This window comes from Crinia signifera, chromosome 7 (genome assembly GCF_055691185.1).
Source record: "Crinia signifera chromosome 7, ASM5569118v1, whole genome shotgun sequence".
Lineage (NCBI taxonomy): Eukaryota > Metazoa > Chordata > Amphibia > Anura > Myobatrachidae > Crinia > Crinia signifera.
This window is the reverse complement of record NC_139223.1, coordinates 124,430,650-124,574,828: the sequence shown is the minus strand read 5'-3', so window position 1 is coordinate 124,574,828 and position 144,179 is coordinate 124,430,650. Positions and strand designations below refer to the sequence as shown.

At 45.5% G+C, this 144,179-nt stretch overlaps 2 protein-coding genes across 2 annotated transcripts; both read left to right on the top strand.

The window, feature by feature from the left end:
• The first annotated feature begins 11,978 nt into the window (after nucleotides 1–11,978).
• LOC146020528 (sterol 26-hydroxylase, mitochondrial-like) lies at nucleotides 11,979–32,968 on the top strand. Its single transcript, XM_083153724.1, has 7 exons — nucleotides 11,979–12,170; nucleotides 14,713–14,910; nucleotides 21,680–21,843; nucleotides 23,431–23,597; nucleotides 25,317–25,398; nucleotides 30,829–31,029; nucleotides 32,327–32,968. The coding sequence occupies exons 1-7, from the start codon at nucleotides 11,993–11,995 to the stop codon at nucleotides 32,456–32,458; spliced, it is 1,122 nt and encodes a 373-aa protein (XP_083009850.1). The 5' UTR covers nucleotides 11,979–11,992; the 3' UTR covers nucleotides 32,459–32,968.
• Nucleotides 32,969–37,677: 4,709 nt separating this feature from the next.
• Nucleotides 37,678–130,897, top strand: LOC146020526 (sterol 26-hydroxylase, mitochondrial-like). The gene is made up of 9 exons (XM_083153723.1): nucleotides 37,678–38,277; nucleotides 53,235–53,425; nucleotides 61,876–62,075; nucleotides 94,417–94,614; nucleotides 117,322–117,485; nucleotides 122,752–122,918; nucleotides 123,464–123,545; nucleotides 123,956–124,156; nucleotides 126,550–130,897. The coding sequence occupies exons 1-9, from the start codon at nucleotides 38,041–38,043 to the stop codon at nucleotides 126,679–126,681; spliced, it is 1,572 nt and encodes a 523-aa protein (XP_083009849.1). The 5' UTR covers nucleotides 37,678–38,040; the 3' UTR covers nucleotides 126,682–130,897.
• Nucleotides 130,898–144,179: the final 13,282 nt, after the last annotated feature.

Here is a 144,179-nt window from a genome sequence, read left to right as displayed (position 1 = left end):
TTCATCCGTGCAAAAGTATTTCTCCAATGAAAAATAGTCCTGCATTTCAGTAACTAAAAAAAGGTAGGGAGAGAGAAAAATGGACATTAATAAACCATTTCAAAATTTGAATAAAATTTCATATGCAGTAAAGGTGCCCATACACATATGCGACTTCTCTGAGGCTGATAACACTGAAATCTACCTCTCCTCTCCTGATCTCTCTCCCTCTATTCTCCCTCATATCTCTGCCTCTCTGCTGTCTACTCTTGGATGACCCAGCGCTTTTTTAGACTTAAAATATCAAAGACAAAGCTGTCATCTTCCCACCCTCCTGCATAAAACCTGACCATCGCTTATCCTTACCTACTGTTTATGCCCACTTATTTCCCTTCTGTGTCACCCCTGTCTGTCTAACCCTCCCCTTTAGAATGTAAGCTCTCACGAGCAGGGCCCTCTCTCCTCATGTGCCTTTCTTAGAATATATAAACCTCTGCCACCCTGATAATTGCTTCAGTGTCCTGTCCCCTGGTGCAACTATCCATATTAACCATGTACTTGTCCTAAACTGTCTTGTACTGTAATTTGTTATGTGTTTTTGATTATAACTATGCTCTGTAAAGCGCTGCGTAATTTGTGTGCGCTATATAAGAAACTGTTAATAAATAAATAATAATAATTAAGCTGACTGCATGATTCGAGACACTCACTGTTGGATGAGTAGAGACAGCAGTAGTAGCATAGCATTACTAGCCAGCAGCAAGGGACTGAGCCTCTGCAACTCACTAAATGTGTTGTGAGCCGTGCACTGTCTCTCTGTGCCTGCTGTAATTCCATATGAGCCATGAGCCCAGCCACTCTTACTTCCTCTCTGCCAACACACTGAGGGACTGAGCCTCTGCAACTCACTAGATGTGCTGTGAGCCATGCGATGTCTCTCTGTTTCTGTCTGCCAGCACACTGAGGGCCAGATGTATCAAGCTTCAAAAGTTATAAAATGGAAAGTGATAAACAGCCAGCCAATCAGCTCCTACCTGATATTTTTCAAACACAGTCTGTGACATGGCAGGAAGGAGCTGATTGTCTGGCTTTTTATCACTCTCTATTTTATCACTTTTGAAGCTTGATACATCTGGCCCTGAGGGACTGAGCCTCTGCAACTCCCTGAGTGTGCTGTAAGCCCTGCACTGTCTCCCTGTGCCTGTTATTCCATATGAGTACTGACTCGAGAGCCGAGTCACTGATTCAACACACTTAACCGAGCTGAGCCTTGTGTCTCAACTCATTTCAATGAATCGCTTTGGCTGCCTGACAAGTACTCTGCCAGTGGAATCCACCAGCCAACCACGTGGGCTGTAGCCAATCGCTGGAGCATTCATGGTCACATGTGCCAATAGGCTCACACTGGGAAACAGACACGTCCGTGTCCACAGTGTTGCCATGGCAACCCATGACACTGGCCTACGTGTACAGCTAGGGTGACCAACTCATCCCTTTAATCTGGGACACATATTAATTACACAGGTTCTGTGGCTGGCTTTCACCTGGTTTTAAACTGCCACACCTCAAGACTCCATTTCACCTGGTTTTAAACTGCCACAGAACCTGCTGAATTAATATGTGTCCCGGATTAAAGGGATGAGTTGGTCACCCTATGTACGGCTGACAGTCCTACTTTACTCAGGAGCAAATCTAATAGTTTCAATCGAGAACCCTGCACAATGCACTATACAAGCAATAGGGCAAGTGAAAGCAGATCGTCCTGAGTGCACTCTCTCTCCATCAGCTAACATACCTTGTACATAGATACATTATAATAAATCAAGACAAAATCAAATTACATGAAATGAAGAAAAACTATTGGCCAACTAAATACAAATAAACTGGAAAACATAATTATAATGACACTTAATCATAGACACAACTCTTAGGCTGTGTCACTTATCATAGACATGTAATATCAGGCTCAACATGTAAACATACTACAATGTCAGCAGCTCCTCTCACAAAAATACATCCAGGTTCAGTTCTTCATTTAAATATGCAGGCGCTAATGTATTAAACTGATATATAAGTTCACATTCTCTGTACTAATTTCAGATGACGGTCACCGCCTCATCGCAGCGGTTTATTGCAATCTATTGGTATAAACTCAAAGTCTCGCACTGTGTGGCATGCCTCAAAAAAATGCTTGGCCACTGGTGGTGTGCTTGAATCTCTTATCATAGCAACCTTCTTAATTGAAGAACGGTGCATCGCAATTCGCTCCTTGAGCATTCTGATTGTTTTCTTATGTAAAGCTTCTGGCAGGGACAGATAATCACGTAAATTACAAATTTACTCTCACAGTTCATCCTGTGTTTGAGTTGAAATATCGAACCAGTGTAGGATGTACAAAATATTTGCCTGTCAATAGATGTTGACAATTTACACATCCACAGCACCAAAATTAACCAATTTTGAGAGGTAGCCAATTCAATGGTTTAGGTGTCGGGCCTATGTCTGAGAATGTCATGCAATATTTCAGGTTATTGCTCCTCTTATATGCAAATAATGGCCTCCCTTTACAGAATTTAGCCATAATAGGGTTGGTCTCCAAGATGTACTGTACCAGTATTTGGAAACTGTCAGTCGCATTCCAATTGATGCAGTCGAATATGTTGTAGAAAAAAATCAAGCGATCTGTCGCGTCTTCTTTTACGACACTCTGTAAAAGTGTATCCCTATCTAAGGTCAAACATTTCACAATAGAGGCCTCCACTTCAGCTTTGTCATATCCTCGCACAATAAAGGCATTGCCCATCCTCTAAAGGGCTGTTCCAAGTTCTGATCTGTCAGATGTAATCGTCACCACTCATATTAATTGGGAGAATGGTAATCCGCTTTTAAGCGGACTTTGGTGAAAACTTTCTGCCAGCAAAATTGAATTTTTTGCCTTAGGTTTTCTGTTTTTGGTTTACAGAAAACCTATGGCCAAAAATTCCGTCATAGGACAATCCATAATGGATGGATTGTGAAATGTAAGAACTCCCGTATAAAGAAGATGGACTCTGGAAATACTGGAAATGCACTAATCGGAAATTTATTATACTCATGGGGTAAATTTACTCAGATGGGAGTTCTATTGAAGATGGGATAGCAACCAATCAGATTCTACTTATTTATTTAGCACCTTCTAGAAGATAATAGAGATGCTATAAGCAACACCCCATCTTCAGGAGCACTCTCATTTTAGTAAATAAACCCCATGTTTCTATGTATTTTAATCTTGCCAACTGGATCGCAACGTATTATAAATGTATGTCAGAATGGAACGCATAGAGCGATTTCCGGTATGTGTCTCATTTGGCAACGCATTGCCGGCGGAAGACCGCATACGGCAAAGCATTTCCGGGGGAAAGCCCCAGTAGCACTAATCACAATCACCGGTTGTAACGATCAGATCAGGTGATCGATCAAATTAACGTATGCCTCCTGTTATGATTATCTGTCCGGTCAATGTATGTCTGATATTGGTGTAATAGTTATGTCTCCTGTGAGTATTGGAATCAGGACATGTCTTGTATGTAAACTGTAGGTGACCCTGGTTTAAGTTTGAGGCCTGTATCCCCTCAGTGTGACATCTGTGAACTCCTCCAGAGTTAGGATGTAAGATAAGATCTGAGCCCCTCATAAACCATGGTCCAGGAGAAGAGGTTAGAGTTTGTCCCCTTCCTTCACATCTCTTATCAGTGGGTCTGCTATGCAAGGAAGGAGGATCAATCACTTTGAAAACAGCAGACTGTGAAGATACATTGCCAGGGACCTTCCACACTCCTTCAGCATGGAAAGAGTGGAATCCCAAGGGTGGGAGGGATGAGGGAGTCTGCAAGGTATAACTAAGACCCTTCTCCCTATAGTCAGTGTCACTACCTGGGGGTCTAGCAATCAGGCTGTAGGCGACGAGAGATTTCTTGTGGAGGACCCCCCCACTTCAGGATTGTAAGATACGGTTCTGTCTTTTTTTTCCTTTTATTTTATTTCTGAAATTTGCATTTAAATCGTTGTGTGTACTTTTAAAATCATTGTAAAATCTTGTAACTATTTTTTAAAGCTCTGTAGTATTTCTAGGAATAAATAATACATATTCCCAGTTCTGGTTCTGTGTTCCTAAGACTCATTAGCTTCAGGAGAGAAAGGCTGAAAAACGTTACCATTGTTATCTTGTATTGTGTGGTCAGGGGCGAGCCAAGCCGCCCCTTGCGCAGTTTCAGGCGCTAAAATCAGGTTTTGGCTGGTGGCAGTGTACCTCAGGAAAGGACCCGAGTGTCCTGAGTGAACCCCAGTCACGGCCGGCGCTGCTCAGATTGACGTATCGGAGCAGGCGACCGGTGGGTCCGTGACATTTGGTGGCAAGCGGTGGGGTGGAGAATTCATTTTTCTCTTTAAGAACTTAAGTGAGTGTGGGTAGAATTTTGTGAGAAATACCCACATCACCAGAATCAGAACTCAGAGCTTTACTATAGTTTTAAAAGTCACACAGTGGATGCAATTTCTGTTCCCTCCCTTCTCTTGTTTTTCTTTCCTATCATTTTATTTGAAGTGTGAGACTCAGGATGGCTGATTACCAGCAGATGAGGAGAGATGACCTGGCGGTCGTGTGTGTGCAGAGGAATATCCCTTGGTCTGGCCAGAGTAGAAAACGTATGATTCAGGCACTAGTGGATGCCGATCGGACTCTAGCTGCTGGAGGAAACCAGTCCATGGACAATCCTACCCCAGGGGCTCAGTCAGCACTGGACAGTACAAACGATGCCGCGCCAGGGTTAAACCCTTCTGCTGGACCCAGCAAGTCTACACTGCAGAGCGACCTTCTAGCTGCTAGCAGGCAATTGAAGAATGTGAACCCCGTATTCGCTTTGCAGCTGGTGCAGTTCTGCCAAGGCATTGTCGACAGAGAGGCTGCGGAGCGCAAAGCCATTGTCGACAGAGAGGCTGCGGAGAGCAAAGCCATTGTCAACAGAGAGGCTGCGGAGCGCAAAGCCAGACGAGAGGCTGAGGAGCGCAAAGCCATACGAGAGGCTGAGAAGCGCAAAGCCGTACGAGAGGCTGAGGAGCGCAAAGCTGTACGTGAGGCTGCAGAGCGTCAGGCCCAGCGTGAGTACCAGTTGGAACTGGTGAGGCTCAGGGGGCTGATCGCTGTTGGTGAACCAGTGGAGGATGATACAGGGCATCATGATGGCGAACCTTTACGTGAGACTTTATCTGCCGTGGCTACTGAGTTAGCAGGAGATGGGCTTCGTACTGAACTTTTACTGTCTGCGGAAGTAAATAATGTGTTGGATCATGATGTGGACTCTGTTATCAATCATGGGGAGCCTAACAAGGGACAGAGGTCCCAAATCACCGCTGACGCGAATTTCACCGGACCGCGTCATGCACAGTTCCCTGTCTTGGAAGCAGACAGAGGAAGCCAAGTGAGTGTCAGCTTGGTTGTGAGTAATGAGCTGGCCCTGGACACTACAACCGATGCTCAGAGAGGTGACATCTCTGCTAGCACCAGGGAGACTGTAGGATGTGTGGCAGTCAGGGAGACTGCAGAGTACCAATCCCCTACAGCACCAGAAGAGCCCAGTGGGTATATTGACCCAGTGGAGGATGATGATATGTTTACCCTACTGAGCACAGAGGAACTAACGGAAGAATGCCAGCTGCAAGGTATCTCCTGCCACAACCATACTCGTGGGGAGATGATCACGCAGCTCACCCAGGCCAGGGACGATGAGTGCAATGCCTTCAGCCAGTATCGTGCAGCATTTCGTTTCTGGGGTCCATCCGCGTCTCCTTGGGTGCTGCTGAGAGAACTGGGACAATGTTACAAATTTGCGCAGCAGGAGGTCGATGCTTGGAGAAAGCTGGATACCCCATTTTGGGGAGATCAGTGCCGCCGGATAGGTGTGGAGTGGCGTCGCCTAGAACAGCTGTTGTTACCAGCTCTGGAAGCAGAGTTCCAGTTTAAACGGTTGAGAGAAGCAGAAGCTGAGGATGTCAGCAGCTTGCTCTCACCAGGGGTGCCCCACCAGGGCAAGGTGCCTCTGCCTACTACAGCAGTCATGGAACCTGCTCAGGAGACCTCACATCACAAGGCCCAGTTTAAACTGCTGGAAGATGTGAGCAGCATGTTCCCACCCATTGCTCCAGATTTGTTGCCGGAAGAGGCTGGCTGCATAGTGAAAGTATGCAGGGGAGAGACTATGTCGGAAATAGGAATGGGACTTTCTGACTGTATGCACACAAGTATGTGTGGGACTACTGATGTGGGACTTTTATTAACTCCACACATATCTGTCACTAACCCTTCTGAACCATATGATGCATCTCAGGTAGTATGTAACCATGCTGAACATTGCAATGTTGTTATTTTGTGTGAAGCCCCTGGGATGATCTGTGATAGTGCCGTACCTTCGGTAGAGGTGGAGGGTGAGTTAGAGACAGGTATAGTGGGTAATCCTTGCCAGTTTGTGGGGTTAAATGAATGCCCTAATCTAGTTGGGAATGAGACACCCTCACTCACCAGTGGTAGGAGTGCTGCTGGTGATGTCATTAAGGTTGCTGTGCTAGACGTTAACCCTGTTCCTCCAGTGATGTCTGGTTGTGACATGGTGCCCGGGGACGCTAACTACACAAATGGGACCGATCTGAGTTGGTTGCAGGCAGCGCATGTACCTGCCAATAAGTTACTGGTGACAACATGCTCAGATAACCCCATTCCTGCTCAGAGACAATGGGACCCAGATATAGAGTTTTTGCCACGGTGCAATTGTAAGCCAGCAGGATGGGCCCCATGCGTTGTGGAAGATGCACAGGCTAATTTGCAGGTATTGCAGGATGTCTCCCCAGGTTATGATATTGATGTTACTGTTGATAATGTGATGTCTTGCGCTACTGTGGGAAATGTGGTACCAGGTATAATAAGTGACCCGGTGGGTCCTGTGTGCACTGTAGACCTGTCAGATAGGGAGAGAGTGTCCCTTACTGCAGCTTTCCCCCCAAACCCCCCTCCTTACTGTAGCCACACAAGAACAGATACAGGAACACAGCAGGGGTTACCTCCAGACACTGAGAACCCTCCAGAGAGTGCATTTTTCCAGCATCACTGGATGACGGATGCCTCTCCTGAGAACCTTAGTGGCACCACCCCAGGCACAGAACCTGCGGGTCTGGGAGGGAAGGTCAGGCTCAGGAAGGTGTCCTGGACTGCCATGGAAAGCTCGGCTTTCCACGCAGAACTGAGAATCAACCCTGCACAGGCTGCCCCATACCTGGGAATAGGGAAAGATACCCCTGGGTACAGTGAAAGGGTTGTTTTAGGAATAGAGCCAGTGGCTAGTAGGGAAGCTGCTGTGTGTAACCAGAAGGGTGGGAGGGCCCGTGAAGCACAGGTAAACTCAGCTATATTAACCTCAGGAAAGCTGAGCTGGGATGTTCCCAAGACAGGGGACAAGGGCCTGCTGGTATTCCCCCTTGCAGAAACGTGCCCCCCTTCACAATTCACACACACAGACACAGAGGGCGAATCTCCTCACAAAAGGATGAGGTGTGAGGTGTTGAGTGAGTGGACCTTCCCCCCAGTGAAGGGGAGGGGGGGTCAGTCAGCTCAGGAGAGGTGCTGGGAAGACATTTTTAAGTCTGTATATAGTACTGGGAGAATGCCCCACACCTGTGGTATAGTTAGACGTGCCGAGTTACGAGTCCCAGGGGGATGGCCGTTTGGGGTGTGGCGGAATGGTCTGGTACTGATCTCAGTGAGTAAGGCCAAACTGCCAGCTGCAGGGGAGAATCCGTGTCCAGGAGTCCGACGCACAGCTGTGGTGGGCTGTGTCATTGCCAGCCGGGATGGACACAGCTCCCACTATATCAGTGTGCTCACAGACTATGGGTTCGAGGACACCTGTGTGCTTTTAGTTTGCCATCTCCTGCGAGAGGGACAGGGACTATGCCCATTGCCCACCCTAGCCACGGCTATGGCGTCAGGTGGTGCCATGACAGACGTCAAGTATAGTGAAGTGTTAGTACAGATCCCGCAGAATCAGTGGCAGTCTGTCTCAGCACAGAGACCACTGCTACCTGTCCAGGTGATGTAGTTAATAGCGCACTGATGAGACGGTGACGTGGGTCACCGCCTCTGTGCGCCATTTTAAAAGGGGGAGGTGTAACGATCAGATCAGGTGATCGATCAAATTAACGTATGCCTCCTGTTATGATTATCTGTCCGGTCAATGTATGTCTGATATTGGTGTAATAGTTATGTCTCCTGTGAGTATTGGAATCAGGACATGTCTTGTATGTAAACTGTAGGTGACCCTGGTTTAAGTTTGAGGCCTGTATCCCCTCAGTGTGACATCTGTGAACTCCTCCAGAGTTAGGATGTAAGATAAGATCTGAGCCCCTCATAAACCATGGTCCAGGAGAAGAGGTTAGAGTTTGTCCCCTTCCTTCACATCTCTTATCAGTGGGTCTGCTATGCAAGGAAGGAGGATCAATCACTTTGAAAACAGCAGACTGTGAAGATACATTGCCAGGGACCTTCCACACTCCTTCAGCATGGAAAGAGTGGAATCCCAAGGGTGGGAGGGATGAGGGAGTCTGCAAGGTATAACTAAGACCCTTCTCCCTATAGTCAGTGTCACTACCTGGGGGTCTAGCAATCAGGCTGTAGGCGACGAGAGATTTCTTGTGGAGGACCCCCCCACTTCAGGATTGTAAGATACGGTTCTGTCTTTTTTTTCCTTTTATTTTATTTCTGAAATTTGCATTTAAATCGTTGTGTGTACTTTTAAAATCATTGTAAAATCTTGTAACTATTTTCTAAAGCTCTGTAGTATTTCTAGGAATAAATAATACATATTCCCAGTTCTGGTTCTGTGTTCCTAAGACTCATTAGCTTCAGGAGAGAAAGGCTGAAAAACGTTACCATTGTTATCTTGTATTGTGTGGTCAGGGGCGAGCCAAGCCGCCCCTTGCGCAGTTTCAGGCGCTAAAATCAGGTTTTGGCTGGTGGCAGTGTACCTCAGGAAAGGACCCGAGTGTCCTGAGTGAACCCCAGTCACGGCCGGCGCTGCTCAGATTGACGTATCGGAGCAGGCGACCGGTGGGTCCGTGACACCGGTAATTAAGTTTTCTTAATGTGAAGTGTCATATACACACCCTCTCATTGAAGCATCACCTTCTAAGAGATGTAAGGGTCAGTTTTGCCAAATCTGTAGTATCCAGTACTTAAGAACTTAAGATCCGTGCCACCCATTTCCATCTGAGGAAAGGAACTTGTAACTGTCTGGGGGATAGATGACCTTGGATGAAAGAAAACCTGATAAAGATATGGATATATGCAATTTTATCCTATGCACATCTTTTGAAGAAGTCCGACCTGATGGGGATATAATAAGTTGCTTTAATCTTTCTGAGTGAGTGAGATATATGAAATTAAAGCAGTACTTCAATAGGTTACAATATTTCATTATGTTTCTGTTTTTTTGGAGTATATTTTAAAAATAAACTAATGTTGAGAACAATATAAATACAATTACCCGTATATACTCGAGTATAAGTCGACCCGAATATAAGCCGAGGCACCTAATTTTACACCAAAAAAACTTGGAAAACGTATTGACTCAAGTGGGACCCTCACTCGAGTATAAGCCGAGGGGCGCTTTTTCAGCATAAAAAATGTTCTGAAAAAGTAGGCTTATACTCGAGTATATATGGTAGTCCTTTGTGTACGCTATACTTGTGCATGAGTGTTTGGTTCGGAGTTTGGTGAACGCTCTTTTAGTGTGACCACAGGTTGAAATCATTGCGGTGTTGCGCAGTACAGATGAATCCATTTTTCATATTCTAGAGTAAGATTAGGGTTAGATTGCCTGGTTCCAGCAGGATTTTGATTATTGGGATGCTGCTACAGGGAATCCTGATCCTCAGGATTTCCACTTCTGGGATTTCCTATTCAATGCACACAATCAGTTAACAAAAGACACACAGAAGACTCTACCAGCACACTTTATGCCACACTGTCATATCCACAGTTCTGCCTCACAATGGGGGTTATTTTGGTTCACTCTTTCTGACAAAATCCTTCTTAGATGGACAAAACCAAGGGCCTTATTTTGGTTCATTCTTTCTGACAAAATCCTTCTTAGATGGACAAAACCATGTGCACTGCAGGGGGGCAGATATAACATGTGCAGAGAGAATTAGATTTGGGTGAGTTACAGTATTTTGTTTCTGTGCAGGGTAAATACTGGCTGCATTATTTTACACTGCAATATAGATCTCACTTTGAAGTAAAACCCCACCCAAATCTAATTCTCCCTGCACAAGTTACATCTGCCCCACCTGCAGTGCACATGGTTTTGTCCATCTAAGAAGGATTTTGTCAGAAAGAGTGAACTAGTATAAGGGACAATGTCCATACGCCATGGCTCATCTGTGGGCTATACACAACACACTAGCTGAAAATCATCATGGAGGAATCTACACATACTGTACATCAAAGACTGGCATACCCAACATCCCGCATCACTTAGTCTCTTCCCAGCCTCCACGTCTCTAGGAGAGAGCTCACCTACAGATAAAGGTAGAGGATGCACCAGGGGGGAATATATAATATATTGCCTGAAACATCAACACGTTACAGTTTACAGAGAATGGTGTGTAAAACAAATTTTAAAAACTAAACAAAAATATAAGAAAATGAGCAGGGCCCTCCTACCTTTGAATGTCTGTAAATACCCAGTTTGTTTTATCACTGTCTCCTATTGTAAAGCACAACAGAATATGATGCGCTATATAAGAAACTGTAAATAAATAACTAAAGTAAATAAATAACCATGCGTTATAGAAGTGGTGACTGTAGAAGAGCATCTGTGTGGCTACAGCACATTCAAATTTTATATAATTCGGCTACAGCAGAAGACCACACCAGGTTTCACATCCTTCAGATAAGAGCAGGAAACCAATGCTACAGTGGGCTCAAGCCAGGGGCGTTACTAGAACTTTGTGGGCCCATAGAAAAGTCTTGAAAGGCCGACGCCATCCCCAGCCTTTCTCATTGAAATGCACCTTAGAGGAAGGGCACAAGGGGAGAAATGATGGCATTGAGGCAGTGCAATGACACAAAATGATGACCAGAACCAAAATAACAGAGCACTGTGTGAGCCCAACAAGCTACTGGGATTCATGTTGCAAAAAAACATATATATATGTTTTATATACATATATACACTACCGTTCAAGAGTCTGGGGCCACTTTGACATTTCCTTATTTTTAAACAACAGCACTGTTTTTTCAATGAAGATAACATTTAATTAATCAAAAATAAACTCTATCCATCTTGTCAGCAGGGGCATTCTGACGAGCGCTGGCTGAGAGGCGCGCCATCTGTAAATGACTATATACTAGCTGCAAACGTCTTGGTTTTTAAAGGAATTTCTACATAGGTCTATAGAGGCCCATATCCAGCAACCATCACTCCAGGGACGTGCAGTCAGGGGAGGCAGGGGAGGCAGTGCTTCCCTTGTCAATTTGTTTTAAAATAATACAAAGAATATACCTACAGTATGACACATGTTCTGTGTCATAAGTATTTTCTTTATATTATTTTACTAGTTTAAAAGATTTAACCTAGTTTGGGAGGCACGATAAGCGTGCAAGGGACGGGTGCTGGCTGCTGCTGCTGGAGGAGGGGGGCAACGGGTGTCGGCGGCAGCCAGGAGGGGGGGGGTGCGGTGGTGGCTGTGATAGTGCCTCTCCGCTCACAGCCACCACCGCACGTCACTGCATCACTCCAGTGTTCTAATGGTACATTGTGTTTGCTAATCATGTTAGAAGACTAATAGATGATTAGAAACCCTTGAAAACTGTTATTGCTGTGTATAATATGAACTGTATAAAAAAATCAATTAATAAACCTTGAAGCACTAGACATACAATGACCTGGTGATCTGTCTCCTTAGGTCAGGAGAACGCTGGCAAGCCATGAGGTCTGTGCTGAATCAGCGGATGATGAAGCCAAAAGAGGCTTTTCAGTACAGTGCAGTGGTTAATGAAGTGGTGACTGATTTTTTGGAAATGCTGGATGATATGAGGACAAAATCGCCATCTGGAGTCATGGTGAATGATGTATCAAATGCCCTGTATAGATTCTCTTTTGAAGGTAATCTAGCTAAACACACGTGGAAAAATTCACTAAGTTGGGAGTTCTATTTCACATGGCATGTTGCTATGGGCAACCAATCAGAAACTACTTCTTATTTAGTAAGCACCTTCTAGAACAGGCATGTCCAACGTTGGCCCTCCAGATGTTTTGAAACTACACATCCCAGCATGCTTTGCAATAGTTTTAGCATTCTCTAATAGCAAAACTGTGGCAAAGCATGCTGGGATGTGTAGTTTCACAACATCTGGAGGGCCAACGTTGGACATGCCTGTTCTAGAAGATTACAGATAGCATCTGATTGATTACCCATAGCAACATCCCATCTGAACTGGAACTCCCATCTTAGTAAATTCCCGCCATGGTTTCTGGCACCTAATGTGCTCTTGGAGTGCAAATGGGTCTAGTTTATGCCCGGAGATTCGGCTTCACACAATATGATGTATTTACAATATTATCTATTCTTGCATTATAAAGTCACATTTGCTATATGAAAGCAAATTAGACTATGGTGCTAATATAAAATGATATTAGGTTCATATATATACACACACTGCATTGCCTTTTTCCCCTTTAAAAGATCATTTGGAAAGACACTTTATTACTGTGGAACAATTATTAATCTTAATGTAACAATGAGTAACAAAGATCGCAGCATTATCATAAGTAAAGTACTAGCCAAAGTGAAAGGGATTCAGAAACCTTCAGCCAGTTAATAGCGGCTGCTGGTCATCAATGTCATCATCATCATGCTGTCATTTTGTATCTCACATTTGGGGTTGAGCACAGCAAATGATAAGCTTCCAAGCCATGGCATCTGCTCCTATCTTACTGTGTGTTCAGCATACATTTTATGCGCACATGTCCTTTCTGTACCTTGGGCACGCTTACACACCTTTTCTAAGCCACCATCCTACCTAGCACAAGGAGTAACAAGCACAAAACTTTGGTAGGCTTGTGCAGCTAAAAAAGAAGCATTTTGCAGTGCTCCATGTATGTCCTACTGTACTTTACATTCTCCCCAGTGTGTAAATTCCACTGATCCCCATACAAACCTTCAATTATAGTATAACTCACAGCCCTACAAATACTGGTGCAGTAAGTACCAGTGGCAGGAATGACCTTGTGTATTTATGCCAGGGAAAAGTTTCATTACTAAGATTAGCATTGTTACAGTCTCTGATACTGATACTACTACTTTAGATACTTTAGGTGAATATACTAAAAGTCCATTTCAATCAGTGGTGGCTTCTACCGAGTGTCAGACTGGGACATGAAGGGCCCACCCAGTGGTAGGGGCCCATGTGTAGGGGTATGGCCAATCTCCAGGGTGGGTGTGATCAGCTGCCACTGAGGTTTGGTTAAATATAAGAGACTGCTTGGTCTAGGCCCCTTGATAAATAAATATAGTAAATACTGCTAGGACATTTAAGACTTGTACCAAATTAATAACAGCAAATCACTGTAGAGAATATACCAACGTTCTGTACATTATAAGTTAGCATGTGCACAGTCTGAAACCTGATCCCTAAAGTAAGCGATGAGCCCCCAGGCAGTGGGGCCCATCAGGGGGAGGGAGTTTCCCCTGTACCCCTGTGGACCAGTCCATTCCTGCTTCTACCTTTGTGGAGGAGGAAGCTGCTGCTGCCCATGCTGCCAGGTCCAGTGGAGGAGAGCCACTGGCCAATCCCAATGAAGCTAACAGGTACTAGGTCTATTGCAACGACTTGACAGCATGTGCACAAACCAAAGTTTTCTATGGACTGCATTAGCTGCAGTCCGTAGAAGCCAGCTAGAGCTAACGATTAAGCAGGTAATGGCTTCCTACAGGATGCCATCTCTTTGCTAATCATAGCCCGGCCTGGCAGTCCCAGAGGGAGGACACTTCTCCCAATAGATAGATAGAATTCCTTTATTCGTCTCACAATGGAGAAATTTGCAAATAGGGCTGGCTTTCCTGGGGGTGACAGGCAGGTAGGAATTTCAATAGGTAGCAAGTCACAGTGTAGCTAGTGCAATCATTTATTGCAACTGGCTTATTCGCTGTGGCAGATTTTATTACAATTCAATTGCTTTTAAATTGTCCTAAATCAAGCAAAAGTGTCCGTCTGTGTTCCAGGGATAATTCACACATTTACTTGCCGTTAAAAATGAAATGATTGTCTGTATGAACTGCATTTGTATGAATTGAACTTGTTTTATTCTGCATCAGTCACAGTTTAAACATGTTACCGATGTGCTCACCCATACCTCCCAACTGTCCAGCTTTCCATGGGAACGTCCCGTTTTTTGGTGGGGGATGGGGCAGTTGGGAGTTCCTCCAGCCTGAAGGGAATAGACTCCTTGCGCATGTGTCTATTTAGCGATGCAGAGGGGAGGATAATGGGGGCTTGGCCTGAGGACACGCCAACTTGTTAGGCCATGCCCCTTTCCTTAGGCTACACCTCCTTTTTCTTTGAAATTCAGTCTTACCTCTTTTAGTTTTTACTACTTCTGAATTGTTAGAAAATATGTTTTTCACTGGTACTCATTTACATTTCAGCTATCTCATATATATTATTTGAGACCCGTATTGGTTGTGTGGACAAGGTCATCCCACCTGACACCAAAAAGTTTATTGCTTCTATTGGTGAGATGTTGACAAATTCCGTGTTTGTAAGTACCCTGCCATCCTGGACCTACAATATATTACCCTTCTGGAAACGGTACATTCAAAGCTGGGATTATATGTTTGAATTTGGTAAGTTTATAGTTAACTAGCACAGAACACAACCTACTGCTCTCTGATGGTATACGGTCACTAGGTTAACAAGGGGAAGGTCAACATGCATGGGGTTGTCCACTGAAGGTTGTTATGCATCAAGGTCGACACATGCTTTAGGTCGACATGGACTAGGTCAACAATCAAAAGGTCAATATGGGGTTTCTTTTGAGCTGTGTACAGTGAATGAATTGATACCGGCGCTTTAGAGAGGTAGTCTCTTAGAGATTTTGATTCCAATATATGTCCAGTACCCAGTAGTTTGAATGGATGTGGCGATTACGGATGTAATAATCCTCCAGATATGGAATAAAGCAGAAACAGAATATAGTGCATAACGTTTAAGACAACAAATTTAATAGGGGTATTGCACTTACAATTGGTAGGAGTTTAAAAAGCACATAACAAATATTCCCGAGGCACAGCTCAAAGGCTGATCAGTTCCGGACACTGAAACAGCCTGAACTCGTCCGTCCACACGAAACCCGAAGTCCAGCACGGGTACAAAGTCAGAGTAGTCAAATGGCAAGGCACGCTAAACGCGTTTCAGATCCTTATCGATCCTTCATCAGTAGCGTGCTCTTGCCTTGCCATTTAGCGTTTAAATAACGCTGGAGATCAACTATCCGGGTGGCGCTTCCGTCTTTGCCCGGAAACAAGATGGCCGTGCGTTCCAAGCGCCGGCCAATATGCGTTCCAGATGCGCGTAGTATTGTGATCCCGGAAATAAGATGGCCGTGCGTTTCACAGCACGGTCATTACATTCTCACGCAAATGGATATACATATCAATCTATCAAGTCAAGAAACATATCACCACTATAGTCAATATCCTCCTAACAAAACAGGTCAATGTTATATCTATAAAGTGCATAAGTGCGTGGATCTTATTTACATTAACAACGTGTATATTGATCACATTCCTTAAAGATTTTCATTAAAAAAACATCTGGATATTGCATATAAAAACAAGATAATAGAATTGTATAAAAATAACACATAAAATTCATATAGATAAATTTCATATAGATAAAAGGAGAGAGTCAGGGCTAAAAAGATGATATTTAGGTTAAAAAATGTTTCAATTCAAAATCACCGTTTAAACCGCCAGGGACAAGAGTGTTTAACCTATGGATCCATCTCATTTCATTTTGCGCGAGGCGCTTATCAATATCCCTCGTTCGCCATTTTGGTGTAATCAATTGAATTCCCCAGAAATTGATTAGGGAACAATCTTTAGATCGGTGTACCTTATGAAAGTGGTCTGAAAGTGTGTGGGTCAGTAGACCTTTACGTATATTGTATACGTGTTCAGCAAGTCGTGTTTTTAGTGGTCGACTTGTTCTGCCCACATAAAAGAGATGGCACGAACACTCTAACAAGTACACAATGTTTTTAGAGTGACAGGTAATGAATTCGTTAATTTTATAAATTTTTCCTTTAACATTAAAATCTGTGATCTTTTTACTTGTTCCTTATACTATTTTACACATCAAACAGTCTCCGCATCTGTGGAACCCCTTAGTGCGGATGCTTTGTCTTGGGGTGTCATCTATAGTACTTTTTACCAAGTGGTTTTTTAGTGATGCAGATTTCCTATAAATAAAAACTGGTTTGTCTGGTAAAACATTTCCTAAAATCGGATCTTGCTTTATCATGTGCCAATTATTTTTAAAAATGTTTTCTATTTTAAAATGGAGGCTATTGTATTGGGTGATAAATGCCCATTGATATTTATCATCTTTTTCTTTTTTTGGTTTTTCCTTTAGTAAGTCCGATCTCTCTATATTATTAATTCTCATTTTTGCTGTATCGAGTGTATCTGTGGCGTAACCTTTGGATGTCAATCTTTCTGTTATTTCTTCTATTTGTTGACTACAGATTTCTTGGTTTGAGCAGTTACGTTTGGCTCGTGTAAACTGACTAAAAGGGATACTTTTAAGCCAGTTAGAGTGATGTTGACTAGTTACTTCGATATAGCCATTTGAGTCAGTGGGTTTTCGATACATTTTAGTGTTCAGTTTCCCATCCTCGATATAGATAGTTAGGTCAAGGAATGAAATTTCTTTTACACTGTTTATAAAAACCAAATTAATAGACATGTCATTCATATTAAGAGTGTTACAAAAAATAGAAAGATTTTCCTGACCGTCTCTCCAAATAAATAAAATGTCATCAATAAAACGCTGCCATAGTACCAGACCCGCCCCCAGTTGGCCGTTATGCCAAACTGCCGATAATTCCCAGTAGGACATAAATAAGTTGGCGTAGCTGGGGGCGAATCTGGTACCCATGGCGGTTCCCACACACTGCAGATAAAAGCATCCATTATGATAAAAGTAGTTGTTAGAAAGGATAAAATCTATGCTTTTTAAAATAAAATCCTTTAAATCTGCATTAAGTGATGATAAATTTAAAAAATATGAGACTGCTTGTAAACCTATGTCTTTCTTTATTATAGTGTACAAGGTGCTCACATCTGCGCTGCACAGAATATCTCCATCCTTCCATTCGTAATTGTCTAGGGTTCTTAATAAGTCTCCTGTGTCTTTCAGATACGCATTGGTCTTTAAAACAAGTGGCTGTAAATAAAAGTCGACCAATGCGGACAGATTGCTGGTAAGGCTGTTACAGCCAGAGACAATTGGTCTCCCAGGGTTTTTTTTTTCATCCTTGTGGATTTTCGGGAGGATATATAAGTATGGCACTGAAGGTTCTTTTATATTTAAAAAATCAAATTCTTTTTTAGAAATAGTGCATTTTGAAAGTGCATCAGTGATGAGTTCTAGTAATCCATTAGTAATACGTGCAGTGGGATCACTTTTCAATTTCTTATAAGTGTCCCCTGTCGTTAATTGTTTATCAATTTCCTTTAGGTATAAATCTTTTTTCATAACTACCACACTACCGCCCTTATCGGCGGGCTTGATTATTATGGATTTATCTTCTTTTAGAGTTTTTAGAGTCTCATATTCTTTTTTTGTTAGATTGCATTGTTTTCCAAATTGATTTCCTTTTTTATCTAAAATTTTAGTGATCTCATTACAAACTACTTGGTTAAAACATTCTAAAAAACTCCCTCTGCAGTGTGTGGGATAAAAAGTGGAGGGTGGTTTAAAAGGTGTGGATATTGTCGTAGGTTCAGCAATTTCCCCTGAGTCTTTAGACTCAAAAAAGCGTTTAATAGTTAATTTACGAATACATTTTTGAATATCTATAAAAAGGTTAAAACTATTCGGTTTGCAAGTGGGGGCAAATTTTACTCCCTTTTGTAATATCTGGATCTCTACTTCGGTTAGGTCACGGTCAGTCAGATTAAATACTCTTCCTGTATTAGTTTCTTTGGTGTTAATTCTAGGGTTAATAGAAATGTTTTTAGTCTTTCGAACTCTTTTTATTCCCGCTCTTTTCCCTCTTTTAGTTGTTATTTTATTTTTTATTTTAAAAGGCAGAGATTTTTGTTGATCCACTATCTTCTCCGGTATTTGAGCTGTGTGACAAGCAGTATTTCATGCCCTTCCATCCACTAGGGCGTGGTGGAAGAATACAATAGTGTGCCTGAAGCATGGCGAGCGCAGCAGTGCATTTTTTTGCATCCATGTCCACTGTGTAGACATTCAGGATAAAAAAGTGAAACACCCCATGTCGACCTTTTGACTGTCAACCTTGCCCATGTCGACCTAATGATTGTGTCTATCTAATAACACTGTTCACCTAACCCCATTTCGACCTTCAGACATATTGATCTTGATGCATGTCGACCTTCAGTGGTTGACCTAAAGCAGTGGTAGCCAACCCTAGCCCTCGAGAGCTACCAACAGTTCACACTTTCCAGACAACCTAGCTGCTGCACAGCTGCACTCATTAATCACTGACACATTTTAAAAGATACACAGATGGAGCTAATTAGCTCACTTGTGATTCTGTGAGGACACCTGCAAAGCATGCACTGATGGTAGCTCTCGAGGACTAGGGTTGGCTACCCCAGACTTAAAGCATGGTGACATTTCTCTTGTCGACCCTATGATCCATACTCTGATGTATAACATGTCTTCACTGATAATGGAATGAAAGGTTTATTCTTGTGAAATTTTTTATATGGGGGCCAATAGTTTTTTTTTTCCTGTGAGGGCCAATGTGTTTTTCCCTGTGGGGATCGCATGGTGTGCCTTGACAATTTTAAAATCTTATTTAGTGTGCGCAAGGTAAAAAGGTTGAAAATCACTGGTCTAGGTTATCAATAGGTAGTGACCAAAAGGTGGACATCGTCAAAATGTCGGCATTGAGAAAATGTAGACACAAGCAAAATGTTGAAATGGAAAAGGTCGACACCTAAGCATGTGGACTACCCATTAGAGTAGCATGTACTCCAGCATTTGCCCAAATGGTTTTGCCAATCTGTGATGTAAGTCTGACCCTACCAGACAGACAGACTCATCGAGGCCGGCACGGGTGTCACACACCCTCCCTGAAAACACCTGGACACACCTGCATTTTGGGGGGCACTCCCAGAACATGGCAGGTTTCCACCCCAAACACAGCTACCTGTCAGTCAAATTGCGAAGGGGATTGTGATTAGATACTGTACTTTCCCTATTTTGGTTGCTCTTTTGGCTCGCACATGCGTGCTACGATCCGTACACATGTGCAGTCATTAATAATCAAACGGATTGCAAATTCACACATCAGCGATCAACTCTGGATCAGGCCTCAAATCAAAGTCCACATGCAAAAGTATGAAGGGCCAGATGCACTAAGCTTCAAATGTGATAAAATGGAGAGTGATAAACAACCAACCAATCAGATCCTGTCTGGCATTTTTCAAACACCGTCTGTGACATGGCTGGTAGGAGCTGATTGGCTGGCCTTTATCACTCTCCATTGGCCCAAAGGATAGAAAAAGTCTACAAATGAAACAAATTGTGAAAAACCTTTGGTGTCGACCAATTGACTGTCAACCTGTACATTCTTGACCTATCATCCGGATGCCATATAGGTGCATGATTTTTCTCTGTCTGCAACATCCAGACCCAGTAGTTGGGCTGAATTTCTTTCTGAAATTATTGCTAAAAAGCCAGTCAAGAGAATATGGTACAATTCCAAGGAGTTTTAAATGTGATGTATCTGGCTATATTAACAGCTTATCTATATCCACAGTGAAATAAACAACATTAAAACTAATAGGAGCTTTGGATAAAATGTTGAGGGATTTTCATGCACTTTGTACAAGTTGCTTTATTATCAGAACAAATAATTTGTACCATTAGGATGCATTATTACATAAGAAATAGGTTGTGTTGCTTTTTAACATTACACTTAGGCAGGGCTTAAAGTGGTCATGCAGAGGTGGGGGAACTTATTTCTCTATGCCACCTAATTACCCCTCCCATGCCCCCATTAGGCAGAGACAGGGCCAGTGGTAGGGTTTTTGGCATCCCATGCAAACTAGAATGCTTTTCTCTGAGAATTACTGTCCAGGGCCAATGTGGAGGTTAAAATGTTCCACCTCACCATTAGAGGTGGTGGAACTCAGTTCCACCCCGTTCCCCCTCACTTTAACCCTTGCACTTAGGGGTAATTTTACTAAAGCTTCTAAAAATAGAGGCATTGTTGCCCATAGCAACCAATCCAATTCTGTCTATCTTTTTCTAGGATAGACAGAATCGGATTGGTTGCTATGGGCAACATCATCTCTTTTCATTTTTTGAAGCTTTCATAAAAATAACCCATTACTGTGCTACTTTTTTCCTCCAGACGGTCCAATGAGGGTCACATCGAGGAGGAATAGGTATGGATGTAGCTCTATAAATAGTTGAATTGTTGACCAGTCCCCCACAAATTTGATTGCATCTCTGCAGAATAGACCATGATAACGCTAACAGTGTTATCAAACCCCACCTACTCCACTTGAGCAGTGGAGTAGGTTTGTCATTCTCTCAGGAGATGGGAGACCCAGTGGCGTAACCAGGGCCGGTGCAAGGCACCGGAGCGCCACAGGCGAGGGGGTCGCCCCGGCGCCCACCGTTGTGCTGTTACGGGGGGGGGGGGGATGATGCGGCCGCTGCGGGAGGGGGGGTGGAGGATGCAGTCGCTCCGGGGGGGGCGGAAGCGGTGCGGCGCTAGCCGCTGAGTTTGCTGGGGTTAGGGGGGAACCCGATCAGCTGCCGGGTGCCTGCCACATCAGCCGATCCACAGCAGCGTTGGGCAGGGGTTGGGCAGTGATGCGGCGGCAGCCGTTGAGTTTGCTGGGGGGGGGGGGAAGCCGCTCACCTGCTGGGTGCCGCGTCTCTCCATAGCGGCGTTGGGCGGGTGGGTTGTCGGCAGTAAAGTGACAGGGGGAGGGTGTAATGCTTCGCAGCCGACGAGGTTGCGGGGGGTGGCGGGGAGCCACTTAGCTGCTCATCCATTCCAAGGGGGTTCCCAGCTCCAGACTACCGCCCTCTAGTGGCCGGCGCCCTAGGCAAATGCCTAGAGCTGCCTAGTGGTGGCGCCGGCCCTGGGCGTAACTATAAAATGCGCGCCCCCTCTCAGGAAATTATGGAAACACCCCTAGTGTAGTTACACCACTGGGACTACTGGTAGATTAAAACATAAGTTTTGGGAACAAGATTCTGGAAAACCATTAATTATTATTATTATTATTATTATTATTATTATGGTTTATATTCTGATAAGTGCATTATCTGCAAACTGCAAATCAGAGTGAATGCGGCATGTTATATGAAAATACCTTTGTCTGTTAAATTTAGGGAACAGGTTGATAGATCAGAAAATGGAAAAGATACAAGCAAGCTTGGAACGTGGTGAGGAGATACAGGGGGAGTACCTGACATATCTACTGTCCAATGGTAAACTGACCACCAAGGAGGTGTACGGCAGTGTAGCTGAGCTGCTTCTAGCTGGAGTGGACACGGTATTCCATTCTCTCGCTCTCTTTTCCACTCTCCCTTTTTTGTTTATATGTGAAAACATAACCAAGGTGCCATAATGATGGAGGTTACTAGCCACTGCTGCTTTGCAAATTAAAGGGTTATCCGTATGCCAAACAATATGGGGGAAAGGATTATCTTTAGATCATACAGATTCCTATTTACATTGCTATGTACTACTGGTATGAATCTTGCCTGGGATAAGTATCATGCCCCTTTCACAATGCAACTCTTAACTGGAATATTGCTGATTTTTTAGCCTTTTAAAACGGTTAGAGCTGCAGTGTGAAAGCACCAGTCTGCATTTAACAGTTACAAATAACTGGTATTTGCAAACGGGAAAAAGCAGAGTCCTACACGGTTCAGAGACGTTTTTATGCAGTGTGAACGGCTCTGAACCGGTATATAGGACCAGGCAGTAGCTATGAGAGCGCAGTGTGTAATGAGCACAGTGCATATGAATGAGATGCTCATTACATATGCGCACATGTAATGAGTGGCTCATTCATATGCACTGCACTCTTTACTTATGCGCATATGTAATGAGTGGCTCATTACATATGCACTACGCTGTCTTATAGTTACTGTCTGTCCTACTTTCACACTGCAAACCTGCTTGAGACCTGGTATTTATGTGCGGTGTGAAAGGGGTTTAAAACGGTAATATACCGTTTTAAATACCGTTTCAAAATACCGGGTTTAAAACGTTTAGGCAATGTGAAAACAGCATAAGTAACAACAGTCATGCAGATAATTGTATTCAGAAGTGCATAGGAAACAATGCTGGCTAAAAAAGCAACATAAAAAATAAAGTTCAAAATCTTATACTGTATACAGCAGATAAAGGCAGCTGTTGCCTCTAATACCAGACCCGCCATCTTTTTTCTCCTCATTTGATCTGTACTCTTGCATTAAAAAAAAGCACCAACAATACATGTTGGAACAGATTTGTGAATCACCCTAGCAGCACTTTTTCATAGGCAAGCATAGGAAATGTGAAAGCTCTCAGTGGCAGTTGTTGTATTAACCTATCAAGGTCAACTCATAGACAGCAATGTGTTTCGTGCAGATGGTAGTTAGACTTATGTATTATTAAGCTCTTAAGCCTTGTACACACGCATAGATTTGATTTAGATTTGATGTTAGATTCGATTTTGTATTAGATCTGGCATTAGATCATCCCATTCGATTTGGCATTAGATCTGTACTTTTGCATTCGATTCGATTCGATTTCGATTTCACAGTGTAGGCACAATGTACTCATTCGATTTACTGTATCAAATTCGAGATTTCCTTGGCTGCACAGTAGATTTTTCTATTAGATTTTGAGAAAACGTGAACGCGCATCGAATCAAATGCAGATCGAAAGTGTCCTAAAAACCATTTGATGTGGATTCGATTTTGCAACTATAAGCAAAATCGAATCGAAAACAGGGAAAAATCTAAGCGTGTGTACACAGCTTAAATGACCATGTCTGAGTACAGTATTTATTTAATCTCATATATTGGCATTTGTTTGATCGATCCTTAGGTATTTTTAAGAGATAATGTATTTTCTTGCTCTGCTTTAGACATCAAACACTTTAGCATGGGCTTTATACCATCTGTCAAGAAATATGGAGGTCCAGACAGCTTTGTACCAGGAGCTCAGTACTGTTCTTCCTGGAGAAACTGTTCCTACAAGAGAACATATAACCAAGATGCCTTGGCTGAAGTCAGTGATTAAAGAAACATTACGGTAGGACAATCACAAACTGTAAAGAACTAGCATATTTAATATACTGTACAAGAACATAGGATGTACACTGCCCCCCGAGCCCGCCACGAGCCGTGCTTGAGAGTTTCCGTCTTTGCTCGGAAACCCGAGAGCGGCTGAACGGCAAAGTTTCGCATTGGATTCTCCCATGCTTCCCCAACCAGTGTACAGCTCTGCAGTTATAGTTGGGCTGGGGTTTGTGCTGCTGTGCAGGGGTGTACTGTTTGTGACTTTGTGCAGAGGGGTTACTTTGTGGCTGTGCAGAGGGGTTTGTGTTGTGCAGAGGGGTTTGTGCAGACTGCAAAAAGGTTTTCGCAGAGAGGGGTTTGTGCAGAGAGGGGTTTGTACAGAGAGGTTTGTGTAGAGAGGGGTTTGTTCAGAGAGGGGTTTGTGCAGACTGCAGAGGGGTTTGTACAGAGAGGTTTGTGCAGAGGGGTTTGTGCAGAGGGGTTTGTGCAGAGGGGTTTGTGCAGGGAGGTTTGTGCAGAGAGCGGTTTGTGCAGAGTGTCAGGAGCCAGGTTCAATGGTTCAGTCTGTTTTGTTTTCTGTCAGTTTCTATTTGGCATTTTGACTCACTGGTGGCCTCCAGTGGCAGGTCTGTTGCCATTACAGCTTTGTGTTCTGGGAGCTTAATTTATTCACTAGGCTGTGAGATAATTAAGCTAATCAAGCACTTGCTGGGAGACTGCCTGGAGATCCACCAGGTGTTATCAATCACCTGAGGCCTTGATAAGGCATGCTCTTCTTTGGATCTCTGCCAGTTATAGCTTGCTGTTTTCTGTGCTGGTAGCTGCAGATCTACTGCTTTCTGGTCCTAGGTCCTGCTCCTGTTCCATTCAGTCTGGATTCTGTCTGAGTCCTGTTTACAGTCTTGTCCTGTGTCAGTCTGGGTCCAGTCAAGTGTCCTATACTGCTGTAGTCTGGATCAAATATCATTGTCCCGTTGCTGTCCTAGTCCAGGGACCGTCCAGCCGTGGTGCAGCCATTGTCCAGCTGCCGTCTCTGCGGTCACCGTGCAGCCGTGGTCCAGCCGTTATCCAGCTGCCCGATTGCTGCGGTCAGTGTCCAGTCTTGGGACGGTCACGAAAGTGCTCCAGTGGAGCCTGGTTCCTTATTCTTTATTCCTACGGGCAAGTGGCCCTTTCTCCTTAGTTATTATCATTATTATCCTGGTTCTGCTCTCCGTGGTTCGGAGAGGCCCACAACTGTTGGTTTACGCCTGTAAAGTGGTCAAAATTGGCTGGAAATTAATGTTAGTGAGGTTAATATTTACTCAAGGGACAAAAAAATGCAAAAATTATTTTTGAAAAATATCCAAATCCAAAGTCTTTCACCGCCGCTTGACAAAGCCAAATTCAAATCCTGGTGACAAATCCAAATCTTCGGCCCCGGTGCCCATCTCTACTTATTTCTGCATTCTGCACAATACGATCAGGTAGAATACATCTCCCCCTCAGATATGCAGTGACAGCAAGAGGCATTTTTTCCTCTTAGATGGATTTTTATTTTTCACACCATTTCTATGTTCAAAGATGCAACAGTGATATGTACATTTCCAATTAATTTCAGTTACTTAACTGAACATTGTCTTTAAGGGTTTTTCACTCATCTCCAATTGCATGCAACTGAGAATCAGACACAAAGAAGAACTTATTTTGGTATTGTAATTAGCGTTCATCTTATCATTCATGTTTTATTTAGGTTGTATCCTGTTGTGCCGACCAACTCCAGAGTTGCAGTTGAGAAGGAGATAACCATCGGAGATTATTGTTTCCCAAAAGGTGTAAGTGTTTCCTAAGCAGCTTCTCAGATATTTATGTTGGGAGTTCTATCATTTATATTTCCATCTCCTCCGGATGCGTGAGGGTTGTCTCTATAAGCTTATGGAGTTTGGTGCTGGGTTCCATTTAATTATCTTTTACTGTATAATATCTGAAAGGCAATTCCTATTGCTGCAATAGGTGTAGACAGGGATGGATTGGGGAACAAAAGTGGCCCTAGAAAATTTCTGGAAGCGGCCTCATGTGGGTGGCACCAAAACAGAATGGGCTGGGCCAGCATAACAGTAGGCGGGGTTACTACATCAGTATACCTGCCAAACCTGAAGATGAAACATGTAGCTTTTCCACCTAGACTTCATGGGGAATGGGCGTGGCAACATAACAGTAACAATAACACCATAATGCCCATTACACATTATGGCACATGCAGTAATGCCACATTTTGCCATACATATATACCTGCATGTCACTGCTTAATAGCTAAACTGCATGATAGATGGATACATAGATACATAGATACATGGATGGATGGATAGATACTGTAGATAGATACCACATTTAAAGGCTAGCCTAGTCCCTCTACCCCTTACTTCCTGAATCATTGTCACATTGCCAGATAGGTGAAAAAACAGCACTAATCCGCTTCCATACACCAAACAATTTCTAAAGGCAATCCATCCTACAAAATAGCTTTGCAAAATACATGGCAACAACACGGGCCAACTGGCTAGAGGGGGGCCCAGGGGAACTGCCCACTTGTGACTCCATTATAAATCACGCCTGACCATACTCCATTGATGTTTTATTTGTGCTTGTATAGAAAGGCCCTCCATAAAGAAACACTCATCACCTACGTGAGCCTCCAGATTCCACGTTTTCAGCTTGGGCCTGTAACCCCTAAGTGTGTCTGTTGTAACCCACTTTTGTTTATTAATTAATAATAGAGGAAAACACACTAGATTCAGCAGTGGTACCTAACAAATAGTAGTACCACCAATTATTAATGATGCCTTATGTTTACCTACCACTTCCTTCAACCTCCACCACCTCACACGCCTCCTCCTCGTCCACGACCTCCTCGGCCAGCTCCTCCTGGGCCACGACCTCCTCGGCCACCTCCTCCTGGCCCATCACCTCCTGGGCCACCTCCTCCTGGCCCTGCTCACGGGCCTGTCTTGCACGGTCACGTGCTGTAAGAAAATTCTAAATGCAGAGTGTTAAATAAGGCACATGATTTGTTCATTCATCATGCAGCAAAAACAATGACATATTAGACCCACATTACAGCATGTCAAACATGAAGTACCACACATATAGTGTATGCCCTGTTTAACTCGTGATCAGCCATGTTATCTTATTGGCTAGAAAAAGGTCATGGAAGCATTAATGTACAATTGGCCATTTAAAGTGTAAACACTCACATCGTGCAATGCTGGCCCTTATTTCCTGGAGCAATTCGGGCTGGCGCCGCCTCAGATCAGACCATCGCCGCTCCAGTGTGCGATGGTCCTGCGCACCTGGGTGCGCGCGAATATGCGCCTGCGGGCCGCGGCATATGCATGGCGCTTCTGCCGGTTGGTGGTGAAAGGGCCCGCACGCCCCAGCCTGGTCTCCATAACGGAGACCAGTGCCCTCAGCTCCGCAGGAGAGAATGGGGCTGCTCTCCCATAGGCCGCCATCTTAGCAATGGCAAAATTCAAGCAATCATGTCCTGTAATTGGTTGTTCAGAGTGATATTTGGTATTAACTTTATTGTTCATTTTGTCATTAACAGCGTGTATGCGCCACAACAGACGGCTAAACCATTGCATCGCAAAACAACACTTGCTGTAGCTTTGCATAGTTGAGCAGACCATGCCATTACTTAGTATCTCCAAAACAGACAGGGTGAAAGAAGTTTGCAACCCATTATATATAATCTATTACATTCACCAAACATGGGTGAAAACAACAGGTGAAATAGTGTGCATCACTAGCCAGTTACACCTAACTCTACTAAACTAGACAGCTTTATTATAGTGAAAGCTATACACCAGAAACATAGCAAATAGTGCAAGCCCTTTTCCCAATATTAGGCCATGGTGCCATGTGAACACTTACCTTCTACCGGCCCACACTAGAGATGTGGAATTCAATGTACCTAGCATCAAGCCAGTATTTGGACACCTTTCACATGTGATTTGGATGCAAGCACTGATTACTATTGCCTGAGTGGTGGACTGGATTTACATATGGAATGGGTTAGTGTCATTAGTAGTACATACCAAACAAGTGCACAGTACAAATGTACATTCACATATACATTTCATGTCTGGCCACAATTTGAGGTGTTTATTGGTGTTCAAATCTGCCATTAACTACTAAATCAGACTTAGCAAGTCATGCCTGTTTTTTTTTTTTTTCCGCTGGTATGGGCGTGGCCTATGTGCCGCACGGTCTACGCTGCCGTACGGAACGCTGCCGCACGGAACGCAGGGTGTCGCTGATGTACGCCAATTACAAAAATAGTATATAAAGGTGTGATAGAAAAACTAAATGTTGGTGCAAACATGACTGGATCTCAATCTGAAGGAGACCAGGAGTGCCAGGAACTTTTTCAATGCCTGGACTCCAGCACCTCCTATGTGCCCCTCACCACAGACCAGCCAGTGGGAGAAGAGCAGGCTGCTGGGGCATCCACATCGGCCCAATCTGCAGCTGGCCCATCTTCTGCCTCAGCAGAATCATTGGGAACACAACAGGTGGCTTCCCAACAGAGTAGCCTGGCCAGCACTTCAAGTACAGTGACAGGTGGCCGTGGCCGTGGCCATGGGCGTGGCCAAAATAGGCCAACGGAGGAACCAAGCAGCAGGAACATGGCATACGAACCGCAGGAGCTTGCCATACTGGTACCCCGCGCACGTAATTGGATCGAGTGTCCACAGGACAGGTTGACACCCACAAGGAGATGGAAGATTTGGGAGGACATAACTGCGGAGATTAATGCAGTGGCTCCACAAGTTCGTGAGGCGGAGCACGTTAAGAAGAGGCAAGTTCATGTGTGTTACATTTGACCAGTACAAGACCAGTAATGTTTAAAATAGATGTTAGATGGAGTTGGTAAATGGCCGGTCACGTTGCTTGGAGCCACAGACATGATTGCCATGTCATTTAATCAATAGTTATTGTAGGGTGAGTGTGAATGTATCTTCTAAGGGTTGTTTGTATATTTTAATAGAATGTAAGTTGTGTGTAATGAAGCACATGTTGTAATCTGTTGCAGATTGCAATGGTTGCTACAGCAAACATCAGGAGTGACATGTAGTAATATGTAAACTTTAATTGCAGGTGGCACGACTTCAAAACCAACCTCAAGAAGAAATTGACCAAACGGTGGGAACACAGCCACACCTCTGGGGCTGGCCCCATGCCAGGCCGGCTGAAGCTCACCCCCCCTGGAGGAGATGGCAGAGTGCTGCATTGCAGTAGAGGAGGTCCGGGGGGGTGAGCAACATGGATAGCGAGGCCCCAGCGGAAGTCTTTGCTGCTTTTGTTGAAGGTAATTATTTGCCATGGCATAAGTAGTTGGTACTAATTTGCTTGGAATGTGTTGTAATTGTAATTTTCTCTTTCACCAGCATCCCCACCGCTTAGTCAAGAATCTCTTGAGGAGGTGGCGGAGTCTGTGCCACCTGCCACCAGTGGCAGGCATGTGCAGCAGCAGCAGCCACCGGCTGACCCGGAATACGACAGGTGGGTGTAGGTGCTTGGGCAGATTCACCAGCAGGGAGACTTAGCATCAGAGCGGATGCGTAGGACCGAGGAGGTCATGCAGGGTTTGTTCAGCACCCAGCAGACAATAGCTTGGAGCCTGCAGGCTATGGCTGAGGCCCAGCAGGCCATGGCTGCAAACCTGCAGGTGCTGGCAGATCAAGCCCTGCACCAAAATGACCTCCTCCTCCACCATAATGAGCTTATGGTGGAGCTAGTTTCCAGCAATAGGGCCCTATTGTCATCCGTTTCTGGTGCATTCCCACCAGCAGCACTCCCTGCTGGCAGAGGGGGAACACCATCCCCCCCCCCCTCACCAGCATCTGCTCCACCTGGGCCACCATCAGAACGTGGCCGTGGCCGAAGAGCTGCTGCACGTGGCAAGGAGCCTACCAGGGCCAAACGTGCCCGCAAATAAACTTGTGTCCGCATTAATCTCCACCCTTATGTCTTCCCAAATCTTTCATTGAGCTGTTTGTGTCAGCTTCCTGTGTCCAATCCCGTGCAGAGGGTACCCACATTTGCCCTCGGTTCGAATGTCTTGTTTGGTTCCCCTGTTGGCCTCTTTCGGCTACCATTACTGTCTGCTGTACTTGAAGTGTTGGTGCTATACTTTTGTTGTGAAGCCACCTGATGTGTTCCTAATGATTCTGCTGTGGCTATGTATGTCATAAATATTTTTTTTTTTTTATTTTTTTTTGACATTCCTGCCATGGTACCTTTTATATTGTTGCATGTGAGAAATAACATGCTTTCCATTTTATTTTTTAATTTATTGTAATAAATGTATATTTTGATCCCCAAATGTGTGGTTTAATTGTTAAATGTAGAAGTGACATGTCTATTTCTATTAGTGATAGTAAGTTCTGTCCATTGGTTGCAGTGTAAATGTGTGTCCAAACTGCAGCATATATTTGTGTGTTTAGAAATGGTCCATTTAAGCTGCAATGGTTCCAATTGAAGCACTGACAAGCGTGTAATTAATGAGTAATGAGTAAAGGAGTGGATTGTATTGTGTTCAGCTGACATTGGTTGAGGTGCGCCCGTACTGATTAGGCATTCCGATTGCCTAGCGCATGACCGAGTAGTGTCCGCAAAGCAATACTTGCTTATGAACACCGCATATTTCTAGCCTTTTGGTTCGCGTGCATTCGGTGTGCTGTCCGAATGCACGCCTACCAGAATGAGTGCACTCCCTCGTGTCCGCCCATGTTTACGCCCAGTTTAGCCCACGTTGAAAGTACGCCCCTGTGTATTTCCGAATGACGCCCATAATACGCCCATATTTCCCGAGTGATTGCGGTGCACATTTTTGTACGGTATTAGTGAGAACAAGTACGGACACCATGCGTGGCACATGCGCATAGCGTCGCCCATGCATGCGCAGACGGCTAAAAAACGCCATCCGAAAGAGTGTGCGAATGTACGCACAGACCAGAATAAGGCCCCATATTACATGAATGAGCTCCACACGATTCGCTCATTAAGTCCGTGTGGGGCCACGGTATTTAATCTATATATCCAGATGGCTTCTAATTTAAGTAACCTCTTAATTCTGTCACCTCCTCTATTCGACGGAGGGACCTGATCAATAACCTGGTACCGCAAATATATACAGTATATATGTTAAAACCAAAGTTGTATATATTTCATATATATATTGGTATTCTTCCTTTTTGCAGACACTGTTTACCCTATGTCATTATCAAATAAGTCATGATGAGAAGAATTTCTCAAACCCAAACAGATTCTACCCTCAGCGCTGGTTTAAGGAGACTAAAGAAAAGAATAACCCCTTCTGCACTATCCCATTTGGGTATGGGGTGAGGACCTGCGTGGGACGCCGACTTGCTGAACTGGAAATGTATATGATAATATCTCGGGTAAGTACAGACTGAGTGAACATACTACTGGGATGTAGCATTTTGCCTACAGTTAGACCTTTTGTTAAATCATCTTTTTGGCAACAATGTGCAATTAATTTAATATAGGACAAAAAAGAATCCATAGATAATAAGCAATAAAATTACAATGGTGGGGTGTGGTTTCAAGTTACAGTATGTCATTTTTAAATCTGCACCTAGGTGACCAAATTTTTTCTTTTACAACCTTAAAATGGTGCAGATGAAAGTTTCTGAGCAAGAGGACCAATCAGAAGCCAATATTTTTGTGATTGAAGCTTTTTATGGGTTCTTCCACTGTGATTGCCTTCTGCTGCATTATATCGTCACTTTTTTCAGGTGTGATGAATCACAGAACCCAAGGGAAAAGGTCTCCTATAGTTGTATATTTGGGTTTTCACTATACCTGGGAGTGCACCTTTACAAGTGCCTCAGGGATTTAAATTAGTAGAATGTATAATCATAAGCATTTCTTTGAATGACATTTCTAAATTGATGTTATGGGTTATCACTGTTACAATTCTGAAAAGCCTTAAACAAAGAATGACAAATTGACACAATAGATCGGGGTTCTCAAACTCTGTCATATCATTTTTAATCTAATCTATGTTTAGTGGCATGGTCTGAAGTTATGAATTCATATGGCTGTCTTTCCAATAAACAAGAATTCTTTTATATCCATACACACTGGGCGCCTTTGAGCTGAAAGCCGCTCAAACTTGAGAGATTCATAAAGTGAAAGATTTGGGAAGAAATCTCCAGTTTGTTTAAAGCAACAATCGTTTACACCACAAAACCAGTTTGATTTTGCAGTGTAAATGATTTCTTACCAAATCTCTCACTTTATGAGTCTCTCATCCTATTAAATTTCACCCAAAGTTTGAGCGGCTTTCAGCTCAAAACTGCCGAGTGTGTACAGCCCAGTGGTGAATGGTGATGTGCGCTCCCGCATCATGGACGGGAAAGCCATTCATCTGCTGGTATTACCAGCAGATGAGCATCTTTGTGGATGGCTTTGCATAGTGCAGCGCTATGCAAGGCCATCCGCCCCGGGCTGACAGAGCTGGGCAGGAAAAGCGGCTCCGTGTGTAGGCACTGAATGGCTCCCCCCCCCCCCCACCGATGATAGCGGTCATCGCTGTCCATGCACGCTGGGCATAATCACCCAGTGTATATGGACCTTTACAGGGAGTTAGAATACATTCTTTTTTTATATATATAATATATTTAAAATAGGGTAATACTGATGTGAACTTTAATGGCTTTTCTTTATTATCAGATTTTGAAGAAATATGAACTTAGACCAGAACCAGCTGCTAGAGAGATTGACTCTGTCAACAGGGTGGTACTAGCCCCTAAGAAGCCAATTAACCTTCAATTTTTGGAAAGAAACCCTGCTCATCCTGTTTAAAGATCACCATTGGTGTTTTTAAATAGATTCACGCTGAAGAACTTGTATGTATCCTTATAACAGATTAATTTTCAAAGCAAAGTGATTTGGCTTACAAACATATTACATTATTGCCTGCAGACTGAACATAATGAGGACTTACCAGCACCACTGTTCCATATTTATGAGAATGGCCTTCGCAATGTTGATATGTGGGGTATAAAATACTCTGCAATCTATTCCCCTGTGGGGTATAAAAGATGTCTGTGTCTAGCAACCAGTGCTAGGTGATTCTCCACTGTAGCTAAAATTGTTGAGCAATGTAATTGGAATGCTCTGTGTTCAAACATAATTGTATGTCTTTTGATTACTCTTTTGTTACTCTAAATTTCATTAACCCTTTTGTTATTGTGTTGCGCACAAATGTACCAGTCTCCTGAACTGAATAGGACTACTTTGCTGATTACTGTTTTGCCTACAAGTGTACCAGACCTTTGGAAAATTGTACATGCACTGTGTGCACAGTTTATATGCTGCTACTATATAAAATCTTCATTCAATCCTTTATTTCAAAGTTCTAGCGATTGGGTTTTTCTCTGAGCTATAGTAGAATAAAGCTCTAGTAGAATAAACTGGCATATTTCTGTGACGCAGGACCTGATCCACAGGTGGACACTAATTGCATTGCTGTTGCGTCTGTGCAGGTAGAGGATCTGTGAAAATACACAAATGTCACAGATACCGTTATTTGGGCAGCGATGCGGCCCCATGTGTATAAAGGCGCAGCATCGGATAAACATCGTTTGCACCATCTTAACTCTGAGAAACCATATATGGTTGCTTAGAATGTCTGTTACAAGAAAGACATTGTGGCCATAACCACTGTGTAAAAAGATGCAGCTACTGACTGCAAAATTCCCCCAGAAACAATTGCAACACCTCTGTATTGGAGTCACCACATTCCCACTACCTACCGCTTATGGTCACAGCCAGTTAGTCACCCCTAATCTCCACTGACCATCATGGCACATGAAACCTATTGCACAAACATCAGCTCTGAATCGGGCCCATGGATACTCTGCCTCATAACACAGATTGCATTTTTTTCAGGAGTTTAATATGGGTGCTTGGAAGAGTCTTTTCAACACTCAATAGGCATCATGGAGATAAGAGGCTGTTGATGAGTCATTATAAAAAATCTTATTGTATCAAAGACGTGTCTACAGGCTGTATGGACAGTTAACTGAACCTTTTGGCTCCAAGCTTAGATATGTTTCCCATGCTTAATACCAAAATGCCCCAAAAGAAAATTGTGCCTGATTCAGAGTTAAACGCTATGCCAATATTTTTGCCTGTGAATATGATTATCGGCATATTTGTAAAGGCGACTTTAGTCCACTGGCAGTGAAGATTTCACTGCAGAGCGGCTGACAGAAAGTGGCGGCAACAATGTGCATGTACTCTCAGCTGCGATCATGTATGCAAAGAAAGATTGTGCCTGCCTCAGTACTGCCACATCCAGTCTATGTGGCAATGCACCTACTCTCATTGTTCCTCATTCTTGTGTATAGGCTGCAAAGGTATGTGCAGTGGCAATAGCTCCAGTTCCATTCATTTCAGTGTGGTAGCTTTACTCAGGGCCGCCACTATAAATGTTGGGGCACGGGACTGACCTACAGTCCGGGCCCCCAGCAGCACAGCCCCCCCCCCGCGCACGCCCGCCCCCGCATGACAACACCCCGCCTCCCCCTACCCCGCCCCCATTAATATCAACTGCGTCGCGCATCGTCCAGCTCCTTCAGTGTCCTCTCCTCCATGGTCAGGTGACAGGTCCAGCGTGCACACTGCACAGTGCAGCCTGTAGAGCGCCGAGCCCCTCTGTGTCTTAGGCTCGGCGCTCTGCAGGCTGCACTGTGTATTGTGCGTGCCTGGCCGCTGGTGCCGGGTGGGGGAATGCGGGTGCAGGGGGGCTGGGGGCAGCTGCCCGGGCCCCTCCAGAGGCCGGGGCCCGGGACAACTGTACCCAGGGCACCCCCCTGTCGGCGGCCCTGGCTTTACTTGCTTAACTTTAGTGGTTCTGTAGATTCGAAAATCAGACTTGGAATTGCATTTGAGTACAACTCTCAATCATGCCAACTGTTCAGATTTCCAACATGCACTGTATAATTATAATCCAGAAAGTTACACATTTCAGAATAGGAATAAGGGAGTTATTCTGGTTGACTCGCAAGGCTGCGAATTCGCACAACAGAAAAACTGTGTCAACAAGCATGTGTCAGCTGCTCACCACTGAGGTCACACTTCCAAATCTTTTCACAGGGATGAAGACTAGTATAGGGCCTGTATAATACATTTATAAATCTGGAAGAGAGTACAGTATGTATGTATTATTATGCAGAAAATGGTAAACTTGAAGATATATGCACTGCTCTATGGTGGAAAAACCCTCTCGCTCTCCCACCAGGAGACAATGGAGTAAAATGCCTTTAGTGTCCATCAGCTGTCCAATCCTGTATTTCTCTGCACCTGACCAGAGTCTGAAAGTTGGGAGGTATGCCTACAGTATTACCATATACTTTAATGTGTATGTATTGTTTGTGGGGTCTTTTTGCTTTCTCTATGAAGCCACACCCTTTGTCATATACTGGGCCCCTCTGCTCCTATTGTCCGCCATAATTATGAATATGCATATTTTGTTAGGCTTCTCTCTTTTGCAGACAGCTCTGCATGCCTAACAAAATTCTTGTTATATCACAGTGCATTTTATATTTGGAATTACATACAGCTTGCAGGTATTGGGTAAAAACTGGAACAGTCCAGACCCCAGAACACCAGATTGAACTACTTCCCTGCAGCAAACATTCTGGAGCTTATCCAATGTCCAGTCTGGGTGTGTGTCTGTGACAGCTGTCCACTGGATGTGAGAGATGGTCCAGGGATGGGGTCATAACCAGATCGGATTGGACCATACGTTAAGGCTGCAATCTCTCCCTCCATGTCTCCACAGTGACAGCTGTCACTGACAACCCCCTGGATGGAACACTGCCTGGATGGGGATGGATGAGACAAGAATTACAGGCTCCAGAATGACAGAGTTTACTGCAGAGAGACGGTCCAGTACGGTACAGCATTCCCCAATGTGCATTCACCTTTGCACTGGCACTTGTGTCTGTATACACTATACATACAATTTAATTGGATCGGGCCAATATATTGGATGAAAATATGCCAAATCGGATGTGCTTGACATCCGACCTGATGCAGGTTCCAATGGATTGGAGCCTACAAATCATATGTGCAGCACATATGATCTGTCGGATCAGATGCTTCAGAGACACGACTCGCAACCAATCCATATGTGTGTGCCAGCCACCTATAGCCTGCAGACCGGGGAAGCATCCCCCCTGCTCTGCGCTTCCGAGACCCCCCTCTACTTGCCCCACCACTGTGGCAGTGCGTAGTGGCACTGCGGTGCGCAGGCAGCAGATTTGAAAGCTCCCATTCAAAAGAATGTCGGCCACTGATTGGCTGAGAGAATTCTCTCAGCGATTAAGTGGCTCCCATTCTTTTGAATTGCAGTTTTCAAATCTCCTCCCTGGGAGTCCTATCGGATGTACAAAATGGCACATCAAGTCTCAAATCGCATGCAATCCTCCCGGGGAGCAGCCGGGGCAGTTGAAGGGAAATCAGCTCCTATTTGTCCAAACGACAAGTGTATGGGGACCTTAAGGGTTGTGTCTGTATATACTGTAGCAAGTTTTTTGGGAAATATATTTCTAGAAACATAACTGTAGAAACAGTTTATGAACTGTGGAGATGAGGTTTCAGAATTTTAGTCTGTTTGTTCCAGCATCACACAAAACTACTAGATGAATTTAGATTGCATTTTTACTACTGTACAGCTTAGTGACTAAGGGGTCAATCCTATTAACCCGAAGGGTGCGAGTTGCCGTTCGGGTGCCGTTTTCACGCTGAAAACGGCACCCGAATTTACCCTAACAAGCACCCTACGCAGGGCCGAATTCACTGAAATTTGCTGGCACCCCCATGGAGCTGCAAGCACTTTTCAGCGAATTCGGCCCACCGTAAAGTGTGCCCGGTGTCGTGATGCATCCGCACCCTTCGGGTTTAATAGGATCGACCCCTTAGTGAAATAAAAGTGAGGTATGTATTACCTCTATATGACATCAGGCAGAGGAGCAATAGAAGTAATACCTGCAACCATGGCTGCAGGCGTAGATCTCAGGACCTGCAGCTTCTCACATGGACAGCTTTATGTGGCTTGTTGATCATATGGAAGTAGCCCCAGGTATGAGTCATTGGGTCAACCCAATGTACTGTAGGTCGACATACATTGGGTCAACACCTTTAGGTTGACAACTATAAGAGGTCGACATGGCTTAGGTGGACATGGACTATAGTCTAACAGGGACTTTAGGTCGGCATGCCAAAGGACGACATGAAAAAGGTTGACATGTTGAATTTTTTTGGGGTGTCTGTCGACTGATGTTGACATGGACACTGTAAGTGTACCACTTCACTCACCATGCTTCGAGCGCAGTGCCTTGCTGCGCTCAGCACACTATTTTATTCTCCTTCCACGCTCTGGGCAGATGGTATGGTTTGAAAAACCATCTTTTGTTTTTAAATCCTTTTAAAAAACATGTCGCCTTTTTTATGTAGACATTTGGCATGTCCACCTATAGTCCATTTCGACGTTAGCCATGTTGTCCTTTTATAGGTGTCGACCTACGGGTGTCGACCCAATGTATGTCGACTGAATATAGATCGACTCAACGACCATATTCTGCAGTTCCAAGCATCTTTTTTTTTTTTTTTTTGGTTTATCCCTTAAGAAAAAAATATTGTTTACAAAAAAATGATGTTATCAATGTATACAATATAACATATGCATCGCAATATTATATGTGTCTACTGTCTTTGTAAAGCTTCTCATATATAGATTTCAAATAAATAAAAGTTTTTAGTGCATAGCTTTACCAGATTTATTACGGTGGATTTACTATTGTTGTGACCATTTTTCATTTTATTCCTTTCAATCATAAGGGCTACCGTACTGACTCGAGTAGAAAAGTCCATTGCATCTGTGTTGAACTTGTGCCTGACACTGTACACTACTGTGCACTCACTGTAACATAACCCAGCTGTCCTGTGCAAGTGCAAGTACAGTAGCTACAGCATTATCGCAGCTTCCAGCCAGGAAGGGCCCCAATGGGTGAATGGTTTCCAGCTGCATGTAGTCTTTGCTCATCTGTGGGGATTTGCGCTTTCAGGGAGGACAGGGAAAGGCAGGAGGAATTTGTTAAAAAGAAACAAAACAACATCCCTTAGTAAATTCTATGCTTGGTGTGTGGGTGTGTGTATTACACGGTCAGAGTGCAACACAGCGTGCCTGCCCTAGTGCCGTGCCAGCAGTAGGTCTCTCTCTCCCCGGCTGTACGCTGTAGCAGTGACAGGGCTGGAGGTGGGTGGGTGTTCCCGGGGCGGATGTGTGCATTGTATAATACATACATACACAGAACCGAGGCCTCAGCCTGCACATACTGTACACATCATTCTCGCTCACCCCTCTTTCACCAGTCATGGTGACCCTGTTTCTCCGGCGCTGCTCCCTGGCACTGGGCCGGGGCTCCTTTCTGCTGACGCCGTGCAATGCCGGGGCCACCCGGGTCAGAGCAGTGACAGGGGCAGCGGCAGCTGGAGCAGTAGTAGGTCACAAGAAGGTGAGAACAGCAGAAGATCTGACTGGACCCTCCCTGCTTACAGAACTGTACTGGGTCTTCCTGAGGGGATACCTGCTTTATAGCCATGATTTACAGGTCAGTCCTATATGCTGTGTATATGCTGTTGAAAAATGTATATTTCAATTAAAGTTTCAGAACAACTCTATATTATCGCTGCCAGTAGTACCAGTACAGTGTATCCGCTTTTGTTGATTTCTTTATTAAAACTTTTTTTCTAAACAGGTAATATGTTAATCACATCGGATCCAAATGTAACCACCAGGTTACCACCAGGTTATCAACAAATGTGTTTAAAAATGAGAAGTAATCTATCAAGGAAAGTTGTTCACAGAATTATACATAATTTCAGAATCATTATGGTAGCACATTACAACTGTAATGTTTTTCTCTTACAAGTGAATTTTTTGCCACCCTTCATTTAGCCCAATTAAAATGTGTCACAAAATAGGCTATAAGTAACTAGGGTAGGGATGGCCATCGACTATCGATGTTCCCCAAACATCGATGGTTGGGACCTAGTGCTCAATGTTTTGGATTCAATATTGGAGGGATGAATGGTTTGGAAGGGCTCATGGGTGGATGCGGTGATAGCGGTGATAGGGGCCTATGTTTAGGGGTGTGACAAGACCCCAGAGAGGGTGTGCCCAGCCACCAAAGAGGCTTGGCTAGCCATAAGAAAGTGCATGGTTTGGGCCACTTGATAAATATATATAGTAAACACCTCTAGTGCATGAATAATAATGTATCTTAATAATAACATCAATGCTCTGTAGAAAATGGACCATAGCACTGTGTAGTAACTTATAAATCAAGTGCACATCATCCCCAGTGCTTAAAGTGGTCTCCCCCGCTCAGTGCCAGATTTAGCCTTCGGGGGGCCTGGGGCACTTTAGACAGGGGGGCCCCCTTGCACTTGTCATTACTGGCCGCAAACTGCATGGGAGAATATTACACTGTCAAAACACAGAGTAAAGGCAGTATAATCTTTGTTTATAACCATTTCTTTAAGTGCAGCACCCGGGCAGTTGTCATATGTATCTTGGAGTGCCGGTAACCACGCATCTATTTTTTTTAATATATATATACACACACACACATACTTACCACATGAAAAGCCTGTATTTGTCACTCTGCACCGTACTCTGTAGGATACCTCACAGTCCCAGTGCTGCCTCTGATTAAAAACCCTCCCATGACTAGGCTGCTGCTGTTCTCCATGGGCCTGAGAAGCATGTAATGAGCTCCACCAATCAGAGCTCAGCACAAACATCTCAGCCTCTGCCCTCTGGTGCAAAGTGTCATGGGACTTAGTCAACTCCCAGTAATGCATTGCACACTTGTGCAGTCAGTGTGCCTTGGATCCCAATGCTCAGCACCATTAATCATTGTCACATTGGCAGATAGGTGAAGCTGCAGCACTACCCCACTCCCATGCACAAAACCTTTTGCTAAAAAAAAAATGCCAACCACAGGGGGCCCCTAGCTAGAGGGGGGTCCAGGGGTACTGACCCCTTGTGCCTCCATTATAATCCGGCCCTGCCCCCACTTAATAGAATCCCCTGGAGGTGAGCGCTACAACCCCTCCACAAAAGCATCTAAAAGAATTGGAACAGTGTGCGCAGCAAAAATTTTGGTCATGGCTTATTGGAACAAGAGATTATGTACACTGTAATCACCATTACATATTATGCCAAACACCGTAATGCCCATTACACATTATGCCACACACCGTAATGCCCATTACACATTATGCCACACACAATAATGGCCATTACATATTATGCCACATAAGTGCTGTTTACCTTCATGCTCATTGCCAGGGTTTTGTTGCTCGATGCCAGGGGTTACATGCTCTTTGCCAGGGGTTACGTGCTCAGTGGCAGGGGTTTCTTGCTCGATGCCAGGGGTCACATGCTCAGTGCCAAGGGTTCACTGCTCAGTGCCAGGAGTAACATCTCGGTGCCAGGGGTAACATGCTTGGTGCCATGGGTTACATTACATGCACAGTGCCAGGGTTACATTACATGCCCAGTGCCAGTTACTGTGTGTACTGCCCTCACTGTGCGGTAAAGGAGCCGGGCAGAGCAGGGGAAAACCCGTCTGCCTCTCTCAGAGCAGGTGACACGGCGCGGCTATTTCAAATGACGTGCTGGGCCCGACTCGCGAGCCAATTTGTGCCGCGGCCTGGCAACCAGTCAATGGTTGCTCCCGATTGGCTGCTGGGCCGCAAGCTCCGATTGGCTCACTAGTCGCGAGCCGAGCCCAGTGCGTCATTTGAAGTAGTTGCGCCACGAACAGATGGACATGCTCTAAGAGAGACAGTCCGGTTTTCCACCTCTCTGCCCGACTTTCTCCTTTATAGCGATGTACTGTATAGAATATAAGAAAACATCTATTGTGAAGTGCGCAAACAATTGCGCTTGGTAAGAGGGTAGTCAGTCCTTGAAATAAAAAGAAACAAGAAAAAACAATGTATCAGCGCTGGCTGTGTTATATTTAAAAAAAAAGTTAGTGACGTTTTTCTTAATACAATTTAATATCAATCGTAAACGATATGCTACTGAGGAAACTGGATCTTGCCAGAGAAACACGTTGTGTCTACCAGGTGAACTACAAGAACCAAGACACAAGATTTGATCCTTGGTTCCACAAGTGCGGACACAAGGGCTGCCTGCTTGCTGTTACAGCTCGCAGGGTCAGTATTCAACTGACCCCCTGCGACACTCTGTTTCCCCCCCTTGTTAGGTTTTTAGAGCGAGGGGAAACGGCGTATGAGGCTGCTAAAACAGCTAGGGTTCCCTGCATTAGCCGCGAGCCTCGCTTTTTGGGGGAATCCTTGCCGTCCTCTGACAGTGAGGATTTCCCCAGTGCGTTAAATAGGGTGAGTGGCTGGCATCAGGGTTAAACAGCGAGGATCGCTTGTGTTCGTGGATCCCCGCCATTTAACCCCTCGCCGGCCGCATTGAATACAGTGCTACTGCCTTGGGACTAATGCTGTGTTCCTAAAGCACCAGGATTGGATCAATGTAACCACCAAGGAACTGGTAACAAATTAAGCAATACTGGAAAAAAGGCCCTAGTCCTGAGGAATATACCCAATAACCAATGTTCCCTATTAGCCCTTGTTTTATTAATATTAATGCAAATATATTTTTTTAGAATTTTATGTGATTTATGATTGATAATAAATTGTATTAAGTAAAGAAACTGTCCCTAACCTTTTTTTCTTTTACTATAACACAGCCAGCGCTGGTACATTGTTTTCTCTTGTTCCTTTATAGCGATGCAGGCCGGTCCAGGGACTGACAGTGAGGCAGATGGAGGCAGAACCTTTCTGCTTCCAAAATGGGCCTGATGGAACACAGTTCTGCCCCATTCGGCTTACTTTAACCCCTGTTGAGCCCTAAAAAAAGAGGTAGGTCCCCTGGAAGTAAGGCTCACAGGGGTTTCCTCTGTACCCTGATGGGCATGTCCAAACCTGTACGCAGTGCACATGCATGTACGGTGGAACACTACACACTGTGGCAAATAACCTGTGATTTTGAATGACTGCAGGTCAGAGGAGCATGGTCATATCTGTACCTTGACCTTGGAGTTCAGCTTCTATCTCTTTTGAAGTTTTCCTTGGCTCATTTTCTACCAGTCTCATTATATTTCTGTTTAATCTTGGGTTGATTTTCATCTTGCTGCCATATCCAGGGAAGTTGGCTACAGTCCATTAACTTTAAACTTCTTAATGATATTATTAAAAGCTGGCGATTTCCCTGCAGAAGCGTATGGGCTTCTTACCACAGCGCTGTTTGAGGGATCCGTTACGGATCCCTCCCAGCATGCCCTGCGGCCGGCGCCGTCACTCTGCGCATGCGCAGATGGACTCCCGGGTCACAGACCCGGAAGTCCAGTGCCGGCACCGCATAGCAACGGACAGCTCTTGGCGCAAGATCTGTTCCTTGCGTTAATAACCGCATATGTTAGAGCCTATTCCTTTATTAAAAATGCGGTGTCCGGCGAAGGGGGGCGATAATGGGCAGCAGATGTTACAACATCCCGCCCTTTATCTTTAACATGCTCCATCAGAAACGATGGAGCCCAGAATATAGAGCCAGATTTAACTCTAGGCAATGAAGGCCGTCACTTAGGGGCCTGTGGCCAGGGTCATAAAGAAGGCATTTGTGGTGGATTGCTGCACTGGTGCTGCCGTCAGACTCTGGCAAGCAGCTGTCTAATTGTTGCGTTGACAGCCTGCTGGTAGTGTAGAAATCCGGTGTGCATGCTAGGTCCTCTTCCACATTACGCATCATGACGTCACGTACCAGAGAGAAGAGGAGTAGAAAGGCTTTGGCCGCACTTAGAAGAAAGAGAAGAGACTATATTTTTGTTGTGCGAGCCGGTTATTATTCCTGGAGATGGGGAGGGAGCACACATACATAAATAAAAAAACACTTAATAGTAATACATAAAGCTGTCTCTAATGGGTATATAATAAGTTTTATAAGGGACAGTAAGGTGTATATAGCAGCATGATGAATATAGCACGCAGAAGTGACAGGAAGTGTACTAAAGTATAAAGGTGCCCATACACGGTCCGTTAAACGGATCCGTTCGGGACTTAAATAGTACACATCGCATCGCATGCCTTGTGCATGCAGTGTACATGCACTGCGATCTGATGCGATGTGTAGCTAGTACAAAAAGTATGTGCAGCACATACTTTTTGTACCGCACTATGTGATGCGCGGGAGCGCGCATCGCATAGTACAGAATGGAGCCGGACACAACGGAGCGTTCTGGGCTCCTTAACAGTGATAAAATAGGATATTTGAAAAATATATATCACTATTATTAAAATGGCAGTAGCAGAACTCATATTAAGTAGGTAGTAGAGGAAACATATCTACATGGCTACAGGTGTCACATTGACCACCCAGACATAGCACCTCACTAATCAATGTATTAGGCCATTTGTTCAAAACCTGGGTAGTAGTGCCCCCTGGTGGGCGTTCCTGATTTCCAGGGGGGAAGTGAAAGAAAAGGGGGCGGTGGACGTTTTACGGGACTTTAGGAGGGCAGTGAATCCATCGGAGAGCTTAGGCAGGGTTTCTTCCTCCTTACATGGCTGCCGAGAAGAAGCTGGTTGTGTGGCTGCTGGCTGCCTGTAGGGGGAGCAGCATCATCATCATCACACAGCTCCTAGCAGATAGGGATGGTCATCGTTGCCTTTGCCATCGATGGCAAAAGTGCAACTGACCATCGATAGTGTATAAATATTCAATGGACAACCATCGATGTTTTTATATATCGATGGTCATCCATTTTCTTTGATTGATTGGCTTGTAAGCCAATCAAAATGCGGGAGCGGGGCTTCGCGGGTGCCGGGGGCGGAGCTATGCTCCGTGTTCCGACACCTTTTGGAAAAAACAAAAACGAAATTATTTGTTTAAGCTTGACATTGATTGTCGGAAACCATCCGGTTCTCCCCCATCTATGGCAAAACTATTCGACATCGGCCATAAACCATCAATGATTTCTAACCATCGATGGTCGATGGCCATCCCTACAGGCAGATCAGAAGTCAAAGTTAACATGGAGCTTTGAAACAGTTACAGAGCTGGGAGAGGCTGTCACTGGTTGTCACAAGCATTCCCAGTGACTCTGCAGCAGCCAGGTGGGTGTTACATATTTTCAGGGGATGAAGGAAGGCAAGTACTGTCAGTGGAGTTACATGATGTCCCTATCACAGCAGCAGCTTGTGTGAAATGTTTGAATAACATGTGTAAGGGGAAGAGATGTGTGTGTGTGCGTGTGTGTGTGTGTGGGGGGGGGGTCCTGCTGAGTTTCATGTTAATGCTATGTACATATGCTGTGTGCATGTATACTGTGTGTATGATTTGTGCATGTATACTGTGTATATACGTGTGTTTGTGTATGTTGTGTGCATGTATACTGTCTGGGTGTGTATACTGTGTGCATGTATACTGTGTGTATGCTTTGTGCTTTTATATTGTGTGTGCATGTATGTTGTGTGTTCATGTATACTGTGTATATATGTGTGTTTGTGTATGTTGTGTGCATGTTACTGCCTGGGTGTGTATACTGTGTGCATTTATACTGACTGCGACTAACCAAGATGGAACCAGATATTGAAAAAATTGCGTCCACTCATCAAGCTCAAGGCAGCCATTAACAATACCGATGTGCATAATTGTATTTGGTAAAGAGTTACAAATATTATACCCTCTTGACAATTATACTGTGATTATTCGTGATTTGGAATTACTGTTACTTATTTATATGTTTGAAAATTAAAAGTTGAAAAGTAAAGGTTGTCTCCTGTGAATACAATTTGAAAACTCTGACGGCATTAGGTCTGAGTTATCAAAATAGTGGTTAGAATTAAACAAGCTTTGTCAGCTTACAAAAACGTCCCACCTTGTGAGCGGGAAGGGGGGTGTACAAAATATAGTTAGGTAGTTAGGGGGCACTGGACAGCTGGCCATTAACCAAAGGGGGCGGTAGGCTGGAAAAGGTTGAGAACCACTGTATTAGGCAATTGATCCCCAATGTCTAATTGAGACCATTGGGTGCTATAGTATCCAAGCAGTATATCCACCTGGTCTCACATTGTAGCAACTTAAGGGCCCAATTGCTAAGGCCCCCATACACCAGAATGATATTGTACCCAATCGTACAATGCGTGTTCCCGCTAGTTGGGGGATTGGTCTTGTATGCAGATTGTGTGCACACAATCGTGCAGTGCATGTTCCCGCTAGTTGGGGGATTGGTCTTCTGATCTGACGTGCTGCACGTCAGATCAGTTGGGATTGGGAGCAGATTGCATGTGCTTTTAAATGCATTCAATCTGTCGTTCGACGGGAGGAGAAGCGCTGGCTTCTCCTCACCTTCCGCTGCGATGCCCTCAGAGCAGCTGTGTCCCCCATAGGCAGTGGCTGCTGCGTTCCCCATCAGCAACTGGGTCCCTTGGCGGTGGCTGGGTCCCCTGGTGGAGGCGCTGGGATCCCCCATCGACGGTGCAGGAGACTGCAGCAAGTTTTTTTTTCAATTTAAAAATGGCTGCAGCCAGCCAATAGCGGCTCACCAGGTCATCGCCTCACCCCCTTGAGCTGGCTATATTAGCCAGAACGTGATAGGGGGCAAGCAGTCTGGCGGAGGAGGAGCGGAGAAGAGGTCCAGAAACGCCTGGAAGCCCTGGGGGTGGCAGCCATGCAAAAGAGCTTAAAAGGTCGTCGCCCCCAGGTGAAGAACATAGATGAAGAGACTGAAGCCCTGGGAGGCGGTGGCCATGCAAAAGAGCTTAGAACTCTGCTGCCCCCAGGTCAAGACGCCGCAGAAGCCTCAGGGGGCAGGGGACAGGGGCATGCTTCTAGGTAGCACACACACCCCCATGACATATGGACAACTGCCTGCTCGCCGCCCAGTGGCGTAACTAGGTTTTGGGTGCCCCCCCGCCGTTAAAGGGAGGGCGCCCACCCAGCCGCACACCCGCGCACCCAGCCGCACGCCCGCGCACCCAGCCGCACACTCGCCCACCCCGCCGCACCAACCCCCGCCCCGCCGCCCATGCAAACCCCCCATCCCCCGCAGTCTTACCTACGTTCAGTACGCGCTGAGGACCACCACAAAATGTCCGCCCCCATACAGCAGACAGTTTCAGAGAACTGTCTGCTAAATGGGGGCAGACATTTTGTGGTGGTCCTCATAGCAGAAGAAGGGAGCCGGGACCAGCGCGTACTGAAGACAGGTAAAGATTGCGGCGGGGTGTAACTATAGCACTGCAGCCCCCGGCGCCCACACATGCACAGCACCCCCCCCCCCCCCCGCGCGCGCGGTCGCGGGGGCTGCTGTGCTATAGTTACGCCACTGCCGCCGCCACTGCTACTTCACTACACAGGCTAGCCGCACAGAGCTTCATTACGTCCCCCGACAGCCCTGCACTCACAAACTAGAGCACACGCTCCCATACTCGCCCAGGGGGAGGAGCCGCTCGGACAGGCTGATCTCCGCCCAAACCCCCAATCTCTGGCAGTGGGAGAAGCTGCTTGGACATGCTTTGTCCAGATTGCCAGACACACACTGCAGCACTGCCCCCAGTCCAGATTGACTGCGTTTAGGGAGAACACCAATAAGAGGCGCAGGTGGGTGCCCACCTAGGGACACCACTGCTGTTTGGAGATGGAACCTACCGAAAGTACAAACATAATACATTGATTCCTACCCCCCCCCCTGGACCTCAAGTACCCACAGCAGCACCGCAACTGACCGTCACTCACCCTCTGCACATTTTCACCACATAACACCACCACCCACAGTATCCCCGCACCTGCCACTGCACCGCCCACATCACTCCAAACACACTACTCCACACACACCACAACCGCCCCTCCCCCACCCGCATTACACCTGCACATACCCCACACACGCCTCACCCCATCACTTACCCACGCCACCTCCATGCAACGCTGAATGCACCCATGCCCACAACCATCCCCCACCCAACTTTAGCACCCTGGCACCCGCCCCTCAAACACCTACAGCACTAACCAAATAACAACCGCCATGTCCAACTTGGGGCAGTACAGATGGTGTAATGGTTACCATTAATGCCTCACAGCACTGAGGTCAACCATCCACATCAGGAAAGGTGTGTAACAAGTCCAAAGTCCATATAGAATTCCACTAGAGAGAGTGTTTTCGACCTCCACTGTGGTCTTTCTCAAGGAGGATATATCTCACTCAAAGGTAACAGAATAAATACCATTTTCATCCAATCAATATAATGGGTAATGATTTACAGTCCAAAATAACCAATAAGAGAATAAAAAGAAAGAGAGAGAGAAAGATTTGTCAAGATGTGTGGTGCACCGGTTAAGGAAATCAGTCATAAAATATAACTTTTATTGATATATTTAAAGCCAGCGAAATATTAAAAAGAAACACATATAAGACAAAAAAGTGAAAATTGTGCGTGTTTAAAACCACACGCGTGGACCTATCTGTGATTGTGACTAATAGTTATACACAGTCTTGTGCGATTGTACCAAACCAATAAGAGAATATGAAAAACACATGACATCACAAAAAAGTCCCTGATTAGCATAATGATACTGCCGCCTGACCTCACTTCATGTCTGCGGCATCATGTTTCTGGCCATGTGCTGCTCCTCTCAGTTCCAGTAAAGCGACATTCTACTTTTGGGCGGTGTTACCATTGTCACTTCCGCTGGAAGTGAGCCGTCGCCATCTTAGAATGTGTTCAGATCCAGTGCTGGACGGTGATTATCAGCCCCACTTCCGGACAATCGCATCACTTCCGCTGGGAATTACTTTTTGTAGGTTTTTTTATGGTGTAGTTTTTGTTACAGTGGCCCTTATTCTGGTTGGTGCGGTGTTTGCCGCTTGCGGTCGTACCGCCGATGTTTTTCGTCTGCGCATGTGCAGAGGTCACTGCGCATGTGCAAGCGGTTTCGCCGTACGTTTTTTTTAGACGCCGCACAGGGGGCGGAGAGGGGCGTGAGGGGCTACTTAGCCTCATTACCCTATGCATATGCCCCGCGTTTCATGGGCGTTCCCATGCAAACGCTGGGCGTATGCATGGTAATAAAGCCGTGACGCATGTGTAGGGGGCGGGCATCTGACATCGCCGGATGTCAGCTGCCCGCCCCCATACATGATTTCATACGGACAAGTGTCCGTGTGGTCTAGGGTGGCGGTAGCTGGTGGAGCGTGCGGCCCTGCATTCGATGGTCGGCGACCATCGAATGCAGGGGCTGCTCCCAAGATGGAGGAGGCGTATCCCCGTCCACTTTCATGCGGACCGCCACATATCCGCGTACGGACGGAGGTGGCGATCCGTATGGAAGGCGGGGATTCGCCTGCACGGTCCTGGCCGCATATTCTGATCTGGCCGCACAGATCAGAATAAGGGCCAGTGTTTTGGTCCTAGGTCACATGTACATAAGTATTCACAGCCTTTGCTCAATACTTTGTTAATGCACCTTTGGCAGCAATTACAGCCTCAAGTTTGAATTTGATGCTAAACCTATCTTTGGACCATCGAGTTCTTGGGCACCTCCCTGACTAGGGCCTTTCTCCCCCGATCGCTCAGTTTAGACGGCCGGACAGCTCTAGAAAGAGTCCTGGGGCGAAATGTAATAGGGTGTGATTTTTAGACATGTGCGATTTTTGGTCAAAAACGGCCGAAATCGCACATTTTCCGAAAATCGCACATTTAATAGGTTGAAAATCGCGGTAAAAAAACGCACTTTTTACCGCGAAATCGCACTTTTGGAAGTTGCGATTTTTAGTCACATTTCAAATCGCATCCAGATGTTTTCCCATTATAAAGTATACAACTCGCAAATGTAATAGGGTGCGATTTTTGGTAAACGTTACCAAAAATCGCAAAAAAAATAGACCAGGTTCTGACAGGCGAATTTGACAGAACCATGCACAGATCATTGAGATCTGTGCATGGTCCTGTTAATAAAAATGTGTAAAAGTGTTTTTATAAAAAAAAAACGGCGTGGGGTCCCCCCTCCTAAGCATAACCAGCCCCGGGCTCATTGAGCCGGACCTGGTTCCAAAAATACGGGGGACAAAAAGCATAGGGGTCCCCCGTATTTCTGAAACCAGCCCCGGACTCTTGGACCGGTCCTGGTTACAAAAATACGGGGACAAAAAATCTGGGGGTCCCCCGTATTTTGAAACCAGCACCGGGCTCCAACAGCCGCGGTGTCATGCCACAGCCGGGGGACACTTTTTATACAAGGTCCCCCGGCCAAAACATGAGCACCGTGGCTGGTCAGCCTTGGACGGGGTACCTGGAGGAGTGGGACCCCCCCCCCCAATAAAGGGGTCCCCCCCCCCAGGCTTCACCCGTCCAGGGCTGAAGCCCGGGGCTGTCACCGGCGTCTGTGGCCAGTGGACGCCGGCCTGATAGGGTTAAATCGATCATACGTTACATTGCTTTATACCGGAGAACTACAAGTGCCAGCAGACCTCCCCCGCATGCTGGGACTTGGAGAACCACAAGTCCCAGCATGCGGGGCATTGTAGTCCACCTGTGAAAAGAATGTTTATAAAAAACACACACACAGAGAAGTAAAAGTTTATTACACACACACACCTCACTTTTACACCAGCGTTACTTACCATTCCTGGATCCAGCGCTGGTCTGGCTGCTTCACAGCCGGCTCCCCCCGCACTGACAGGCAGCGGGGAGAACCGGCTTTCTCCGTTGCCTCTAACAGCTTCTGTAGCGCTGTTCCAGCGCTACAGAGGCTGAGAGCGCGATTGGCCGATACGTCTCCATGGAGACGCATAGCTCAGTCCTGATTGGCTGAGCTATGCGTCTCCATGGAGACGCATAGCTCAGCCAATCGCGCTCTCAGCCTCTGTAGCACTGGGACAGCGCTACAGAAGCTGGTAGAGGCAACGGAGAAAGCCGGTTCTCCCCGCTGCCTGTCAGTGCGGGGGGAGCCGGCTGTGAAGCAGCCAGACCAGCGCTGGATCCAGGAATGGTAAGTAACGCTGGTGTAAAAGTGAGGTGTGTGTGTAATAAACTTTTACTTCTCTGTGTGTGTGTTTTTTATAAACATTCTTTTTTACAGGTGGACTACAAGTCCCAGCGGGCCCATTAATGCCCCGCATGCTGGGACTTGTGGTTCTCCAAGTCCCAGCATGCGGGGGAGGTCTGCTGGCACTTGTAGTTCTCCGGTATAAAGCAATGTAACATATGATCGATTTAACCCTATCAGGCCGGCGTCCACTGGCCACGGACGCCGGTGACAGCCCCGGGCTTCAGCCCTAAACGGGTGAAGCCTGGGGGGGGGACCCCTTTATTGGGGGGGGTCCCCACTCCTCCAGGTACCCCGTCCAAGGCTGACCAGCCACGGTGCTCATGTTTTGGCCGGGGGACCTTGTATAAAAAGTGTCCCCCGGCTGTGGCATGACACCGCGGGCTGTTGGAGCCCGGTGCTGGTTTCAAAATACGGGGGACCCCCAGATTTTTTGTCCCCCGTATTTTTGGAACCAGGTCCGGCTCAATGAGCCCGGGGCTGGTTATGCTTAGGAGGGGGGACCCCACGCCGTTTTTTTTTTAAACTTTTTTTTTTTTGCACAAAATCGCATTTATGAAAATGCGCACATTTTCATGACTGAAAATGCGCACATTTTCATGACTGAAAATGCGCACATTTTCATGACTAAAATTCGCCCGAAATCGCGGCAAATCGCATTTTTTTGCCGCAAATTCGCATCTCATTACATATGCGAATTCGTGGCAAAAAATGCGATTTTTAAAGGTGCGATTTGGTGCGATTTTTTTTTAGTCTAAAAAATCGCACCCTATTACATTTCGCCCCTGGTGGTTCCAAGCTTCTTCCGTTACAGATGATGGAGGCCAATATGCTGAATTGGACCTTCAAAGCAGTAGATACAGTGGGGATCGAAAGTTTGGGCACCTCAGGCAAAAACTTTTGGGTGCCCAAACTTTTGCAGACACCATTTTTTGTTTTATGTTATTTTGAAAGTATAAATGATGGAAAAAAAATCAAACTTTTTTTGACATGTTATAAGAATGTCTAATCTGTCATTTGATGCCTTTTGGAGATTTTTCCATCTTTCCTTGGCTTCTTTTTGCATATTAAAATTAATTTTTACCTGGGGTGCAGAAACTTTCGATTCCCACTGTACGTTTCTGGGCCTCAAAACAATCCTTTGTCTCAATCCACACTTCCACTTATTTACTCTTGACGTGCACTCAAGTGAGGGACCTTATATGGACAGTTGTGTGCCTTTCCAAATCATGTCCAGTAAACTGAATTTACAACAGGTGGACTCCAATTGAGCTGTAGGAATATCTCAAGGATGATCAGTGGAAACAGGATGCACCTGAGCTCAATTTCTAGCTTCATGGTCAAGGCTGTGAATACTTATGTACATGTGATTTCTTAGTTTTTAATAAATTTGCAAAAATCTAATAGAGAGAGAGAGAGAGCAGACCCCTGTTTCGCACCACAAACTTTAAAGTTACTGTGTCTGGGCTGCCCGGCTTACAAGGTCCCCTGTTGGATAGGGGAAGTAAAGGAAAGTATGGATAGCAATTGTAAGATGGCGCCCTTTTGTTGACCTTAGTAATTAGATCAACATAGCCTCGTAGTGAATTGTAAAACAAGCAAAATAAAGTCCAAAACTCATATACATTTATTATAAAAGTATCTTATTCCACACAATACAGGTGGTTTATCCAGACTGTTAAAAGGTTCAATGGTGTGTTATTAATATTTCAGAGTACCAAACGAATGTTCCCAACGCGTTTCGTCCCTACATGGGACTTCATCAGGAGTTTGCAGATGACACAACTATTAGTTCCAACGACTTTCGTTTGGTAGACTGTGTCTACAATGGGACAATTTTGTTTAGGTTCTTGTGAGAATTCAGAGGTACACTGTCACTTTAAAAAGTATCTTTCAATTGTAGTGTCAACGTAGATGCCTCTTATTTGTTTCAGATTGTTCCGCCTTTAAAAGATTAAAGAATTGATTGACAGCTCCATGTTTTTTTTTAAAAGGACCCGTTGAGCCGTTTTATCTAAAATCTGGGTGAATTTCAAATAGAGTGTTCTGTCAATGCTGGATTAAAAAATGAACAAATGTACTTCGTACAGAGTCTAGGATTATTCAAAATGCAGTTCTTGCCTTCTGGAGATGTGTCCTGTTTGAAAGACTGCAGGCTCACTCCTTGGACTTTATTTTGCTTGTTTTACAATTCACTACAAGGCTATGTTGATCTAATTACTTAGGTCAACAAAAGGGCGCCATCTTACAATTGCTATCCATACAGTATATATATATATATATATATATATATATATATATATATATATATATATATACCACTCCAAGGATAGAGGCACACGACTCAGGAAAGATTTTTCAGCAAGTGTATTGGGCTAGTAACATCTAGCGCTTTCGGGGGACGCAGCCCCCTTCATCAGGATGATAGCCACAAACAAATATAGATGCATGTTTGTGGCTATCATCCTGATGAAGGGGGCTGCGTCCCCCGAAAGCGCTAGATGTTACTAGCCCAATACACTTGCTGAAAAATCTTTCCTGAGTCGTGTGCCTCTATCCTTGGAGTGGTATATACAGAACCTGGTGTGCACCGACCAAGTTGTATGAGCATTATTGGAGTGCCGGCATATGTGGAATATATATATATATATCACCTTGTCATTATGGGGTATTGTGTGTAGAATTTTGAGAGGAAAAAATTAATTTATTCCATTTCGGAATAAGGCTGTCACATAACAAAATATGGAAAAAGTGAAGTGTTGTGATTACTTTCCAGATGCACTTTATATCTGTGTGCGTGCGTGCGTGCGTGCGTGCGTGCGTGACAACAGCCAAATGGACTGAAGTGAACCTAAAGAAGAAAATCCTTTTGAGTCTACACTGATTTTTCTCACCATGAAGTCTGATATGAGGAAAAAATACCACACAACTTTAAAATATATATATTTTTTAATATACTAGTGTATACATTTATTTTCCATTGTTTCATCGTTTAGAGGATATGTAGGATGATATTTGGGCAAGTGGTGGCTCTAATTCATAGTTCTTAAGGTTTGTACAGATTTGGCAATATAATGAATGATATTTGCCCCTTCTGAACGATATTATTTTTTATATCGCCCTGTGTGTATGCTATGCCCGGCAAATGATGAACACTCCTGCATGTCGCTATCACCCGCCCCCCCCCCCCCCCCCCGTCATCTGTGCATGTGCAGATGAGGGAGCACATCATTAATGAGGGCTATGCAGCATGACCCCCACTCCTATCCCCTCTTATCCCCCCCCCCCCGGCAGGTCCCTTTGGCTGCCGATATCGCCGGTGGCCGTAATTGCCCAGTGTGTATGGGCCATTGGAGCTGTGTTCAAGAGGTGTCGCTGATGCAATATATAAATACTTCTAAAGTCAGCTCAGCATTTACTTTCTCATTTGTATTTCAGGCTATATACAAGAAGAAGTATGGGCCCATGTGGAAATCCAGTTTTGGCAGATACAAAACCGTGTATGTTGCTGATGCCGATATTTTAGAGACATTGCTGCGGCAGGAGGGAAAATATCCTATGAGAAGTGACATGGAAATCTGGAAAATACACCGGCGTCTCAGAGACCTGGCCTACGGCCCATTCACAGAGTACGTTGCTAGGCACAGTATGATACATTGTTACAGCATGGCTCTTTTACCCAGTGGGGACACTGGTCCCACCCAGCTCCAGTGAATACTGCTACATTCATACATCAGGTTGATATGTTGCATCTGTAAAGGCCACATGCACTAGGACAATTTACATGCAATTTGGGCACTTTTTTATGCGATTGCATTAATCAATCTCATTAAAGTGCCCAAAATGCATGTTATTGACATGCGATGCATGGCCTCGTGCGCATTGCACCGGAGCCTACGAGTACCAGATTTCTTCTGATTCAAGCAGGTTTGGCTGGGATCACATGCGATATATCGCATGCAAAAGGACCACAGGTGAAATATCGAATGCGATCCTGATGGTCCTGGGCGGCTCAAGGGCGGGTCGTGGCCGATTTCTCCAAGAAATCGCCAAGTGTATGGCCAGCTTATGAGGTTTACACCAGAAGCACTATTTTGATAGATGGCTGCAGTGGTATCCAGTGAGGTTATTGGCTGGGCAGGGACAGGCTTGTATCAGAGCCAGATGCGCACACACAGTATTTGGTGATGAGTTTTATAAGTAAAAAAATATTAAAATAATACAAAGATGATATGAATAATACAAAGAGGATTTGTATAAGTTATACATATCTTCTTTGTATTTTTATAATCAAGCCTCTTTAACCCTTTCAGGTCCAATGTCTAGTCAGGCAGCCCTAGCGCTAGTAGCAGATCCAATGGTGAGCCACTTTAAAATAAGAACATTAACATCTTTCAGCATTCCATGTAGACCTTTTTGGAATAAATAAAAAAATGGGCTGCAAAGGGTTAATGTTCTGGAGTATGACAGGTAAGGATAGGTCTTCTCTGCCTACCTTAACAGCACACCACTGGTGGTATCATGTCAGCCACATAATATACTTTCTGCACTTATTAAATTAAAGTATGAGGATTATGGTTATCAATATTTTCTTCTACACTGCGCTAGGACACATCCTCTGCAATGCAAGATGTGTTTGTGTTGCAATGTATAAATATGTCAGTTGCCAGAATCATGTGGCAGTGTGTGTTCTTAGATATCACATCAGTGTAAGGCTTGTTGTGCAAGTGACAAGGAAAAAGCCCCATATTTGGGAATGGCTGCAGGCAGGGGCGTAGCTAAGGGTTCATGGGCCCTGGTGCGAAAGGTCAGCTTGGGGCCCCCCTACATACAACAAAATTAAAACAAGATATTAGCTTTCATGAGTGTCCTTTTCACTACACCCATTACAGTTCATTGATGAATGGTTGCTCTGGGTTACTACAATGTGTACATTTTCTAGTTGTTATGCAATGAATTCTATGTGATTTTCCTCTTTTCAGCATTTGCATTTAGTTTGCACCTTTCAGACAATCTAAGAGCCTGGTGTAATTTCATACATATCCTACTGAATCAGAGCTAATGAGAGGGGGAGAAAAACAAAACATAAAAAGCAGTAATTATTTCTGCAATAACAGAGCAGCCAAGCAATAGAAACGAATTGCTTTGTCAGCTTTGGGCACCACTCCAAATCCTGATTGATCCAACAGCTATCTGGCTGAGACGATACTACACAACAGAGGAGACTTACGTGTAGGCGGCGGCGGCGGCACACACGCGAATACGCAGCGCGGCAGCGGCGACTGTCCTTCCTCTAACACCGCTCTGACTGCAGCATCAGGGGGAACCGGAGCCGCTGCAGCCAATCACAGCTCCGATATGGCCACCGTGTCCCGTCCCCAGCCGCAGGCAGCCAATAGGAAGGGGACCCCTTGCCGCGTGACGTCAGAGCGACGCACGCGGGCCCGCAAAGCACCACTGGGAACCAGGGCCGTCTTTTCGTATGGGCTTAATGGGCACTTGCCCAGGGGCCCCAGGTGTATAAGGGCCCTATGCTGATAGCTGAGGATCCCCTTTTTCTAGGCATACCAGAATTTTGAAAATCGGCCTTGGGGAACTGGAGATATCCAACTTCAAAGCAGCAGTCCCCATCCGACCTGTTAATTGCAATTTCCAGTCATATTTCTCAGGTTCTCTCTGAATTAGAGTTTTTCTGAGAGTATATTCCAAAAGCTGGGATTCTCCCCTTTCTGTCGACACTAGCGGCTTGTCTGTATCATGCCCAGAACCCGAGATATCAGCCTTCCAGCAGCCGGTCCCTGCTCCAGCTCTAAACGTCTGGTGTACAGTTTTATATTTTTGTCAATGGATTGCTCTGGCTCCTGATCTCTGATCCCCAAGTTCCCAGCACCTCCTGAAAGTTGGGACTCTAGGTTTTTATACTATTGAAGGCTAAGAAATCTATTTCCAGATAATGGCGATATCTGCAGTCAAACAAGCTGCCCTTCCACCAGAAAATGATGAATATTAAGCCCACTCCATTATTCAACCCTCCCCTGCATATAAAACACCCCCTACCTCCCTGGAAGTAATTTACGAGGGACCCTTCATTTAGCACAGTGCCCCCTTCCACACGTTAGTGTTCACCCTCCCACCACCTGTGCAGTAAAGGAGTAATTAGCAGAAGTTACTGCTCCGGGTCCTACATGTTGAATGGAAGATAGAGCACCCCCTGCCACCCGTGGGACATCAAAGCTTATGCTGATAGCACCCTCCACCCCTAGGAGGGGAGAATGGGTAAGGGCCCCAGTGCATTGCTTTGCTCAGGGGCCCACACTGCTGTTAAGACGGCCCTGCTGGGAACGGGTGCTGTTCGCTTCCCTCTTCCAGGACGGCCGGACAGTGGCGGGGGTTGGGCCCCCTGGCTCAGGGGCCCGGTCGCATCTGCGACCGCTGCGACCCCTGTAGCTACGCCACTGGCTGCAGGTAATAATTGCGGGTGAGAGATGCATATATATTGCTTGGTCCCAGCCGGCAGAGACCTAGACAGAAAGTAGGTCTACAAGCATTAGGTCGACACCACTAGATTGACATGCATGAAGGTCGACATGGGTTAGGTCGACAAGGTCATTAGGTCGACACAAGCACTAGTTTGTCGTGGGGATAGTCGACAGTCCAAAGGTCGACATAGGGTTTTCACCTTTTTTTGCCCCAAATTACAACACAGTTGACATGGACACTGAAACGTAGCAACATGTTCCCTCTCATTGCTCGCTGCACCCGCCATGCTTGTAGGGCATGAAATACTGCCCGTTGGTTCCAGAAAAAATGTGAAAAACCCCCATGTCAACCTTTGACTGTCGACCTTCCTAATGTCGACCTAATGCTTGTGTTGACCTAATGACCCTGTCAACCTAATCCATGTCGACCTTCTTGCATGTTGACCTAGTGGTGTCGACTTAATGCTTGTCGAACTAATGCTTGTAGACCTAGTGACCGTATCCCTTCAGTTTTAATCTTCTAATTTGTGTAACAGTACATGACACAGGAATGTAGCGATAGGAGAATGGTCTCGTATGATTATTGATGTTAAACACACCTAATTGATTGATGGGAGTGTCTTTTAATGGAATACAGTTCTAAAAAGCAAAAGTCTATTTTTGCTGGTATTGCTAGCGTCAGGGAGGTGTTCATAAGGGTGGGCACAGCATTAGGGTGTGCCTGTACACTTCTAACACTTAATGTGCACACATCCATGGTCCCCTCTTAAACTGGTTATGGTGATATATGTGTATACTGTATTATGGAATCTCTGCTTGCTGTACAAACTACTTTGTGATGCATAGAGACAAGTGAAAATAACCACTTTTGCCTTGCAGAAATGCATAAGAGGTATTTCCATTGCTTTATAAATATATCCCTCAATTTTAAAGGTGTAGTACCAAGCATGCCATGCCCCTTATCCTCGCCCTATTATTCCCCTTGATTAGTTGCAGCTTATATACACATGTATGCAGCAAATTAAAAATTTCTATAATTAACAGACTTCAGAATTGTAGTCCCAAAACAGGGACAGGATGTGCTGTGTAGGATAGAAGGGCATATGCCCTGCTCTACTCCGGGTGTGGTAAAGGGGTCCGACAGTCGGGATCCCGACAGTCATTAGCCCGACGTCGGGATCCCGACTGGCCGGACCCAGACAGCATGGTGAGCGCAACTAAGCCCCTTGCGGGCACCTATTCTATTCTCCCTCTATGGGGGTCGTGGTTTAACAGTCGGGATCCCAACGTCGGGTAAATGCCTGTCAGGATCCCGACTGTCGGGACCCCGTCCGGCTCCCCTCTACTCCCATGTTGATGATGCTACTGCACAGGACGCTGCATGTCAGCACATTATGGCTTCAGTGACTTTAATGGCCACATGGTGGTGAAGGCATTGCGCAAACTTTTTGGACCAACAATAATATTAACAAAAAACAATTTAGAGCAAACACTTTCAAGTTTAACATCATTATACTCGTGATGCTTCTAGAGGACCCTGTGGCTCTGCTTTCCAGAACAACTGCTGATAATTGATGCGGGTTCAGCATTGGTGGGATTCAGCCGGTTCACCCCGGTTCTGCAGAACCATTTGCTAATGAGCGCACCGTCGGCCGGGTAAAGAGTGAGACAGTCCCACACAAAATCCCATTGAGAGGCTCTCCTGCAGCCGTGCAAACTGGAAGCAATTCCTGGTGTCACACTCACCAGGAGAGGAGCTGCTGGGAGCGATCGGTGTTTGACGTGGGCTGGTCTCAATCACCCGTGTGATGCAGCCGTCCTGTCTGAGCCTCCCTGAGAATGAGAGAAGAGCCGCCGGAGCTGTGTGATGTGGCGTTGGTGACAGGACTGCCTCATTTGTCAGGCTACAATCTCAAGATAATTTCTGCCCTTACTGCGTCCGTAGAGCAGGTGCTGTCTAATTCTGAGTAAGTGATTCTGTTCCTTAACCGGCCGATGCATAACTTCTCCCTAGCCTCTTTCAAGTCATCTTTCCTAATGATAATACTGTATATGTTTTATAGCCATGTGTGTCCCTCATTAGGAACCATTTACATTTCATTCAGCCGCCCCTCCAATAGCCTCTGGTGCATTTTCCATGTCCAATACCTGACAATGTACAAGTGTTCCCGTGGAGCCTTTTCACTTGTGGAAAATAATATTAAATAAACATTTCAGATACTTTGAAGGTAAAGGGCTACTTCAGGGCCCCAGCTATGGAGCATTATTTATCCATCAGGCACAGCGAATTCTGCTGTATCCCTGCCTTGCCTGTGAGTGATGGCCATTGCCTTGTGTGGCATAATGTGTAACGGCATTACGGTGTATGGCCTTATTTGTAATTGACATTACAGCGTGTGGCTTTATGTGTAATGGGCATTAGCATTATGGTGCATGACATAATATGTATAGGCATTACAGCTTGCAGAGTACTGTGTAGCATGCATTACGGCATGCGAAATACTGTGTACTGGCAATACGGCATGTGGAATGATTTGTAACATAATCTAGTTTTGTATACCTCTTTTTTTGTTCTGATTTAAGTATTTCATGCATGAATTACTAAACTAGCTTTCAGTATATCTTTCGGTATACTTACAATGGTCATTAGGGCAGTACAGATGGTGTAATGGTTAGCATTACTGCCTCACAGCGCTGAGGTCATGGGTTCAATTCCCACCATGGCCTAACTTTGCTGAGTTTGTAATTTTTCCCTGTACTTGTGTGGGTTTACTCCGGGTACTCCGGTTTCCTCCCACATTCCAAAATATACTGGTAGGCTAATTGGCTCCCAACTAAATTAACCCTAGAATGTCTGCGTGTACATGTGATTGGGAATCTGGTAACTTTCAAACCCCTAACCCTTCCTTCTAGCAGCCTTACCATATCAACCACTTCTGACAGTAGTATATGGTGTGTTGGATTGCAGTGCAGCACACCACAGTGACCACACACCACTACTGTACCCCACTACACTGACTGACAGCCTGCCTAATAACACACGACCAGTACACCCCAGCACACAAACCCCTCTGCACTGCACAAACCCCTCGGCTCTGCACTACACTGTCACCAACCCCTCTGCACAGCACAAACCCCTCTGCAATGACTGCACAACACCCCTCTGCATTCCACAAACCCCTCTGCACTGCACAACACCCCTCTGAGTCTGCACAACAGCACAAACCCCTCTGAAGTCTGCATTGCACAAGCACAACACCTCTGCACCCCTCTGAAAGGACTGCACCACTCTGCACAACACTCCTCTGCACATTATGACACAACACCCCTCTAGCCTGCACAACGCCCAGACCCCACTGCTACGCAGAGCTGTGCGTGACTGTGAAATGGGGCCGAATTCTCAGGACGCCGGAGTCTCACAAGAATCTGACACCAGATTCCCCCGTGTGGCCGCTGTTGGGTTTCTGAACAAAGCGGGAAACTCTGAGCTCGCGGGACGTCAGGCCGGCTATGTTCAGTGTGGTTCGGATTCCACGGAATCCAAAACGCTCATCTCTACTTAAGATAGTTTGTTAATGTTTAACAACAAAAAAAAAAACAAGTAATGGGGCCCATACACCTGCGATAAATTGTGACAAGCCTCCGTTCTGGAGATGATTGTCGCAATTAAATGTTAATGTGTGGGCTCCCCCTCCTGGCGATCCTAATCAAAAATTGATTGGGATCGCTAAATCCAATTTTTAAACACATTTAATAGCCTTGATTTATCGTGATTTCTTTTTTTTAATGTGTGGGCATTCGTCAACCATTCCCCTAATGGAACAGTCTTGTATGTGGGTGGGGCCTCTTGCAGGGTGGGGGAAAGGGGCAGATAATTTGTGGGGTATACATGATACTTGCTGTTCCCCCGGCTGTGGTACTCCTGTCCCCTATGGGCTGCTGCCACGGTAGGGGCTCCTTCTCCGTAGTGTGGGTGGGTGGCTGAGATCTGCTGTCTGCCAGCTGCTGTGCTCCAGTGCCACCCTTGTGGCTGCAGCTGGAGGGGCTCCTCTGTGGTGGGGGTGGGCGGCGGAGGTCAGCCTTCCTCTGGCCACTGTGCTGCTATCCCCTCTTTGCTGCTGTGGCTGGAGGGGCTCCCGCTCCATGGCAGGGATGGCCAGCAGCGGTGCTCTGTAGTTCTCCAGGGTGTGGAATCACTAGTTAAATAGGCGGCAGAAGTTAAAAAAAATTAAAAAATTCAAATATTTATTAAAATGGCCTAACCAATAGGGGCTCGTCTGCATCATTAACCTGCCCCCTTGAGCTCGCTATATAAGCCAGCATGAGACAGGGGGCAGGCAGTCTATGACGGTGTAGGAGGAGCTGGGTAGAGCTCCTGAAGACACTGAAGTCCTGGGTGGGTGGCAGCAAATGCAATAGAGCTTAAAGGCCACCGCCCCCGGGTGAAGCACACACATGAAGATGTTGGAGGAAGCCCTGGGGAGACGGCGAATGCAAAAGTACTTGTGGTTCTCCAAATACTAGCATCAGGGACAGGCTTGCTGGGACCTGTAGTCCAATTGTAAAGGCCAATATTACTTTAAAAAAGCTATCAACCCCACACCCACCGCCCAGGGGTGTGGAGTGTAGCCATGGGCTACAGCACATGCCTGGGGTACACTGGAGAGGGGGTTCTTACCACCCCAGGATTCCCCGGCCCGGGCTGACGAGCTAGGGTGGCTGAATACTTGGCTCACAGCACTAATTACGTGAGTCCCCTGACTGTGGCATTACCTCCCTGGCTAGTGGAGCCTGGAGCTAGTTCCTAAAATATAGGGGACCCCTAGTCGTTTGTCCCCATATTTTGGGGAAAAGCACCAGCTCCAAGAGTTTGGTGTTGTTTCATAAAATACGGGGGACCCCTAGTTATTTTTATTTTTTCGTTTGCCCATTATTTAATTATTATTTAATTATGACAAGAAGGGACAGTGGGCACTTTCAATATTTGAAGATTCAATCTTATGTCAAGAAAAATCTGCCAATCACTGAAACAAATCTGTAGTGTGTGTGCAAGTCAGATAGATTGGAGAAACAATTTATCTAGGGGGAAGAAATAAAATCACTAGATCTGGGAAGTAATTAATTGTGATTGCTGATGTATTGGGGGCACCATAATGAGACCAGAATATTGCCGCAAGTCACTGTAAAAATAGCAGCAGATCATTTTGAATGTGGTGCATAAAAGTAATTGTGGTAGAGTTCATTTCTGTGTTTTTCCATAGACAATTCCCACAGAGTTTTATATTTTTCCTTGATTGATGACACCAACCTTGTGTTTTTAGCATCACAATAGTTCTTCATAGTGACGGCAAAATGTGAAACACAATTTGAGGGTTCTCCAAAGGTGGAGCTAAGAAAGGTAAAGCGTATCTACTAAGGTAGCTGTGTTCTGGGAATTTAAATGGTCTGTGGATAGACACTGCAAGATAAAACAGAAGATGAAGAGAGAGAAAGATTGAGTTTTAAAAAATAAATATTAGTTTATATAAATAATCCAATAGTGGAAACAACCTTCAATGTCAATATAGAAAATATGATAACCTGTTTACCTGTCTCTGCAGGGAGGGTCACCGCTGGTATACCCTGCGTTCTGTGCTCAACAAGAGGATGCTGAAGCCAGCAGAGGCCATGCTGTACACCGGGGTGGTAAATGAAGTAGTGACAGATTTTTTGATCACATTGGATGACATAATAAAGGAATCGCCCTCTGGAGTCCTGCTGAATGATGTAGCAAGCACCCTGTATAGATTTGCTTTTGAAGGTGAGTCAGTTCTAGATCTTGTTTGCAAGTGAAGAACACATTTACTTAGTGAAGCAACATTTGTTTCCATTTAACTAATGTGGAGTGTGAAATAGAAAGCTTCACATGAGATGAAACCCACAAGTTTGATTTCTACGAACCTCAACAGGAGTGTCCTTTGGTTCCATAACACATGCATTATAATTGAAACATTTTTTTTTCTTAAAACACATTATTTATGAAAAGGGTAATTTAATAACCACACCCAAACTGCAGGTGATTTACTGTAGAGGAGTACTTTTAAGGCATATGAGATTTCTAGGCATTGCAAACTATTACAGGTATTTTCATCACAGCGTTGACGAAGATGATACAGAAGCAAAGTCAAAGATTGATTAAAGCAATTATTTTTGTTAAATAAATATTTAATTTAGGGCCATTAGCAGGGACTGGCAAGGGTTCTGAAACAAGTGGCAATATTTTTACTGTAAAAAAATGATTTTTTTACTCAAAATGTGTTTGTCTATATTACCAATGCCCATTTAGTATAACTTCCACAATTTTTGTCAGACATTGTAAATTTATGCCAACTCTGACATACTCATTGCAAATTATTTTATAAGCAAATTCTGGGAACAGTTTGTAGCTCAAATAATAAAAGTAATGGTCCAGAGGCAGTTTGCCTTTATGTTACAGTCATACCCCTTTCACACTGCAGCTCTTAAACGGTATATTGCCATTTTTTTTGCCTTTTAAAACATTTAGAGCTGCAGTGTGAAAGCTCCAGAGTGCTTTACCCATTTAAGAAATACCGGTATTTCTTAAACGGGTAAAAAGCAGTGTCCTACCCATTTCAGACCCATTTTTTTGGTAGTGTGAACGGGTCTGAAACAGTATTTAGGACCCTGGCAGTAGTGATCACTGAGCTGGTCCCGCTCTGTGCATATCTAATTAGTGGGAGCCAGTGCAGTGAATATTGGGTATGCACAGAGCGGGACCTCAGTGGCGATAAGTGTGCTGGAGCCCACCGGCCGCTCCACACCCCTTTCTGCCTGCCGGATCCCGCGGACTCCCGTAGTGTCACCGCCGCTAGCCAGCTACACCCGGGGCCTGCCTCTGCCTCCGGACTCCGCCATGTTCCCAGGGCAATCTTACATCAGGTAAATGGCATCATTGCCGATCAGTGGCCCCTTGCTTTCATACCGCAACCCTGCTTATACCCAGTATAATACCAGGTAATATGTGGGACATCAGTAGTCTCACAAGATACTTCTAGATATATTGATTCATTGAAAAATGTAGAAAATATAGTATTGTTCTGGCAAACTCTTTTGTGTGTGTGTGTGTGTGTGTGTGTGTGTGTGTGTGTGTGTGTGTTTCTCTATAGTGCACTGGTGAAAAATCTTGGTGAGATTTAATAGGATGAGAGATTCAGAAAGTGACAGATTTGCTAAGAAATCTCCTGGTTTTTTTTAAAGCGGCAATCATTTGCACTGCACAACCAGTTTGATTTTGCTGTGTAAATGATTGCCGCTTTTAAATCTCTCAATTTCTGAATCTCTCATCCTATTAAATCTCACCCATTGTGTTTTCACTCCAAATCACATCTAAAGCCTGATTAAAGAGTCCAGATGGCCTGTGCTAATACAAACATAGCTATCATACTACACATCATAATGTCTCTTCCAGCTTATTGTCAGACAGTCTACATTACAGAGTCTATCCCAGCCCACATCATAATATCTCCCCAGGGGCGTAACTAGTACACTGTGTGCCCCCCCTCCACACACACACACACCATTGTCATTACAATGTTAATTACGGGGGGGAGTGATAGATAAAGAGGGGGTTGGAGAAAAAGAGAGTGAGAAAAAGAGAGAGGGGTGATCAGGAAGAGCGTGTGCTACATGGAAAAAATAGGAATGAAAGGGTAGCGCGAGAGAGGTAAGGGTGTGAGTAGGAGTGAGAGACAGAGGGAAAGAGAAAGAGGTAAGAGAACGAGGGTGTCAATGGAATTTCCCGCTGCAGCTCTGCCTCAATTGAGAGGCTTTAGAGCAGGCATGTCCAACGTTGGGCCTCCAGATGTTTTGAAACTACACATCCCAGCATGCTTTGCCACAGTTTTGCTATTAGAGAATGCTAAAACTATTGCAAGGCATGCTGGGATGTGTAGTTTGAAAACATCTGGAGGGCCAACGTTGGACATGCCTGCTTTAGAGCATACGAAAATGTGGTAAAAACCCTGATAACGGGGTTTTTACAGCATTTACTGTTTAGAGCAACCCACTTACAGTGACAAAAAAGTGACGGGGAGAAAAAGTGTCAGAGGGGGTGTAAGGGAGAAAAGGGGGGAGACGGGAAAAGTGATAGAGGGTGTCAGGGAGAGACCATCAGAGAGAGAGAGAGAGGAAAAAGGTGGGGAGGAGAGAGATAAAGGAGGGTGGAGAGAGCAGGGCAATAGAGAAAAGCTCCATACACATAAAAAGATTTGGTCGCTGTGTCCCGTTTCCATTAGCAACAAAGTAGACACTGAATGTGAAAGTAGCTGGTCGACCACTACAGGGTGACTGTTGCCCTGTACGCCATATCCCTGGCAATGTGAGCATAAATCGCTCTGTGTGTGGGGGTTCAAGACAGGATAGGGAGGGGGAAGAGAGAGGGAGGACAAAGATGGAGGGGGGGATGGGAAAGAACGCGGAGAAGGGAGATGAGGAGTACCTTAAGTACCTTGACCACAAAAACAGAAGTAAAACTTTAAGGTTCTGCGCAGAAGGTCGCTACAAAAATCGGTATGGAAGGACAATCCCAGAATCCTTCAGGTATTGTGATAGTGGAAAGAAAGGGTATACCAATTTCAAACAGCGCCCAAAAAAGACCCCAGGGTGAGTGGGTCTAATACAGAGTGCAATGGGGGGAATCAAAAGATAATACTTCCATATAAATGATGTTCCACCTGCATCCAGTAAAATTCCTCTGATGAGTGAAGTGCTTCAGTACATGTAAACAGAGAAGGGCTTATAATAGTGAAGCCTGTTTTATTAACATGTACACAAAGAATCATAAAACACAATACAATACATGAACAATCATAAAATCCAAACAAGAAGGGGGACTAAGTACGAATTACCAAGAGGTGGATCGGAACTGGGTATTAGTCAGTTCAAAAGCATGTAGTCAGATAGTCACCAGTCCGGTCCCGGGTAACAGGGCTGGGGGTCAGACAATTCCTTTGGTGATTCCTTAAGTCCTCCTCTGTCTGGGGTGCTGCCAACAGTACTCCGCCAACGCGTTTCGACCCTTGAACCAACGGGTCTTTCTCAAGGCTTGTGTAGTAGTGGCAGATCTTCTTGTCTTTATTTATAGGTCTCTCAATCGGTAGTAGCGCGGCAACAGCTGGTGTTTGCCGTTTACGTCCTTGTGGCCGCTTACTTCCGTGTTGGTGACGTCGCGGTGCGTCATTTCCGGCCATTGGAACGCATCGTGCGTTCCACGACGCTCCATTTCCTATAGTTTCGCCGGAGATACAGTTGGTATGTGTAATTCCGGTGTTTGGAACGCACCATGCGTTCCACTTCATTCCACCGATTTCCTGCTTCCTTGAGACCGTATTGATGCGGAGGAAGTCCCCGATTGTAAATAAATATATATAGATTCATCTATGATATCTATTACCATCCTTTAGGTCTAAAAAGGGAGCATGGAGAAATAAATAATATTTAGGACCCATATTCAAACTGCATAAATTACAAAATATGAGTATAACAATATATAACATAATGTATGTTTACATAACATAGTTTTACCACAAATGTGGTGATGACGTATAAAAGGCAAAGTGCACATTAATAAAAAGAATATAAAAGGATTATAGAAAAAGGTTTATAAAAACACTTGTAAAAAAGGCTTATAAAAGACACTAGAAAAAAAGGAAAAAGGGGGTTCATAAAAACCATTTGATTTCAAAATCGGCGTTTAGGCCTTTAGGTTTCAGAGTGCCGAGATCGTATATGCAGCGCATCTCTGTTTTGGCCAAGATGGTGTTAAGGTTACGTTGTCTATTATTAGTTTTGACACTTTTGTACTTTTATATCCTTTTATATTCTTTTTATTAATGTGCACTTTGCCTTTTATACGTCATCACCACATTTGTGGTAAAACTATGTTATGTAAACATACATTATGTTATATATTGTTATACTCATATTTTGTAATTTATGCAGTTTGAATATGGGTCCTAAATATTATTTATTTCTCCATGCTCCCTTTTTAGACCTAAAGGATGGTAATAGATATCATAGATGAATCTATATATATTTATTTACAATCGGGGACTTCCTCCGCATCAATACGGTCTCAAGGAAGCAGGAAATCGGTGGAATGAAGTGGAACGCATGGTGCGTTCCAAACACCGGAATTACACATACCAACTGTATCTCCGGCGAAACTATAGGAAATGAAGCGGCGTGGAAGGCACGATGCGTTCCAATGGCCGGAAATGACGCACCGCGACATCACCAACACGGAAGTAAGCGGCCACAAGGACGTAAACGGCAAACACCAGCTGTTGCCGCGCTACTACCGATTGAGAGACCTATAAATAAAGACAAGAAGATCTGCCACTACTACACAAGCCTTGAGAAAGACCCGTTGGTTCAAGGGTCGAAACGCGTTGGCGGAGTACTGTTGGCAGCACCCCAGACAGAGGAGGACTTAAGGAATCACCAAAGGAATTGTCTGACCCCCAGCCCTGTTACCCGGGACCGGACTGGTGACTATCTGACTACATGCTTTTGAACTGACTAATACCCAGTTCCGATCCAACTCTTGGTAATTCGTACTTAGTCCCCCTTCTTGTTTGGATTTTATGATTGTTCATGTATTGTATTGTGTTTTATGATTCTTTGTGTACATGTTAATAAAACAGGCTTCACTATTATAAGCCCTTCTCTGTTTACATGTACTGAAGCACTTCACTCATCAGAGGAATTTTACTGGATGCAGGTGGAACATCATTTATATGGAAGTATTATCTTTTGATTCCCCCCATTGCACTCTGTATTAGACCCACTCACCCTGGGGTCTTTTTTGGGCGCTGTTTGAAATTGGTATACCCTTTCTTTCCACCTTAAGTACCTGTATACATCTGACAGTGGCGGCTGGGTTTCTTCCTCTCTCTCCTCCCAGCATTGGGTTACCTGCTCACTGGTGATGTTTTTTCTCCTCTCGACGCTGGGTGCCTTGTTCCTTACTCCCGAGTCCAGGTCCCACACACACCGGCAGCAGGTGCCTTGTTCCCTCCTCCCAACCCCGGGTTCAACAGCCACCGGTGCTGGGTGCTTTTTTATCCTCCTGACCCAGGATTCCCTGTCCACCAGGCTCTGGCTCTCCTGCTCTCTTTTGGCAGCATTGGGTCTCCTGCACACCACCCCTGCAGAGCCTTAAGTTGTGTACTCAGTGTGGGGAGAAAGGTGGTGGTACTAAGCTGAGCTGTTTTATAGTTTGCTGGTGTTAGCTCCTTAGAAGATATCCACATGAAAAGTGCAATGAGCTGATCCCCCCCAAGGCTGAATACCCCAAGCTGCAGCCTAATAGAGTCTCTCACATGTGAATTGTGAGTGCTGTGCCAGCATGACTGTGTTTAAAGTCTACTATGCAATGTGTAACCAATCTGACATCAGCAGCTCCCTAGGTGGGGGAGTCAGCATCAGCAGGTGCATACAGCGACAGAGCAATGGCAGGGCCATTGCTAAAAACATCATCTGTCAGCTCTGCATTTATGGCCAAAGGAGCATGCATAGTGGTACTCACTAGACCAGGGGTCCTCAAACTATTTTGCTCTGGGACCCCATTATATAATAAAAATTATTACAGGACCCCAGCAAGTTACTGCAGAAGGTCTTCACATCACATGTGTAGTCAGCAGACAGCACATACATGGCAACATTGTAGGGGCACAGAGTGATGGGAGGTGTCTAACATAGCAGAGAATTCAACACATTTTTCAGACTCCTTGAACCACTGACTGAGATTAGAAAGTCATCAGCCTGATTGTCAGTAACATGGAGTCACGACCCCATGCTGAGAAAGTCAGGACACACAGTTTGAGAACCGCTGCACTAGACAATATGCAGCCAGATTAGATGACATATTGGCTAGTGTGTACCCAGCATTAGTATGCTACTACTTGGCCTTACTTAAGGGATGATTCATTACGGGTTGAATTCTCTCCCCTGTCTGATGCTCAGGGTCTGTGGAATATGCACATGTGCAAAGTGAGCAAACAACATCGGTGAGGGGGGGGGGGGGGGGGGGGGGGCGGGAAGGGGGCAGAAGCATGGATACACTCCGCTTGCCCATAAAAATGCTGAGCATACCCCTGCAGGTGTCTCAATGCCTGCTTAGGGCGGGCTGCTGATGTCACATGATGTCAGGGCCCGCCCCCTTTTCGAACATCTCCGCCCAGGATTAAAGTAAGTATAGACCTTTATCCATGAATGGAGAAAAAAAATAATCTGATGGTGAGCGACCATCAAATGATTTTTCCTCTGTGCAGCAGCATGTGAGTGGATGTGTGAGCGTACACATCCACTCACATGCTAGGGAGCGGATTCAGGCACCGGGGGGGGGGGGGTCGGACGTTCGGTGGGGCATGCAGCGCATGCTGCTTTAAGGTTTTCATGTATTTATACTGTGCAGTAGATATGAGAGCAGTGCACTGGAAGTGTATTTTTATTTTTATGCTGTCTCAGTAATCCCATTGTCTTTGCTTGTCTAAGTGACCCTGCATGTACGTGAGACTACCAGAAGGTGGTGCTCTAGCTTTAGCTGACATTAATAGAAGTACCGTATATGAAAATGGAACTGAAAATCAGGCAGAACATATTTTCCGGATTTTTTTTATTGTTATGATGTTTCATTCGGCAATCCATACATGCAAAGAAATCAAACCATGGATGTCCATAAATTAAGTTATGTGTAATATGTCAAATGAAACAGGGAAAAAGTATTAAACATGCTTAGTGAAATGTTTTTAATACTTCCTACAAAAGCCTTTGTTAGTAATGGCAGCTTCATGCCGCCTCCTGTATGGAGAAACTAGTCACATGCATCGCTCGGGTGGGATTCTAGCCCAGTGGTTCCCAAACTTTTTGGAATCACGGCACCCTAAAGTATTAGCAGTGGCGTAAGTTCGTCCCAGTTGCCCGGAGGCAAGATAAATATTGGTGCCCCCCCAATAGTTCAATCAGTGTCTCCGCTAAGAGATACAGGGTGTGACACTTGCAAAAATGATGTTAGGAGGGGGAGTCAGCCACAGAAGTGATATTAACGGCTTTCAATTAACTGATTCAAACTCACAGGGGAGGAGAGGTGCCCCCTTGGGAGCAGGAGCCCGGCGGCAGATGACTCCATTGCCTCCCAGAGTTCTGCCTCTGAGTATTAGAATGATTTTCTCAGCAACCCTAGGCAATCAGTTTCTTATTTAGAAATGAGGAAAAAATATAAAATTGTCAATGGTGTTATATGTCATCCTTAGGTTTACTTATAGGGTGAGGGATAGAAATTGCGGTACTCTTTACCTAGAAGGGCGCCCATCGCGGGCATCGCATGTACATCGCATGCCATTATAATCCTAAGATCAAAATTGTGGGCGCCGTTCTAGGGAAAGAGTACCGAAATTGCTGCCAGATGGGCAGGAGAGGCAGCATCCGCCTCAAAGGGAAAGGGGGCGGGCAGCACACACAGGGCAGCAAAAGACCAGCTGCTACCCTGGCTGTACTGGCTGCACAAAATCGGCCCACAAGGCCATCGGCCCTTCTGGCATTTGCCAGAAGTGCCAGATGGTCAGACCGGTCTTGCTAGTAATGTCCTTATACACATATTGCCACACAGTAAAGCCTTTTACACATATTGCACACCTTATTAATGCTCTTTTACACATTATAACTCCCCTTATACATATATTTCCCCCATACACAAACTACTTGCTACACATTATGTTTTTTTTCACACATAATGCACCTTACACATATGCCTGTGCAGCAGACAGGGGTGTGAGTCCCGCACAGAGTCTACCCCCACCTCAAGTTCCACTTCAGAGCGAGCGGATGCTTGCTGTGGAGGGTGTGGCCTGAGTAGCCTAAACCAACATAGTTACAGAATTAGGCCCACAAGGGGTCAAATTTTTAGGTTGGTGGTGCTCCCATGAGTCCGAGATAACTAAGACAAATGGTTGGAGAGAAAAAAGAGAACTCTTTTTCTGGGGCACTCTTATGATTTGAAATGAATTTTGGTAATTTTAAAATATAGCTTTTATTAGAGTTATAATAAAATAAGGGGTTTGACAAACACACATGTATTATATATGACAAAAACAAATTAGTAGTACGATGTGTTACTGGACACCCGCTGATATTATAAGGGATATATTATTATAATTCTTTTCCCTATTTCAGCTGGGTGATTAGTTGTGGAGGTAAATTCCTCTAGGCACAGAGATTTTGATACAGTTTAACAAGGAAGTATAGTTTTGTAACAGATAATTCACATTGATATGTTACTTTCCCAAGTAAACTAGACAGATAGGTATCTCTGCCTGGATTTCAACAATAAAAGGGTGTTTTATATTCCCTAAAAAATAGACAATGTATTTTTATAGACAGCTTAATATTCCCTCTTGTATATACTCAATCTGTTGAGGGTTTTAACTCTCTCTTATTCTTTTACCCACATTAATATCACTGTAATTATTTAATAACAGATATTGCACGGAAAAAGTGTACAAGACAGAATAAAATACACTTAATGACTACATAAGCAGATATTCCAGCTGTACCACTGAAGGGGGAGAGCAATGTCCAGATATCTATTGGCTGGACCACACATCCACACAATGGGTATGTGCCTCTTTTGAGCGAGCTGGCTGTGCTAGTGTAGCGAGTGATAAGGTGTTATGCCTCAAAATTGGATCACCGTGATATTCTGTTGTCTCTAGGTCTTGCAGAACGCTGCATAGGACCTAAGATGAGAGATATCAGGTGTATTTGAGGTCAGAAAGAATAGTAGAGCCACACTTCTGCTGTCAGGTTTCCATGGTTTTGTGGGACCTGTTGCTTTAAAGCATTGCAGGACAGCCACAGCCCGTACTGGCTGATGAGAGAGTGTGGGAGTGCTAAGGATTGCTAGGTTTTAAAAGATTGTGAGTAGGTAAGCTATGTTGGGACTAGCGACTAGTTGGTTCAATGGCTTGTTTGCCAGTAGATTTAAATGTCTAAATCACCAAAACGAAACAATTCTATAGTCAGTTATTTCAAAGGTCTAGTCGACATAAGCAGGTTGACATGAACATTGTACCAATTCACCAATTGGTTGGTGCGTGTGGCTGGGTAGAAAGTGGAGATAGAGGTATGCCTTGTGCAGTCAAAGTTACCTTCTGCTTTCCTGGGGTCATATCACGGTAGCGGACCCACAGGATGAGAGAGGTGCAGGTGAGCGCAGTCCGGCTAGGGGATAGAGAAAAAAAGAGGATCGACGGTTTCCCCTATCAGGTATTGCGGTCCCGGAGTCCTGTTACTGAATTGTATTGCAGGAAGCGCCGGGAGCCGCACGCTGATGTGAGAGCCGCCGGTTACCTTGTAGCGTGTATGTGGGCGCTGTCTGGGGAATTCCAGGCAGTCTCTGCCTGGAATTCCCCAGACAGCGCCCACATACACGCTACAAGGTAACCGGCGGCTCTCACATCAGCGTGCGGCTCCCGGCGCTTCCTGCAATACAATTCAGTAACAGGACTCCGGGACCGCAATACCTGATAGGGGAAACCGTCGATCCTCTTTTTTTCTCTATCCCCTAGCCGGACTGCGCTCACCTGCACCTCTCTCATCCTGTGGGTCCGCTACCGTGATATGACCCCAGGAAAGCAGAAGGTAACTTTGACTGCACAAGGCATACCTCTATCTCCACTTTCTACCCAGCCACACGCACCAACCAATTGGTGAATTGGTACAATGTTCATGTCAACCTGCTTATGTCGACTAGACCTTTGAAATAACTGACTATAGAATTGTTTCGTTTTGGTGATTTAGACATTTAAATCTACTGGCAAACAAGCCATTGAACCAACTAGTCGCTAGTCCCAACATAGCTTACCTACTCACAGTCTTTTAAAACCTAGCAATCCTTAGCACTCCCACACTCTCTCATCAGCCAGTACGGGCTGTGGCTGTCCTGCAATGCTTTAAAGCAACAGGTCCCACAAAACCATGGAAACCTGACAGCAGAAGTGTGGCTCTACTATTCTTTCTGACCTCAAATACACCTGATATCTCTCATCTTAGGTCCTATGCAGCGTTCTGCAAGACCTAGAGACAACAGAATATCACGGTGATCCAATTTTGAGGCATAACACCTTATCACTCGCTACACTAGCACAGCCAGCTCGCTCAAAAGAGGCACATACCCATTGTGTGGATGTGTGGTCCAGCCAATAGATATCTGGACATTGCTCTCCCCCTTCAGTGGTACAGCTGGAATATCTGCTTATGTAGTCATTAAGTGTATTTTATTCTGTCTTGTACACTTTTTCCGTGCAATATCTGTTATTGAATAATTACAGTGATATTAATGTGGGTAAAAGAATAAGAGAGAGTTAAAACCCTCAACAGATTGAGTATATACAAGAGGGAATATTAAGCTGTCTATAAAAATACATTGTCTATTTTTTAGGGAATATAAAACACCCTTTTATTGTTGAAATCCAGGCAGAGATACCTATCTGTCTAGTTTACTTGGGAAAGTAACATATCAATGTGAATTATCTGTTACAAAACTATACTTCCTTGTTAAACTGTATCAAAATCTCTGTGCCTAGAGGAATTTACCTCCACAACTAATCACCCAGCTGAAATAGGGAAAAGAATTATAATAATATATCCCTTATAATATCAGCGGGTGTCCAGTAACACATCGTACTACTAATTTGTTTTTGTCATATATAATACATGTGTGTTTGTCAAACCCCTTATTTTATTATAACTCTAATAAAAGCTATATTTTAAAATTACCAAAATTCATTTCAAATCATAAGAGTGCCCCAGAAAAAGAGTTCTCTTTTTTCTCTCCAACCATTTGTCTTACATATGCCTGTGCACCTGCTGCTTGGAGAAGTGTGTGTGTGTGTGTGTGGGGGGGGGGGGGGGGGGTGTTACAGAGGTACAGTCATTCACCCACCAGGGGAGGGGTGGGTGGAATTCCATGCAGCCGCCGGGTGGAGAAGGGGGGAGGGAGTGGAGGTTTTATCATGCACCCACCAGGGGAGAGGGGGAGGTGTGGAGGTCCGTGCAGGCACCAGGTGGGGAGGGGGGAAATGGAGGTCTCTGCCCCGTACAACTGGGTTGCTTCTGCTGCGCTTACAGGCATAAGGAGCAGAGAATGAGACCAATCACAGCAGCCTTGGTGACAGGGGTGTGCTTTATATAGGCAGAAAGCACGCCCCTGTCACTGAGGCACTCCTTTAGGTGGCGCTTATACATGTTTTTTCAATGGGCTTTTGCAGCCTGCTGCTTGGCTCCGCCCCCGCTATCCTCCACGTTTTTTCAACCTTAACATGACAGCTGGAGGCACTGCTCCCATGTGTCACCCAACACTATGCATGGGCATGTTGATCGAATCTCGCATCTCAAGATATTATGTACTGCACATAATATTTATCGCATTGCGTGTGCGATCACATGTGGTTTTGAAACATATGCGATTTATCACAATGCAAGGTGCTATCTGCCAGTTTATTAAACCCCAGATAGCACAGCCCACATTACATCACCCGATTTCAGGTTGCAAGGGGCATGCGATCTATCGCGTGATTGTATGCAAATTGAATGAAAAAAAAAAAGCACTTAAGATATTATTTATTGCACAGGGAACTTCAATGGAAATTTCAGCATGATAAAGCATAAGTGTTTGGGCACCATTACATTTTGGTCTTATTTGACCTGACTACAGTATATTACATACTTGCCTACTATTGAAAACTAGTTTAAGGGAGATTATAGTTGGTAGTAGAATTTTGCACAGCGCCCCATTGAGGAGGCGTGTCATGCTCCACCCAAATGGTGTGTCTAGTTCCATATATAGAGAGATTGGGAAAATAGATTGTGAATGTGGCACCTAGAAGCGTGGGTGTGTACTGCTACATCTGAGAGGATTTTTTTAAATTACTTCTATCCAAATGTAGATGAGCCCCAAAGCTACTATACTTGCTAAAGTGCTGGAAAATGGGGCTGATAATTCAATTTAAATGTATCTATCTCTTATTCTTTTTTTTTTCCCCAAAAAATGTAACAGTGTAATGTGGGCTAGGTGGAATGAGGGAGATTGCTAAACTAATGCGGGAGAGAGAGCGATTGCTGTTATTTCAGGGAGTATCCTGCAGAATGCAGGAGGGGAGGCAACATGGTATATTCTCCCAGTATTTCACAGGCTTGTCCAAATGTTGTGCAGCAAACTTTTAATGAGCTTCAACAACATTCTCTTTCTTTAGCAATGGATTCTTGCATGGTGAGTGTCCATACAGGCCATTGTGGTTGAGCTCATTACTTATTGATTCTTAAAAAGAATGGCACATGCCTATTCCAGGTCTTTATAAGTGGACCTTGGGCCTTATTCTAGTTCACTCTTAGAGGCAAATTCCTTCTTAGATGGACAAAACCATGTGCACTGCAGGGGGGCAGATGTAACATGTGCAGAGAGAATTAGATTTGGGTGGGGTTTTGCTTCAAAGTGAGATCTATGTTGCAGGGTAAAAATAATACAGTCAGTATTTTCCCTGCACAGAAACAAAATAACTCACCCAAATCTAATTCTATCTGCACCTGTTACATCTGCCTCACCTGCAGTGCACATGGTTTTTTCATCTAAGAAGGAATTTGCCTCTAAGAGTGAACTAGAATAAGGCCCTTTGGCTCTTGGACAACTCTGATAATTATTTTCACTCCTCTGTCAGAAAACGTGTGAGGAGCACATGGTCGTGGCTGGTTAACGGTGAAATAATATTCTTTCCACTTGTAAATTATGGCCCAAACAGTGCTCAATCGAACTTTCAGTTTAGAAATCCTTCTGTAACCAATTCCATCAGTATGTTTTGCAAAAATAAGGGAGCGAAGGTGTAGGGCTCTTTACTTATATTAATTTGCACTGACAGGATCGCCATCTAATTACATATAGATTTCAACTGGTGTCTTGGCTTTCCATGTCTTTTTATACCTCCCTGTGTTTGTGTGTTCAATACTTCCTGTGTCATTTGACATTAATACACATAAGCGAATGTATGGACATCTATGGTGTAATTTTTGCATGGGTGGATTGCATGGTTGTTGCTGACTTTTGGTGAAAATCTCATTACACAAGCCCCATTACAAATATATTTACTGAGAGAAATGTCACCCTTATCTGGATTTGCTCTCTAGGGATGTCGGTGTTAGTATTATGACTGCCGGCATCCCGTCCGCCTGTCACATCCATATGTATTCTATGACAGGTGCCTGGTGAGCATGGGTCTGTGACCTTGTGACCATTATATATATATATATATATATATATATATATATATATATATATATATATATATATATATATACTACATGCAACTAATATATAAATTACTCAAAACATATGTATTGTAGGCCCCATGCAAAGTGAAAAACCTTGGTGGGGAATTCAAAGGTATCAACATATTCTCTTCTGTAGAATGTAAGATTTGCAAATGCTGGTAACCACTTCTGAAATGTATAGCAGTGGTCTCTGCAGGAATAGGGCCAGTCTGGTCACTGGCGGTAAGTGTAGTAGTATAGCAGTGGTCTCTGCAGGAATAGGGCCAGTCTGGTCACTGGCGGTAAGTGTAGTAGTATAGCAGTGGTCTCTGCAGGAATAGGGCCAGTCTGGTCACTGGCGGTAAGTGTAGTAGTATAGCAGTGGTCTCTGCAGTAATATGGCCAGTCTGGTCACTGGCGGTAAGTGTAGTAGTATAGCAGGGGTCTCTGCAGGAATAGGGCCAGTCTGATCACTGGCGGTAAGTGTAGTAGTATAGCAGCGGTCTCTGCAGGAATACGGCCAGTCTGATCACTGGCGGTAAGTGTAGTAGTATAGCAGTGGTCTCTGCAGGAATAGGGCCAGTCTGGTCACTGGCGGTAAGTGTAGTAGTATAGCAGTGGTCTCTGCAGGAATAGGGCCAGTCTGGTCACTGGCGGTAAGTGTAGTAGTATACCAGTGGTCTCTGCAGGAATAGGGCCAGTCTGGTCACTGGCGGTAAGTGTAGTAGTATAGCAGGGGTCTCTGCAGGAATAGGGCCAGTCTGATCACTGGCGGTAAGTGTAGTAGTATAGCAGGGGTCTCTGCAGGAATAGGGCCAGTCTGATCACTGGCGGTAAGTGTAGTAGTATAGCAGCGGTCTCTGCGGGGATAGGGCCAGTCTGGTCACTGGCGGTAAGTGTAGTAGTATAGCAGCGGTCTCTGCAGGAATAGGGCCAGTCTGATCACTGGCGGTAAGTGTAGTAGTATAGCAGTGGTCTCTGCGGGAATAGGGCCGGTATGATCACTGGCGGTAAGTGTAGTAGTATAGCAGCGGTCTCTGCGGGAATAGGGCCAGTCTGATCACTGGCGGTAAGTGTAGTAGTATAGCAGTGGTCTCTGCGGGAATAGGGCCAGCCTGATCACTGGCGGTAAGTGTAGTAGTATAGCAGGGGTCTCTGCAGGAATAGGGCCAGTCTGATCACTGGCGGTAAGTGTAGTAGTATAGCAGCGGTCTCTGCAGGAATAGGGCCAGTCTGATCACTGGCGGTAAGTGTAGTAGTATAGCAGTGGTCTCTGCAGGAATAGGGCCAGTCTGGTCACTGGCGGTAAGTGTAGTAGTATAGCAGGGGTCTCTGCAGGAATAGGGCCAGTCTGATCACTGGCGGTAAGTGTAGTAGTATAGCAGGGGTCTCTGCAGGAATAGGGCCAGTCTGATCACTGACGGTAAGTGTAGTAGTATAGCAGCGGTCTCTGCGGGGATAGGGCCAGTCTGGTCACTGGCGGTAAGTGTAGTAGTATAGCAGCGGTCTCTGCAGGAATAGGGCCAGTCTGATCACTGGCGGTAAGTGTAGTAGTATAGCAGTGGTCTCTGCGGGAATAGGGCCGGTATGATCACTGGCGGTAAGTGTAGTAGTATAGCAGCGGTCTCTGCGGGAATAGGGCCAGTCTGATCACTGGCGGTAAGTGTAGTAGTATAGCAGTGGTCTCTGAGGGAATAGGGCCAGCCTGATCACTGGCGGTAAGTGTAGTAGTATAGCAGTGGTCTCTGCAGGAATAGGGCCAGTCTGATCACTGGCGGTAAGTGTAGTAGTATAGCAGTGGTCTCTTCAGGAATAGGGCCAGTCTGATCACTGGCGGTAAGTGTAGTAGTATAGCAGTGGTCTCTGCAGGAATAGGGCCAGTCTGATCACTGGCGGTAAGTGTAGTAGTATAGCAGCGGTCTCTTCAGGAATAGGGCCAGTCTGATCACTGGCGGTAAGTGTAGTAGTATAGCAGTGGTCTCTGCAGGAATAGGGCCAGTCTGAGCACTGGCGGTAAGTGTAGTAGTATAGCAGTGGTCTCTGCAGGAATAGGGCCAGTCTGGTCATTGGCGGTAAGTGTAGTAGTACAGCAGCGGTCTCTGCAGGAATAGGGCCAGTCTGATCACTGGCGGTAAGTGTAGTAGTATAGCAGGGGTCTCTGCAGGAATAGGGCCAGTCTGATCACTGGCGGTAAGTGTAGTAGTATAGCAGGGGTCTCTGCAGGAATAGGGCCAGTCTGATCACTGGCGGTAAGTGTAGTAGTATAGCAGGGGTCTCTGCAGGAATAGGGCCAGTCTGATCACTGGCGGTAAGTGTAGTAGTATAGCAGCGGTCTCTGCGGGGATAGGGCCAGTCTGGTCACTGGCAGTAAGTGTAGTAGTATAGCAGCGGTCTCTGCAGGAATACGGCCAGTCTGATCACTGGCGGTAAGTGTAGTAGTATAGCAGCGGTCTCTGCAGGAATAGGGCCAGTCTGATCACTGGCGGTAAGTGTAGTAGTATAGCAGTGGTCTCTGCAGGAATAGGGCCAGTCTGATCACTGGCGGTAAGTGTAGTAGTATAGCAGTGGTCTCTGCAGGAATAGGGCTAGCCTGATCACTGGCGGTAAGTGTAGTAGTATAGCAGTGGTCTCTGCAGTAATATGGCCAGTCTGGTCACTGGCGATAAGGATAGTAGTATAGCAGTGGTCTCTGCAGGAATAGGGCCAGTCTGATCACTGGCGGTAAGTGTAGTAGTATAGCAGCGGTCTCTGCAGGAATAGGCCCAGTCTGATCACTGGCGGTAAGTGTAGTAGTATAGCAGCGGTCTCTGCAGGAATAGGGCCAGTCTGATCACTGGCGGTAAGTGTAGTAGTATAGCAGCGGTCTCTGCGGGAATAGGGCCAGTCTGATCACTGGCGGTAAGTGAAGTAGTACAGCAGCGGTCTCTGCAGGAATAGGGCCAGTCTGATCACGGGCGGTAAGTGTAGTAGTATAGCAGCGGTCTCTGCAGGAATAGGGCCAGTCTGATCACTGGCGATAAGGATAGTAGTATAGCAGTGGTCTCTGCAGGAATAGGGCCAGTCTGATCACTGGCGGTAAGTGTAGTAGTATTGCAGCGGTCTCTGCAGGAATAGGGCCAGTCTGATCACTGGCGGTAAGTGTAGTAGTATTGCAGCGGTCTCTGCAGGAATAGGGCCAGTCTGATCACTGGCGGTAAGTGTAGTAGTATAGCAGCGGTCTCTGCGGGAATAGGGCCAGTCTGATCACTGGCGGTAAGTGAAGTAGTATAGCAGTGGTCTCTGCGGGAATAGGGCCAGTCTGATCACTGGCGGTAAGTGTAGTTGTATAGCAGTGGTCTCTGCAGGAATAGGGCCAGTCTGATCACTGGCGGTAAGTGTAGTAGTATAGCAGCGGTCTCTGCGGGAATAGGGCCAGTCTGATCACTGGCGGTAAGTGAAGTAGTATAGCAGTGGTCTCTGTGGGAATAGGGCCAGTCTGATCACTGGCGGTAAGTGTAGTTGTATAGCAGTGGTCTCTGCAGGAATAGGGCCAGTCTGATCACTGGCGGTAAGTGTAGTAGTATAGCAGTGGTCTCTGCAGGAATAGGGCCAGTCTAATCACTGGCGGTAAGTGTAGTAGTATAGCAGTGGTCTCTGCAGGAATAGGGCCAGTCTGATCACTGGCGGTAAGTGTAGTAGTATAGCAGTGGTCTCTGCAGGAATAGGGCCAGTCTGATCACTGGCGGTAAGTGTAGTAGTATAGCAGTGGTCTCTGCAGGAATAGGGCCAGTCTGATCACTGGCGGTAAGTGTAGTAGTATAGCAGTGGTCTCTGCAGGAATAGGGCTAGCCTGATCACTGGCGGTAAGTGTAGTAGTATAGCAGTGGTCTCTGCAGTAATATGGCCAGTCTGGTCACTGGCGATAAGGATAGTAGTATAGCAGTGGTCTCTGCAGGAATAGGGCCAGTCTGATCACTGGCGGTAAGTGTAGTAGTATAGCAGCGGTCTCTGCAGGAATAGGCCCAGTCTGATCACTGGCGGTAAGTGTAGTAGTATAGCAGCGGTCTCTGCGGGAATAAGGCCAGTCTGATCACTGGCGGTAAGTGTAGTAGTATAGCAGCGGTCTCTGCAGGAATAGGGCCAGTCTGATCACTGGCGGTAAGTGTAGTAGTATAGCAGTGGTCTCTGCAGGAATAGGGCCAGTCTGATCACTGACGGTAAGTGTAGTAGTATAGCAGCGGTCTCTGCGGGGATAGGGCCAGTCTGGTCACTGGCGGTAAGTGTAGTAGTATAGCAGCGGTCTCTGCAGGAATAGGGCCAGTCTGATCACTGGCGGTAAGTGTAGTTGTATAGCAGTGGTCTCTGCAGGAATAGGGCCAGTCTGATCACTGGCGGTAAGTGTAGTAGTATAGCAGTGGTCTCTGCAGGAATAGGGCCAGTCTGATCACTGGCGGTAAGTGTAGTAGTATAGCAGTGGTCTCTGCAGGAATAGGGCTAGCCTGATCACTGGCGGTAAGTGTAGTAGTATAGCAGTGGTCTCTGCAGTAATATGGCCAGTCTGGTCACTGGCGATAAGGATAGTAGTATAGCAGTGGTCTCTGCAGGAATAGGGCCAGTCTGATCACTGGCGGTAAGTGTAGTAGTATAGCAGCGGTCTCTGCAGGAATAGGCCCAGTCTGATCACTGGCGGTAAGTGTAGTAGTATAGCAGTGGTCTCTGCGGGAATAGGGCCGGTATGATCACTGGCGGTAAGTGTAGTAGTATAGCAGCGGTCTCTGCGGGAATAGGGCCAGTCTGATCACTGGCGGTAAGTGTAGTAGTATAGCAGTGGTCTCTGAGGGAATAGGGCCAGCCTGATCACTGGCGGTAAGTGTAGTAGTATAGCAGTGGTCTCTGCAGGAATAGGGCCAGTCTGATCACTGGCGGTAAGTGTAGTAGTATAGCAGTGGTCTCTTCAGGAATAGGGCCAGTCTGATCACTGGCGGTAAGTGTAGTAGTATAGCAGTGGTCTCTGCAGGAATAGGGCCAGTCTGATCACTGGCGGTAAGTGTAGTAGTATAGCAGCGGTCTCTGCGGGAATAGGGCCAGTCTGATCACTGGCGGTAAGTGTAGTTGTATAGCAGTGGTCTCTGCAGGAATAGGGCCAGTCTGATCACTGGCGGTAAGTGTAGTAGTATAGCAGTGGTCTCTGCAGGAATAGGGCCAGTCTGATCACTGGCGGTAAGTGTAGTAGTATAGCAGTGGTCTCTGCAGGAATAGGGCTAGCCTGATCACTGGCGGTAAGTGTAGTAGTATAGCAGTGGTCTCTGCAGTAATATGGCCAGTCTGGTCACTGGCGATAAGGATAGTAGTATAGCAGTGGTCTCTGCAGGAATAGGGCCAGTCTGATCACTGGCGGTAAGTGTAGTAGTATAGCAGCGGTCTCTGCAGGAATAGGCCCAGTCTGATCACTGGCGGTAAGTGTAGTAGTATAGCAGTGGTCTCTGCAGGAATAGGGCCAGTCTGGTCACTGGCGGTAAGTGTAGTAGTATACCAGTGGTCTCTGCAGGAATAGGGCCAGTCTGGTCACTGGCGGTAAGTGTAGTAGTATAGCAGTGGTCTCTGCGGGAATAGGGCCGGTATGATCACTGGCGGTAAGTGTAGTAGTATAGCAGCGGTCTCTGCGGGAATAGGGCCAGTCTGATCACTGGCGGTAAGTGTAGTAGTATAGCAGTGGTCTCTGAGGGAATAGGGCCAGCCTGATCACTGGCGGTAAGTGTAGTAGTATAGCAGTGGTCTCTGCGGGAATAGGGCCGGTATGATCACTGGCGGTAAGTGTAGTAGTATAGCAGCGGTCTCTGCGGGAATAGGGCCAGTCTGATCACTGGCGGTAAGTGTAGTAGTATAGCAGTGGTCTCTGCGGGAATAGGGCCGGTATGATCACTGGCGGTAAGTGTAGTAGTATAGCAGCGGTCTCTGCGGGAATAGGGCCAGTCTGATCACTGGCGGTAAGTGTAGTAGTATAGCAGTGGTCTCTGCGGGAATAGGGCCGGTATGATCACTGGCGGTAAGTGTAGTAGTATAGCAGCGGTCTCTGCGGGAATAGGGCCAGTCTGATCACTGGCGGTAAGTGTAGTAGTATAGCAGTGGTCTCTGAGGGAATAGGGCCAGCCTGATCACTGGCGGTAAGTGTAGTAGTATAGCAGCGGTCTCTGCAGGAATAGGGCCAGTCTGGTCACTGGCGGTAAGTGTAGTAGTATACCAGTGGTCTCTGCAGGAATAGGGCCAGTCTGGTCACTGGCGGTAAGTGTAGTAGTATAGCAGGGGTCTCTGCAGGAATAGGGCCAGTCTGATCACTGGCGGTAAGTGTAGTAGTATAGCAGGGGTCTCTGCAGGAATAGGGCCAGTCTGATCACTGGCGGTAAGTGTAGTAGTATAGCAGGGGTCTCTGCAGGAATAGGGCCAGTCTGATCACTGGCGGTAAGTGTAGTAGTATAGCAGCGGTCTCTGCAGGAATAGGGCCAGTCTGATCACTGGCGGTAAGTGTAGTAGTATAGCAGTGGTCTCTGCAGGAATAGGGCCAGTCTGGTCACTGGCGGTAAGTGTAGTAGTATAGCAGGGGTCTCTGCAGGAATAGGGCCAGTCTGATCACTGGCGGTAAGTGTAGTAGTATAGCAGGGGTCTCTGCAGGAATAGGGCCAGTCTGATCACTGACGGTAAGTGTAGTAGTATAGCAGCGGTCTCTGCGGGGATAGGGCCAGTCTGGTCACTGGCGGTAAGTGTAGTAGTATAGCAGCGGTCTCTGCAGGAATAGGGCCAGTCTGATCACTGGCGGTAAGTGTAGTAGTATAGCAGTGGTCTCTGCGGGAATAGGGCCGGTATGATCACTGGCGGTAAGTGTAGTAGTATAGCAGCGGTCTCTGCGGGAATAGGGCCAGTCTGATCACTGGCGGTAAGTGTAGTAGTATAGCAGTGGTCTCTGAGGGAATAGGGCCAGCCTGATCACTGGCGGTAAGTGTAGTAGTATAGCAGTGGTCTCTGCAGGAATAGGGCCAGTCTGATCACTGGCGGTAAGTGTAGTAGTATAGCAGTGGTCTCTTCAGGAATAGGGCCAGTCTGATCACTGGCGGTAAGTGTAGTAGTATAGCAGTGGTCTCTGCAGGAATAGGGCCAGTCTGATCACTGGCGGTAAGTGTAGTAGTATAGCAGCGGTCTCTTCAGGAATAGGGCCAGTCTGATCACTGGCGGTAAGTGTAGTAGTATAGCAGTGGTCTCTGCAGGAATAGGGCCAGTCTGAGCACTGGCGGTAAGTGTAGTAGTATAGCAGTGGTCTCTGCAGGAATAGGGCCAGTCTGGTCATTGGCGGTAAGTGTAGTAGTACAGCAGCGGTCTCTGCAGGAATAGGGCCAGTCTGATCACTGGCGGTAAGTGTAGTAGTATAGCAGGGGTCTCTGCAGGAATAGGGCCAGTCTGATCACTGGCGGTAAGTGTAGTAGTATAGCAGGGGTCTCTGCAGGAATAGGGCCAGTCTGATCACGGGCGGTAAGTGTAGTAGTATAGCAGCGGTCTCTGCAGGAATACGGCCAGTCTGATCACTGGCGGTAAGTGTAGTAGTATAGCAGCGGTCTCTGCAGGAATAGGGCCAGTCTGATCACTGGCGGTAAGTGTAGTAGTATAGCAGTGGTCTCTGCAGGAATAGGGCCAGTCTGATCACTGGCGGTAAGTGTAGTAGTATAGCAGCGGTCTCTGCAGGAATAGGGCTAGCCTGATCAGTGGCGGTAAGTGTAGTAGTATAGCAGTGGTCTCTGCAGTAATATGGCCAGTCTGGTCACTGGCGATAAGGATAGTAGTATAGCAGTGGTCTCTGCAGGAATAGGGCCAGTCTGATCACTGGCGGTAAGTGTAGTAGTATAGCAGCGGTCTCTGCAGGAATAGGCCCAGTCTGATCACTGGCGGTAAGTGTAGTAGTATAGCAGCGGTCTCTGCAGGAATAAGGCCAGTCTGATCACTGGCGGTAAGTGTAGTAGTATAGCAGCGGTCTCTGCGGGAATAGGGCCAGTCTGATCATTGGCGGTAAGTGAAGTAGTACAGCAGCGGTCTCTGCAGGAATAGGGCCAGTCTGATCACTGGCGATAAGGATAGTAGTATAGCAGTGGTCTCTGCAGGAATAGGGCCAGTCTGATCACTGGCGGTAAGTGTAGTAGTATTGCAGCGGTCTCTGCAGGAATAGGGCCAGTCTGATCACTGGCGGTAAGTGTAGTAGTATTGCAGCGGTCTCTGCAGGAATAGGGCCAGTCTGATCACTGGCGGTAAGTGTAGTAGTATAGCAGCGGTCTCTGCGGGAATAGGGCCAGTCTGATCACTGGCGGTAAGTGAAGTAGTATAGCAGTGGTCTCTGCGGGAATAGGGCCAGTCTGATCACGGGCGGTAAGTGTAGTAGTATAGCAGCGGTCTCTGCAGGAATAGGGCCAGTCTGATCACTGGCGGTAAGTGTAGTAGTATTGCAGCGGTCTCTGCAGGAATAGGGCCAGTCTGATCACTGGCGGTAAGTGTAGTAGTATAGCAGCGGTCTCTGCGGGAATAGGGCCAGTCTGATCACTGGCGGTAAGTGAAGTAGTATAGCAGTGGTCTCTGCGGGAATAGGGCCAGTCTGATCACTGGCGGTAAGTGTAGTTGTATAGCAGTGGTCTCTGCAGGAATAGGGCCAGTCTGATCACTGGCGGTAAGTGTAGTAGTATAGCAGCGGTCTCTGCGGGAATAGGGCCAGTCTGATCACTGGCGGTAAGTGTAGTTGTATAGCAGTGGTCTCTGCAGGAATAGGGCCAGTCTGATCACTGGCGGTAAGTGTAGTAGTATAGCAGTGGTCTCTGCAGGAATAGGGCCAGTCTGATCACTGGCGGTAAGTGTAGTAGTATAGCAGTGGTCTCTGCAGGAATAGGGCTAGCCTGATCACTGGCGGTAAGTGTAGTAGTATAGCAGTGGTCTCTGCAGTAATATGGCCAGTCTGGTCACTGGCGATAAGGATAGTAGTATAGCAGTGGTCTCTGCAGGAATAGGGCCAGTCTGATCACTGGCGGTAAGTGTAGTAGTATAGCAGCGGTCTCTGCAGGAATAGGCCCAGTCTGATCACTGGCGGTAAGTGTAGTAGTATAGCAGCGGTCTCTGCGGGAATAAGGCCAGTCTGATCACTGGCGGTAAGTGTAGTAGTATAGCAGCGGTCTCTGCGGGAATAGGGCCAGTCTGATCATTGGCGGTAAGTGAAGTAGTACAGCAGCGGTCTCTGCAGGAATAGGGCCAGTCTGATCACTGGCGATAAGGATAGTAGTATAGCAGTGGTCTCTGCAGGATTAGGGCCAGTCTGATCACTGGCGGTAAGTGTAGTAGTATTGCAGCGGTCTCTGCAGGAATAGGGCCAGTCTGATCACTGGCGGTAAGTGTAGTAGTATTGCAGCGGTCTCTGAAGGAATAGGGCCAGTCTGATCACTGGCGGTAAGTGTAGTAGTATAGCAGCGGTCTCTGCGGGAATAGGGCCAGTCTGATCACTGGCGGTAAGTGAAGTAGTATAGCAGTGGTCTCTGCGGGAATAGGGCCAGTCTGATCACGGGCGGTAAGTGTAGTAGTATAGCAGCGGTCTCTGCAGGAATAGGGCCAGTCTGATCACTGGCGGTAAGTGTAGTAGTATTGCAGCGGTCTCTGCAGGAATAGGGCCAGTCTGATCACTGGCGGTAAGTGTAGTAGTATAGCAGCGGTCTCTGCGGGAATAGGGCCAGTCTGATCACTGGCGGTAAGTGAAGTAGTATAGCAGTGGTCTCTGCGGGAATAGGGCCAGTCTGATCACTGGCGGTAAGTGTAGTTGTATAGCAGTGGTCTCTGCAGGAATAGGGCCAGTCTGATCACTGGCGGTAAGTGTAGTAGTATAGCAGCGGTCTCTGCGGGAATAGGGCCAGTCTGATCACTGGCGGTAAGTGTAGTTGTATAGCAGTGGTCTCTGCAGGAATAGGGCCAGTCTGATCACTGGCGGTAAGTGTAGTAGTATAGCAGTGGTCTCTGCAGGAATAGGGCCAGTCTAATCACTGGCGGTAAGTGTAGTAGTATAGCAGTGGTCTCTGCAGGAATAGGGCCAGTCTAATCACTGGCGGTAAGTGTAGTAGTATAGCAGCGGTCTCTGCGGGAATAAGGCCAGTCTGATCACTGGCGGTAAGTGTAGTAGTATAGCAGCGGTCTCTGCGGGAATAGGGCCAGTCTGATCATTGGCGGTAAGTGAAGTAGTACAGCAGCGGTCTCTGCAGGAATAGGGCCAGTCTGATCACTGGCGATAAGGATAGTAGTATAGCAGTGGTCTCTGCAGGAATAGGGCCAGTCTGATCACTGGCGGTAAGTGTAGTAGTATTGCAGCGGTCTCTGCAGGAATAGGGCCAGTCTGATCACTGGCGGTAAGTGTAGTAGTATTGCAGCGGTCTCTGCAGGAATAGGGCCAGTCTGATCACTGGCGGTAAGTGTAGTAGTATAGCAGCGGTCTCTGCGGGAATAGGGCCAGTCTGATCACTGGCGGTAAGTGAAGTAGTATAGCAGTGGTCTCTGCGGGAATAGGGCCAGTCTGATCACGGGCGGTAAGTGTAGTAGTATAGCAGCGGTCTCTGCAGGAATAGGGCCAGTCTGATCACTGGCGGTAAGTGTAGTAGTATTGCAGCGGTCTCTGCAGGAATAGGGCCAGTCTGATCACTGGCGGTAAGTGTAGTAGTATAGCAGCGGTCTCTGCGGGAATAGGGCCAGTCTGATCACTGGCGGTAAGTGAAGTAGTATAGCAGTGGTCTCTGCGGGAATAGGGCCAGTCTGATCACTGGCGGTAAGTGTAGTTGTATAGCAGTGGTCTCTGCAGGAATAGGGCCAGTCTGATCACTGGCGGTAAGTGTAGTAGTATAGCAGCGGTCTCTGCGGGAATAGGGCCAGTCTGATCACTGGCGGTAAGTGTAGTTGTATAGCAGTGGTCTCTGCAGGAATAGGGCCAGTCTGATCACTGGCGGTAAGTGTAGTAGTATAGCAGTGGTCTCTGCAGGAATAGGGCCAGTCTAATCACTGGCGGTAAGTGTAGTAGTATAGCAGTGGTCTCTGCAGGAATAGGGCCAGTCTAATCACTGGCGGTAAGTGTAGTAGTATAGCAGTGGTCTCTGCAGGAATAGGGCCAGTCTGATCACTGGCGGTAAGTGTAGTAGTATAGCAGTGGTCTCTGCAGGAATAGGGCCAGCCTGATCACTGGCGGTAAGTGTAGTAGTATAGCAGTGGTCTCTGCAGTAATATGGCCAGTCTGGTCACTGGCGATAAGGATAGTAGTATAGCAGTGGTCTCTGCAGGAATAGGGCCAGTCTGATCACTGGCGGTAAGTGTAGTAGTATAGCAGCGGTCTCTGCAGGAATAGGCCCAGTCTGATCACTGGCGGTAAGTGTAGTAGTATAGCAGCGGTCTCTGCGGGAATAAGAACAGTCTGATCACTGGCGGTAAGTGTATTAGTATAGCAGCGGTCTCTGCGGGAATAGGGCCAGTCTGATCACTGGCGGTAAGTGAAGTAGTACAGCAGCGGTCTCTGCAGGAATAGGGCCAGTCTGATCACTGGCGGTAAGTGTAGTAGTATAGCAGCGGTCTCTGCGGGAATAGGGCCAGTCTGATCACTGGCGGTAAGTGAAGTAGTATAGCAGCGGTCTCTGCGGGAATAGGGCCAGTCTGATCACTGGCGGTAAGTGTAGTTGTATAGCAGTGGTCTCTGCAGGAATAGGGCCAGTCTGATCACTGGCGGTAAGTGTAGTAGTATAGCAGCGGTCTCTGCGGGAATAGGGCCAGTCTGATCACTGGCGGTAAGTGAAGTAGTATAGCAGCGGTCTCTGCGGGAATAGGGCCAGTCTGATCACTGGCGGTAAGTGTAGTTGTATAGCAGTGGTCTCTGCAGGAATAGGGCCAGTCTGATCACTGGCGGTAAGTGTAGTAGTATAGCAGTGGTCTCTGCAGGAATAGGGCCAGTCTAATCACTGGCGGTAAGTGTAGTAGTATAGCAGTGGTCTCTGCAGGAATAGGGCCAGTCTGATCACTGGCGGTAAGTGTAGTAGTATAGCAGAGGTCTCTGCGGGAATAGGGCCAGTCTGATCACTGGCGGTAAGTGAAGTAGTATAGCAGTGGTCTCTGCGGGAATAGGGCCAGTCTGATCACTGGCGGTAAGTGTAGTTGTATAGCAGTGGTCTCTGCGGGAATAGGGCCAGTCTGATCACTGGCGGTAAGTGTAGTAGTATAGCAGCGGTCTCTGCGGGAATAGGGCCAGTCTGATCACTGGCGGTAAGTGAAGTAGTATAGCAGTGGTCTCTGCGGGAATAGGGCCAGTCTGATCACTGGCGGTAAGTGTAGTTGTATAGCAGTGGTCTCTGCGGGAATAGGGCCAGTCTGATCACTGGCGGTAAGTGTAGTAGTATAGCAGTGGTCTCTGCAGGAATAGGGCCAGTCTAATCACTGGCGGTAAGTGTAGTAGTATAGCAGTGGTCTCTGCAGGAATAGGGCCAGTCTGATCACTGGCGGTAAGTGTAGTAGTATAGCAGAGGTCTCTGCGGGAATAGGGCCAGTCTGATCACTGGCGGTAAGTGTAGTAGTATAGCAGCGGTCTCTGCAGGAATAGGGCCAGTCTAATCACTGGCGGTAAGTGTAGTAGTATAGCAGCGGTCTCTGCGGGAATAGGGCCAGTCTGATGACTGGCGGTAAGTGTAGTAGTATAGCAGCAGTCTCTGCGGGAATAGGGCCAGTCTGATCACTGGCGGTAAGTGAAGTAGTATAGTAGTGGTCTCTGCAGGAATAGGGCCAGTCTGATGACTGGCGGTAAGTGTAGTAGTATAGCAGTAGTCTCTGCGGGAATAGGGCCAGTCTGATCACTGGCGGTAAGTGAAGTAGTATAGCAGTGGTCTCTGCAGGAATAGGGCCAGTCTGATGACTGGCGGTAAGTGTAGTAGTATAGCAGTAGTCTCTGCGGGAATAGGGCCAGTCTGATGACTGCCGGTAAGTCTAGTAGTCACCTTTTTTTATCTAAGGATTTTAGTCACAATGTGTACATCCGGTGTAAGGAGAGATGAGCATGTAGTAATTGGAATCCTTACTTAGTCAGAGTGTTTGGTATAGAAGCAGGAAACCTATCATTTCCTACAGTTCCTGTGTTTTTTTTTATGAAGTTCAATTTGGATTTCATTTAGCCCTGGCATCTTATTATTTTTTAAATTGAAAATCGTTTGGGTAAATTTCTCCATTGTAATAGGAGAATACAAATTCAATGGTATCTCTTCAAATATAAGTGGAGTATCTTCACTTTATCTTGGTAAAAAATCAGATGGTTGTTGGTACAGTAAACGTGATAACTTTGTCAAGGATCCTTGACAAAGACCGCACAGCAGTTGAAACGCGTTGGATACATATCTACCACAACAGCACAAGTTGACATAAGTCTGCATCCAGCCTTCACCAAGTCTCCTCCCGTTGCAGCAGGGAGTGGAGCGCACATTGCTCCTCCTGCCCTGTCACTCCCGGCCGACGCTCTCCAGCTGAACCCGGAAGTGACGGCGGCAGTAGTTGCAGCAGTGTGGAATCATAGCCGGCAGACCTGCCATCAGCGCAGGCGCCGGTGAAGACATCAGAAACTCGCGGTGAGGGACATCTGGATAACACCGGCCTACAGGGTATCGGGCAAGTGTGCAATGCACCACCGGCTGGGTTAGGGACGCCAGCCCCCGGTGCCATTCACGCACTCACCTTGACCCCCCAGACATTTCACACAGAGACTTGCTCTTCTATCCCCTCCCCTATCTGTGCATTGCCCAAACACAGATATATGAACATTACCCACCCAGACTCATTTCCAAGCAGTTTCACAGTACCAGCAATTAGCAGACACTTATCAGTGAGAGCTGATCTACTGGGGCTACTGTAAGGTCCACACACCGTGCACCTACCCATTCCCCCCTCCCCTCCCCCCTTGGCAAGTGTGCATCCATGCAGCTTCACATCTATTGTATGATATTGCACTTGTAAATAAACTCCACTTTTGCATCACAATATTGTATACCTCCTATCATTAACCCCACACTAGCAAGAGCTAGTTGCACTCTCATTAATAACATTAGAAGGTGAGCGCGGGGCTCATACCGTTTCCACAGTTCAAAGGTTTTTTGCCATTCGGTTATCTCATTGGGCACACGGTCACTGAGCCATCTCTTATCCTGCACTCACACATCAAAACAACCCTCCTAATACACACAGAGGAGGTTGTTAGAAGGTGAGCGCAGAGTTAATCCATACTCTACTACTAAAGCTAAATCTTGAGCTAGGACGGCTCATTACTCAGCAGCCCCTTCGTATAGCTGTTATTTGAGCGCTGGCAGAACCCCAGATCTTCACCACAGGTGATGGCAATCATACATTACCAGGGAAGACCAGAAACAGAGCATTTTCTCCCTCATGGAGAGGGCCAGGTAGGCAAGTATGTCTATTCAATCACTTATCCAGATAGATAGGCAGTGTCAGGGAAAGAGAAAAAAAAGAGACCACAAGGAAGAGTTGGGGAGAGAAACTGTCAGAGAGGATGTGTGTGAGAAAGAGAGAGACAGCGCAGGTAGAGAGACTGTACGGTGCCTCTGTGTACCTTTTAATCACCACCCGCCCCCCCACCTACCCAGTGCAGGTGCTGCTATTTACATATTAATTAACGCCCCCCCTCCCCCCTTACCCAGTACAGGTGCTGCTACCTGTACCTTTTAATTACCCACCCCCTCCCAGTAAAGGTCCCGCTGTGTACCTCCCCCCACCCACCCACCCTGGACAGTGACACTACCTCTGGCAGCACCGAGTCTTCACCCTGCCGGGTCTTCACACCGCACACACACCACCGGGTCTTCACACTAAACTGCAACACACTGCCCAATCTCCGCTGCGCCAGGTCTCCGCACCACCAGCGCCAGGTATCAGCCGCCACTGCACAGTGCCAGGTCTCCGCACCACCAACGCCGGGTATCAGGCGCCACTGCACAGCACGGTTTCTCAGGCGCCACTGCACAGTGCCGGGTTTCCACAGTACGCAGCCGTGTCTCATCAGCGCCGGAAGCTGGACTTGTAAGGAAGCTGCAGGGTATTTCTAGCTTGGTCTCGGGCCCTCCCAGCCGCCGGGCCCGATAGCAACTGCATCCCCTACACCCTCCATTGTTACGCCACTGTTAGTGATTAAGAATAGAGTTGGAATAGAGGGGAGTTTCAGTGGGTAATGGTAGGTTTCAGAGTAACAGAGAGGAAATACACCAGAGCAAATAAGGTTGAGCACAGTGGTCAACATTGCTCTGGAGTTACATGAGTCACACCCTCTTCTCTTCTATCAGTTTGTTTGGCCAACAATACCAATTCTATGCTGACGATATACTATTTTTCACCTCTTTACCCCTAAACTCTCCCACTCTGTTGTTTATCGTGTCACCTCTTAGCTATCATCCTTCTCCATCTCCAGCATGGCACATGCTTTATGGAACTTATCCCCAGTCAAGGTTCATGCCTATGATGCACCTAGCTGGCAGCAAGCTACTAGCACTTACCGTATATACTCGAGTATAAGTCGACCCGAATATAAGCCGAGGCACCTAATTTTACCACAAAAAAATGGGAAACCTTACCTAGGGTGGGAAATGCAGCAGCTATGGGTACATTTTCCTGTATAATAATACCAGGACACCACAGGCTGCTCCCCCTGCACAGGATACAACAGGCTGCTCCCACTACACAGGACAACACAGGCTGCTCTCCCTGCACTGCAACTGAATTTGAGAGTTAAAGTACATTCCCTAGAAAATAGTGAAATCACTAATAGCATATGTCTGAGGGGGGAAAGCAGCTGCCGCTGACCTCCTCCAACGTCCGATCCACTGGAGGGGTTGCGTGCGGCTGCCGCTGACCTGCTCCAGGGGATTGGGGGTGCGCTGCTGACCACTGCTCCACGGTGGGTGGGGGGGTGCGCGGCCGCCGCTGACCTACTCCTACGTCCGGCCATCCAACTCCACGGCGCTGCCCGGCTCCACTCTACAGCGGCCAGGCCTCCTGCACTAGACATGTCCTCAGTGCAGGAGGCTGGCGGCCATGTTGCCGTAGCCACCCCTATGTAAAAAGCCTTGGCTTTTTCAGCCCAAAAAAAAGGCTGAAAAACTTGGCTTATACTCGAGTATATACGGTAATGTGTCCACACACTACAGCGATTTTTGGCCCTATCGGCAGAGTTTCGGATGATTTTTATACAGCAAATCATTCTCAATCGAGTTGATTGCATGGAAGATCAGAAGATGCAGCTAAAGATCTGTGGGACTTCAGTGTTTGGTCACTTTAATGTGTTTGTGCACCCACTTAGGTATTAGGGCACTTGGCACTTTGGTGTGCTCGGGTGTTCAGGTGCATTTGGGTGCTTGGGTGTTCTTGCGCATTCATGCGCTTGAGTGTTTTGGAGCGTTTATGCCAGTGGTAGCCAACCCTAGCCCTCGAGAGCTACCAACAGTACACATTTTCCAGACAACCTAGCTGCTGCACAGCTGCACTCATTTATCACTGACAAATTTTAAAAGATCCGCAGGTGGAGCTAATTAGCTCACTTTTGATTCTGTGAGGAGACCTGCAAAACATGCACTGTTAGTAGCTCTCGAGGACTAGGGTTGGCTACCCCAGGTTTATGCACTCAGGCACGTTGGGGCGCTCTGTTATTTGGGTGTTCGGGGGTGCCCGGGTTTTTAGGTGCACAAGGGTGTTCGAGCGATTTAAGGTGTTCAGGAGTTTTTGGCCACTTGAATGCGTTCCTGCGCTAGCGTATTCAAGCGCTCAGGTGTTGGTGCACGTTCAGGCATTCATGTGCGTTCGGGCATTCTGACGCGTTTATGCGCTCGGGTGTTTGAGCGCGTTGGTGAGCTCAGGGGTTTGAACACATTGGTGCATTCAATGGTTCGAGCATGTTAAGGTGTTCAGGCGTTTTGGGAGCTCAGATTCGTTCATGCGCTAGTGTGTTCAGGCACGTTCAGGTATTCAGGCACATTCTTGCACCAGGGGCGCAAAGGAGGGTTGTGTGCAGCCACCTCCATTTGGTCATCCTCCTCTGTGCCAAAACGCAGCACCCCACTGTGCAGTCAGAGCATTGTAGCGCTCAGACTCTATTGCACATGCGGCGCATATCTCTAAAAAAAAGGCACAATGGATATTTTTACAATGATTCCTGCAGCGCTGCTGCCTTTATTGCAGTACTCTGTTATTTAAACTTTAAGCAAAGACTACATCTTCACAATAATTGTAACATATTCACCTATCAATTATAATAAATCTCGGACACTGCACTAACCTAAAGGTATCAGTGTAATATATAGTGGCATTACCTGAGCTGACCTAAGCCAATATTGGAACAGTAAACTGAGAAAAAGGAAACGGTAGATATATTATAAATCTGCCATACATTTCACATTAAAGTAACACACACCCAGCGTGTGCATCGATTTTAATTAATTGTTCAATGTTTGTTCAGTCATGTATGTGGTACATATTTCACATTAACATTTTTTTTATATGTACACAACTAAAAATACATTTGAAAATTTTCTCTTTAGTGCGCCAGCAAAAAAGACGGTACTTGTTTCCTAGCACGGCCACAATCGCGGGCATCGCGGGTAATTTTTAATGGTCTACGATGCGACCGACGCGATGCCCGCGATTTCCCATTGAAATGCATTGAAAAAGTCAAAATCGCGTCGGTCGCATCATATGCGGCCAAAAAAAGCATAAGATGGTACCGATGCGATGCCTGCGATTTCCCATAGGGAACAATGTAAAATGCCTCAATTTAACCAAATCAACATAGGGAACAATGTTAAATGGGCCAGAGAACCCAAAAAAAAACCCTGACCAGTGAAATGGCCCCCCAAAAATAGTTAACGCCACCCCCCGATCAACGTCAACCCGAAGCGTGGCGAGCGCAGCGAGCCTGCGAGGGGCGGCGGTACGCGTCCTCCGACCTTTTCATACCCCCACTATCCACGTCGGTGTGGAGTTGAGAATAGATTAGTGTGGCGAGCCCGAAGCGTGGCGAGCGGACGTGGATACCTGTGAAGCCCGCGAAGGGACGCGTTTACCGGTGAAGGTATTGCCGCTTCGGGCTCGGTGGCTCGCTGCGCTCGCCACACTAATCTATTCTCAACTCCACGCCGACGTGGATAGTGGGGGTATGAAAAGGTCGGAGGACGCGTACCGCCGCCCCTTGCGGGCTCGCTGCGCTCACCACGCTTCGGGTTGACGTTGATCGTGGGGTGGCGTTAACTATTTTTGGGGGGCCATTTCACTGGTCAGGGGTTTTTTTTGGGTTCTCTGGCCCATTTAACATTGTTCCCTATGTTGATTTGGCCGTTGTGGCCGTGCTAGGAAACAAGTACCAAAAAGACAATCCTTTTCTTTTCTTGCTTTCCTGAGTACTCTGGAGGGTTAAGTATTATAAAATGGGTGCAGTGTGTGCGGTGTGGGCCCCCCTGGGACTTGGGGGCCCATTATAAATAAGTCACTGGCATGCACCCATGGAATGAGAACTCGAGGTAAATATAAAAAGGTAAAATAAAAACAATTTGTCTAAAAAATAGTTTCAAGATCTTTTTATTATTAATTTTTCTAAAGTGCACCTGTTATTTATTCTATAACGCACAGACACACACACACACACACACACACACACACACACAGTTGAGTAAATATCCCCTTGTGTGTGTTGGGACAGACTTTATATCATATTCTCTTTCTTTATCTTTTAGGAATTTCATACATCCTGTTTGAGACCCGGATTGGCTGCTTGGAGAAGAACATTCCACCGGAAACTAAAAAGTTTATTGATTCAATAGGCGCCATGCTGAAGTATTCTGTTTTTGTCAGCATTTTTCCTGCTTGGACCAATAATATACTACCCTACTATAACCTCTACATTAAAAACTGGGACAACATCTTTGCATTTGGTAAGTTTAATTATGTAACAGTTGCGCATTTGGGGGTATGGTTACAAAGCCAGGCTTAGGTAAGAGGCAATAAGGCCTTGTTGGCAGCATAATTATACATTTAGGACAGCTTGAGATACTTATTGTCACGATCCAGGTGTTAAAACACGTTCTCTTACCGGCTAAGTCCCGGTACAGCCGGCGTCCTGAGCGCTGTGCGCCTCCATGTCAGTCATCCTCCAGTCCTCTCAGCGCTGCTGAGTCTGCGGCTGCGTGGCGCACCGCTCTCCTCACCCGCAGAGACAGTATCCTTTGCTCAGCAAGTTCCATGTCCGCCGCCATTGCTCCTGGCCACAAGCATGGCATCTCCAAACACTGTTTCCCGCCTTAGCCAGACATGGTGGCTGCCATGTTGTTGTCAGTCACATGTCTGGTTCATCCAATCCGGCAATGAGTTGATCTCCTAGGATACCTGCCCGGCCAATCCGGGCCAAGCCACGGGTATAAGTATCCTGGGAGCTCTCATCTCATTGCTAGTGCTTCATTTGTCATTCTGCTATGCAAGTGTTGTCTGCTGGTACTCTCTCCTTGCTGCAGTGTTCCATCCAGGTGCTCCAGTCGCTGAACCATCCGGGCTCACCATCGCTGTGTCCATCCGGGCTCACAATCGCCTGTGAATATTGGGTTCACCATCGCCTGTGTCCAGCCGGGTCTACAGTCCTGTGTCCATCCAGGCTCCTCTGTGATACCACCTGTGATCCCACCTACTGCCATACTTACCTACCAGCTCCAGCCTAGCTCCATCGATGGTCCACCATCGACCCTAACTGATACTCCAATTATCATCTCCAGCTGTCTCCATCCATTCCATCTGGATTCCACAGCTCATCCTCTGGTCCAATACTCCGGACATCTCCACTCCAGTATCCATCCGATGTTTTACCATCGATCCGTCATCAGTACAAGTAGTATTGCTTTCTCATCATAGAGACTGTATTTTCCATACCATCGTTTAAGCATACTGCCTGTACCATCATTATTCTTCTACAATAAAACTTATTGTATTTTACCATCGTCTGCTCTTCTCTGGGTGCACTGTCATGCTCATATGCACAAGGGTCTCCTACAGCCTGCCCGGTTCCAATACCGACCGACCGATTGTCTCATCGACGCAGACCCCTGATGTGACAGTAAGCACTAGAGAGATGGATCCAGCCTCCGGCCAAGCGATGCCACCCAGCCCTGTACAACAACTGGCTGCTCGCTTGGACCAGCAAGAAGCGGCGCAGGGTCAAGTGATCCATTGCCTCCAAGACTTGTCATCTCGGCTGGATAAGATACAGACCACTCTCAGTGGCCCAGAGCCCGAAAGTGTACCTCAAGCTACCGTTCATCCTCCTGTATTTGCTGCCGCACCTCGTCTGCACCTATCTGTCCCCACCAAGTTCTATGGGAACCCCAAGTTCTGCAGGGGCTTTTTAAATCAGTGTGAGATCCACTTCGAGTTGCAACCTAACAACTTTCCCACAGAGAGAGTCAAAGTCGCCTACATCATCTCCCTCCTGTCTGGAGCAGCGATAGATTGGGCTTCATGATTGTGGGAAAAATCTGATGCCCTCTTGTCTTCTTACAAGAACTTTGTAGCCGCATTCCGGCGTATCTTCGATGAGACTGGGCATGCAACTTCTGCCTCCACTGAACTACTTCGTCTCAAACAAGGATCCCGCTCCGTTGGACACTATCTGGTCCAGTTCCAGATCCTTGCTTCTGAGCTCTCCTGGTGCGATGGGGCTCTGTATGCAGCATTCTGGCATGGTTTGTCTGAGAGAATTAAAGATGAACTTGCTACCAGAGACTTACCCTCTAAACTAGATGATCTAGTTTCACTATATATTAAAGTGGACCTACGCTTTCGTGAAAGGGCCATTGAACGCAGTAAAACTCCTCCTGCTAAAACGCAAGCTTCTCCAGTTCCTCCACCTGCTACTCCAGTGTTACATCCTAAGGAAGAGCCTATGGAGATCAATCGCTTCCGTCTGTCTCCAGGAGAGCGGCGATGTTGTCGACTGGCACAATTGTGTCTCTACTGTGCCGCTCCGTCGCATCAGATTTCTGCATGCCCAAAGCATCAGGAAAACTCCTCCTCCTAGCCCGTCAAGGAGAGGGTAGGCTAGGAGTAATTTAGTCCTCTCCATCAACAACCGATTGTATTCTACCAGTATGGTTACAAGTTGGTCAGCATTTCAAGACAGTTTCTGCACTTCTTGATTCCGGTGCTGCGGGGAACTTCGTGACTGCTGAACTGGTCCAGAAGTGGGGGTTGCCCACAGAACGTATTTCCATGGCTGGCTTTCTTACTGCAGTGGATGGCAGTAGAATTCCTGATGCAACAGTCTACTACAGAACTTTACCTCTTTCAGTCAAAGTGGGAGTTCTGCATAAGGAACTTTTGTCTTTTTTACGTCCTACCCAGAGCTACTCATCCGCTGGTTCTGGGCCTGCCCTGGCTCCGTCTTCACAATCCTCGTATTGACTGGAAGACTTCTCAAATTCTTTCCTGGGATCCTTCCTGCTCTGGTACCTGTCTCCAAAAGGTACTTCCAGCTTGCAATTCTTCAACAGAGTCTCCAGATCTTCCACCTCCTTCGGACAGAGACTTCTCAGATGTATTCAGGAAATCTGGTGCCGATATCCTGCCTCCTCACAGACCGTGGGACTGTCCAATGGAGCTCATTCCTGGTAAGGAGCCACCTAGAGGTAGGACATATCCATTATCTCTTCCAGAGACTCAAGCCATGGCTGATTACATCAAAGAAAATCTTGCCAAAGGATTCATTCGCCCAGTTATCGATCCAGTGGCTTTCTCCACAACAGGAGTAACAAATCTCACACCCCCTGCTGGGAAAAGTTTTGTAAAACCTGCCTTAAGAAAAAAGCTGCTTAATTGGGTGCATTCTTCCAAATTTGCTGGTCAAGCAGGCATTCAGAAAACTTACGAGTTTATCACCAGGTCCTACTGGTGGCCGTCCCTCAAACAGCATGTACAGGACTTTGTGTCTTCTTGTGCTAAGTGTGCCCAGCACAAGACCAGTCGTCAGTCTCCTCCTGGGCAATTGATGCCATTGTCAGTGCCACATCGTCCTTGGACGCATCTTTCAATGGACTTTGTAACTGATCTTCCAGAGTCTGACAAATTCAACACCATCTTGGTGATTGATGACCGGTTCACCAAGATGGCCCATTTCATTCCCCTCACCGGTCTTCCTTCAGCTTCCAAGCTGTCTCAACTCTTCATAAAAGAGATATTTAAGCTTCATGGACTGCCACTTGAAATAATTTCAGATAGACGAGTCCAATTCGTGGCCAAATTCTGGCGAAGTCTGTGTGCACTCCTGCAAGTAAAGCTCAAGTTCTCCACAGCTTATTACCCCCAAACAAATGGCCAAACGGAGAGGGTGAATCAAGACCTTGAAGCTTTCCTGCGCACATATGTATCTTCTGCTCAAGACGACTGGGCTCAACTTCTTCCATGGGCAGAGTTCTGCCATAATAACCAATATAACTCTTCTTCAAATGTCTTTCCTTTCTTTGCCAATTACAGGTTCCATCCTCGAGTTCCTGATTTCAGTTTGCAACCGGTGTCTTCAGTGCCAGCTGTTGATGCGACCATCCGGCAGTTCAGCAAAACCTGGAAGCTTATTCGTTCATCTCTTCTGAAAGCTTCAAAAAGGTACAAAAAATTTGCCGACAGGAAACGCAGAGCTGTACCAGCCCTCCGACCAGGAGATCGTGTCTGGTTATCCACTAAGAACCTGAGATTAAGAGTGCCATCAATGAAGGTCACTCCCCGTTATATTGGTCCATTACCTGTTGAGAAATTGCCTCCGTACTTGAATGTACCAGCCACATTCCACATCTCGTTATTGAAACCGCTGGTTCTAAATCGCTTTCATTCCAAGCTCCCCAAAGCACCTAAGGTCTGTACTCAACGTGGAACAGAATATGAGGTCAGTAAAATCTTGGACTCTCGCATCCGATATGGTCGCCTGCAATATCTGATCGATTGGAAGGGTTATGGCCCTGAGGAACAATCCTGGACCAATGCAGTAGATGTCCATGCTCCAAGACTTATCCGGGCGTTCCACGCCAAGTTTCCAACCAAGCCTAAGAGGTGTCCTGGGACCACCCCTAAATGGGGGGGGGGGGGTGGGTGCTGTCACGATCCGGGTGTTAAAACAAGTTCTCTTTCCGGCTAAGTGCCTGCGCAGGCTCAGCTTGCGGTACAAGTCCCAGTACAGGCGGCATCCTGAGCGATGTGCGCCTCCATGTCAGTCATCCTCCAGTCCTCTCAGCGCTGCTGAGTCTGCGGCTGCGCGGTGCACCGCTCTCCTCACCAGCAGAGACAGTATCCTTTGCTCAGCAAGTTTCATGTCCACCGCCATTGCTCCTGGCCACGAGCATGGCGTCTCCAAACACTGTTTCCCGCCTTAGCCAGACATGGTGGCTGCCATGCTGTTGTCAGTCACATGTCTGGTTCATCCAATCCGGCAATGAGTTGATCTCCTAGGATACCTGCCCGGCCAATCCTGGCCAAGCCATGGGTATAAGTATCCTGATAGCTCTCATCTCATTGCTAGTGCTTCATTTGTCATTCTGCTATGCAAGTGTTGTCGCTGGTACTCTCTCCTTGCTGCAGTGTTCCATCCAGGTGCTCCAGTCGCTGAACCATCCGGGCTCACCATAGCCTGTGTCCATCTGGGCTCACCATCGCCTGTGAATATCGGGTTCACCATCGCCTGTGTCCAGCCGGGTCTACAGTCCTGTGTCCATCCAGGCTTCTCTGTGACACCACCTGTGGTTCCACCTGCTGCCATATTTACCTACCAACTCCAGCCTAGCTCCATCTATGGTCCACCATCGACCCTGACCGATATTCCGGTTATCATATCCAGCTGTCTCCATCCATTCCATCTGGATTCCACAGCTCATCCTCTGGTCCGATACTCCAGACATCTCCACTCCAGTATCCATCCGATGTTTCACCATCGATCTGTCATCAGTACAAGTAGTATTGCTTTCTCATCATAGAGACTGTATTTTCTATACCATCGTTTAAGCATACTGCCTGTACCATCATTATTCTTCTACAATAAAACTTATTGTATTTTACCATTGTCTGCTCTTCTCTGGGTGCACTGTCGTGCTCATATGCACAAGGGTCTCCTACAGCCTGCCCGGTTCCAATACCGATCTAGACCCCCACCAGAGGTCTTTGGCTCATCGACTCAGAACCCTGGTGTGACACTTATATGTTTGTTGGGCGCATGTTACGTAGTTTGCGTAGTGGTGTATTGAGAATACCAATACACCAGTATGCTGGCTACCTAAACTACGTAAAGTAAGCAAATGACGTAAGTTACGCAAATTACGTAACTGGAGCCCAGTTAATACATAATGGACCATATGGCCACTATCCACGTCATACCCCCCAGTGTCCACGTGGGGGAGAATTTTTTCTCCCCCTGCAAAAAAGTCTCTGGCGCCCCCACCCCATTTAATTTTTATCTGTAGTCCCTCTAACTCACAATACATACATGCACACTGTTAGATACTATTATACAGGGTTGCACCCACGTTACCTGGGGTTTAAAGTGCATGGGGATCCTCATTGCCCAACAGTGAGCTGTTCACGTGTACCAGAAACTCATTAGCCGCTATAAGGCACTGCAGACAGTGGTATAGCTAGGTGCCATGGTGCCCGGAGGCATGTTTTGTGCCCCCCTCCCGATTTGTAGCAGACGGGGCCCATGTGCGGCGAAAAGGGGGCATGGCCTAATAGAAAGGAGGCGTGGCATCACACATTATACCACACACCATAATGCCCATTGCACATTTTAGCGAACTTCATAATACCCATTAAACATAAAGCCACATGCCATAATGCCAATTACACATAAGGCCACACATGATGCCCATTACATACTATATAACACACCGTAATGCCCATTACACATTGTGCCACACATCGTGATGCCCATTAAATACTATATAACACAACGTAATGCCCATTACATATTTGACACATGTAGATGTGTTCCAAACACATGTTTAGATCAGCATTCTTTTTACATTTTGGTTCTAATTCGGCAAAACCATCTAAAGGTGTTTTGGTTTTGGATCTCTATTTTGTTATAAAAAAAATGGGTACTCTTTACCTAGAAGGGCGCCCATCGTGGTGATCGCGGGCATCGCGGGCAGTACATTAACGGCCGCGCCGCGATGCCCGCGATCACCGCGATTTCCCATAGGGTTCAATGTTAAATTTTGTGCTGACCGCGATTTTACATTCAATGCTTCAATGGCCGCGATTTGGCCATAGGAATCAATGTTAAATGGGCTACAGAGCCCAAATAGGCACAATTAACCCTTAAATGTCCCCCCAAATTTGTAACGCCACCCCACGATCCACGCCAACCCGAAGCGTGGCGAGCGCAGCGGTACGCGTCCTCCGACCTTTTCATGCCCTACTATCCACGTCGGCGTGGAGTTGAGAATAGAATAGTGTGGCGAGCCACCGAGCCCGAAGCGTGGCGAGCGCAGCGAGCCCCGCGAGGGGACGCGGATACCTTCACAGGTATCCGCGTCCCCTCGCGGGCTTCACAGGTGTCCGTGGCCACGCGGACACCTGTGAAGTCCGCGAAGGGACGCGTTTACCTGTGAAGGTATCCGCGTCCCCTCGCGGGGCTCGCTGCGCTCGCCACGCTTCGGGCTCGGTGGCTCGCTGCGCTCGCCACACTATTCTATTCTCAACTCCACGCCGACGTGGATAGTAGGGCATGAAAAGGTCGGAGGACGCGTACCGCCGCCCCTCGCGGGCTCGCTGCGCTCGCCACGCTTCGGGTTGGCGTGGATCGTGGGGTGGCGTTAAAAATTTGGGGGGACATTTAAGGGTTAATCGTGCCTATTTGGGCTCTGTAGCCCATTTAACATTGATTCCTATGGTAAAATCGCGGGCATTGAGGCATTTTACATGAAAATCGCGGTCAATCATCCTTTTTAACATTGTTCCCTATGGGAAAATCGTGGTCATCGCGGGCAGCCGATTTTTATGTACCCGCGATTTACCCGCGATGCCCGCGATGACCGCGATTTTTTACCCCCGACGCCCGCGATTCCAATCGCTGGCGCCCTTCTAGGTAAAGAGTACCAAAAAATGCTACAAGCAGCTAAAATCATAAAACGTGGGATTGTTTTGTCGCTCACATTTGTTTATATAATCTAAAATAAATAATGTTGTGTAAAAAAAGATTAGGGGGGACATTTACCAATATGAAAAACCTAGTTTTTCGTATTGGTATTTCCCCTACGGCTGCATACGACTGTTTTAGTCGTATGCAAAGTCGTGTTCCGGAGGGGAAATTACAAAGCAGTCATATACGCCAAGAAAGTCGGCTCCTGATTGGCCGCTAGGCGGCCAATAGAATTCATTCTGAGGAGAGGCGCCGAGTATGAAATATCTCAGCATCTCTCCTCAGTGCGATGCGGAGACAGCGGGGAGCGCCGGCAGCTTGAACATTACCTGGATTACGTCGGACCAAGAGAAGACTTCTTCAGCGCAGGACCAGGTGAGTAGGATTTCCTTCCACAGCTCCAACATGGATTTCTTCGGACCCAGACACCGCCATGGACCTGGAGGACGACACCGACCGCCGACATGGACCTGGAGGACGACACGGACCGCCGACATGGACCTGGAGGACGACACAGGACATCAGGACCAGGGCTACCTACGGGATCAAGAAAGGTAAGTATCAGTATGTATGTAATGTATGTATTAAACTTTTATTTTCATTGTGTCAGTGTGTGTTTATTGTACTATTTTTTTAACGGTGGAACTACAAGTGCCAACGGGCCCTTTAATGCCCAGCAGGCTGGGACTTGTGGTTCTCCAAGTCCCAACTTGCTGGCACTTGTAGTGCCACAGTAAAAAACAATAGTTTCATCTTTTTTTTACACTTGAATCAGCCCGATGCCCACCGCCCAGGGGCATCGGGGACAGTACCAGGCTTCAGCCTGGTCAGGTAAGTCCTGGAGGGGGGGGACCCCTTCATTGGGGGGGTCCCCACTCCCCCAGGGCCCCTGGCCAGGCTGACTGGTCGGTAGGGATGAATGCTTTGGCCGGGGGGACTTGTATAAAAAGTCTCCCCCCGGCTGTGGCATTACCCTGCTGGCTGGTTTTGCCTGGGGCTGGTTCTTAAAATACGGGGGACCCCTAGTCATTTTGTCCCCCGTATTTTGGGAACCAGCCCCAGAGCAGGAGCCTGGGGCTGGTTGTTAAAAATCGGGGAACCCCTATTTGTCGGGTTCCCTGATTTTTAATTACCGGCTCCAAGCTCAGTCAGCCTGGTGCTGGTTTTGGCTGTGGGGGGGACCCTACGCCGATTTTTTTTTTTATTTATTTAATTTTTCTATTTTTTTACACTGAAGCCTGCACGGATCTGACTGATCCGTGCAGGCTTAAAGCAAATACGACAGGGAAAGCAAGGTGTATTTTCCTGTCGTATTTGCGTGGGTGTTTTACACCACTTAGCAGCCGTATTATCAGTACGGCTGCTTAGTAAATCAGGAATCACCATTCTTTTGATTTGAGGTGACCAGCAGCTTGATTATTTACGTGGCACACATCTCTCTGATACTAATTATGGCTTCACATGTTGAGTAATAGATAATATGGGTTATAACAGTGATGGCTAACCATGACACCCCAGCTGTTGTTGAACTACACACCCCAGCATGCCCTGCATCTTTTTTAGCATGGCCAAATAGTAAAACTGTACCAGGGCATGCTGGGATGTATAGTTCAATAACAGCTGGGGTGTCAAGGTTAGCCATCACTGGATTATAACAATGCCCAGTATCTAGTGTATTTATTAATGTTATCCTGAACTATTGTGCTACAAATACAAAGAGATACAGAGCATAAGCTGCCAGTGAATATACACTAGAACAACCTCATATCAGTATTATTTAGGATAATATAATCAACAGATGATTCCAGTGTATTCCAGTGTATTCACAGAGAAAGTAACTACCTGTCAAATTATATATATATATATATATATATATATATATATATATATGTGGGGAATGCCCGGCACTCTGCTTATCCTCTGCAATTTGTCTTGCTGCCTGTGCCTTCTCAGGTAACCTTTTTGGGGTCCTAACAATACGGATAGAAGGAGCGGCACTCTGCAGACTTGTAGAAATAGTAAAAATCCTTTATTTTGCCCAACGGCGTTTCGGGGTATATCCCCCCGTCTTCAGGGACTTATAGCTATAAGTCCCTGAAGACGGGGGGATATACCCCGAAACGCCGTTGGGCAAAATAAAGGATTTTTACTATTTCTACAAGTCTGCAGAGTGCCGCTCCTTCTATCCGTATATATATATATATATATATATATATATATATATATATATATATATATATATATATATATCCTACTAAATATACACACCCTACTTTATTGAGGGACTACTGTTCCTGCCAGGTGTCTGATTTATTTTATATACTACTGTATTAACCTCATATAAACAGTAGGATATTTATATAAATCTTAAACATGTATGAGCACCTTGTAATCTTAACAAGGTTACAATTAATATATTGAAGTATCTGTGAGATATATACTGTATGGTTACAGTCAGGAGCTGCAAGGCGGCCAATAGCGATATTCGTGGGGAGGAGCCGCAGAAAAGTAAACAAACTCTCTGCGGCTTCTCTTCAGTGACTGCAGGACTCCACGCATAGAAGGTGGTGAGTATGGTTTCCTTCCACAGATACCCAACACTTGGATTTCTACTCAACAAGGGGACCGATCTACATATCAAGATAGGTAAGTTGGTATGAGTGGGCTATGTATGAAATAAAGTTGTATTTTTCTGCTGTGTCAGTGTCTTTTTTTGCCTATTGGTTGTGCTGTGGAAAAAAGAGTCCCAGCAAGCCCATGCTGGGACTTGAGGTTCTCCAAGTCCCAGTATGTGGCCCAGGCTTGAGGTTCTCCAAGTCCCAGTATTGCTGGGACTCATAGTTCCACAGCAGAACCCAATAGGTTCTAATAGGTAAAATTCTCCCTCTCCGCTCTCCCCCCCCCCCCCATTTTGTCCCCCGTATTTTGGTTACCAGGTCCAGCCGTTGATCCAGGTGCTGGTTTTAGAAATCCTGGGGATCCCCTATGATTTTTGTCCCCATAATTTCTAAAACCAGGACCGATTATTTGAACCCGGGACTGGTTATGCTCAGGAGGGGGGACCACGCCATTTTGTTCTCTAATTTTTACTTTTACACATTTTTTGGGGACAGAACCATGCACAGATCTCACTGGTCTGTGCATGGTTCTGTTAGATTTCAAAACGTTGAAATTGGTATATTTGTTTTGGGATTTTTGGTAACGTTTTCCCAAAATCACATCCTATTAAATTTGCGAGTTGTATCATTTTTAATTAGAGATGAGCGGGTCCGGATCCCCGAGATCCGACAGATCCGAATATCGGGGATCCGGGCCAAATCCGAGCCGGCTCGGGTGTTCCCGCCTGAATTCCGGACCAATAACGAGGCCGAACGTCATCATCGCGCTGTCGGATTCTCGCGGGAGCGGAATCTTATAAAAGACGCACGCGCGCCCGCCATCTTCACTCCAATCTTGGAGAGGGAAGAGGGTGGTTGGGAAGCTCCGTGTGCTCCGTGTTGTGCTCTGTGCCATGTGCTCCGTGACCTGACCTGTGCCCTCACTGCCCTGTGCTGTGCTCCGTGCCATGTGCTCCGTGCTGTGCTGTGCTCCGTGACCTGCCCTCACTGCCCTGTGCTGTGCTCCGTGCCATGTGCTCCGTGCTGTGCTGTGCTCCGTGACCTGCCCTCACTGCCCTGTGTTGTAGACTTGTGGCCTGAGCCCTGTAGTGTGATTTAACTAACTAGGTGCTGCAGTGCTCACACGCAGGGGCTGCAGTGTCCACTGTCCAGGGGCTGTCCTGTGGCCCGTGCCCTGATGTGATTTATTTAGCCCTAAGCCCTGTGTTGTGATTTATTTTATTTAGCCCTGAACCCTGTGGTTTTTTTGTGATTTAACTAACTAACTCAGTGCTGCAGTGCTCACACACAGGGGCTGCAGTGCTGCTGAGTAGTACACTGTGTACAGGGGCAGCATTAATACAAGGGGCTGTGTCCAGTGTGACAGCCTATATCTTATCCATTGTCCAGTGTCACAAGTCACTCACGACATATATCCTGTGTCCTGTCCTGTGTGACGACTGACGACATATCCTGTGTCCAGTGTGACGACATATATCCTGTGTCCAGTGTGACGACATATATCCTGTGTCCAGCGTGACATATATCCATTGTCCAGTGTGACGACATATATCCTGTGTCCAGTGTGACGACATATATCCAGTGTCCAGTGTGACGACATATATCCTGTGTCCAGTGTGACGACATATATCCTGTGTCCAGTGTGACGACATATATCCTGTGTCCAGTGTGACGACATATATCCAGTGGCCAGTGTGACGACAATATATCCTGTGTCCAGTGTCACAAGTTACAACATATATCCTGTGTCCAGTGTGACATGTAATGTGTGCCGGCATATATCCTGTGTCCAACGTGACCTATATCCATTGTCCAGTGTGACGACATATATCCTGTGTCCACTGTGACGACATATATCCTGTGTCCAGTGTGACGACATATATCCTGTGTCCAGCGTGACGACATATATCCATTGTCCAGTGTGACGACATATATCCTGTGTCCAGTGTGACGACATATATCCAGTGGCCAGTGTGACGACAATATATCCTGTGTCCAGTGTCACAAGTCACAACATATATCCTGTGTCCAGTGTGACATGTAATGTGTGCTGGCATATATCCTGTGTCCAGCGTGACATATATCCATTGTCCAGTGTGACGACATATATCCTGTGTCCACTGTGACGACATATATCCTGTGTCCAGTGTGACGACATATATCCTGTGTCCAGTGTGACATATATCCATTGTCCAGTGTGACAACATATATCCTGTGTCCACTGTGACGACATATATCCTGTGTCCAGTGTGACGACATATATCCTGTGTCCAGTGTGACGACATATATCCTGTGTCCAGTGTGACATATATCCATTGTCCAGTGTGACGACATATATCCAGTGTCCAGTGTGACGACATATATCCTGTGTCCAGTGTGAAGACATATATCCTGTGTCCAGTGTGACGACAATATATCCTGTGTCCAGTGTCACAAGTCACAACATATATCCATTGTCCAGTGTGACGACATATATCCTGTGTCCAGTGTGACGACATATATCCTGTGTCCAGTGTGACGACATATATCCTGTGTCCAGTGTGACGACATATATCCTTTGTCCAGTGTGACGACATATATCCAGTGTAACGGGCTGTGTCCAGGGGCAGTGTCCAGTGACCAGGGGCAGTGTCCAGTGTCACAGGCTGTGTCCAGTGTAAAAAATCAGAAAAATAAATAAAAGTATTAAAAAAATCTTTGGGGGGGAGGATGATGGAGGAGGAAATAGTGGGAGATCAGCAACCTGATAGAACTTCTGAAGCTGCTACCACCAGTCAGATTCATGATGGCAAGGCCGATGGTCAAAGGCCTAGAGGCCATGTAAAAGCAAAGCAGAAATCAAATTTTACAATGGTCCATAAAAAAAAAATTAAGTCACGTGCGAAGAAAAATAAAATTGGCAATATGCCGTTCACCACACGCAGTGGGAAGGAAAGGCTACGGCCTTGGCCTTTGTTTCTGACTGATGGTAGAGCGTCTCAGAAGAATGATGGTAGCCCTTCTGCTACTACAAAAAAAAGAATGAAAGTTTTTAAGACAAAGGCGAGTTCACAAATGTCACAAATCCCAGAGGAGAGTCTAAGTGTGTCCGTGGATGCCATATGTGAGCCGGACCTTTCAAATACTGTTTGTGAAGAGGAGGTTCATTCCACCATTTGCATGCCCTCTGCAAGTGTGTGCAAGAGCATCCCCAGTCAAGATTTTGACCTGGTTATTGAGGATGCTTCTGAGGAATTGGATGTGGATTCTGTTGGTGAAGCTGGCACACAGAGGGATGCGGATGATGACGATGTTGGGGATGATGTTGTTTGTTTTAAGGCACCGACGGAGACAGTTGTTGTCCGGGGTGTGGAAAAGCCCATTGTCATGCCAGGGCAAAAGACCAAAAAATCCACCTCGTATGTATGGAATTATTTCTACCCAAATCTGGACAACAACTGTCAAGCCATGTGTAGCGTTTGCAAAGCTATTGTAAGTAGAGGTAAGGACGTGCAGCACCTTGGGACCTCCTCACTGTTACGTCATTTGCAGCGCATCCATCAGAAGTTTTTGTCAAAAGAAACTGTGAACAAACATGTAGCAGCCCGCCCAGCGTCACCTTCCTGCTCCCCTTTCTCTGTTAAATCCAAGGTCCTGCAATCTCCTCAAACAACTGCATCATCCCCATCCTCAGAGATTATGGGATTGGGAAGTAGTCCTGCACCCAATGTCATGATCCTGACTGAATCCTCTCCTATCCTGGATTCCTCAGAAGCATCCTTATCAGGTACACCTGTTGCTTCTGCTGCTGCTGGTGCTGCTGCTGCTGCTTCAAGGAAAGGGACCAGGAATGCTAGTCCTGATCACTTAGCCAAGCAACTGACTGTAAGTCAATCCTTTGAAAGGGGGATGAAGTATGCCAGCAGTCACCCCGTTGCACAGCGTATTACTGACGCCATAACAACTATGTTGGTAATAGACGTGCGTCCAGTATCCGCAATTAATTCTGTGGGTTTTACCCAGTTGCTAGAGATCCTGTGTCCCCGTTACCAAATTCCATCTAGGTTCCACTTCTCCAGGAAGGCAATACCCAGGCTGTACACGGACATTAAAAAAAGCGTTGTTACTGTCCTTAAAAATGCCTCTGTACCCACTGTCCACTTAACCACGGATATGTGGACAAGTGGAACAGGGCAAACAAAAGACTACATGTCTGTGACTGCTCACTGGGTGGATGTATTGCCTTCAGCAGCAGCACCAACAGCAGCAGCAGCAACAGCAACATCATCTCCCATTGCTATTCAGAGGCAGGCTACACTGTGTATCACCGGTTTCAGTAAAAGGCACACAGCGGAAAACCTCCTAGAAAAACTACGGGAAGTCATTGCGCAATGGCTTACCCCACTTGGACTTTCCTCGGGATTTGTGGTATCCGACAATGCCACCAATATTGTGAGTGCATTACATGTGGGCGAATTCCAACATGTCCCATGTTTTGCTCACACAGTAAATTTGGTGGTGCACCATTTCTTGAAAAAGGTACAGGGGTGTTCAAGAGATGTTGTCCGTTGTTCGGAAAATTTGTGGACATTTTCGCCATTCTGCAAGTGCGTGCAGGAGATTGCAAGACTTGCAAGAAAAGCTAAATTTGCCCTGCCATCAGCTGAAGCAAGAGGTGGTCACGAGGTGGAATTCCACCCTCTATATGCTTCAGTGGATGGAGGAGCAGCAAAAGGCCATCCAAACCTACACCTCTACCTATGACATAGGGAGAGGAACAGGAATGCACCTGAGTCAAGCTCAGTGGAGAATAATTTCCGTGGTGTGCAAGATCCTGCAGCCCTTTGAGGCTGCTACACGCGAAGTTAGTTCTGACACTGCCAGCTTGGTCATTCCCTTGATAGGCCTTTTGCAAAAGCAGTTGGCGAAATTGAAGGAGGAGTTGAAGCACAGTGAATCTGCAAAATATGTAGGACTAGTGGATCACGCTATTAGTTCACTTAGCAAGGATCCAAGGGTCGTCGATCTCTTACAATTAGATCATTATATTTTGGCGACAATACTGGATCCTAGGTTTAAGTCTTACATTGTGTCTTTGTTACCAATGGGAACAAATCTGCAGAGGTGCAAAGACCTCTTGCTCCAAAATTTGTCAGCTGAAGCGGAAAGTGGCAGGCACACAACTTCTCCTTCAATTTCTACCACTGGAGTTGCAAGGAAAAAGCTAAATTTTCCTAGGAGACCCACTGCTATTCAGTCCGGAAATATATTTGACATCTGGTCCGGACTGAAGGAGCTTCCTAGCATAATGGACATGTCGACTGCTACTGACTATGATGCTATCACAATTGAAAGAATGGTGGATGACTACTTTGCCGATAGCATCGATATAGGTATGTCAGATTGTCCATTCCATTATTGGCAAGAAAAGAAGGCAATGTGGCGTCATTTGCACAAACTGGCTTTGCTTTACTTAAGTTGTCCACCCTCCAGTGTATATTCTGAGAGAGTCTTCAGCGCAGCTGGGAACCTTGTAAGCGATCGGCGTAGGAGGTTACTTCCCCAAAACGTGGAGAAGATGATGTTCATAAAAATGAATTTCAAATTCCACGAACTTGACCTCCTTCACCAGCACTTATGTCCTCCTAATACACACAGTCCTCCTGTATTGGTTGATTCCAGCGACGACGAATTAATTGTGTGTGAAGAAGAGGATGAGGCTGAGGAATCTGATGCTGAGGATGACATCTTGTAAAGCCAGTTTGTGCAATGGCCATTGCCATTTATTTTTCGTGGGGGCCCAAACAAACCAATCATTTCAGCCACAGTTGACAGTCCCTGCCGCTGAAGTCCCTGTCGCTGAAATGATTGGTTTGTTAAACTGTGCATGTCCTGTATACTACATAAGGGTGGGTGGGAGGGCCCAAGGACAATGTCATCTTGCACCTCTTTCTGCGTCGTTTTGTTGGCTGTTGTAGCATCCTAATTTTTTTACCTCTTTGGTGGATGAATCTCTCCACATCATCTATTATGGATGAAAATATGTCCTCATGGACATCCATGGTCTCATCCATTCCTATCGTACTTCTTTTTTGGATGGGATGTCCCGGATGGATGGCTGGGTGGCAGGGCCCCAGCAAATCTTTTTCTTGCACCTCTTTCTGCGTCATTTGTTGGCTCTTTGTAGCGTCCTAAATTTTTAAATCTTTGATGGATGAATGGTGGGGAGATGGGTGGTGTCTTTCTCCACATCATCTATTATGGATGAAAATATGTCCTCATGGACATCCATGGTCTTATCCCTTCCTATCGTACTTCTTTTTGGATAGGATGTCCCGGATGGATGGATGGCTGGGTGGGTGGCAGGGCCCCAGCAAATCTTTTTCTTGCACCTCTTTCTGCGTCATTTGTTGGCTCTTTGTAGCGTCCTAAATTTTTAAATCTTTGATGGATGAATGGTGGGGAGGTGGGTGGTTTCTCTCTCCACATCATCCATTATGGATGAAAATATGTCCTCATGGACATCCATGGTCTTATCCCTTCCTATCATACTTTTTGGATGGGATGTGATGGAAGGATGGCTGGGTGGCAGGGCCCCAGCAAATCTTTTTCTTGCACCTCTTTCTGCGTCATTTGTTGGCTCTTTGTAGCGTCCTAAATTTTTAAATCTTTGATGGATGAATGGTGGGGAGATGGGTGGTGTCTTTCTCCACATCATCTATTATGGATGAAAATATGTCCTCATGGACATCCATGGTCTTATCCCTTCCTATCGTACTTCTTTTTGGATAGGATGTCCCGGATGGATGGATGGATGGCTGGGTGGGTGGCAGGGCCCCAGCAAATCTTTTTCTTGCACCTCTTTCTGCGTCATTTGTTGGCTCTTTGTAGCGTCCTAAATTTTTAAATCTTTAATGGATGAATGGTGGGGAGGTGGGTGGTTTCTCTCTCCACATCATCCATTATGGATGAAAATATGTCCTCATGGACATCCATGGTCTTATCCCTTCCTATCATACTTTTTGGATGGGATGTGATGGATGGATGGCTGGGTGGCAGGGCCCCAGCAAATCTTTTTCTTGCACCTCTTTCTGCGTCATTTGTTGGCTCTTTGTAGCGTCCTAAATTTTTAAATCTTTGATGGATGAATGGTGGGGAGATGGGTGGTGTCTTTCTCCACATCATCTATTATGGATGAAAATATGTCCTCATGGACATCCATGGTCTTATCCCTTCCTATCGTACTTTTTGGATAGGATGTCCCGGATGGATGGATGGCTGGGTGGCAGGGCCCCAGCAAATCTTTTTCTTGCACCTCTTTCTGCGTCATTTGTTGGCTCTTTGTAGCGTCATAAATTTTTAAATCTTTGATGGATGAATGGTGGGGAGATGGGTGGTGTCTTTCTCCACATCATCTATTATGGATGAAAATATGTCCTCCTGGACATCCATGGTCTTATCCCTTCCTATCGTACTTTTTGGATAGGATGTCCCGGATGGATGGATGGCTGGGTGGCAGGGCCCCAGCAAATCTTTTTCTTGCACCTCTTTCTGCGTCATTTGTTGGCTCTTTGTAGCGTCATAAATTTTTAAATCTTTGATGGATGAATGGTGGGGAGATGGGTGATTCGCTCTCCACCCCATCCATAATGGATGAAAACATGTCCTCAGGGACATCCATGGTCTTATTCATTCCTAGACCGAGTGCGTGGCTTCGGGAGGAACACACGTGATTTGGTGAAGTGGTGAGGGAGGTAAGGGAAAACACACCTAGCCAGCCAGCTCAAACGAATTAACCTTAGCGGTGAATTGGGTGACAGATGTAGCAGACTAATTGACCCTACTACATAGATAGCGGTCTATAAGGGTAGACCTATATAGGGATCTCCTAACCTGGGGTCCTAGAGAGGTGGAGGCCACCAAGTACCCCACCCCTGCCACCAATTACCCCACCCCCCTCCACCCATTAGGTGATGGATGAGGAGGCAACTGGTAATGCTCCCAGCGTTCAGAAACCGTGTGACCTCACGCCAGATAGGGGTCTTGTTAGATATTAAACTGATATAATCAGATACTACCTTGCAGACTAAATAAGTGCTGCACGAAACGCCCACTGCTTCTTGGCTGAACATGAGGAAGAGTGCTCAATCAAGCCAAACAGGGGTTTTGGTACTTGATTGGATCTTCTACCAGAGGAGCACAGCTACTAGTGCAGCTTTGAACGAAGATCGGTCCTTCTCTATTGGGGAAGAATGGATGTCATCAGTGACATCCAGAGTATATCCTCCTTTTGGGATAGTATGGATGGATTGATAAATGTTTGGGAAGAAGTAGTCCCAACAGCTGCTGATGGTCAGTGTACTAGACCAAGTGCGTGCCTTCGGGAGGAACACATGTAATGTGGTGAAGTGGTGAGGGAGGAAATGGAAAACGTACGCCTAGCCTGTCTGATCAAGTTTGATAAGGAGGTATCTTCACAAACCACGTGACCTCACGCCAGATAGGGGTCTTGTTAGATATTAAACTGATATAATCAGATACTACCTTGCAGACTAAATAAGTGCTGCACGAAATGCCCACTGCTCCTTGGCTGAACATGAGGAAGAGTGCTCAATCAAGCCAAACAGGGGTTTTGGTACTTGATTGGATCTTCTACCAGAGGAGCACAGCTACTAGTGCAGCTTTGAACGAAGATCGGTCCTTCTCTATTGGGGAAGAATGGATGTCATCAGTGACATCCAGAGTATATCCTCCTTTTGGGATAGTATGGATGGATTGATAAATGTTTGGGAAGAAGTAGTCCCAACAGCTGCTGATGGTCAGTGTACTAGACCAAGTGCGTGCCTTCGGGAGGAACACATGTAATGTGGTGAAGTGGTGAGGGAGGAAATGGAAAACGTACGCCTAGCCTGTCTGATCAAGTTTGATAAGGAGGTATCTTCACAAACCACGTGACCTCACGCCAGATAGGGGTCTTGTTAGATATTAAACTGATATAATCAGATACTACCTTGCAGACTAAATAAGTGCTGCACGAAATGCCCACTGCTCCTTGGCTGAACATGAGGAAGAGTGCTCAATCAAGCCAAACAGGGGTTTTGGTACTTGATTGGATCTTCTACCAGAGGAGCGCAGCTACTAATATAGCTTTGAACGAAGATCGGTCCTTCTCTATTGGGGAAGAATAGATGTCATCAGTGACATCCAGAGTATATCCTCCTTTTGGGATAGTATGGATGGATTGATAAATGTTTGGGAAGAAGTAGTCCCAACAGCTGCTGATGGTCAGTGTACTAGACCAAGTGCGTGCCTTCGGGAGGAACACATGTAATGTGGTGAAGTGGTGAGGGAGGAAATGGAAAACGTACGCCTAGCCTGTCTGATCAAGTTTGATAAGGAGGTATCTTCACAAACCACGTGACCTCACGCCAGATAGGGGTCTTGTTAGATATTAAACTAATCAAATGTTCTCTTCTCTTGCTAAGGGTGTGGAGGTTCTAAAAGAGGAGTGCAGCTACAAGGGGGGGGGGGGTTATTAAACTGCCACAATGTCTGCCCCTGTAGTGCTGCTCTGCTTCCGACATGTGCCAGGTTGGAAGTGTAAGGTCCACATGTATGTGATGCCCACTGCTGTCGCCTAGCTTAGTCATCCAGCTACATCGGGATAACCTTATGGCCCTACTACAGTAAATGAAAACGATTTTGTGAGCTGTGAAGTGATCAAAATTGTCTAGAAATGAGTGGAAACTAATGTTATTGAGCTTAATAACACTTTAGGGGCAAAAACAGGCCTGAAAACTATTATTTTAGCAATTTTTAGCATTTTTCCAAATAAATCCAGATCCAAAACCAAAACCCGCAAGGGTGGTTTTGCCAAAACCAATCCAGATCCAAAACACGAAGGGAGATCCAGATCCAAAACCAAAACCAAAACCCGAAAAAGTGGCCGCCGCACATCTCTATTTTTAATAGGAAAACATCTGGATGCGAATTGAAGTTTGTTAAAAAATCGACAGGTCAGAATATGCAATTTTTACCATAATTCGCATCCTTTTAAGTATGCGATTTCGGAAAAATGTGCAATTTGGCAGTTTTTTTACTACAAACCGTAAAAAGTTTAAAAATCGCATCCTATTAAATGTCACCCAAAACTTTATTAATTACACTATTGAATTGTGTGTAATATTTGGTTGGAATACACCAGAGAGGTCGTCTTCTATCAGAGTGTATTGAAAACTGCAGACTGACAAATGTATTATTGCATGTGAGAGCTAATGAACACTAAGTAGCTGTATTATAGCAACAATGTTGCCATTCCAGCTATGTGTAAGTGCTGAATATTACATCTAGGGCCCTATTCTGATTAGCACGCTCCCCTGCGTGGACTTGCAGGGGAATGATTTTTTTTTTTTTTTTAGCCTACCCATGGCGTTTCATGGGCGTTCCCATAAAAATGCTGGGCATTCTCATGGGAATACCCCGATGACGCAGGGGCGGGCAGCTGAGGTAAGCGGATGTCAGCTTCCCGCCCAGGGTGCACGCAGATCTGAGACACCACAGATCTGCGTGCGCTTGCAGAATCATTCGATGGTCACATCCATTGAATGGTTTTGTCCCCGCACGCAAGGCTGCGAATGGATGTTTATGCATTTGCATGCCTGCGTCGGATTGCGGCATGCGAGGGGGTGTGGGCGGTCATGCGGGCGGCGTCTGGTTGACTCACAAGGCTGCGAAATTCTAATTGCTTGCTAATTCTAGCAAGTATAAGTAGTAAACATAGGTGCAAGATAAGATACAAATGCAAGTATAATACACACCATGAAATTCAGTTACAGCCAATATTCGTACACATGCGCCCCTGGATCCAGGTCTCAGTTGTTCAGGTTGAAGACATCACAGTGGGACTGAGCTTTGGATGCAGAGGTCCTGCTTTTATACACTGCATTCAAACACATTCAATACATAAAGTCTTCTTTCATTTGTCCAGGGGTCATACCTTCCTAATACTCAACGCCCCATAGGCCAGTCCGCGGGCTAGAGATAGCATTGTATCTTAAAGGGGTTGCATTTATGCACTCAGGGTCCCTGCTGTAAAGGTGTGATGGAACTGGCTTATATACGCCCATCACTCTAGACATTATTTCCTTCATATCCAATATTTACCATTATCATGCAAATGCAATATACAATAGTTCTGCCGCAAATACATTGTGGCGGCAAATGGAATGCTGATCAATCTGATACTAAATATGGTGTAATATATTCTAACCCTTTGTTATGTATTATGTTTTTTTACGGGTCCAGTACTATGTTGCTAGAAAAGAAATCTGGTATTTAATCATATTGTTAATTATGCGTCATATAAGAATATGACTATGTGTTGCATTATGGTTTTTTTTTAAGCATTTTTGTATTTTACCATAATAGGCCAAGTGCGTACGTATGCAATTGCAAATAAACCCCATAATGTATGCTAGCATAGAAATGCAATTTTGACTTAACACACCATTCCGGGAATCTCTGTACTTTGATGGAAAGGTCTTCCTCATTGAATTTCTGGTACTTATTTTCTAGCACGGCGCCCATCGCATAGATTGTATGACTTACTTAAGGCATACAATCAATACAATTGAAACAATTTTTTAATTGTATGGATCTCATCTTATGCATCTCATGGATCTTATGCATCCATAAGATGCATAAGATCCATGAGAGCCATAAGATGCTATAAGATAAAAATCGTGAGCCCCCAATAACCATTGTTAACGCCACCAGCACTATCAACGCCAACCCGAAGCGTGGCGAGCACAGCGAGCCCGCGAGGGGCGGAGGTACGCGTCCTCCGACCTTTTCATACCCCCTCTATCCACGTCGGCGTGGAGTTTATTTCATATAGTGTGGCGAGTGCAGCGAGCCACCGAGCCCGAAGCGTGTCGAGCGCAGCGAGCCCCGCGAGGGGCGTGGACTACTTCACATGTATTCCGCTTCCCCTCGCGGGGCTCGCTGCGCTCGCCACGCTTCGGGCTCGCCCCACTATATAAAATCAACTCAACGCTGACGTGGATAGTGGGGGTATGAAAAGGTCAGAGGACGCGAACCGCGTTAACAATGGAGGCGCCATTTCACCCATGAGGGGGATTAGCAATTAAAATTGGGGTTTTGGGGGCTTTTTACATTGGAATAAATGATTCCAATGTAAAAATCTCGTCGATTGCGTCGATTGCATCATCGCCTGCATCTTATGCCGCACAAGCACATAAGATGCATGCAATGCTTGAGATATTAGCCCGACACATACAATCTAGGTCGTGGGCGCTGAGCTAGGAAATAAGTACCGAATTTCTAGTTAATTCATTATTCATCTTTTCGACATCATGAGGAAGTAGCCTCCTGCGTCCATCACTCCCGAGAGTTCCAGCTGTACAGAATTTTTGGTACTTGTTTCCTAGCACGGCGCCATTGTATCCATCGGGACCCCAAAAATCGCATCGATAGCATCGCATGCAACCAAATCGCATGCGATGCGATCGACGCAATTTTTACATTGGTGGCGAGCGCAGTGAGGGGACTCGCATTACTTTACAGATATTACACGTCCGCTCGCCACGCTTCGGGCTCTGTGGCTCGCTGCGCTCGCCACACTATATAAAATCAACTCCACGCCGACATGGATAGTGGGGGTATGAAAAGGTCGGCGGATGCGTACCGCCAATCCTCGCGGGCTCGCTTCGCTCGCCACGCTTTATCAAGACTTTATGAAGAGCTAATAGAATATGGTAATGCCTGATGTAGAGATCTGACAGATATCAACCAATGTTTCTACTTATTGGTGACAATACTGTAGTTCACTATTTAATGAGATCTTTGTTTGAACACTCTAGGAAATAAGTTAATAGATGAGAAGATGGAGAAGATACAAGCTCGCTTAGACCGTGGCGAGGAGATACAGGGAGAGTACCTGACATATCTACTGTCCAGTGGCAAACTGACCAATAAGGAGGTGAATGGCAGTGTGGCCGAGTTGCTACTGGCTGGCGTGGATACGGTATTTATATAATAAACCTCTTATCACTAAAATGTTATTGTAATATTTATTTCCACAATAGCTTTCCACTAGTGGCAGCTCCCAAGGTGGGGCTGCAGCAAAGTCCAAAATTTAAATTGGGGATCCACACCAACTGCCAGTGAGCCAGTTTGGAATGTTGGTTGGTAGCAGATGTTGTGACTCCCCTACTTGAATTTTGAACATTACTGCAGCCCCAACTCTGAAGCCACCACTGCTTTCCACTACCTTAGTTCTCATCTATTAGCTGCTACAATATTGCATAACAGAATAGAAGGCATTGTTTTTAAAGTGACAGCATACTTAGGGGTACATTTTCTAAAGCTCTTAAAATGAAAAAAAGGTCTATAATTTCTAGGATGCAAAAGAGAAATGAAAGACATAATCTAATCTCATTTTTATAAGTTTTACTAAATTTACCCCTTACAGTCATCTTATTATGCTGTATTGTCCATCCCGTATACACATATTGTTCCATTTATCTATTCAGTTGATTTAAAAATGAAATGATATTTGCTATAAGGCTCTTCATGCCTTACTGGTTTATAGTTGTAAACTCGTAAATATGGAAATATGTTGGGGGGGTTTTCAGTGTTCCCTCTAAGCTGTGCGCACGTGCGCGCGCACACGCCTTGACGAGCGTGCGCACAGACATTACAACTGAGCGCACAAAGCAGCAGTGGTCCCTTTTTGCAGTTGTGGACTCAATTAATGTGTGTTTCACCCATTAACTACATTGTGTGCTGTGTTTTGAATGTTTAAATGTTTAATATCATTTTGAAGTAAAGTTAACACAAATGCTGAACGTCATTTTCCAATTATATATATAAGTGACGCACAAAAATTTAAATTTCATTCCAAAGTTGCACAGCCAAAATCTTTAGCCACACACAGCCTTCATAAAATTAGAGGGAACATTGGGGGTGTTATCATCAGATCTCATGGAAAGTGCTTGACTCTGAGTAATGTTATTTATTTTTAAATCTATTTTTTTATACACAAAAACAAAATCAGCCTTACACCCACAGCCCAGGGGTGCCAGGGACAGCTCCGGGCAGATATGAAACCTGGGGGGAAACCCGTTTACTGGGGAGGACCCCAATCCCCCAGGGACCCTGTCCAGGGCTGACCAGCCAGGTGGTAGTGTTTTTGGCCAGGGGAGATTGTATAAAAAGTCTCCTATAGTTGTGGCATCCCCTTCTGGCTGTTTGAGCCCCATGCTGTTTCCAAAATATGGTGGTGGTGGAGGGGGGAATCACATGATGTCAGCGCCTGCCCCAAAATCAGCCATCTCCTGCCAAAATAAGTCAGTCTTGACTGAATTTTATTAGCGAACGGAAGAGAAGTCATTAGATGGTGAGCGACCATCCAAATGAATGGCAGGACGGCGGGCGGCATTTACCTGTTCCCCAGCCTAGCGTACAGGTCTGAATCATGCCCAATGTTTGCTGATAAAACAGAACTTCCAACCTAATAATAGAATCATTACATAATAACCTGTTCTTATTTACCTTTTGACTTTCCAGCAGTTTTACATTTACAGATTAAAAACTTTGTGTCGGCCCAGGCAAATTACATTTGGTGGAAGAGACTATTGCTAAGGGTATGGATTGGTTGGTCGACGTAAAGATGGTCGACAGTCATTAGGTTCACACCACTAGGTCAACATACGGAAAGGTCGACATGGGTAGAAGTCGACATCAGACAAGGTCATTAGGTCGACACAAGCATTATGTCGACAGGTAAAAGGTCGACATGGGGGTTTTCACTGTTTTTTTACCCGAATGTTGACACAGTCGACATGGACACAGGTTAAAGGGCACAGCATCCCCTCGCATGGCTCGCTGCACTCACCATGCTTCGGGCACGGTGCCTTGCTATGCTCGGCACTCTATTTTATTTTTCCACCACACCCTAGTGGATGGTAGGTCATGAAATACTGCCTGTCGGCACATGTCAGCTCAAAAAACAGTGAAAACCCCCATGTCGTCCTTTGGACTGTCAACCTAATGCTTGTTTCATCCAAATGACCTGTCGACCTTGTCCCATGTCAAGCTAGACCCCTGTCGACCTTGCAGTATGTCGCCCTAGTTGTGTCGACCTAATGACTGTTGACCATCTTTAGGTTGACCAACCGACCATATCCCATTGTTAACACTAGAAGGAAAGAGAATGTTTGTCCACTGTGTAAATCATGTAATCCGATATAGAAAAAAGATTGATGCACAGATATGTTTCTAAACTACACTGAAGCCCTGTACACACACATCGATTTGCTTTTGATTCGATGTTAGTTTCGATTTTCTATTAGATCTGGCATTAGATCTTTCCATTCGATTTGGCATTAGATCTGTACTTTTGCATTGGATATCAAATTTGATATCGAATTTGATATACATTCATGGTACATTGTACACATTCGATTTACTAGATCGAATTTGATATTTTCTTGGCTGCACAGTAGATTTTTCTGTTCGATTTTGTGAAAACAGGAGTGCCCATCAAATCGAATGTAGATTGAAAGTGACACAAAAACCATTCGAAAATCGGGAAAAATGGATGCATGTGTACAGGGCTTTAGACATACAGTATACATATATAGACAATGTCAAGGAATAATATCCCAGGTTTGAAAGGTATGCGGTCAATGGGGCAACATTCAATAGGTCAATACCATTTAGTCGACAGGCCATAGGTCATCACTTGACATGGCTTAGGTCAACTGGTCAAAAAGGTCAACACAAAGAAAAAGGTCCACATGTGTTTGCATGTTTTTTTGAGAACGGGTGTTTTTTCCTACTTATCTATATACGTGGTCATAGAGGGAGAATATACCATGCCCGAAACGTGGCGAGCGAAGCGAGTCATTCAAGGTAATACAGTGCACTTACAGTATACGGTGTCCATGTCGAGATAAGTCGACATACACACCAAAATGTGAAATACTCACCTTTTTCATGTCGACCTTTTTCCTACTGACCTATTGCTTGTGTCGACCTTTAACCCTGTCTTTTTGCTGTGTCGACTTATGTTGGGTTGTCCCTATGACCCATACCCATTTAAAAAACCCACAAAAATATTAACCGCTTGAAAACAATGAATGTGTAGAATTTGATCATTAATCTTTTTCTAACATAGGAAATATCACAGAATAACAGTCCTAGCTATTTAAGGAGTAAAGTAAATGTTCCAATAAGGCAGTATTAGAGGTAGATAACGGTGTGTCATAAAACTAAACCTGTTATTCAGAATCAATTCAATGTTACTGTTGTAATACGCTGTAAGAATGGTATCCGGACAGCGGCTCAACCTGGTTTAGGTCGATAATACCGTATTCGACCACTAGTGGCTGACAGCGTCTAGTTTGACGTCTACACATAGACAGTGATGCTAGATCGAGGAAAGCATTGACGGGAACCTGGTTGACAGTAACAAGATCGACATGGTTCCTTCTCTACTTTTCAGGTGGACACTGGGCGGTATTCAATGTGAATACCCTGCGAGGTGCAGCGATTCCTTTTTAGGATTCGCTGCACATTCGCCACGTTCCGGAGCCAGCGGGCTCCGGTATTCAACGTGTCAGGGGCTCGCTGCCCCTGACAGGCGAATATGAGCTCCTGCGGCGATTGCCGCAGGGAGCCTCAGGACGGTGCCAGGCAGAGAGATGGTAGTCTCTCTGCCTAGCCCAGACCTTTGTGGGGGGTTAGGTGTGCTCCCCGGGTGCCAGGCAGCACAGGCTGCCCCCCCGGGGGTCCCAGCAGGCAAGCGTATATTCACTACACAGGATCGTAATGATCGTGCAGTGAATATATGAATATGTAATGAGCGGCTCCGCTCTGGCGCCACCTGCTGGCTGCTGTGTAAAAAAAAAATAAAAAAAAAAAATATTATTTTTAAAATTAAATATATATTCATGTGCTTACAGCACATGAATAAAAATAGCATGCCCCTCCTCAGAAGAAAATTCCTGATTTTTTGACACCAAATGTAAAAAACAGAACACTTTATTTTAAAAGTTCACATTCCACTTCACCATAAAAAGATAGCGATTGCTGCTCGGTGAATCATGGTGACCAAAACCTTCAAATGTATTCGCCAACTGGTCATTGAATAGGGTGATTCACCGTTTTAGTCAGAAATTCGCCAAACAGCACAAATTCACCATAAAAACCTGGCGAATCAGGCTCATTGAATACCGCCCATAGAGTACGATTTAAATAGCATGCCAAGCAAAGCGAGCCATGCGAGGGGGCACTGTGCACATACACAGTGCCCACAGGCAACCCTCTGACATTCGGCACCAAAATAAGACGAAAAACCCCTGTCGACCTTGCTACAGTCGACCAGGTTCCCGTCGATGCTTTAATCCCGTCGATCTAGCGTCCCTGTCTATGTAAATGCAGACGACCAAGTATAGACACTGTCGACCATGGTATTGTTGACCTAAACCCGGTCGGCCCGTTATTCCATAACTGTAAGAATAACCTGTTGTGGCACTCACAAAAGGCTGATTCTTATGTTCGATTACATAATTTATTAGCACAGCGGATCAACTTTCACTGACCTTTTTAAATGTACGTCTTACATTTCAGTATTACATTTTATTCATTATGGGGATTTTAAAATGGTTCCCCAAAAACAATAAATATAAAGATCTAGCATGTTGATAATACAGTACAAAAATGTTTTGTGAGCATTGCCTTACTGTATTTTATAGAAATGTTTTCCTAACAGTAATGCAGGTGCACAAATAGACAAAACCGGTTGGGCAATTGATGACAATATTAAATTACTGGAAAGCACATAGGGCCTTATTCTGGTTCACTCCTTCTGGCAAATTCCTTCTTAGATGGACAAAACCATGTGCACTGCAGGGGGCAGATGTAAAATGTGCAGAGAGAAATAGATTTGGGTGAGTTATTTTGTTTCTGTGCAGGGAAAATACTGACTGCTTTATAGATCTCACTTTAAAGTAAAACCCCACCCAAATCTAACTCTCTCTGCACAAGTAACATCTACCCCACCTGCAGTGCACATGGTTTTGTCCGTCTAAGAAAGAATTTGCCAGAAGGAGTGAACCAGAATAAGGCCCATAGTTTTTTCTGCTTTGCATTATGTTAGCTTACAGTGTGCTAGATTGTTAGATTGGCAGCTATTGTGTAATAATAATAGCTTTGTAGGTGGTGTTTTAGCTGTCTCTCTCTTTTACAGAGATGTAATAATAATAATCTACTTTCCCTCACTTAAGACATCCAACACCTTAGGTTGGGCCTTATACCACCTTTCACGAGACCCAGATATTCAGAAATCGCTTTACCAGGAGGTGATCACTTGTATTCCAGGGGAAAAAATTCCCACTGCAGAGGATCTCTCCAAAATGTCTCTGTTGAAGGCTGTGATTAAGGAAACACTAAGGTAGGTGGTTAGTATTAATATCATATTATTATATGTATACTTTTACCAAGTTTATATTCTGATGTATTTTACCCAGGCAGCATTTAAAAGAGTCACTTTATCCATGCAACCTTTCTAGTTTGGAGATTATTATTCATAAGTACTCACATTAAAGGCCTTGGGGATTATTCAATCACCAGGGGAAAAGATTGTCAATTTTCATTTGTTTTTCGGGTAAATTGGACTCACCCTATTCACTCGCAGTGCAAATTTTTAACCTGAACGAAAAATCCAGCAAAATTGTGTGGATTGTCGAAAGACTACTTTGATAGTTACATAAATGGTATGGAATGCCAGTGGTGGGGAGGGTCATAGGTGATGTGAAAATGTCAATTCCTAAATTTATCCAATAGCTATAGAAACAGGGATGGATGAATGAAGCTATTAAGGAATACTTATCTAGTTGGCTGAAGAGTCAGTGACATTTTTTATTAATCACTTCCTATATAGTGATGGAATATATCATATATCATTATCTATAAACATCTATTGTCTGTTTTATTTAGGATGTACCCAGTTGTGCCAACTAATGCCAGAGTGGCTGCTGAGAAGGATGTAGTCATTGGAGACTATACTTTCCCAAAAGATGTGAGTAGACCACAAATGGGAGTGCACAGATCCTTACACTCCAGGAATTTATATTCTTAGCCGTTTTTACCTTCTGACATTTTAGAAATAAAATCATGTCAGATTGAGACCGTTTTTGATGTCTCTCTGTAATCATGGCTTGTTACTCAAAGATAAGTCACCTAGTATGCACTGGATAATGCTTCCATCATGGCTTTAATTAAATAGATTTACTAACCGGAAACAGTACTTGTGTCAATTGGAGCTACTGAATAGCTCATTTTACAATCCAGATCGAAGATCTCTGTTGCAACATGGCTGCAGATATGCACATCAGTCCTAGGCCAAATGATGGAATTTTATTTTACAACCAATTGACTGTATATGAAATCCAGTTTGACTGTGAATTGTTTTCTTCTCTTCTCATGTAGACATTGTTTGTATTGGCTCATTATGTCATGTCTCGGGATGAGAACAATTTCCCAGAACCAAATAAATTCAATCCTCGACGATGGTTACGAGAGCAGAAGATAAAGAACAACCCATTTAGCTCAATCCCCTTTGGGTATGGCACTCGAGCCTGTGTTGGGCGGCGGATTGCAGAGCTGGAAATGTATCTGGCCTTATCTCGGGTAAGTTATTATATTGCTTCATCTTGGTCCAATGTATTTTACAAGGCAGCGTCTGGTTAACTGAGACCAGGCAACTAGTCTAACACCCCCCCCCCCCCCACACACACACACACACATATACACATACACACACACTTCCTTCCCCCATCAACTTTACTGTTAGATCCAGTAGCGAGCATCTGGTAAAAATGGGGAGCACAGGGGTAAGTCTAATAGATAATTACATATGCCCCTTAGTTCGATACCAGAAATACCCTTGCGCGCTTGCAACAGCCATTGAAAACAATGCATCTGAAACAGATGTATTTACCCATATGCACATAGCCCATATTTATGTGAATATGCTATAACTGAACGTAGCCTACATGAAATGCACCTAGGAGGTGCAGCCATATCATCTGGATATGCACACACTCTGCTTCGGAACAACTGTTTTCAACTCTATATTGGCATGATGATGTAGGTGTTTATCTGTCCCATCCAATATCCACTGCCAAACTGCTTATTGCCTAGTTGAGTATATTTAGAGTGCAGATGGAGTAGTGAGAATCTCTGGGTCTCACTAAATTGGAGGCTATTGAAACATTCACCAACTATAGAAGTATTACTTAAATGGTGAAAGATCGATTTGAGCAATGTTCTGTAGATGTTAGGAAACAAAGGACATACAGAGGATTAGGACATGAAGGAGACAAAATAGAAACAGCTTTGGTTGGAGTTTGATGTCAAAATTTAGAATTGGATGGTAGACAAAGCATTATGGGCCTTATTCTAGTTCACTCTTTCTGACAAAATACTTCTTAAATGGACAAAACCATGTGCACTGCAGGGGGGCAGATGTAAAATGTGCAGAGAGAATTAGATTTGGGTGAGTTATTTTGTTTCTGTGCAGGGTAAATACTGGCTGCTTTATTTTTACATTGCAATATAGATTTCACTTTGAAGTAAAACCCCACCCAAATCTAATTCTCTCTGCACAAGTAACATCTGCCCCACCTGCAGTGCACATGGTTTTATCCATCTAAGAAGGATTTTGTCAGAAAGAGTGAACTAGAATAAGGCCCTTAGGGCCTAGGCACAGTTCAATCTTAAAACAAGGATTTTTTTTAATGTCACCTCTTGTAACTTCATTTACATACAATAAGGGAAATAACCTTAATTCAAAAAACCCATGTCGACCTTTTGACTGTCGACCAAACCCATGTTGACCTAACGCATGTGTCCACCTAGACCCATGTCGGCCTAGTCATTTGTCGACCTAGACCCCTGTCGAACTTAACCCATGTCGACCTAGACCCCTGTTGACCTTCCTGTATGTCAACCCAACGGTGTCGAAATTATGACTGTCGACCATCTTATAGTCGATCATTTGACCGTATCCCGATCTATCTGGGATCGGAGAATCTTTTCTCAACAAAAACTGAATTTGAGAGCAAAAAGGGCGCATCATAGGGCATTTCTAACAAATATGAAGTCCCCTGTTAAGCCACAACCATGCCAACACATACTGTAGGTCAGTGGTTCCCAACCTTTTTTCTCTCCCGTACCCCTTGATTAGGCTTTTGATTGAAGAGTACCCCCTCCTCTCAATTTGAAATATAGACAGTACTTACAAGTGTAGAGGAAGTGAGCGTTATGCCTATCCTTATATTAAGGAGTAACGGACAGGAATTGTGCCCTTCTATGTCTGGCCACTGGTTGTGTAATGTCTCCAGGGTTCCCACTCACACCTGTAGGATTAATGCCGCTGCTTCCTCCACCTGTGTCAGCGCAGGGTAGATTGCTGATGTCTGAGGGCAGCATGGGAAGCTCCCTGTGGATTTTTAGTCAGGCAAAAGCACAAGGAAATACTGATGATGCGGATGACGCTAAAGACAGAACCGTGACAAAACATGGTTCTTCTCCACGGCAATGGGTCTTCTTCTGCCATCAAAATACTTTTTTTTCATCTTCCGCCATCACCAATATTATTTTCAAGTACCCCCAACTGGTATGCAGAGTACCCCCAGGGTTACTAGTACCCCAGGTTGGGAACCACTGCTGTAGGTGAAGCAGTCGAATACATTTTATGAATCCTAGAGGGTACCAGATACCATCTAGTCTAAATTGTGTATGGATTATCCTTACTGAGAGAGGAATGGATGACTGTGCAACATTGCGCTTTATAAGCTGCCAGGCTGCATCTTCTGGTGGAGAGCCTCAATCCCTCTCCCAGTGACTTTCATGTGGCTGTATAAGTTCTTGGCCCGAGGAAAATAGAGAATAATACTGCTATGGAGGGGAGAATAGCAAAATGGTTTGTGTTGTACTCTAGGCTCTGTAAATGTTATTTGTATGATGAAATACTGCTCTTCTGACCTATATATATTCTTGATGTCCATTTCTGTCCTTAGATAATTAGGAAATACGATGTCAGACCAGACCCTCAAGGTGAAGAAATTACATCAATGTCCAGAATTGTTTTGACTTCAAGTCGCCCTATAAATCTCCAGTTTGTGGAAAGAAGTTCTACCAAGACTGCCTGATTTGCAGCACACATCCCAACAAGAGAAGATTGTGGCATAAACCAGAAAAATGAACACACTACTATATCAAATGTATTTTTAACAACCTTAAAAGAAAACAAAAAAAAAACATTACTGTTCCTTCGCCTAAAAACAATATGTACATATTATCTACACAGTTTCTAGTTAAACAACAGTACATACCTGCTGCCTTTCACAGTCCTTTGAAATGCCTCATTCCAACTCTGTCTCTTGTTTGCTCATTGTAGTTTACTATGTGGAACCAGGCAACACTCTACATGGCTTGAGGATGGTCCATTGTCAAAGCCAAGAACCAGGAGGTGTGTCATTGTAGTGTCATTTGCAAATTGCTTACCTTAATCTTGTCAAAAAGAGCGAATTATTACTTCCTACTAAGGCAGTGTTTAGACTGACCCTGCTGATTGCACAGAAACATACCGCTAATTCACAATGTGCTACAGGTAGGCAGGTGGAAATCCCCATTATGACTTTTTACAATTAAAAGAAGAACGGTCACCAACAGAAGATGACTGTGGCAGTTATATTAAGGGTGCTGAATAAATATTAATCAGAATACACCATATGGAAACCAGTGCAATGGTACTGGTCAATAGTAAATGGCTAGGCTCTGTTCTCAATGATATAATTGGAATTTCTGAAACAGCAGTACTCAAAGTGTTTGTCATGATAGATTAGTGTGTCTCTTCTTTATGTCTAATGTGACCGGCAGAAATGTGCCTTCACTTTCACATTACATGACAGCAGGGTTCCATAAAAGTACGCATACAGAGTCCAGCCAATCTGCTGAGCAAGGGGCAGAGAGGTTGATTTCCTGCTTTCCAACCGCTCCACTGTTTGAGTGGAACGGCATCATCCCAAAGTTGTCACCATCATGAGTCTCACCTATCATTCCATAAGCTCAGGGTCAGAGTTGAGCTGCACCAAGCAGACAGGCAGCCACAGCTACCACTAATACCTCAGAAGTCCTGGGAGTAGGAGAATGGGGGAGGGAGGAAGTGGGGTCATATGTAAAGATCTTCTGGGAATGTGGTCTTTGGGTGGGTGATGTAAGAACAGGAGGAGGGTTTGGGTAAGTGTGAAAAGAGTTTGGATAGAAGAATAGAGAGAAACGGGGGGGCTATAGAACTTTTTTTTTACTATTAAGAAGTAATAATGAGTAAATTGTTAGAAAACTGGCACTTAATAATGCAATAACTATTATGTGTAACATACTTTATTAATACAATATGTATATTTTACATTTATTTTTATATCTATAAAATAACATGATACATATGTGAATGTCACATCACTGCTCTGGAAGAATGGTATGGTTTTTCTATTTGGAGTAGATATTTGCAACATGGATTCGTTTTGCTTCACTTGGGTAAAAACTTTACAGAGTAATATTAAACAGCACTTGCCTTATTTAGGGCCTTATTTAGAGATAGACACTACTATGTCCGTTGTATCACCTGTTTCTGATTTTTGGGTGCAGTAATATAGAAAAGCTAGTTTCAGCTTTCCCCTTATTCACTAGAATGCGTAAGCACTAAGACGCCCATTTAATGCGCCCCAGCACATCAGCTCTATCAGTGGTTCCAGACAATTCACCATTGGTGGATAATTACAGCTGCCTACTGCATTGTCACCGCCTAAACATAGCCACTGTGGAAGGCGCTCTGAATCTGGGAATGTAGGTGGCTTGCAGTGACACCCCCTGTACGCTTCCATACCATGTCCAGATGATTATTTTGGCACTCCCTTCTGGCAACCTCCCAGGAACACATAGCTTTACCTTGTTATACTTGATAACAGCTGTTCCATACAGAACAGCACATTTGTGCATACAGTTAGTGTACTGCATGTGCAGTAGGGGTCTTTAGAATAATTTGAGCATGTGCAAAGGTGTGTTTTAAGTGAGGAGGCACGCGTGCAGTCTCCTTTATTCAGGCCCCCTCCTCTCTGCTGGCATTCGCACCGTAGTGCAACGCTATAGAGTCTGAGCACTAGGGGGCTCAGACTCGAATGCACATGTGCAGATCTCTGTAATAATGGTGTGGAGGACACTAGTTTTAACGGGATTTCCACAGCGCTGCTGCCTCCATCGTGGGAGTCCGGAGGGGTAAGTATTAAATAAATGGGAAAAGCTTGTGTAATGTGGGCCCCTTTGTAACTCAGGGGCTCTTGTGCACCTCACATACTGCACCCATTATAAATATGCCACTGCATTTGTTTTCAGTAGTAAATGTTTGTACAAATAGTAGCACAAACATTGGCATTTCATGTGGTGTGCATTTACCACTGAATCGGGCATACAGTCTCTAATGTCACTTATGAACTATACCTCACTTGGCTTAGCACTTTAAATACAATACTGTCAAATTGAAGTATAAAGTCACCATTTCATTGTCACTTTATACAGAAGTTGAATATTGACTTAAATGGCCACTAAACCTACAATTTATATATTTATATAGATCTACTAATAAGGTTGACAGTTGTTCTCAAGCATGCATTTTACACTCAAGGTGCCCATACACGGTCCGTTAAACGGATCCGTTTGGGTCTTAATTAGCATGCATCGTATCGGATCGCATGCCTAGTGCATGCCTAGTGCATGCAATGCGATCCGATACGATGTTTAGCTAGTACAAAAAGTATGTGCAGCACATACTTTTTGTACCGTACTATGTGATGCGCAGGAGCGCGCATCGCATAGTACAAAACGGACGGTCCGGGAACGGACCGTCTATGGGTACCTTCAGCTGTAATTTGCGCTTTGTATGTTACTCTAATGGTGCCCATACACGCTACGCTTTTTTGGTCCTATTTGATTTGATTTGATTTTGACTACAAAAAGGATGTGCCTGCACATCCTTTTTGTACTTTACTATATCGGGCTCCCGGGGACGCGCATCGCGTCGGATCTGAACGCGGCAGACACTTAACACGCCGCGATTATCGTATATGCGATGCGTTTTGTACTTAAAAAGTACAAAACGCATACGATAATCATAGCGTGTATGGGCACCATAAGTGATCTATTTACTAAGCCTTGAGGAGAGATAAAGTATCAACCAGCTCCTGACATTTTCAAATACAGCCAGTAACAAGGCAGTTAGTCGCTAATTGGATTCAGTTTATGTCTCTCCGAGCCTTAATTGATGTCCCGCTAAATTTTCTTTCTGATATGTTCAGTATTAGTTTCTTTTTTGACCTGTCGGCATTTTTGGGACCTAACTTTACATCTTGGCAGGTAACTGAAAATAAAAACAGTTCCTTTCCGCTACTTATTACTGTAATAACGGTAGCAAGGAAATGTATAGTGATCCATTGGACAAAAAATACTGCCCCACCACTGGTAACAGTTAAGCAAAAGCTACTTCAAATTTTGTATTCTGAAAGGAAATTTGGAAGATTGAACCTAGATACCAAAGCTCAGAAATGTATTTGGAAATGGCAACCATTTATTAATACCCTAGATAGCTCCACTAAATTACATGTTTTATCTGATTTTGATTATTCTTAATCTATAAGATGTCCCATGATGCTAACATGATGCTAACAGTCGAAATTTAATAGCACTTAGAATTATTGGTATTACTATTACTAAATTTAACAATAGAAAACTGAATCGGTAAAACCTTGACAAGTAAACTTTATTGAATTCTATACTTGTTATATAGAAATCAACCTGTAATGGAAAGATTTATCTTTGCCCCCTCCCTCCATCCCTATGTTTGTCTTATGTCAAATATTCTTTTGTGTAATTCTGCATTTTTGTTATTTGTTGATTATAATGTATACATTTCATATAAATGACATGGTGTCATTGCTGGCAGATCCAGGACTGAAAACATTTTTTCTTCAACATTTTCGATATTAACAATCCTGCCGAAATATCTTTCTCATTGCATGTTTTGTGTATACACACTTTGTATCTGTATTTCTTTCTTTTTATGGAAAAAAAAAGGACATTTCTATAAAGAAACCTTGGAAAAAAAAAAATTCATGTCCCGTTAGTAATTCTTAACCTCAGTATTTTTGGGACTTAAAAATGTAGTAGCCCGGTAATCCACTATGTACGCACTCTTTTTTTTTTCCAAATGTATTTTATTGAAGCTTAAATGATGGGACAGTATACAGTGAAAATATACGTATATACATTGTACAAGAGTGTTTGAACAATAAATTACGCATGTATATCTTGTAACAGTCTGAGGCGATGAGAAGCTTAAAAAAACTTTTTCTAACTTTATATAACGATTCTAATCACGAGAGTAATACACACGTATCTAGAGTAGGAGTCTGTCCTGCACGAGATAAATTATGTGGGTTATAACAGATTATATCTATACATATATAGTATGAAGGTCCTTGTATCAATAAAATGCAATAATCTGTGATTCGTCTAGAAAGGTGTGTGTATAACAAGACTAAATTTTGTCCAAAACAGAGGACAAAATACTATAGACAACATTAATAAAACAGACCTTTGGTGCCCGCCCGGTCCCCAAGGCCGCCGATCCATCCATAGGGCAGTCTGTCCATGGGAGAGGCTCGAGTAAGAAGAGGAGTAGGGAGGGAGAACGAAGAAGGGGAGAGGAGAAAGGTGGTCTTATATGGGAATTGGGTCTTTATTGCCAAGGAGTTGATAGGAGTACCAGGTCGTAGATTGGAAACATTGCCTAAGAGCAAGTTTAGTTGCAGGGGGTAGGGTCTGAATAAATTTATTCCAGCATCGAAATAGGGCAGGTGTCAAGGTTTCTCTGTGCTGGGAGGTCTCAAGCCAGTCCATTGTGAACAAGAAGAGTAAACGGGAGGTGGCCATGGTTAATGTCGGTGTGACATCATGAATCCATTGCTGTAGGATTGCCTTATGGCCAACGGATGATAGGGTCATTATTATTTTTTTATCATCTTTAGGTATGCCTGATTGATCTGCTAGGTAGCCAAAGATTGCCCAAGGAGCTGTGCAGCTGAATGGGATGCCCAGGACTGTGGTGCCATATATGTGTAGCTCGGACCAAAATTGTCGAATATGAGGGCATTCCCAAAAACAGTGCATTATATCGGCCTCTGTGGCGAGACACTTGGCATAGCCCGCAGTGTCAGATATGCCCATTAAATGTCTTCTTTTGGAGGATAGATATGTGTAATACCCTGAAAACTTGTATTATTATTACATGTCATAACGGGGTTGAATACGTATAGCGAAACAAGAACCAGTACATTTGCTAAAACTCTGTCAATGTTAGTAATATATACTGGAAGTATGGTGAATATGTATTTCATAACAGCTCCTTTCCATGGGACACTGTCACTCATAAAGGATGGCCGTGTTGTGATAGAAAGACTGATAAAGTTGGGGTGCTCGAGCCCCAGGACTGTGTGCCCACGGCTGCCTGGCGGTGGTCGCGTGGGAGTGTGTTATAGGAAGCGGGGAGAGCCATTAAGAGACAGTTGCCGGGGGTTCAGGAAGGAGGCAGAGCTGTGCAACTAAAGGAAGAGCGGCCGTGCTGTAAGCAGAGAGGGTAATTACCGGAGGTCCGGCGTGGCTTCCGACGGGACGGGACGAGCTCCGTACTGCTGTCACCCAGAGGCGGTGCTTTGGCGATCCCCGCAAGACAGAGAGGTACAGCTTGGAAGACGCCCAATTCCCGGTGACCGAGTGTCAAAGCCACGGCATTTCGGTCCGCCTGGAGGCGTGACCCCGCTCGTCGGGTGATCCCGGGATTGGTCTAGGATATCCAGCAGAGGCGGCGCCGACCTTCAGAGGCGCGGCCCACAGAGTCAATTCATCAATGGTAGGCGAGAGGAGAAGACAGCGGTGTGACGCAGTTAGGCCCACCCAGCAAACCTCCAGACTGTGAGTACATGAGCCACAGGAAAGGCAGTCACCCAGGACAGTGAAACGGAGTATAGGGAGTGTGACCTAGCCTTGACACAGCTCCCAGCTATACCCAGAGAGTCATTCAGGGAGAGAGGGACATTTATCATAAAAGTTCCCGACAGCTACATCACAGTCAGAGACAGAGCCCTATTGTAGTATAGCTTGGACCCCTCAGGGAACTGATCCAGCGACCCAGCACGTCAGGATAACATCAATGATCTAAGGTACCCAGAGAGGTAACATACCCGGTCTAACAATAGGGAGCTGCAGGGAAGTCATAGCCACTGCAGCCAAGACAGAGAAGAAGATAAACCCTATCCCCCTGTAGTCACAGAGATGCGTATTTAACCTGTCGCTACCGTATTAGTTCGGGAGAAAGTGATAGTCAGCTCAGTTACAAAGTGTTCCAAAGTTTGATAGAGGACACAGTCGAGATTGCTAGTGTGAAAGACAAGGAGAGTGGAAGTGCTCAAATAAAAAATACATCTTAGAACAGAACTATAGATCTTCAGGCATCTGTCAGCACTGCCCTACCCCAGAGAACAGATTGGATATAGCGTCTTCATTTATTTGTAGGATTATATAGTACACCCAAGAGCAGGATAAATGTCCTGTCCTCAATAGCAAGGAGAAACTGACAGCGGCTATACAGCACTTAGAAACAATACTTTGTTGCAAAAGACAGCCCTGTGACACAATTCATTTTGGGACATCGAGACTGTTGCACGTGTGTTGCAAGGGTAAATAGCTGTATCATATAGTGTTGTGAAAGTAATTGAATTGTTACAAGTATAAAAGTAAATGGTGACATATTTGTGGTAATGCAACTAACTGTTTTAGCGTAATGTTGGTATAACATGTTGAAATAGTATTAATAATTTAACAAGAGATGCTGTAGATAGTAATGTGTGATGATATAACTGGCCAAGTTCTAAAAGTTATTGTTGTTTGGATTATACTGTTTTCTCGACCAGTCTAAATAAATCTATAAAAATAAACACAACCGTCTGTACTTACCTGAAGACAAAGAGAGACATCATAACGGAAGAATCAGGACCTGTAAGGAAGCAAAGTAGCAGAGTGTAAGAAAGTTGCAGTATATTACAAGGAAATATTTGTGGCGTCCACGTACAGGATACGAAAAGAAAATGTCGAGTCCTCAAACCCCTACATCAATATCGGGAAAAAGGTTCTTACCGGCAATAGACCCCTCACCCAATAGAAGAGTAAGCTCCACGATGGAAGCATCACCTATTACAATGCACTATTATTTTGGTGCTCCGTGGATACCAACGTATTCGGGAGATACTCGCACACCAGGAACCACCACGTTCAAAGACTTCAAGGACCAGATGCTATCTATGTTCAAGGTATATAAACTTGGGGACACGCAGCAAATAGAAATACTGATGGGACAATTGAAGGGGCCAGCATGTCGTGAGGTCAAGTCCTGGGCTGAAAAAGAAAGACAAACCGCCGAACACTACTTTAAAAAACTTGCCAGCATATTTGATCTAAGAACGGTGGCAGAGATAAAAAGTCGCCTCTATGCACGGAAGCAACGCCCTAATGAAACCCTCAGAGACTTTGCATTGGGATTACAGGAGGCATTGAAGGCCATTCAAGCGCTAGAACCACAGGGAGAACCACACACAGATGAGACCCTTATTAATTTATTTATTGAAGGGGCTTCTGGAGAAGCGACGCGCGCCCAGTTAAGAATGTGGAGGCGACAAAATCCAACATATACCTTTCCCGAATTTAAATAGACAATACTACAAATTCTGGGCTTAAACTCAAGTATCGATGCAGATAATGAGGAGACCTTTGAGATATCGGAAGAGACTGGAATGGCGGAGGCCAGCCGAACCATGAAAGGCCTAGTCACTCAGCAAACACAAGCAGAAAGGGACCCTCTCCTCCTAGAACTAAGTAAGAACATGATGGAGTTGGGACGAGAGTTGAAAGAGATTCGTCAAGAGCAGGTCGAGGCCAGACGCAGAGGGTGGCGACAGAACGCAGGTGGCAGAACCCGTCCCCGCTGGGATCTACCCTGCGAGTATGGCCGAAGAGCCACTGACCGGTTCGATGATCAAGGTCGACCGATCTGTCGGCGGTGCCGGCAGAGTGGGCATATTGAACGGAACGATAAAACCCCGGGGAGGCGGACCGACCCTTGGGAGGAGACACACATGTAGGTCCGATACCAAAAGGGTGGAGGTCGCACTATATTGGCGAGTGCCCCCACTTGAACATTAAGATCAACAATACCATCTTGCCAGCTCTCGTCGACACTGGGTGACGACTATTCAAGTTGAAGAGTTTGCCAAATACTGGAATCAAGAAGAACTCCAAGAAGTAACCACTAGTTGGCTACAGCTGATAGCCAGCAACGGCCAACAGATCCATATTAAAGGATACTGGGAAGCAGATCTGTGCCTTGGAGTGACCAAACTGGAGAAACAAGGATTCTTGGTCACCACCGTGCAGAATCAACACATGCCGCCCGTTATTTTGGGCATGAATACACTGAGGAATTGTCCGGAGGAATTGGTAGACTTCCTGAAGAAGGAAATGCGTCTCGCCAACCCGAAAGAGAAGAAAGCCTTACAACGAGCTGTTTGAGTGCTTGTAGGACAGCAGAAGTTTATAAACAGCCAGGGCGAAGCGGGCAAGGCAAGAATTGTTGATCGACGCCCAGTGATCCTCCAACCAAACTCCGAACACATCGTATGGTGTAAAGCGAAGATTGGACCTGGGGGTCAGGACTATGAGGCTGTCCTAAAGTCCTGTGATATCGAGGGACGGAACCCTTTTGCTGTGGCCAGAACTCTGGCCAAGGTTGACAGGGGAAAAGTCCCTATCCGAGTATTAAACCCTCATAACTACCCCATTAGACTCTTCAGGAACTGCCCAATAGCCAGCATTGTCCCAATCAACTTTCAGGATGTGGTGGAAGGGAGGGATTCAGAAGGTTGCCAGGAGCATGTCGCTGGACAGGCAGTACCACCTGACTGTGGGCCTGCGTGGTGGTCTGATATTCAGATTGGGGATACCAATACCCCAACGGAAAAGAAAGAAGATGTTCTCTGCATCGTACAGAAGAATGCGGCCACATTTAGTCAATACCCTTCTGACTTCGGGAAAGCTGAAGACATATATCATCGTATATCACCAGGTACTCACCCACCCATCAAGGAAAGACACCCGCCTTTACCTCCAACGTTATACCAACCCGTACGGAAGATGTTTGCCGAGATGAAAGAAACCGGTGTAATTCATGAAAGTTGCAGCCCTTGGGCAGCTCCAATTGTCCTTGTCAAGAAAAAAGATGGAAGCCTTCGGTTCTGTATCGATTACAGGAAGTTAAATGCCATTACCCATAAAGATGCTTATCCCTTGCCCCGGATAGAAGAATCGTTAACGGCCCTCAAGACCGCCAAATACTTTTAGACTCTTGATTTAACCAGTGGGTATTGGCAAATTCCGATGGCCCCCGAGGATAAAGAAAAAACAGCATTTACAACACCAATGGGCCTCTTCGAATTCACTCGCATGCCTTTTGGCTTGTGCAATGCCCCTGCCACCTTTCAACGAGTAATGGAACATTGCCTCTGTCATTGTAACTTCGAACTAATCTTGCTAGCACCTGGAACATCTGGATTATGTGTTTGGCCGTCTAGCTCAGAGTGGACTGAAGCTCAAACCCTCAAAATGCCACTTATTAAAGCCAAAAGTCCACTATCTGGGACATGTAGTTAGTGAGGAAGGAGTGCAACCAGATCCTGACAAAATCGGAGTGGTGCTGGATTGGCCCATCCCCACTACAGTTCGTACAGAAGAATGCGGCCACACTTAGTCAATACCCTTCTGACTTCGGGAAAGCTGAAGACATATATCATCGTGTTCAAGTCCGAAAGCCTTCAGGTTTTTGGGTGATCCTCCATGATGTTTATGGAAGTGACGGGCCACAGATGTCAATTTTTAAAATTTTATGAGGTCTGTGCTGGCATTGCGGATATTACCCACATGCTCCAACAATCTCTGTTTGAAGGAGCGTGTGGTCATGCCCACATATCTAAGGTTGCATTGACATTCGAGGCAGTAGACCAGATTTTTCGTTTCACAGTTAAAGTAATGAGAAATTTTAATCTGTTTGTCAAATCTATCCGTCACCTGTATCCTCTTATCCAGAAATTCACAGGCTTTACAATGGCCACAGGGATAAGTACCGATTGCTTTGGGTGACGCAGGTTTTTTCTGCTTTGAGAGGTGACTTTGAACTAGTTTGTATTGCAGATTGGGTGCTCTGCGCCAACTGAAGTTAGGACGATCACCCAGTGCCTTCACAAGTGTATTATCATTGAGGAGGATAGGCCAGTGTTTCAAAAGAATTTTCTGGAGCTCCTGCCATTCATTACAAAAATTGCTAATGAAGTTTGCCACATGGCTATATCATAATACACTTGCCCTAACTGTTCACCTACTGTCTACTTAAATCATTGCAGTGTTGCATGCAACTGTGGAATGAATAATTGAATAGCCTATCAATGATTATGCTAAAGATCTGAACTTAAAATTGTTAAATATTATGCAAAATCAGTGTCTGTCTTTCACCACTCTTCCCTTTTCAATATTTTCTTGATACTACTTCTCTTTGCACGGTACCCCAGCAGCGTACAGTGGGATCCCTAGTGTCTATTTTTTCTGTGTCATTTATTTGACAACAGGAGAAGATCTAGGAAATCCTGTCATTGCCAACCAGTGTGCAGACTATACTTTTTTCTACACCTCACCACCCTCACCACCCGGATAGTATCGCTCAACCTCTGTTCACTACAGCTATCTCTGTACACAGAGGACAGCAGCATACACCAGGGATAGAGTGAGGGAGTACTCTTTACTTACTGCCTTTATCTACTCAGGGTTCTCTCATTTTCAGGGGACCCGAGACCCGACTCTGCGCTGTCTACTGTATAACAGAGCCGGGCAGGTCACCCCTGGAAACAGCAGAAACGTCTCATCTATATTCTGATACCTGTGACGCTCTCGGGGTCCGCTCAACTGTACATTCACTGACACCCATCACATGCACAGGCAGCAGCCACTCCCTGAGCAACCCAAAAACTCGGGTTTTAAAATCTACTCTATTCTACTACCTACTGATACCTTGGTGAAATTCATTAGTCTATTACGGTTTTTACAGGGAGCATTATTGCAAAACATTAATATTTACTCTCATACTGAGAATATATATGGTCAGTGGAGGCGTTTTTCTTGTCTGACAGGACCACTTAGAAGTATATTATATACTGTTACTTGTATTTAGAGGCACTTTTCCTCTCTAAATCCACAGACATAGAGAAAATATATAAATCTATTATATTTCACTACTTTCTCTTATATACAAATCGTTATAGGTGTTATCTGTTTGTCTTCGTCTTTTTTGTCCTTGTCTGACCCAATTTTAGGGTCATGTTTTAACTAATAAAGTTTAGTCTTAACAGTTACTATTTCTTAGAAGGCTGTGCCCCACCCGGGAGACTTCTTAGATATCCTCCCTTGGATATCTCACTCTTTTGTCGATACTTACCCTTCTCCCTGGGAGCACCTCCACAACTATATAACGTGATTTATTTGATTGTGTTGATTGGAGTATGCCTTCTTACCTGCTGTCAAAGTAGCCCAGTGCACCTCGGCCTTCCCCTCCCCCCCCTTTTTTCCCCTTGTTTTGCAATAGTAGATCATTACAGAAAGTTTTTAATAGCCGTCCCAGTTAGGGATTTGACTGCAAAGACCACAGCGGAGGTCCTGTTGAGACACTTGGTTAGGCCTTATGGATATCCTGAGCAAATTTTGACGGATCAGGGACCCGCATTCGAAGCCCAAGTATTTTGTGAACTCTGCAGTCTATATGCGTTTAAGAAATTACGAATGACGGCCTATCATCCGCAATGCAATGGATTGTGTGAAAGGGCGAACCAAACGATAATTAGCATGTTGAGAAGCCTCTCCACCGAGCAACGCTCGCACTGGCCTGTCGTCTTGGCTGAGCTGGTATACTTATACAATAATACGGAACACTGTTCTACGGGCTTCACCCCGTTTTATCTGATGTTTGGACGGTATGGAAAATTGCCCAAGGATGTGGAACTGAGTTCTGGAGTGACTGAAACTAAGAACTTTCACACTGAGTGGGTTGATGAGCACCAACGACGAATAGGGGTTGCCCGAAAAATCCTACAAAAACGGATGGACACGGTGCACCTTCGGCAGGAACGAAACTATAATACTAACGCTAAAGCGGTACCTTTAAAGATCGGTGATAAAGTCTGGAGAAGAAAGATGCGTCGAGCCAGTAAACTTGACATTATGTGGGAAGAAAAGCCTTACATAGTCGTAACATTGCCAGATAACGACTTACAGGCTTACCAAATTCAAAGAGAGGAAGACAGTCCCATCATTACGGTGCCTAGGGACCAATTGAAGTTATGTCCGCTTGAAGTTCCCGCTTTCACCTCTAAGCATCCGCCGGATATAGCCATAGCAAAATCTGTCGGAAATGGACCTTTCCTTGACCCAATGGACTTACTATTGTTTATGTGTGGACCGGGTTCATTGAATATAGCCAAGAGAATGATTGGTCAGTCGCCAGTCGAACAGTCAGTGGAAAGTGAACCGGACGCTAACACTACAGTGGACCAACTTGAAGACACTGGTGGTGCTGTAGTGCTTCGAAGATCAGAACGTAGTACCAGGGGTATACTCCCTTTGAGATATCAAGTTTAGAATATATGCTTGATAGAAATGTTGTAAATAACGATAGGGGTATAACCTTTACTGAAATTGTATATACAGGTATGTATATAAAAATGTGTAAAAAGACTTTTGGGAGGTTTGAACTGTGCAGATGCCCGAGGACTGGCATCATTCTGCCGGGGAGGCATGTAATACCCTGAAAACTTGTATTATTATTACATGTCATAACGGGGTTGAATACATATAGCGAAACAAGAACCAGTACATTTGCTAAAACTCTGTCAATGTTAGTAATATATACTGGAAGTATGGTGAATATGTATTTCATAACAGCTCCTTTCCATGTGACACTGTCACTCATAAAGGATGGCCGTGTTGTGATAGAAAGACTGATAAAGTTGGGGTGCTCGAGCCCCAGGACAGCGTGCCCACGGCTGCCCGGCGGTGGTCGCGTGGGAGTGTGTTATAGGAAGCGGGGAGAGCCATTAAGAGACAGTTGCCGGGGGTTCAGGAAGGAGGCAGAGCTGCGCAACTAACGGGAGAGCGGCCGTGCTGTAAGCAGAGAGGGTAATTACCGGAGGTCCGGCGTGGCTTCCGACGGGACGGGACGAGCTTCGTACTGCTGTCACCCAGAGGCGGTGCTTTGGCGGTCCCCGCAAGACAGAGAGGTACAGCTTGGAAGACGCCCGATTCCCGGTGACCGAGTGTCAAAGCCACGGCATTTCGGTCCGCCTGGAGGCGTGACCCCGCTCGTCGGGTGATCCCGGGATTGGTCTAGGTTACACAGATCTTCAACCTGTGGCCCTCCAGATGTTGTGGAACTACATGTCCCAGCATGCCCTGACAGTTTTGGCATGGCCTTATAGGAAAAAATGTGGCAAAGCATGTTGGAACATGTAGTTTCACAACATCTGGAGGGCCACAGGTTGAAGACCCATGGTCTAGGATATCCAGCAGAGGCGGCACCGACCTTCAGAGGCGCGGCCCACAGAGTCAATTCATCAATGGTAGGCGAGAGGAGGAGACAGCGGTGTGACGCAGTTAGGCCCGCCCAGCAAACCTCCAGACTGTGAGTACATGAGCCACAGGAAAGGCAGTCACCCAGGACAGTGAAACGGAGTATAGGGAGTGTGACCTAGCCTTGACACAGCTCCCAGCTATACCCAGAGAGTAATTCAGGGAGAGAGGGACATTTATCATAAAAGTTCCCGACAGCTATATCACAGTCAGAGACAGAGCCCTATTGTAGTATAGCCTGGACCCCCCAGGGAACTGATCCAGCGACCCAGCACGTCAGGATAACATCAATGATCTAGGGTACCCAGAGAGGTAACATACCCGGTCTAACAATAGGGAGCTGCAGGGAAGTCATAGCCACTGCAGCCAAGACAGAGAAGAAGAGAAACCCTATCCCCCTGTAGTCACAGAGATGCGTATTTAACCTGTGGCTACCATATTAGTTCGGGAGAAAGTGATAGTCAGCTCAGTTACAAAGTGTTCCAAAGTTTGATAGAGGACACAGTCGAGATTGCTAGTGTGAAAGACAAGGAGAGTGAAAGTGCTCAAATAAAAAATACATCTTAGAACAGAACTATAGATCTTCAGGCATCTGTCAGCACTGCCCTACCCCATAGAACAGAGAGGATATAGCATCTTAATTTATTTGTAGGATTATATAGTACACCCAAGAGCAGGATAAATGTCCTGTCCTCAATAGCAAGGAGAAACTGACAGCGGCTATACAGCACTTAGAAACAATACTTTGTTGCAAAAGACAGCCCTGTGACACAATTCATTTTGGGACATCGAGACTGTTGCACGTGTGTTGCAAGGGTAAATAGCTGTATCATATAGTGTTGTGAAAGTAATTGAATTGTTACAAGTATAAAAGTAAATGGTGACATATTTGTGGTAATGCAACTAACTGTTTTAGCGTAATGTTGGTATAACATGTTGAAATAGTATTAATAATTTAACAAGAGATGCTGTAGATAGTAATGTGTGATGATATAACTGGCCAAGTTCTAAAAGTTATTGTTGTTTGGATTATACTGTTTTCTCGACCAGTCTAAATAAATCTATAAAAATAAACACAACCGTCTGTACTTACCTGAAGACAAACGGAAGAATCAGGACCTGTAAGGAAGCAAAGTAGCAGAGTGTAAGAAAGTTGCAGTATATTACATATGCCCTGTGGAACATCTTATATGTCATCTCCTGGTAGAAGCTTGCCGGAATAAGTCTCAAAGATGAACAAAAGGTTTCAACTATCTGCTCAGATGAAATGGAAATGTATGCACTCTTTACCCCAGTGACCTCGTTAAGATGTACCTAATGCAAAAACAGATACAGCGGTGGGATACAGGATTCAGGAGTCTAAAATTGTGTATTAAAAAGCATACATAACAGGTCCAAACGGTGTTTAAACTGGTGACCTGGAATGTGGAGGGATTGAACACCCCCGTTAAAAGAAAAAAAATCCTGACCCGTCTTAAGAGATTGAAACCAGATATTGTACTATTGCAGGAGACACATTGGAGGGCCTCTGACCCTAATACATTAAGGGATTCCTGGATTGGGGACTATCGAGCAGCATCCAGTACAACTAAACAAAAGGGAGTCTTGACTATATTTAGTAAATTTCTCTCCTACACCATAATCGATATCATGAAGGATCCAGAGGGTGGATACCTATTCATAAAGCTAACTATACAAGACTCTTTATACACTATAGCCAATATATATGCCCCAAATGGCCATAATGCACCTTTCTTTTCAGATATGTACACTATACTACAGGATTGGGCGGAGGGAGAAATAATCTTGGGAGGGGATTTCAATTGTGTTCAATTGACAGGACTTGACAGAGACACGAGTGCTTCCACGCAGGGACTACCCACTCCACCATCACTATCCCTCCTAACAGATTCACTGAAACTCTCTGATCCCTGGAGGTGCCAACACCCTGACTCTCGTGAGTATACGATTTATTCCCATCCCCATCACTCCTCATCCAGACTAGACTTCTGGTTGATCGCAGATACTCTCATGCAACAAGTAGAGAAAACTCAGATAGAACCCATACAACTATCAGACCATGCCCCGGTCTGGTTTACCATAAAACTAAACACTCCTATACTAAAATCATATAACTAGAGATTCCCAGCCTACCTAGAAAACTCTCCTGATTTCCGAACACACCTAGAACATTCGATCCGCAATTATATGAACGATAACAGCGAACGCATAGAAGATATCAACCTATTTTGGTCAGCCTCAAAGCCTGTATTTAGAATATGTCTCTAGGAAACGCAAATCTCTAAACACTCAATTAAAAGATCTAAGTCAGCAACTGACTACATATAACATACTCCTCACACAAAACTCACCTACAAATCGACAATCTTATCTGGCCATTAAACATCAATATGACTTACTATATACTGAACGAGCTAAGTTCTCCTACGATATTCAAAGAAACAAATTTTTTAGACACAGTAACAAATCCGGTAGATTATTATCAAACCTGATTCGATCCTACTCTGCCCCCTCCCATGTTACCCAACTACACTGCGATTCTGCACCCGATGCCACTGATACACAAATTATCTCAGAAGAATTCCTGAAATACTATCAAACTCTATATGAGGCACCTACTGACCATCCAATAGACGGTCTACGATTCTTGGAATCATCTAACTTACCCACGTTAACAGAGGAGGAAAGGGAGTCATTAACGGAACGAGTCAAGGAAGAGGAACTACTTTCCTTAATTAAATCACTAAATAAGGGAAAATCACCTGGGCCCGATGGGTTTGGGGCAGAGTATTATCGCATTCTAGCACCTCAGTTAGCCCCACACCTAGAGACACTATTTAACTCCCTACTTCAAGGAAATCCATCCCCTACAAGATTTAATGAGGCCAGGATAGTTGTATTTCCAAAGCCGGGAAAAGACTCTAAACGGGTACAGTCCTATCGACCAATCTCGCTACTAAATCAAGATCTAAAACTGTTCACTAAACTATTGGCCTCTAGACTGCATCCCATCCTACAACGCATCCTTCACCCAGCTCAAAATGGTTTTGTCAGGAACAGGACTTCGGTCCATATTATTCGCACTCTAATAGCAGCAATATACAGCTCAAAACAAACCAATAGCCATAAAACACTCATAGTCAGTTGCGATGCCGATAAGGCGTTCGACCGCGTTTCATGGACACATATACAACGGGTCTTCCAGACCCAACAATTTGGTACAAAATTCATTTCAATCTTTAATACCTTATACACCAACCCACAGGCCTTTCTAACAATTAATGGGCTAAACACTAACTCCTTCAAACTATACAGAGGAACACGCCAGGGATGCCCCCTATCTGCCTTACTCTTCAACTTAGCCCTTGACCCACTGATTCGTACATTTATACATGAGACATCCTGGCAGGGCATTAGAATAGGATCACACGATATAAAGGTGTCCGCTTTTGCGGATGATCTCCTACTGTACTTTAATGATCCCGTAGTAGCTTTTCCATATATGCTGACCATATTAAAAAACTTCAATCTAATATCTGGATTTTTAATAAATTTTGATAAGACAGAGGCACTGGCGCTGGGAGTGGCAGCAAGGGCTGGATGGGACAATACATTCCCATTCAAGTGGGCAAACAAATATATAAAATATTTAGGTGTACGGGTCTCACCTGGAATATCGCTAAGATGCTAGAGGATTTCTCGAAGTGGCAAAATCTTCCTATATCTTTTTTGGGTAGGTGTCATCTATACAAGATGGTAGCATTCCCCCGCATACTATACCCAATACAGATGCTCCCATTTTTAC

Bases quoted from the DNA above. Each gene is read 5' to 3' on its own strand.
- LOC146020528 (XM_083153724.1), top strand. From the start codon at position 11,993: ATGAGGTCTGTGCTGAATCAGCGGATGATGAAGCCAAAAGAGGCTTTT. The intron at 14,911-21,679 runs GTAAGTTTATAG...TGTTAAATTTAG, and splicing joins GGATTATATGTTTGAATTTG to GGAACAGGTTGATAGATCAG. The intron at 25,399-30,828 runs GTAAGTGTTTCC...TCCTTTTTGCAG, and splicing joins ATTATTGTTTCCCAAAAGGT to ACACTGTTTACCCTATGTCA.
- LOC146020526 (XM_083153723.1), top strand. From the start codon at position 38,041: ATGGTGACCCTGTTTCTCCGGCGCTGCTCCCTGGCACTGGGCCGGGGC. The intron at 53,426-61,875 runs GTACGTTGCTAG...CTGTCTCTGCAG, and splicing joins GCCTACGGCCCATTCACAGA to GGAGGGTCACCGCTGGTATA. The intron at 122,919-123,463 runs GTAGGTGGTTAG...TGTTTTATTTAG, and splicing joins GTGATTAAGGAAACACTAAG to GATGTACCCAGTTGTGCCAA.